The sequence below is a fragment of the Mirounga leonina genome, unplaced genomic scaffold, assembly GCF_011800145.1.
Source record: "Mirounga leonina isolate KUSES-001 unplaced genomic scaffold, KU_Mleo_1.0 Mir_96, whole genome shotgun sequence".
Taxonomy (NCBI): domain Eukaryota; kingdom Metazoa; phylum Chordata; class Mammalia; order Carnivora; family Phocidae; genus Mirounga; species Mirounga leonina.
In genome coordinates, this window is record NW_023270871.1 from 3,866,890 (window position 1) to 4,011,068 (window position 144,179).

The 144,179-nt window shown below is 42.0% G+C and overlaps 1 protein-coding gene, 1 non-coding gene and 1 pseudogene across 4 annotated transcripts; 1 reads left to right on the forward strand and 2 right to left on the reverse strand.

The window, feature by feature from the left end:
• Positions 1-8,662: 8,662 nt before the first annotated feature.
• LOC118006395 (leukemia inhibitory factor receptor) lies at positions 8,663-84,872 on the reverse strand. 3 transcript variants are annotated; one of them, XM_034999018.1, is made up of 21 exons: positions 73,458-73,474; positions 72,093-72,281; positions 60,996-61,156; positions 58,824-58,938; positions 56,006-56,145; positions 50,318-50,481; positions 43,475-43,649; positions 41,416-41,670; positions 36,949-37,078; positions 36,356-36,525; positions 34,298-34,443; positions 32,921-33,083; positions 30,338-30,408; positions 27,472-27,685; positions 25,747-25,926; positions 22,873-22,974; positions 22,118-22,285; positions 18,293-18,454; positions 17,084-17,177; positions 15,368-15,446; positions 8,663-14,774 (listed from the first exon to the last, which is right to left on the reverse strand). In XM_034999018.1, the coding sequence occupies exons 3-21, from the start codon at positions 61,135-61,137 to the stop codon at positions 14,151-14,153; spliced, it is 3,294 nt and encodes a 1,097-aa protein (XP_034854909.1). In that variant the 5' UTR covers positions 61,138-61,156; positions 72,093-72,281; positions 73,458-73,474; the 3' UTR covers positions 8,663-14,150. The 3 variants fall into 3 exon arrangements, with proteins under 3 accessions (XP_034854909.1, XP_034854907.1, XP_034854906.1); XM_034999016.1 differs by lacking the exons at positions 72,093-72,281; positions 73,458-73,474 and adding an exon at positions 84,639-84,872; XM_034999015.1 differs by having other exon boundaries at positions 72,093-74,549.
• Positions 29,295-29,484, reverse strand: LOC118006457. Its single transcript, XR_004678084.1, has one exon. It is a non-coding gene; the product is annotated as a U2 spliceosomal RNA (small nuclear RNA).
• Positions 45,268-46,128, forward strand: LOC118006396 (annotated as a pseudogene).
• Positions 84,873-144,179: the final 59,307 nt, after the last annotated feature.

Below are 144,179 nucleotides of genomic sequence, written 5' to 3' on the forward strand. Positions count from 1 at the left end.
CCCTCCTTTTTCCACTTTTTTCCACCTGATACTTACTCTGAGGACGGGGATTTAGGAGGGGGACAGGATTTGTGCCCTAGCTTTTGGGTAGCGGCTCTGTTGAGAGAATCGTGAAGAAGCTGCCTAGGCCCTGGGCTCCTGAGAGAGGTTTGAGTAGCCAGGGAGCTCGGAGGTTAACGGCATCCCTGTCCTGCCCGCCAGGGCTATCGTGAAGCCCGGGTTCCTGAAAACCACCTTTTGTCCCCTGGTCAGGATCTGAGAAAATCCCCCAGACTTCCATGTGCCCTAAGCAAGGATGGCTGGCGGGGAGGGGGTAAGGACAGGGATGTTCTTGCCATTCCTACTAAAACTGACTCTCACAACCACACGTTTCCTCTAAGCCCGGTTGCAGGATTCTCAGTCCCCACACTGTCCCAGAAGCCCGTAAGTGGCAGCTTGACGACCCCGGGCCGTCAGGCACCACTCGGACTGGCTGCCCTGCTCTCCCACCCTCTTACTTGCTCTTCATTTCCGTTCCAGCCTCCGGGCCCGTGCCAACACAAACAGGCCTCAGGTTGCCGGACGCGAGCCACCCGGGTTTCAGAGTAACGGGTGCTTTCCTTCCCACTTCCCTCCTCGCCTTCCCCTCACCACCCACCTCATGGCTTCTCCCCCTTGCAAGCGAGCTGCCTCCTCCCTGAGTGGGAGGAAGGATCTCGGAAATGTGCCCAGAGCTGGCAGGCCCAGCGCTTTGCACTTGGAGGAAATGCTGCATTTTTCACCTTTAACCCAGAAAAATATGGTTCTCAGAAAGCTTGTTTTTAGCACTGCGAGTTCCCAAAGGAAGAGGAATTGGGAGTAGGAGCGGCTCGCAACCCCTCTCAGCTCTGACAGCCAAACCCCTGCCCCAGAAGGCTGCTCTTCTTCGGGAGGGAAGCGCCAGGGGCAGCCTGCAGCGGCCCAGCTGCTGGGGAAAAATAAAGACAGCTCCAAGTAGAAAGACAATCAATCTTTTAGGAGAGACGTCTGGACAAAGCATTAGCCGTTCCCTGTTCCCTTTATGGCCTCTTGCAGCTCCGGCCCAGTCCAGCCGACACACAGTAGTTGCCCGTGAGGATGGAGGTGGGGTTGGGCAGTGCCCGGCACCAGCCTGGACCCTTTGCTGATCAGGCTGTGGGATGAGCTCATCAAAGGCAGGAAAGGCATCAACATCAGAATCCCAAACAAGAGTTTTGTGGTGCTTCAGCCCACTCCCAAGTGGCTTTTTCCCAAGATGGAGAGCGTGGGTCACTCAGCTGCATCGTCACTGGGTATTTCTACTGCACACACAAAACAAAGAAGTAGAAGGGCCCTGCCTCAGCCCAGCGAGGCCGTGAAGTACGAGGTCTGAAGGCACTTATGCTGGCGGGTCTTAGTGGAAGTGACGGGCTATGGTTCGGAAGTTCCAGCTTACAGGAGGCTATGTTCAGGCGACCACATGGACTGGCTTCTGGGATAGCCCCTGTGAGTCATTAGGCTCCAGCCCCACGTTCACATGTTCAAGCTTAGTAACAGCCCTCCTTTGATGACTGCCAGAGCAGATGCGCATGGCCTGTTTGGCTTGGGAAGACAGAAGCTGGCCAGAAAGACTAGGTGACTTGCTGTGGTCCTACCATGAGGACATGACCATGATGCTTCCTTGTGGACCTTTCCTACCCCTCACCCCGGCCTGCAGTCAGACACGACCGGCCCAAGGACCCCAGGATTGTTCGGTGGCCTTCTGGGGCTTCCTCAGGTTGGCTGTGACCGGTAGCCCAGGCCTGTGGGTAAGGGGATTTGGGCAGAGGCCAGTACCTAGGTGTCTGCCTGCCAGTTTCTCGTCAGAGCTCCACGTCTGCCTTCTTCCTGAGTTCTCTTATCTCAAGGACTCTGGAAGCAGAAACCAGAGCCATTCGGTCAGAGTGGGATTCGGGGACCCACAGTATGCAATGAGGTCTGGGTTTGATGTGTTTTCTCTTCTCTCCTTTGCCTTCCCCTCCACAAATAACCTCCAGAACTCAGGGGAGTTGTTGCAAATTATTTCCAAGCAGAGTGTGCTCCCTGGGCCCTTGCCTAGCCCCGGCCAAGCCAAGAACTGAGAGCGCAGGGCAGGCAGCAGAAAGAACTCCCTGCTGCTCCTCCTCCTCCTGCCTGCCCTCGTGGAGACATCTTTGGTCCTAGAAAGTGCATGGCTCGTGGAGCATTTGTCTTTTCCTGGAAGGATGTGAGAGGAACACTATGCCTCAGTCTTTGGGATGAGATGGCTGCTATTTGGCTATCTTTGTCTTGCAGACCTGCTCAAGCTCCAAGTGGTGTACAAAGGCACAGAAATTTCTAGCACATGGTGTGACCTCCCCTAGTGTCCCAGCTGCCCGCCTCCAAGCAAGGGCCCAGCCCGGGGCTTCAGCCTCCTGGGACAGCCCGGTGATGGGGCTGCAGCTCTGAATTTGCTAAAAGACAACTTGGGTTGGAATGTCTCTGAGAAGGAAGGCCGGGGAGCTCAAGAAATTTGCTCAAATATCCTCATTTAGCAACAAAAGTAACAGGCACCGGGCCAAGGGCTGAGCTGCAGGAAGCCCTGTAAGGAAATGGGCTTCAGGAAGGCAGAGGCCAGGGGAGGGAGCTGTCAGACCCAGAAAGCATGGAGGAGAGAGGTAGGGATGCAAGGCTGCTGCACAGTGACCCGGGCCCTCGCTGCAGATGTCCTGTGTTCCCACTGGACTTCAGCTCACAGGGCACCTGGGGGAGTGTGGGTGTGATATGGGGGACTGTCAGAGCAGAAAATGGGCCCACTGGTTGCCCGGGCCACGTATCTATGAGCTCTCGAATGAAGGAAGCTAAGTGATGGCCTGATCTAGCCTCTCAAATAGGGCTGGGGAGGTAAAATGGTTTGCCAAGTGTTGGGATCTTATTCACAGTGACATGACTGCCTCTTGCCTGGCAGCCTGAAGCCCTTGGGGTTTGTTCAGAGGCTTTGGGGTGGTTAGGATGGAAGGATGCAGAATGATCTGGGTCCTCCCAAGCATTGCTTTGGCGCTCCCTTTCATAGACACGTGCCAACACACATTGGCTTTGTGAACATTTCCCGAGGATTTGCTATGTGGGAACCAACCCCTGAACGAGACACTGGGGAGAAGATGAAGGATAGAGAAGACTCGGCTCCTGAAATCCAGGTGTCAGCTGGGGCTATGGTATCGTCTGGCATGCTCAAGGGCCACCTGCTCCTTCAAAGCCTGCAGGAGACTCTCCGCAAGCCCGGTCCCTCCTGCGAGAGCTCTTGATTAGGTTAGGCCCACCCTGGATAATCTTCCTTTTTATTAACGCAAGTCGACTGATGAGTAACCTAATCATGGGAGTGACATCTTGTCTCCTTCCGGGTCGGGCTCACACTCCAGGGAATGGGATGGTAGCAGGCCTGTGCCGCAGAGGCTGAGAATCTTGGGGACCGTCTTGGACTTCTGCCTACTACAGCTCATCAACCCACCTCCACACAGTACTTCACCGGAAACCAGATTTGTTTGCCTAAGACACATTTCATGTCACATGTCTCCCATTAAAGAATGCGCCACTGTCTCTAGTTCCCTACACTAGGAGTCCGACAAAGACTCCTGGGATAAAGGGACTTCTGTTCCCAGAGAGCGTCAAAATATTTCAAAATCCCTATTACAGTTCCTGAAAATCCTGTTTCCCTTGGGTCTAAGGATCCTTACCAAGGACTGAGGGCCCGGGATGGAGTTCAGCTGCTGGGGTGGGTGCCCTGAGCCGGCAGCTGCCTTTTCCAGTGGCCAGCCAGCAGGAGCCCTGAGCAGTCCCCACTCTGAGCTCCTGCGGGCCCCGCCCGCACCGCACCCTAGAGGAAGTAGCGTGTGAGCAGTAAAACTCCGCTTCAGGTTGGAATCTTCCTTAGTTGGTAGGAAAAGACCCGTTTAATGGCACAGAAAAGTCGATCGCAGAGTGCTTGAGTAGAGCGTGCCAGTGACTCCTTGTCCCCAGGGAGCTCGAGTGTTGGTTTTCAGTCCCAGCCAAATCCGTGCCAAACATCTTTGCCTGGCTTTCAAAGTCATCCCCTATTTAATGAAAAGTATCAACAGTTTTATAAATGAATAAGAACGAAGGAATTCAATAAGGAATAAGGAATAGGAAATTTAAATAATATATCCATACACGAGAGTGTTATATATCCATGAAAGAACAATGCCATATAAATATCCCATTGATATAAAAAAGATTTTCAAAATAAGCTAAATAAAAGAATCAGGTTTGAAAACAGAATATACAATATAACCCTCATGTATGTGCACACATATTTATGGAAATGTGTAAATATTTATATACACACAGTCACACAGGAAAAACGTCTGAAAGGGTAAAAGGCAAAGTGTTAAAAACAGCTAATGCTGTATAAGAAGACAGCGTGATTTTTTTTCCTTTTTATTTTCTAGTTGAGCGAGGCTGTAGTGAATACTGTTTTGTTCACTCAGAATATCACCCCTCTTCTTCTGGGGGGCTGTTCGTCCTCCGATTCGGAATGTGTAGTTTCTGTACAAGCGGCCGGTGGACAGAACCTCTGTCCGGCCACGTGACCGCCCCAGGGGCGGACACGTGACCCAGGCCACGCCCACCAGAGGCCGCCTCCCTGGGCGCTGGGAGGAAGGGCGCGCTCCCGTCCTTGACCGCAGGCTGTAGCTTGGAGGAGGCTGGCGCCCCGGGCCCAGCTCTTTGGGGCGGCCTGTCCTGCCAGAAGAAAGTTTGGGATGTAGAGAAGAGATGGGTTAGCCCCTCGGTGGAGGCCTGTGCGACGTACCAGGACCTACCTACCCCACCGAGTGACTGTCTGAGACCTGAGGCAAGGCTTGTCTTCCGGAGAAGCAGATATGCAACGGGGGAAGAGAGGTGGCGACAGACATAGACGACTTCGTCATGCACGTGGTCACTTGGAAGGGTACAGACCCAGAGAGAATGGCATAAATTTCGAGGCGGGGAGGAGGTGCGGTTGGACGGTGGGTAGGAGGAGGGCTCTCACCTGTGGTCACTTCAGTAAAGCCTATTTATCCTTTACCTGCGCTTGTCAAGCAGGTCTGAGGATGAAGGCGAATTTCCTTGAGGGAGAACGAAGGCAGGCAACAAAGACTTGAGCACCTGGGGTGAACAATGTCTCCCCCAGTGGACGTGGGAAGGAGCGTCTTGGGCCACCCCAGGGAGCCTCCGGTCCTCGTCTGAGGCATGCGAGTTCAGCGGGGATCCCTGTGTTTCCATGGTTGGAGACTAGACCCCAGGCGGGTCACCTCTCTGTACCGTAACGTAGTTCCTACATCCAGGAAAGACATTGTCATGTATTGGCTTTTCAAGGTCGTTATTTCAAGAGTATGGACCAAGCCCTTGTCATGTGGCTGCCACTGTGCCGAGCCCCGTGGGTGCAGTGGCACCTGAGACGCCCCTCAAATTCTGTGTCAAAGAAAGCATTAGAATTGTGCTCGGTGCTCCGAGGGGTGGGGGGGGGGAGCTGCACAGAAGTGGGGTGCACGGAGAGGTGGGGTTGCTGAGACACCGGAAGAGACTTCTCAGCCAGCCATGCTTAGCCTGAGACGTGAGGATGGAGAAAGTTACCCGGCTGGAGAGAGATCGAGTCCAGCGTTCCAGCAGGTGGAACGGGTCCCGCGGTCCATCTAAGCAGGCCTCTTGCCATGTAACACCCCTCTGGGTAACCGTGGGATGTGACCTCAGGGGCATCTAACCCGAGTTGAAGGCATTTACACCTTTAAGGTGCAGGTCAGAAAGAGGCATTCCTGAGGTTCCTGGAGGGACAGAGGCACGGGTAACAATCCCACATCTACCCTGTTGGGAGCGTCACGTACACTCTCCGGAATCCTCACAACCACTTTGCAAAACGAGGTCCTCAAGCCCCACCGTTTTGAGCAGAGGAGAATGAGAGGTTGGCTGATTCCCCCGGCGGGGGGTGGGGTGTGCGGGTACCAGGTGGTGAACGCAGCCTGGAGCCAGGCCTGCCCAGCTCAGGCAAGGCGGCATCCACCTGGCCTCCCAGGAAAGGAAGGGAGCCACCAACGGGAACAGAAAATTGGACTCCTGTTTGGGAAGGGTGTGTGCTGCTGGCTGTTGGTAACTGGGCAGTGTGGCCTCTCGAATCGGAACCCGCCCCAGGACAAGGTGAGTGGGGGTGTGTGCAAGCACCTCGAGGGACAGGAAGCTGAAGGCTTGGCTCCAGCCTTGGAAGGCTGTCTGCAGCGAAGACATGTTTCCAGGGCAGTGAGAAAGTGAGAAAGGGGCCCCGGGGGGAGAGAGATTTCCATCTGAGCTGGGACCTCAGCCTCGCTCTAACCTTTGGGAAGTTGAGAGATGTCGGAGTGGCCCAGTACAGTCCACTTGTACTCATTTTAACATGATTTCCACTTCCCAGTTTTTATCAAAATCATCCTCAAAACCTTTTCTTCTCTTTAATCTGAGACTAATCACTCTGGGATAAAATCCACTCCAATTTAATTCCAAATCAGTTCAAGACATCTCTTGTTAAATCAACTTTGCTGGTTCTCAGACATTGAATAAATGCTTTCAATTCCGTATTTCTGTTAGTCACTCCAGGGGAAGGGTAATGGATCAAATTTATAGGCCATTCAAAACTAATTCTTACACAGCTCTTTTGTAAAGAACTTGATTTGTAAACTAACATTTTAGTGATGTTGAATTCTACACATTAAAGAAAAAATTCATACAGCTCTACTTTTCTTTCCCCTAATACTTGTATCATTCCTCTCTTTCTGACCTTTTCAAAGTTCCTGGGGTGGATGGTGCTTACACATTTTGGCTCAAGAATCCACCATCTGGGAAACAAATTATGCACTGACATCTCCCCGAAGGACAGACCGGTCGTATGTATGCACTCTTCTAGGACTTAAATACGAACATGTGTTTCACAACTAATTCAAAATTGGTCTACGGTTTCTTCAGGTTAAATTGTAGCCCATTCATATTTTAGTTGTGACTCTGGGTAAAGCACAGGCTACACAGGACTAAAGGCTTAATTTCTCCCCTTATGAAATGCTACTTAAGATCACCTTATACTTTAAAATTGCTGAGGTTTTGCTGAATCAATGACTGTATTTCCAAATTCAGTGACTTGAAATTAAACTGATTTTGCTGTATTCCCAGAATCTCCAGAAATGTTTAGGTTGTCTTCAGAGGAAAAAAATTAAAAACCATACTTTCAGGACCAGTATTCATTTTTTGTTTTATGATGTTGGATTCCCACTTTTTGATTATTTTTATGCTAACTTCTCTGGGACACAGAATATAGATTTAGTGGAACAAACGGAAGATTAGGTCAATGGCATACCAACGTATTAAAATATTAAAAATTTAGTTAGAGCCCCATGTTACTGCTTCATAAACCACTGTAATTCTTATGAGAATTCACAAAAGTATTAACAATAACAAAGTAGAGGCTACTTTTTCCTAAGTGCTTAAGACAGGAGAAAAAACAAACAGTAATGCCTAAATCCGTCAGTGTAAGTTGTAAGAAAATATATTTATTTTTCCATGACAATACTATGATAAAATTGTTAAATACATGCATTTTAAAAACAAACATAAGTAACATCTTTAGAGTTAACAGCCAAGCATACTAGTTTTATGTTTAAGGTGTCTTAGTAATAGGTTACTTATATTCTATGTTCTTGATATAACCATGTTCTCCAAAAGATACGGAAACTAAATTCTGAAATTATACGATGATATAAAATGTTCAAATTTTCCATTCTAACAGCAACATAATCTTCAAATTTTCACAAGGCGGAAAATACTTCAGTTGTCATGTCTGTTAAGTGGAGTTGTTTTGTTCCATTTTAAACTAGGAATTCTGTGAATCAGACTGAATCACACCAATATACTGCAATCTATAGTTTGTTTCCTCTGTGTGTGTATTTAAAGGTTTCCTTATACGGTTAAGCATGATTTTAGGTACAGAACATCACAAATGATAATTTGGGTTAAACAAAGAAAGTCTGTAGTGGTTAACGTTTCAAGAAACGAAAATGGGACATTTTGGATGTGCAGTTTCTCCCTATCTTTCAGCTACATTTGCATACACCTGACCAAACAAAAATTAGTAAACAGTTACTAGTATTTATAAAAAAAAAAACAAACTGAAAATATTTAACATATAACCCCTTTAAAAAGACACTCATTCTACAGACAACCTTATAAAAGACAAAAACTTCTATCTGTTCACAGTATGTGTATTTTGTAAACAGTAATTCACTATAATGCAATTTTGAGAGTAAAAAAATGGCAATTTCCTAAACGTGAAGAAGACCACTGACTTATGGCCAGCTAATGAGAGAGAAGAAAAGGCAACACATTCTTTTGGGATAGTTGAGTATTTTTAAATGATTTTCAGCCTTTGGACATACTTGTAAAGGTGGTACCATCTCAAATTCTGGATGTCTTTCTATCCAGGCCAATCTTTTTCAAGCAATTCTGAATTGAAATGTATTTAAGAAAAAGCCATGCTCCTTTTTGAGGAAATAATAGGAAAGCACAAACGCCAAGGTAGCATAGAATACCTACCCTGCCACAACAACGACCTGAATAGGTGTTTCTTACTGTGTTTTGTCTTCAACTATTCATAACATATTCATCTTTTTCCAAAACATTATGTCAGAAGGAAAAAATTAAATAGAAGGGTGTATCATAAATCATGGGAAAAAGTTTTGGAATCAAACTGGGGGCCAAATATTTGAAACATTTTTTAATGAAAATTTAGTATTGTTTTGTATGATCGATTGCCAAAATACTGTTGAACCTAACAGTTAACTTGTCCATGTTTCAATGAAAATTGTATTACCACCTAGAAATCTTTCTGATGTCTTATAATGGAATGTTTAGGAGGAAAAGGAAGTTCAGAAATTGAAAGTTACCCATGCTTAAAATGGAATAATTCTGAAGGGAAGTACATTTTAAATGTGTAAGGAAATTCAATACCTTTAAATAAGCCATTCAACCAGGTATACAAAGTATTTTTGGCTTAAGGGCAGCATAAGGTCTTTGTTGTTAGTTGTTTAGCTTTTTTAAAGATCTGACTGGCTAGTGCAAAGGAAATCTTAGAAAATATATGTAAATGTAATACCAATTAATTTCCTTATCAATGAAATATTCATTCCCCCCATCACATCTCTTAGTTTTTAGGGTGTTCAGTTACAGCAATAAAAAAGTAATGTAAGTTACTTCTGTTTTGTATTTGGTTAATATTCAATCAGTGAAAGCTTACTTCTTTGAGAGATTCTGAATTTATTTTTTCTATGGTTCTTCAGCTAGGCACTTGTAACGAAAACTTTCAGAAGGTTTCCCTCTTAAAACACTACTTTTAACTTTCATAAAAATGTTGCACAGTTAGAATTTATCTTGCATAGGTAAATTCTGTCTGCAACTTGGACACTTATAATCCAAAATATTAACAGTCTTAATATAGGGAAAAACAAGCACTTCTCATGGTTAAAAATAACAGAAACTTGTCATAACTCAGTATCATAATTTTAAGAATTTGAGTATATTCTAGATCAAATCACATCCTGTGGAATTTTACCACACACACTACAGCCTGACATATCAATTAACTGAATGTTCTTCTTAATCCTCCATACAGGCACTAAAAATAGCTCATTCGCATTATAACTGGCATGAATATGATCATGTCATAGTTAAGACAAAGGCACAAACTGAAAAGAAAAATCTCACCACGTTATCAAAATAAGAGGTTTAAATATTAATAGCCCTGGTACATAATCCACAAAGACAAACAGACCAAATTTAAACCAAGTGATTCCCAATGATATTCTAAGGTCATGTCTAAAAGATGCATTTCCAGTAAGTTTGGAAAATCATTTTCTGTGAAAAATTTTCTTCTGGATATAAAAGGTAGGATGGGCATGGTACCATGGAATTTTGTTTCAGCAGGAAATACCAGTTTAAAATAAATGCTCTGAAGAAAGAGTTTATCAAGAGAATGCACGAGTCCTTATAATTAGTTAAGCTCACACATCAATGTCTTGTTGGTTTGCTAGAACAATGCTGGTTGATACAAACACGTCCCAAGTTTTGTACCCATTAAATAAAAAGACGCTATGGATTCTCACAATGAGGGAGGAATAAGATATCTATTGATGCTTTTGCCTGACTCTTTCCCAAGTTTTCACTCAAACTGGAGCTACTTCTTGAGTAGATTTGAATCTTTCAGCCAATAGTCTTGGATCTACACAAGCTAGATCCCGGTATAAACCACCCTTCGTGAAAACTGCACATTCTGGAATGGGATTCTGTTAATAAACAATCACTGAATTTCCACCATGTACCTAGTCTTCTTTGGAATTAGCTAATGATCTCACATTTGACTTTGGGGATGCCTAATTTTAGACTTTCAAGATAAGAAAAAAGGGCATTTTATAAAAGGTATGCAAATTTTAAGTGGTTCAACACAGAAAACAGTAAAAATTACTTTAAATAGAAAAAAAAAGTCCCATCAGATTATGTGCCTGAGCTGTCAAAAAATTTGAGATAACATTTTCCACATTTTGATATGTTAGGGAGTACTTTAATTTCAAAATACTATAAAACTGATTTCAAATTCCTTTTGGAAGAAAATATTCCCTAATCTCCTTCACTAACCTACATCTAATTATTCAAACGCAGAAAGGACTGCCAAGTTCTTTATACATGAACCACATGAAGACAATTAAGAAATTACAGGACTAATGATTTCCAACAAGAATACAAGTTGCCTGAAGTTTTAACGATGTGACTTTTACCACAGTTTCTGAGTGCAATAGTACTAGGTGTTAAATGCAGTCCTTCAGATCCACGAGCCGTGAAAGTAATGCTGGTATGGAAAACGAGGCTGATCCTTTCGCCCTTAACCTTTTCCGTGAATGGCTGCTTGAGTCTAAGCTGTAGGAACACAGCACCTCTATCACCTAAGCACATAAACACACAACTATCCAGATACCCGGGGCCACAATCTCAAATCCAGGCTTCTATAGTTCAACACATCGATGACTTCAACTGTATATGGGTACTAATCCATGCAGTACATAATGTACAAGCTCTACCTACTGTCAAAATTCTAGCTAAGTCTTCTAAGAATACTTTTATACTAAATATTGTTTATCTAAGAGGGCCACTCACAAGAGAAATGCAGTCAAAATGACCACCAGAATGACCATCATTCCTCACAAGGGAGGCTTGATCTGAAATTGGTTTGTAAGTGAACTGGCTTATGCGAGATAGGAAAATGTGTCCTAATATGGACTATTATTAAACAGACATTGTGGGGCATAAATGAGTTCAGATACTTAGAGTTTTCTAACCAATGACTAGGCTTTAGTTGAGGAAAGAGGGATCTCCCAATTATTTTGCCAGTTGGGAAGGGCTGAAGGGAACACATCTAGCCTCCCCCTCCAACTAGCCTTTAGTGTCCCCTCCTCCAGGGAGAGGGGCTAAAATGACTGGAACAGTGCGTGACCAACTACAAGAATGCTTTTCACACTTGAGCATGGTCCTGACACTGACAAAGAGTGCCTATTTACCAGGTGCCACGAACACCCGGGTATGTGACAAAGGGAGGTGTCTTCTCTCCCTGTGTTGAGGCTGCCCCCACATGCCCAGGTGGGGCAGCAGGGGCCGGGGGGGGGGGGGGGGGGGGGGTAATGACTTTGGATTTGCACAGAGGGTCTGGCTGTCTTCAACGCAGTGGGGAAAGACAAGCAACCTGCTTTGGCCTCAGCCCTAAACCACATACTTGTAGGCATACAGCACGTTACAAAGAGCTTGCCCAGACTAACAGTGTTGCTCCGCTTCCATTCACCTAGTGATCGCTGTGTATGGAACTCCAGGGGAAGGTGAGAGGTGAGCAGCACTCTAACCCTTTCTCATGCAGTAAAAGCACTGAAGTCTTGGAGAGGGTGAAAGGACTCAAGAGCCCAGTGATATTCACCGTAAGCCAAACAAATGAGTCATTATATAGGTTAGAAAGGGCACCGCATCCAGATGGCCACAGCTGCAATGCATATATACTGATGACAGAGATCCAACAATTGCTTCTGGCCTTTTCCCCGTTCTCAGCTTAGTGTAGCTCAGACCAATAAACTTTTACCTTGGCCAACACTTATCCCAAAGAGATGAAGTACAGGATCCACTGGCTTCAATGGTGAACAAGGCAGGAGCTGGAGGCAAGAGGCGGGGATGGAAATGACAAGCTTCAGCAGGGAATGCAGGCAGCCCCAGTTCTGAGTGTCTGGGGTGCAAGCTGAGGAGAGGAGCCCAAGAGGATAAATAAAAGCAGCAAACTGTCAGGGATGGCTCTGGTTTGAGACATTTTTCATTGTTGAAAATCTCTAGGAGGTATTCCATGGTTTTAACATATACTAATTGTGTACATAACTAGTTCTGTTTCATTCCATGCGTCCATACATCATGAAGCTCTAGAATTTAGTTGAATTCTAGCAATTACCATCAGGATTCAGAGAGTACCCAAAGAGATTTGCCCCTTGTCACCTTGTGGCTTTTTTCCATGACATGGTTTTTATAAAGAAACATGAGGACCTAGAAAAAAAGGATAACCAATCCATTATCATCACAGAAGCTCATATGATTAAATAAAGAAAAGAAAAACAGGCACATCCTGATGTATTCAGATATTTCCAATTTTTCTGGTGCTTTGCCTTAACTCTCAAAAGACAAAATACAAAGACGACCTGCGGGTGGGGGAGATGTTAAGGTACACTTTTTAGTTCATTCTGCTTTTCCAAAACCCACATTCATCCTAGACATCACTTACAAAAAGCAAGGGCGGGCGGGGAGGCTGTGAAGACAGGAAGTCAGGGACAGCTCACACATCAACCACCACACCTTTAACACGGGCACGCCCACCGATTCAAACGGACCTTGCCACAGCTCACATGCAATAGCCCTTGAGGAATTGTTCCTGTAGGAAGCATGATCTTTTTAGTTTTAGATTTAAACATTTGAGGACTGGGTCAAATAGTCTAGACTGATGATCATTTCACAAGGAGAAATGGCCAAAATGCCTGATCAGGAGGAACCTTTGGTCACCGCTGCCCGGGTGATTGGGGCTCCACGACACGGCCTTCTCGGGAGGCGCTGAAGCCAGTCAGAACCGTACAAAGAGCTAATGCAGCGAGCGTCTGCGTAGGAGTCACCTCAAAGAGTCAAACCACTGCAATTCTAGGTTTATCGGTAATACTGGATTTGCTCCTGTATTTATAAAACTGACACTGTGTTACAAAAAAAAAAAAAAAAAAAAAAAAAACAGATGTAAAAAAAACCTCAGATCTCCAGTCTTAGAAATTTCGGTCTTAAATATTAGGGCAACCAACTGCAGGAAGGGAAGTTCACATGCATGCTACAGAGTAAGGGGATGGTCTGCAAAACCTCCCAAAGCAAGACAACATGATTCTAATTTGGGCTGGTCAGTGTCACGCTCATTTTCAAAGTTTGTACCCCTGAGAAAACTGTTTGATAACCATTATACAGTAGGCACGGAAATCAGCATACTTTATCAAACAAAACACTAAATAGCTGTCACTACGTTAGAAATTATATTAATTTTTTGTAAGTGCTGTGGATAGAGGAGACTAACGTTGAAAGTTCTGAAATCTGTGCTTGGTTTTCGTCTAGAATGGAGCAAGGGTCAGGCAAATAACCATCATCTGTTACTCTGACATTTTTCTCCTGTGCCTGTAAATCGGCTTGCGATTCCATAATGCATCCGTATGAGAAAACCACTAGCAGAACAGAACACGCGGCTGGGGGACTTGTTTTGCATGTGTGGACCAGACAGGATTAGCCACAAAGGGCTTCCTGAAGGTAGAGCACGTGAGAATTCTTTGGCTCCAGTCACGGATCGCTCCAAGACTTGAGTGGCATGGACTGAATTTCTGAGTTACTCGACTTTGGCTGTGAGACTACATTAGGTGCACAGGAACACCTGGGAGTGTGCCTTGCGCGCAGTGAGGTCCCCCTCGCTAACAATACTTCACAGGATCCCTCCAAGATGCCCAGTGCTGGCCCGGGAACGCCAGAACGGAGAGCTTGCTGAGATGGCAGACTGAAGTGACACGGTGACTCTGTTAGTCGTTGGGTTTGTTCTGAAAAAAGTTTGTAAAGGACCACCCTCCCCCATTCGATTTCGGAGAGTCCTCATCTTTAGGAGGAATCAAAAATTGTCGGGAGTTAATGGAGCAGGGACTTCCAAAAGAGACAGTTTCACTGTTGCTGTCTGTGGACCTGGGAGAGTCTGGAGATACTAAGCTCCAAGTATTTACATTGGCCTGGGGTCTGTAACCTGCAGTTTTGTCTAAGTCGTCCTCCGCTGCGAGGTCTCCCACAGCAGCAGGGACGGGGAGGTGCATTTGTGGCTTATAGCCGGCCCCCCCGACAGGGTCGTTGTCTTGGTCTTCCTCTGGCTTCGCTTGGGGCTGGTACATAGACTGGATATCAATGTAAACAACCTGAGAGGTCCCTCCGGCTTCATCGGCGCCCGGGGTCGGCGTTTCTTCCTCAATGACAGGGGGGCAATAGGACACGACCACGTGGTTCTCGGGTTCTGCATCAGAGCTTTCTTCTGGCCGCTCAGCTACCGGAGACATTATTTCTGTGTCTTCTATTTTCGGAACTGTTGATCGAGTTTCCAGAACCTCAACATTATTTGGGGTACAAGGATTCATTTCCAATGTTTTGAGAGGACTGTTTCCCTAGAAATAAATTATAAATCACTGATTAAGAAAAGCGCGAAAAGCTGCTGCAAATGCCCTTCCTACAAAAAGGGGCTTTATCTCAAATATTCTTCTCACAGCTACTTACCAAAATGAGTCTCTACTATTCTGTAGTGCATACTAGAACAGTTACTTTTTTTTTTTAATTTTTTAATTTAATTTTATTTATTTGACAGAGAGAGAGAGAGAGAGAGAGAGGGAACACAAGCAGGGGGAGTGGGAGAGGGAGAAGCAGGCTTGCCGCTGAGCAGGGAGCCCGACGACGCGGGGCTCCATCGCAGGACCCTGAGAGCCGAGAGCCAAGGCAGATGCTCAACGACTGAGCCACCCAGGCGCCCCCAAAGTTACTTTTTTACATATCAATATGTTCCCTGCTATTAATAGCAGTGGAAAAAATGAGCATGGTAAAAACACATTAACATTCATCAGAGCAGTTCAGCAGATGTTAAAGATGCTCTTTGCTCAATACATTGTCCTCCAGATGATATTTGCATGTTAAAAACTTCTCCCAAAAGACTAAAAAAAGGAAGCCAGTACTAAAAGATAAACGTTTTAAGAAAAGAAAGGATTACCTCACAGACACTCTTTTGAAACTGTAGAGCTTTACAATTTTCTGGATTTGGAATATCAGGGTAGAAGGTTTCTTTAATCCTTTAAATAGAGATGATTAAGTACATTTAATAATCACGATTATCAATCAGACAACAAATAAGTTAGTAAATCATTGGGCTTATTTTGAAATTTCATGTGACGCTTCAGTGAACATCTGAGACAACAATGCAAGACCATTTTTAGTGTGATCAGTCATTAAGCTCTCTGTACAACGCACCGAGAGGCTCCTATTTGAAAACGACAAGCACCACTTCTATTTCTAGAACCACAATATCTTATGGATCTTATGAAAATGGAAGCAAAGGATTCAAATGGTGATTGTGCTCTCAGGTCAAAAGTACAACAGGGTCACCGCTCATCTAATCGAATGTCCAGAGTGCGGGTGGGATCATGCACGGTCCAGTACTTCAGGGGCGTATGTGTGTTATGCAGGTCTCTGCTGCTCCTAACAGGGTCTGGACTCTGAGGGGAAAAGGCTACTAATCATGAGCAAAAACAAAATGCAAACAAAAAGGAGATTTGCTCAGTGCCATAGCATAGTATAGCTGTTAAAAAGAAGTTTAATTATTCGAAATTCCTGCAAAAAAACAAAACAACTTTGTTAATCTAAGTCTGAAATGCTCTAGCTTCTAAACTCTCTCATTTTATCTTTTGTATTAAGATAATTTTTAAAATGTGATTTTTGGTAATGAGACTATGGTCACCAAAACAGGGTATTCTATGGTTCTAAACTATTACTATGTTAACTTATAAGCCAGGATTACTAGAATACATTCTCTTCTTTATCATAAAGGATGGCACTTTTAATGCCAGTGAGGGCCGTCTATACATGAACACAGCCATCTGCCCCGAGCCCAGCCCAGGATGGCTCCTGCCAGCTTACCCTGAGGTGTTCTCTCCCACTGGGTCCTGGCTCACCTCCTCCCCTCACCTCACCTCACCACCTGCCTCTTTAGCTTCACTCAGACACACAGTCCTTCTCACTGTCTCCTGATGACCAAGCTCTTTCCAATTTCTGGGCCCTCACAGGAGTGATTCTCTCTCCCTGGAATACTCTTTCTCCTCTCCTTACCCTGTGGTAAATGGAACTCCCATAGGGAAGATGTGGTAGGCCACCTTCGGTGACAGGGTTCCCCCTCTTATTCCCCTCATGGTGCCCAGTGACCTTCCTGGTACACACATACTTTATAAGCATGTGTTTACTGGATGATTATGGGTTTAATGCCCACCTTTCCCCACTATGCTCAATGTCTATAAGGATCACACTTATTTAGTTCACCCACTGTATTATTCTTCACATGGGAGGAGTCATTCATATTTGCTAAATAAATGAGTAAATGACAATATTTTCTAAGTAAGTCACCAGGACAAGTGTGATCCTAATCAGTAATCTTGCACATAGCTATTGCCATATTTGTGCCTATAAGTATTTTTAATACATCTGCTATCACTTTAAATCATGAGTAAGTAAATACAGTAGGAGAAAGTTTACCTTTTACTTTATTACTTTAAAAACCTTTCAATAATTCTTGCTTAATATTAAATCCAATATTAATTCAGACTGAGCCAACATTTTTTACCGACTGGTTTCAACCACGCACTTCTTTCTTAACTCATGAACTGAATAATCATGCTCTTCAGAACACAACAGCAAGAGGAAATGCAGGTACCATTACCATTCTCGTTTCCGGTAGCAAAGGATACTCGTCACCACTCCCACAATGACAGCCACTGCCACTGGTATGAGAATGGCAATAATTAATCCCACAGCTGAAAAGAGAATATTGGATATATTCAAATCAGCATTTTAAGCAGGACATACAGAATACATTCGTATTAGAAGATACTTAAATTGATAGATTTAAAGAAAAAAAAAATCCTACCTGCTCCGAGGACACTGAAAAACTATTAAAATATGACCTTCACGCATTTTAATAATTTTTACACTAGTACTTAAATTCTTGAGAACGGGGCTGAGCGCTATTGACATGTGAGGCCGGATCCTTCTTCCCTGTGGGTGGGGCTACTGTGCGCACCGTAGGGAGTTCAGCTGCAACCCTGGGCTTCTACCCACTAGATCCCTGTAGAACCTCACAGTTCTGAGATCCAAAACTGTCACCAGACACTGCCAAGTGTCCCCTACGAGGCATAATGGCCTCCTGCTGAGAACCATATCCTCATGGTGCTTTATTTGAGAGTGTGTGTGAAGTCCAACTTGGGGCTAGAGAATATGGCGTGATCCAACTCAAGCTCTTCACTGCAGACAGTCAAGCCCATCTTCCCTACTCTCCGTCTCCAAGTTGCGAATGCTGGGGTTTATAGTTTTTTAAAGGATATTTCTTCCACTCCTCCCTGGATATGTTAAAAATCACATTTAGAATAGGGCGAAAAACTGTTAAAGTGGGGGGCACCTGGGTGGCTCAGTCGGTTGAGGGGCCGACTCTTGATTTCGGCTCAGGTCATGATCTTGGGGTTGTGAGATCGAGCCCTGCATCGGGCTCCCAGCTCAGTGGGGAGTCTGCTTGAGATTCTTTCTCTCCTCTGCCCCTCCCCCTGCTTGCACACACACATGCTCAAATAAATAAAATCTTATAAAAAAAAATGGTAAAGTGGGTCAGCTTTATATAGATTCAACATGATTTAGAACTCCGGACTGAAGATATATCCTTCATGCATTAATTTCTTAAGTACTCTTAGGAAACAGCTACAAATAACTGACAAGAATAAACATGAACTCATCCCGTGGCCTTTTAACACTGCTGGCTACCCGCTATAAACATGCAACACATGAAATTTTAAAAAAGGGGCTTCCTACATACACAAAACTTGCTCAAACCTTATGCATTTAAGTACGGAAAGCACCCCAACAGCAATAATTAACTTACAATTTTCCTTCGTCACCACAAACATGCTCTTCTCTGGGCCCATGCCACCATCCGTGTAGGCTCGCAAGACCAGATGGTAACTTGTTTTACCCTGAAGATCAGCAATTCTCAGTGTCTTCTGGGATAGGTCAGTAATATTCTTAACCTTTATGTCGGACCGACCTATTTTTAAAGGGAAGATTATTATTACTGATCTCTACACCATTTTTTAAACCCCTAGTTATTTATACCTGTTCTGCCCACATCCCTTTCAAATGAGTGGCTGCTGGCTACCCTCGCGGCCAGGGCCTGTGGAGTCAGCCAGACCCACGTCCAAGTTCTACCTCTGCCAGTTAGTAGCCATGTGGTCTGGACCTAGTATGGAAATTACTCGGAACTTGAGTTTCTCTAACCCATGACACAGACCATCACAACTTCCCTCCCTGGGGCTGTGTGAAGTTTTCATACATTCTCTAGAATAATCCTGGCATATGGCAGATAATCAAAGTCCCTTCTCTTCCTCAGGGCATGAAAGTGCACGACCACCCGCTGGGGTGGGGGTTGCTGGGCCTGGGGCCCATCCTGCCTGAGTGCAGTGAGAGACCCAAGGGAGAAGAGCACACCGAGTCTCAAATGAGCTGCTAGCCGGGAAGCCTTTGAATCATTTCAAAAGAAGTATGAAGAATTGTTTAAACTACTGTTTTAAAGTTTTAATCAAAATAATGGAAGACAGTAGTCTGAAAAACTGAACAGCACTAAATGCTAAATGGCTAACACCACAAAGTAGCAGCTCCCTGCTCGCACCTTCCCCGCCAAACCCCATCGCCTGTTTCTTTGCGTATTTAACTTCCATGTTTTGAGATAAACTCACACTGGCAGTGCCTTGATTTAAAACTTTTAGACATTATGTATGCATGTCCTACAAAGAAGGTGCAGCTTTAGTGTTCTCAACACCCCGTCTCCCTCCCATCCCACATCATTCACAGACACACCACAAGGTTTGGGAAATGCAGAGTTTACGTTACTGTGATCATAAAAGTGTGGATTCCTGCTAGACAAATTGCTTGGTCTGCTCATGTTTCCCTTACTTTTCTGTTGTTTTAATTATGTTTTTTCCTCATTTGCTTAATGTACCAATCCCTAATTCCTCCCACATCCTCCTGTGAATATTCAATGCGATTTTCCACATGGCCCAACGCAACAAAATCCCAGTGCCATGACTGGCCACCCAACCCCAGCCCACGTCCTCCCAGGGCCCCCTCCCCAGGGTATCCGCTCCAGACCCAGGCCTTCCCAGCTCCCGCCCTCCCGGACCTCCCTGTCCTGCTTGCTTCCTCAGGCTGACCCACTGTTCTAGAACCAGCGCCTGAGAAGGGGACACGGGGAAGGAAGTATCTGCAGCTCGACGGGTCTGAAAATGCCTTCATTCTGCTCTCTCACTGGCTTCCACTGACAGAACAGACTGCTAGGCTGGAAAGAATTTTCACTCAGTATCTTGAAGACATGGCTGTGCTGTCTTCCGGCATCTGCTGTGCTGCTGAGAAGTGCAAGGCCCCTTCCATCCCTGAGGCCTTGCACCTGAGCGACTTTTCTGTTTCTAGGACTTATTCTTTATGTATGAGGTGCTCGGGAAATTCATGACAACCTACCTTGGTGTAGACTTTTTTTTCTATTTACCTTACTGTGTACTTAATGGGTGTTTTGACTCTGTGTATCCTAGTCTTTAAGTTCTGGGAAATATTCTTACGCTCTTTCTTTGGTTAATTTCCTTCTATTCCCCCTCCCCCAAACCCCATGACAGCACAGGTCTCCATGTACTCCAACTTCCTCATCTTTCTACTCCAAGTTTTCTCCTCAGCATTTGTCTAATTTGGGGAAGAATTTCTCTATCTCCCATTTAATTTCTCTATCTTCTATTTAATTCTTTAAAATTTTCTTTGATTGTATTTTTAATTTTGATGAGTTCTTACCTATCTTCTGACTGTTCTTTTTTATAACATCAGGTCCTTTCAATAAATACAGGGAATCCCAACTATGTGAGGATAGTTTTGTTTTTTGTTTTAAATTTGTTTCCCTATGCTGAATCTGTTTTCTCTAATTCCTTCTGGTTTCTGTCCCCATGTTAGAATCTTTCTCAACCATGTGGTTATCCCTGGCTGCTAGTCACAGTTAAGAGTGGGCCACTGAAAGGTCACTGTGAATGGGTGGAGCTTATTGGTTGGTGGGCTTCACTTACCACTGGTGGGGAATGACCAGTCAATTTCTGGCCTTTCACTGGGACAGCTCCCCAGTATCAGCACCTTTCATGTCTTTCCTCAGGGACCATTTTTTTTTTTCCAAAGAAAGACCCCCTAATCTCATCCGGGGAAATAGGCCTAGCTGAAGATGTCCTATTAGCTTCCTTTAGAGGAAGGAGGGGCAGGGAAGGTCACACTGCTCACTAGGTTGTCCCCCTCTTTGGAGGCTCTCTGGTTCAGTTTGTCTTCAGGCAGGGGAGCAAGCACTCATGTTAGCTGCATGAAGTCCGTGTACGACTTGGGGGTTCTCACTGCTCCTTACAGACTTTCAGTCGGCCCTCACTGTTCAGCCCATATCCATCCTAACCACCAGCCTCCAATCCTGGCCCACAGGATGAGTCAAATTATTTCTCGCCAAAGCCTGAATGTCCACCTAGATTTCACCATCCTCCAGGTCATCTGTCCCACTCCATCACACCCAAAATGTCCAAATGTGGTGTACTCTTGCCTGTCTGGTTCTCTTTGTTTTTGTGGCTTTATGCTTTTTTTTCCTCTTTAACTTTAGTGACCAATCCATCATGTCTAAATGGAAGTCTAGGTGTTAGAATTTTAACTGGTACAAGTGTAAAATTTCTGGACATCTGGAGAAAAATTTCACTAGACTCTGGATATTTGTAAAACTTTGTATGTAGGGTTTTTCTCATTCACAGGCAACTGTGAAGGTTCAGGAAATGCAGACCTGAGCAGTGTGGGGGAGGGGCACATCTAATGCTGCTGAGCAGGGAAGTGCCTTAGCTAAAGCCCAGTCAGCATCTGCATGCAGCACTGTGGTCTCCGCTTGTCAGACAGGCATTAAATAATTAAAATGGCTTTTTTCTGAGGTGAGGTCATTAAGGGAAAGGAGAGCTTTCAAAATGAAAAGATGATATGCTTGTGTTATGTGGCTATGTATAGGAAACATCCGACTCCCAACAGAAATATAATTTAAGGAGAGGCCAGAAGTCTGCATAAACACCTCTGTATATGTAAATCTGAAAATTCTCTATGGTCTTTTGGACATACGCTTACCAACTGTCAACGATTGACTGTACTTTTAAAGATCTAATAGATGCACACATCCCCGATTAAGTCAGTTAAGCTTGCCAGCTCATCAAGTCCACAGCTAACTGTGCGGACGGCTCTTTGTCAGATAATAGCAAGGCTCCGGAGCCCTTCTTTGGGTTCCTGAGCTTTTCTCCTCCATTATTAGAATTTTTTTAGAAAGACTTTTTTTTTTTTAAATAACCTATGTGAGATGCTATTTTATGCATCAAACAAGATTGCTAAGAGACGGTCTCTGTCCTACGGGGTTTATAATCAGTCTGCAAAATAATTTAAATGACAGTACATGTCATTTATCACATACTAAAATCCTAAAATTCTCATATTCATACATTTTCATTTACCTATTTTTCAGTTTTAGAAACCGGTATTACATTACTCAGCAGCACTTCTTTTTCTTTCCTTGTTTTTTTTGTTTTTGTTTTCTGTCTTTTTGTGTGTGTGTGTGTGGGGGGGGGTTAATGAGAACTTCTAGAAAATACTGTTCTCGCTGTAATAAGTGACTTACCTGATTCCAAACCCCTTATTTTAGATGTGTCTCTCTCTCCTTTTTCAAAATAAAATAAATATCCTCTTAAAAAGCCTCTGAGCTCTTCCACAGGAATATCTTCCCATTTTACTAATATGGAATCTGCGGATGTGTCCTCAACAGTAAAATTCGGCGCAACAATCGGAGCTGTAAAGGGAAAAGCATCCACAGCTAAAGGAGAGCTTATGGGTACAGAGTAAGACACCAACATTTAATGAGAGTTGTATCCTCAAAAATAACTGAATCTGGGATGAGAGCTTTATTCTCTAGTAAGTCACACTTTCAGAGATGCTCTCATAAGCCCTGCTCCTGTGAAGCTCGCATGCTAATGACCAGAGGCACACAGGGGGGTCTCACAACATACACACCCGGGGAAGCACCCTCGGCAAAATCTGTAAATGGCTACTCTCACAGAATTGTGTTTCCCCTCTGTACACGGTCTTGAAGTTAATGGTTTTATTAAACGTGTTGAAGTGCAAATTAAATCTCTTTGACATCAAAATTAGGATTTTATTTCCTCAATGACAACAGTAAAATTGTGAAATATAAACATTAAAGAAATTAAGTTTACATAATCACGAGTAATTTTAAGTTTACCATGCAAATTACTTTTCCTTCCTTGAACTAAACATATCAATTCAATCTATTTTTAGAATTCAATCTTGCAACTGCTGTTGATTTCTAATTTCTCATGTTACCTTGGACTCTTAAGAAAACTTACCCACTTAACTTACCCAGTTCTTCTATATATCCAATTATAGAACGTAATAACTGATATCCTTGATTTCTGCACCCATACAGAAAAAAATTGTATCTTACACCTGGTCGAAACTGATCTACAGGAGGAACACAATTAACTTTCGTTAAGTACATATTACTATGAACATCTATTTTAGAAATACCAGACTTATAGTCACTTATTCTGAAATCTCCAAAGCTAATTTTAAAGATGTTTTCTTATCATAAAAAAATACAGCCATATTTTCAAAATTGATCAATATTCAGAGTGAAAAATTACTGAAGAAAAATTAAACAAATTCACTTCTGTTATAATGAACAGTATTATAACATGATGTGGCCTTGAAGGGAGAAAACAGCGGTCAAGGCTTTCATTTTGTTTCTTTAGATCAAGCAATGATGACTTCTTTCCAGATTTGGCCAGGGTCAGTTTACTAGCCAATCCCAGGTCCATGTCAAGCCTCTGGAAAGCCCTTCCTGCCCTAGCCAAAAAGCAGATACCAACCTTTCCACTCTACCTTGCTGCTTCAAGGTATGCTGGCCCATAAAGTCTGATTCTCTATATAGCATTGCTATTTAGTGCCCTTGAGTTAATTTCACAAGACACGCAAGAGAAGCATCTTAACTTCAGTTCAAAAAGCCCCTTTTGAAATACCTCGACACAATGCAACGTTTGAAATGTTGGGAACACAAAGGTGGACACAGTGTGGCCCATGGCCTGGAAAGGCTTGCAGAGTGCTGGGGAGACAGATGAATGGGGGTAACCAAGACACAATGTTCTAGACTACAGGGACCTATCACAGGCTGGGGCACCTTTACCATGGGACCAAATGAGCCTAAGAATATCACGAAAAGCCACCAAGAAGTGACATCTGAACAGGGCCTTAAAAGGCAATGAGGAGCTCATCAGTGGTGGTCCAGGAAGAACATACTGCCAGGGGGGAAAATGGCAGCATGTGGGATTGCATTTAATTAGTGGAAAGCAACTCTTCTGGTGTGGTCAGAGCACCTATTCTTCAATTACGTTCCCACGGAACACCAGTGGTTCTACAAGCTCGAAAGTGAGATGGCCAACCTCTAAAATCAGTTTGTAACTTTTTTCTTTGGGGACAGGCATGCCTGAGGTTATTTTAATCTGCATGTAGGTTAGTAAATCTGTACCTACTGTCACAATGAAATATATCAATATTCTATAGGGTTCTGCTGCCTTAAAAAGAAAAAGAGCCCGAGTGGGGGTTATGGCATTACTCCTGTGTTTTGAGGTCATAAATAGACAGGACAGTTGAATGAATAGATGACTAGGTTGAGAAAGGGACAAGAAGTGTCTCCTGTAGCCACGCGCTGTCCCAGCAGCAGTCAATAAGAGAGACAATTCCTGGTCTCCTGAGGCTCTGAACTGCTTTGAATTTGAATCCTGGTGCTGTCACACGCTGGTTCTGTGAACTTGGGCAAGGCACCTGACTTCTCCAAGCCTTTCTCAACCACTGTGGGGCCTCTGCTCATCTGCCGTGACACGGGAGGTTCTCCCTCTCATCCTACAGGTCTCAGATTAAATCTCTGTCCCCAGGCACTCTGTCTAAGGAGAACCCTCTCCACACCACCGAGCCTGCCCCAGTCCACCCTGGTTATTCTCAAAGCCCAGGTGAGAGAGGTGGAAAACGGACGAGAATTCACATGGCGTTGACGAGGTTGGCATAAGGCTTAGGCAGCTACAGGTGGGGGGAGTGCAAAGGGGAGGTGCAGGAGAGGAGGGTGGGGTGTGCCAGGCACCCTGATAAGGGAGGCAGGTTCTAAGAAAGGATAAAGGGACCACCAAGTATCTCAAGTAGAACTGGCAAATAATCTAAACCCACTTGGAGTAATCTACTGGATGGGACTCATCTTCACCATTTGATGGTGAAATAAGTGGGTAGCACTGGCTCCTGGGAGAGAAGTATCAGCAGCTGCTTGCTCTCCTGAGCTTCACCTCAACGTAAGGGAGAACCAGGACAGAGGAATGACTCCGAGGAGCATCACCACCAAGGCAGCAGGTTCTAGAATTCCCAAGGGTAAAAACCACTGCACTCGGACCAGCCCAGAATTCCCAAGGGTAGAGGCACAGAACACTCACCAGCTACTCAGAAGGAACAATGATGGTGGAAACAGGGCTGTGATATCCAAGGACCAGGCTGCATTAGCCTGCAGGTTACTACAGACTCCTCATGGCTGAACTTTAGGCTGCTCCTAGCAAAAGCAGCTCCCCTTACAGGACTCCTGGCTTGTCAACAGTCAGGCGCTGGGCACTGTTTCCCCCCCCCCCCCCCCGCCCCACCACACACTGTGCCCCCTGCCACACGGATGCCCCTTGTCCGACATCAGTGGTAATGGAAGCAAGGCCTTTGTTCTCGGCTCTGCCCAGTAACCTGCGCTTGGGCAACAGAGGCCAAGGACGAGGGGTGAGACCACAGTGCTTAGGGCTTCATGGTCTCCTTTCTTCAGGAGCATTCCTCCATTGCTTTGTCACAATCTGGGCTGCTACTTAACATTCCACTTTACAGATACACTGTAATTTACTCATTCTCCTATTTGCTATTTGGGGTTTCAATTTTTGTGATTATAAATAACACTACGGTGAACCTTCTTAGATGCAATCCTGTGTTGCTCTCTGATTATTTCTTAGAATAAATTCCTAGACAATTACAAGATTAAAAAGATACAAACCCTTTGATACACACACTGCTACAAAGCACTTTCCAGAAAGGTCAATTCACACCCACTCCAGTGGTAAGGGGGAAAATGATCACTCATTATACCCAGTCACACCACGTATGGCTCTTTTAAAAATATTTTGTAACAGCTTTCACTGAGAGGCAACTCTGAGTTCATCTTACCAGATTCTATTACAGCTTCAGTGCTGTCTGAAGGGACTTTTTTCCAGTCCATAAGGCAGGGTTCAGACCGAGATGAGTTACACCATTTAATAACATAGTCACAGGTCATATTGGGATCGTAATTCCAAGTGAGGAGAATTCCATTTCCCATTCCGACAGCCTGCTCCACTTTGAGATCATCTTCGACAAGAAAGAAGTACATGTTACTTGTATTAAAAACAATAACAGAAGTAAATCTCATGAAAATGGGCAGGAGTTAGAAAAACTACTTCATTGGACAGAAATTTTAAAAGAGTGCTCAAACTAGATAAACCTCTAGCAAAGTTTAGAAGTGTTGCTCTGTTATTTTTGCTGTAAAAGGTAATTACCCGGATGTACAGATAAACTCAGAAGCTGGAAAAAGTAATGCAAGGGCACCTCGGACAGGTGGTGATGCAGCATGCTGGGGTGTGCAGGTCAGGGCCAGGACAGACGGGGCTGAGGGCGTGCGGGCACTAGAGGAGGGTAGCAACACAGGTGGCAGGCAGGAGCAGAGCATGAGTGGCCAGTCCCAATCTCTCTTCTCCTTGCCCACTACGGATGTGAGCTCTGTGAGAGTGGGCGGGGGCCTGTGCCTGCAACCCCAACCCCGGGGCCAGACCTACAGAGTAGGAGCACAATAACGAGTGGTGAGCAAGTGGATGGACCAGCCCTTCTCTTCCTCTCAAGCCTATGGGTGGGCTGAAGGGGCTCCTGGAGACGGGCTGAAGAATAGAGAATCGGCTGACATGCAGCGGGATCAAAAAGCTGTGGGACCAGGGGCGCCTGGGTGGCTCAGCCGGTTAGGCGTCTGCCTTCGGCTCAGGTCATGATCCCAGGGTCCTGGGATCGAGTCCCGTGTTGGGCTCCTTGCTCAGCAGGAAGCCTGCTTCTCCCTCTCCCTCTGCCCCACCCTCCCCCACTGTGCTCTTTCTCTCTCTCAAATAAATAAATAAAATCTTAAAAAAAAAAAGAGTTGAAAAGATACTTGGAGGACCCTGACCGGATCCACCAACTTTTCTTCCTTTAGGAGTGGGTGGTCATAGGCAGGCACCCCCATTTTGGGACAGGACAGCAAAATGGGGGGGGGAGCAGGGAATGACCTGGAAGAGGAATGACCTAAGAGGCAGAAGTGGCTATGGATTAAATATTATGGATTACTGGTAATACATTTAAAGAAAGGCACTAAGTTAATTTTAAAATTGCACCATGGTGACTTTTTAAAGCTTATATTGAAGATCTAATTTAGACTTTAAAAAGAATTTATCAATAAAGGGTTCCTATTAATAAAGAATGTCTTGTCGACAAAGCCGCCATTAAAAATACGTATTATATTTCCTGCCTGACATTTGTAAAACAGCCCAGCTGATATAGCATCAGCTCCCGTGGTCTTAGGAGAAATAAATGGCTGAAACATTTCCTACTAAGAGTAATATCCACCACCACAACTCTCCAACACTATGCACTAAAGTAACTGGGTACACTCATTATTTTATCCAACAGCACAGAGTCTGGAGTCATCCCTAAGGATGAGTAACTGCTGTCTCTCATTGAATTCTGGACATTAATCGGCTTGTTCCTCCTCATGGATCAGCAGCAGCAGGGGATATGAGAAGAGAGCTGACCTTATAAGAGCAAGCGAACACCCCTTAAAATGTTTCACTTTAATTTCCTGTTCTTATATACTACATTATCTTAAGTACTCACCATTTGGAATTTCCATACTAGCTATTTTAGAAGGTGGCGATGAGCCAACAGAATTTTTTGCCACCACACTGATGATGTAGTCATTTTTATCAAGTTGTAGTTCTGCCTTGTGTTGAGGATCAGGGATCTCAGAAAGGGACTGTGTCTCCTCATCGAGTGAACATGATACATTATAGGAAAGTATTTTCCCATTCGCTTCATTAATGGGTAAAGGCTATGAGAAACAGAAAAATAAATTCTGTCAAGAAACCTGCAAAACCGGCCGTGTGATGAGGCAAAACCATCAAGTCTAAACCAGGCACTGCGTCAATCATGACAAGGTAACAGCAGAATCAAGAGAGTTGTGAACGGTGTCAGACATAGATTTAAGAGGCACCGAGGCCAGGACAGATCAGGGAAGTGATGCTAAAGAAAAACTATACTTACCGTAAGCAATAAGAGCGCAGAGAAATTTAAAAATTAAGGAAATGCAAACCAGTCTTAGCCTCACATTTTTCAGAAGCAAAACAAAAAAAGTAACAGGAATGACTGCTCTATCAAACAAAACATAAAAAATTATGGCATCAGGGTGGCTGGCTGGCTGGCTGAGCCAGTGCAGCATGTGACTCGTGATCTCAGGGTTATGAGTTGAGCCCCATGCTGGTAGAGAATACTTAAATAAATAAAACTTAAAAAAAAATTATGGCATCATAGTTTTTAAAAAACATTTATTATTTTCTTAAAATAGTACATGCCCATTACCAGAAAATTTGGAAACGATACAAAAGTTAAAAAAAAAAAACTGTAAAATGCTCCCATATTCCCATTTCTTAAATACTCTTACATTTTGATATTTTCTTCAAGTTGTTTTTCTAAGATGTAGCTTTTTAAATTAACATTGTTTTAATCATACAACCTTATCTTTTTTCCACCTTTCTATAATATACTTGTTCATAATATATACACTTTAATGGCTTTTTATTTTATGTAGTATTTTTAGTAGTTTACTTGAATATTCCTTAAATAAATGAAATTCAAGTTGTTTCCAACTTTTCACAATACTAAAATAATACTTTGGTGTACCTTTTCATTATACTTTTTTCTTTTTCATAGTTAGGATTAATTCTTTAATGTGGATTTCCAAAGTAGACTTACTGGATATAAGGAAACATTCAAACCTTTTTATTTGTGGAGCTGAACTGCTTTTCAAGACTATACGACAATGCATGGGACCCTCTGATCCAGACTGACCTTGATATTAATGCTCAGCTGAAAACACTGCTCCGTAACAGTGACTCCCTGATGGCCTGGTCCATTGGACCCATTACCATCCTAAGGCTCACGGGCTTCGTGTGACGCTGCTGACCGCTCACTCCTTCACAGAATCCCCACCCTTGGCTTCTGCTTTACCATTTTTTTCTGGTCTTCCTGTCCTCTAACCTTCCCACTCTCCTCTGCTGGATCCTCCTCCTTTGCTGGTCCTTTAAACGCTGCTATCACTTAGACCTAGGGGTCCATCCTTGGCCTCTTTCCACCCTGCATGCTCTCCCTGAGTGATCCCACTTACATGCTACTCAAAGCTGTGTCTTTAGCTCCGACTTCTCCCCTGAACTCCAGAGCCTCACACCAAACCACCACCTATTAGACTCTACTTGGACATCCCACTGGCACATATTTTTAGAATACATTTTGAAAAAGTCAACCCCAAACAACTTCATTTTCCATCCAAATATGCTCCTCCTTGGCAAACAGCAGAACCATCAACCTAGTCTCTGAAGTTACAATCACCTCAGTATTTTTAATCTTTGGTTAGGCATTCATCTAGTTTAAACAACATCCCAAACTTTCTCTACACTGAAGTAATGGTCCTGCAACACCAGGCTGATGTGTGGAGTGGGCAGAGTGAGCTCCTATCCTTTCTCCTAATTCCCAAAACCCATGTGATATATTGTCTTCGGACAGAGGACGTATCAGGCATTAAACCGTTAAGAACAGATACTACACTTGATCTTAGCTGAAAGGCTGAGAAGTGACACACTGAAGTGGCTGTATAATTGTTACTACATCATCAGGAAATCTGACAGACAACTGTGAGTAGCCAGTGGATTTTCTAATCAAGATTAAGAGGGGTACACAGCCATATACAGACCATCACAAGGCAACGGAACTCACAATGAATTTGCACACAGACTTTCCTCAAAGCTGTACTGCTGTCAAATTTTTATAAAAATGTTTTACTATCAATAACAAAATTCACTATTTAAAGGAATCCAATTATGACTGCTCTTATAAAACCTGATATAGAAAACAAATGTCTGTTTTTGATGTTTGATGTTTTGATGTTTGATCCTTGCAAATCAGATAAAAACTATAGCAACAAAAATGTCTGCTCTAGTAGAGAAAAACTAGTGAAACCATAATGCAATTTATATTATATCTAAAAATTGTACAAAACCATGAAAACCTTTTTAAGTGGCATATAATAATACAACTAAGGGAAAACAAATTACGTATGAGATAGTAAAAAGTTTCCTACTCATTGGAGAAAAAAGCATAGCATCAACACAACGGAGATTCTAACTTGTAGCTTCTTGCTATGTTTCCGGCTTGAGTGAGAGAGATGGAATTCATGAAATCCCGAGGTCCTCTACAGGCTTCCTGAAATCAAACTGAAGAATGCTCAGAGCTGTCAGAGAAGATGACTGTGGTGAATGGGGCGTGATGAGGAGTCCGGGGGGTTGGGAGGAGCCAGGTTAGATTTGCAGCAGGACTGTGAAGAGCCAGTCTCGGAAACCCGGGTTTCTGGATCACTCAAGTACCATTCGTAAGTTAAGTAGTTTAGCCCAATATCGTTATGTAAATATTCAGGGGAAAATCAGGTATTTACCTTCCAATAGATTATTAAATTTTTTCCATCAGAACTCCATTCTCTCCACGTATCTGGTCCCTTTGAAGGAACTAGGAAAGAGATTTCAAAGTTAGCATCTGAAGATGTGTATTGTATGTCAGCTGATAATATCAATAATTGAGACAGTGGTGCTTGAGATTTTTCCCTACGTTTTTAGAATTCTCCGTAAAAATGTGAAGCAGTTCAGTGGCCACTCAGAAATGAAACAATGAAAAAGCTGAGCTCTCAATGCCCACAAAACAAGAGGCCCCTTAGAATGGACTAAGGAATGCTGCTCTGTCTCACATCCTCCTACCTCCCCTTGCTCAAGTCGGCTAGGGCCGAGCACAGGCTTCCGGGGGCTCCTCAGACGTGTTGGACCACCTGCCTCAGGCTTCCTGTGCTTTCCGTGACTGCTCTTCCTGAGCGCAGAAACTCTCCTCCCCGGGATCATCTCCTCTCCTCCGTATCTCAGCTCCAATGTGACTTTACTAGTGAGGTCTTTTCTAGCTACCCTATTTAAAATTGCAACCCCTCCTCCCGTCACCTTCTCTCCCTAGTCCCCTTTCTAGGCTTTATTTTTGTCTGTGGCAGTACCCAGCAAACTATTTCTAAAACTTTATTTCTAATTCTCTATTCCTATAAACTCCATGGGCAGAGACTATTTTATTCAGTGCTATATCCCTGGTGACTACCACAGTTCCTGACACATAGTGGGTGCCCTTTTTTTTTTTTTTTTTTTAAGATTTATTTATTTGAAAGAGCATGCACGCGAATGGGGTGGGAGAAAGGGAGAGAACCTTCAAGCAGACTCCCTGCTAAGCGTGGAGCCCAATGTGGGGCTCAATCCTATAACCCATGAGATCATGACCTGAGCTAAAACCAAGAGTCAGCCGCTCTACCGACTGAGCCACCCAGGCGTCCCTCAGTAAATATTTGTTAAGTGAATTAATTCTATAATCTCAGTGAGGTATAAATAAAATATTTTCTCTTGGCAACAGCAGCTCATCAACTGAAGGCAAAAGCTCCTGTGGTAGCCAGTCTCCAAAGGATCAGTATTGGTCACACCTCCTGGCAAGCCTGCCTGTGTGTGGTCCCCTCCCACACCGTAACAGCATTGGCCTGTGTGACCAATAGGGTATGACAGATACGATGGTAGCTCCCTTCTGAAGTGAGGTCATAAAAGGCATTGTGGAGGCTGCCATGTTTTCCCTCTACTCACTAAGTCTAGGAGGAGCTAGCTGCCATGTTATGAGGATACTCTGCAGCACTATGGAGAGACCTGCATGGTGAGGAACAGCCACTGTGTGAGCCATCTTGAAAACAGATTCTCTGGCCCTGGGCAAGACTGCAGCCCCTATCTACGTCCACACTGTGGCCTCATGAGAGACTATAAGCCAGAGCTACTCAGCTAAGCTGCTTCTCAATTTCTGACCTATACTCACTGTGAGATAGTATGTTTACTGTTTTAAGCCACTGAATTTTAGGGTAATTTGCCAGGTAGCAACGGATAACTAAATACACTGGACTCGTGCACAGCTTTGATGATCCAAATAGTTTTTTTACATATATCACAAAGCTTCTCCCACCTCTCTAACCTTCCTTCATGTGGAGAGGCAAAAATCTGGATTAACATCTACCATTTTTTGTTTTGTTGTTCATTAATTTTTTGGAAGAAGTTTTTTAAAGAAGATTCATTTATTTGTGGGGGGGAGAATGTACACAAGCTGGGGGAGGGGCAAAAGGAGAGGGAGAGAGAAAATCCTCAAGCAGACTGCCCACTGAGTGTGGAGCCCGAAGTGGGGCTTGATCCCAGGACACTGAGATCATGACCTGAACTGAAATCAAGAGTTAGATGCTTAACCAACTGAGACACCTAGGTGCCCCTGGAAGAAGTTTCATATTCCCTATATTATCTAGTGCAAATAAAGCTTTTGCTATCCTTTGTTGAATGACTCCCGAAAATTATACCTATTTCTAAGTTTTTTTGTTTTTGACTTTTAAAGCTGACATCTGATTATTCAAGGATAGAATCTCATTCCATCTTTGGGAATTATCATACTCAGAAAACCAGTTACCTAATTTTGTACCTATTTTGACCTCCGTGTACTGCAGAAACTAAGAAACTCTACTTGGACATCCTCTGGCCCCATCCATTTCTCAAGCCTAGGTCACAAATAAAAATTCCAACAAATTCTCTTTATTAACAATTGTCTTCAGTAAAGTCATCTAAATAGGTTACCAAAATTCTAGGAAAGGAGGAAAGAGTGTCAGAGAAATCACCCATAATCTCATCACAGTTTTGAGTCTGTTTCCTCTGCATCATCTTAGGACACAGCTGTAAACATCCTGCAGACAGGCCTGGTCTTCCCCACAACACAGGCCAAGCGGCTGCCCGTAGGAGCACAAACCTTAGAGCCACCATTTAAGATGTCTGGATGATATTTTACTAGGAGATATTACACAATTATGCAATTCAAGCTTTCTCCTTTTACTCACTTTGGTGACATTTTCTTTAAAAATAAGTTGTAAAATGTCAAGATCCATAGTAATAATCAGCTATAAACCACTGACTTAACTTACTGGCTTCTGTGGTTAAATATTTTTTTTCATTGCTCCATTTGCTCCATTTCCAGAAAGTTTCAGTAGAACAGCGAATCCGAAAAGTATATATAGTATATGGATTTAACTTGTCCACAGCCACAAGATAACTTGAATTTTCTACTCCTTTGATTGTGACATTCCGCTATTAGAAAGCAAATCAATATGTATATGTATACGTATATGTAATGTCATGTAAGAATCCACATATATATATATAACACATAAACACACACTTTTTTTGATAAACCACCCAAATTTATAACATAAATTGACTAAATGTCCATGTGAGTTTACCTTTGTAAGACTAATGACAGTTCATCCACCAAAATATTTTAATTTTTACATAAATACCAAATCTGTGGAATTATGCCCTGTAGTAACAATATATTTAGATATCATTTTAATTCAAATACTGGGTCTAAGTAATAATGATCAATTAAATTATGCAGAAAGGATGATATAATCTTGTTCACTGGTCAATGGCTAATGGTAATACAACAAGCCTTAATATACTTTAGTAATCTAAGATGACCTTGAGGATTAAGTACATTAGTCAGCTATATTTGGAAGCTTCTTTGAGGCAAGCATCATCTGATGCATTTTTTTAATAGGGCACTTAGAACTTCTAGTATGGTGCTAAACATGTAGAATATTCAACAAATTCTTATTTAAATTATGTAAAATTAAAATGACATAATTTAAACAAATCTGAGGATCTGCATGCCTCAGGAAATCCTCTGAGCTCCCAGTTACTAATTATAAAGGAGTTTTTCGGATTATATTCTGGCATTTGACTGATTTTCTAGCAATCATCAGTAAGTTTCCAAATGAGTATTTTCACTACAATATCTTTTATTTTGGACTTACCACAAATTACAAGATGGTACACTACAAAAGTCAAGCTAAGTATCTGAAATGTATTTTAAAAAGTCATGTTCTGACTTATAACGACCACATTCTGACTTAGAACTTGCTCCTATTGCTGCACTTGGCAGTTTTAGAAATCGCATCTTCTCTCTGGTGCTTATCAGTCCATTAACTGATGCTAAAGGTTATAGCAAAAACTATTCATTCATGTTCAAATTTGCTGAGTACCAGCCATGTGCCAGGTACTATATTAGACCTGGTAACATTCTGAGTAGTAAAAGTCAAACTCACGTTCTACAATACCCAGGATTTTAACTGTTTTCAAGTGCTAAATATAATGCTGTCATTACATTAATATATAATGTCTTAGTTCTTAGTAAATTTCTATAATAAATCATCTGAGAGCTTCTGCATATCAATTTCTTTAATTAGTTTTGAAAAATATTTGATCCAAAGTAACCTCAAAGGAAGTTTATAGAAAAATCTTACCAATTCTTGGACTGCGTTAGTTGTGTTAATTTCAATTTGACATAAAAGTTTAATCTTTCCAAAGTTGCCTGGTAAATGCCAGGAAAGTGTAACAGCGGTTGAATTAATATCCTTTACTCTGATTGAAGTAGGAATTCGAGGATAGACTGTAAATATAATTTGTAAAGATTACTTTAAAAGCTACTTAAGAATACAATAAATGACAATTAAAAAAAAATAACCAAAAAAAAAACCCAACAACAAGAAACAAGAGAGGCAGCATTAGGTACCGATCAACAATATTCCACTCAGTACCCATGGCATACACAGACGTCACTTTCACTGCTGGTATCATGCCACCAGTGTTTACGGACCCACCACATTCAAGGTTCCTAGACTGGCATCAGGAATACTAAAAGGTAGTAGGATCATAATCTCTACCTTTAAGGAACCCCTAATTTATTTGCAGAGTGACCAAAAAAAAAGAGAGAGACAATGAACAAGAGTATATATGCTAAATTGGAAATTGGTATCTCTGTACTCATGTTTAATCAAGCATACACAGAAACTGGTGTTCTCTGTCATATTTACAGCTCTTAGCGGCTACAGGAATTGAGATGCAAGTGTGGTAGGGAAAGTCTTCGAGTGAAGATGGGACTTAAGATGAGCTTTGAAGGAAGAATCTGACTAAAATTGGCAAAACGGATGCAGAAGAGCATTTCCGATTGGGTCTTGGCAAGAACAGTACAACAGTGGAACAAGCCGCACACGATGCTGGTGATAGCACATAGGCCCATGTGAGTGGGAAGAAGGAACCGTGTGAAAATAAGGTCGAAAGGCGGAGGGCAGACAAATACAAACACTACCACTCAAGTACAAAATGTAGCTCTTCTGACCTTAGGAAATACCAGGAAACAACAAAAATGATGAGAAGGAATAATTAATAGAAGTGTACTTACATCTACAAATAGGGCAACAAGATCAGTTGCGCTAAGCACTTGCTAGGCTCTGTTATAATGCATTTGGTTTAAGCCTTTCTCCACTAACCGAGAGGCTCTAAGAGAAGGCCTCTGGACTGCAGAGCCCGCATGCAGCCGACGCAGTGGAATGCCCACGGGAATGAATGCTAAGAAGAAGGGCCATATTTTATTTCTATTTTGAACTACATATTACTAGGGCTGGTAAAAGTCCCAGAATCATCAGCAATAAGAAGGAACAAACCACTTATTGATAAACACAGCAAGCTGGATGGATCTCAAGGACATTGCCCTTAGTGAAAAAAGGCTAGGTATTGTAGGATTCCATTTATACAACACTTCAAAATGACTGAGGATCTCAAACACAGAGATGAAGAACTGAGTAGATGTTGCCTGGGGACAGGGATGCAGGAGCATGGGGTAGGGGGTGGGTAGCGGGGAAGTGTGGCGAGGTTTGCTAACGGGGCAGCAAGCAGAAGTCTCTTCGTGGAGACAGACCAGTTCTGTATCTTGACTGTGTTGGTGGTTCCGTGAATCTATACATGGATCCAACTGCACAGAAGCACATCGACGCACACACGCCTCTGAACACACACAGGAACTTGAGAAAACTGAGCAAGGTCAGTAGTCCAGTTCACTGGTCTAGTTTGTGGTACTGTATCAGGGTCGACTGCCTCATTTGGAAATTGTACTGTAGTCAGTAACACGTCACAAGGGGAGAAAGCCGGGTGAGGTCATGGGGCTTTATTATTTTTGCAACCACTTGTGAGTCTATAATTATTTTAAAATAAAAAGACTGAAAAAAAAAATAAAAAGCTTTTAAAAATTGGGCAAAAATTTTTCAAGAATCAAAAACCATTAGATAAAGCCACTTAAAGTTTCTATATAAATGACTCATACAAATTTTTATCTGAATTCAATAAAATGGTGAAACTTGAAATTATACATTTTAAGGATTTTTAAATAAAACTTATAAAATTAATATTAAGTAACTCTAAAGAAAATTATAAAAAGGAAACCCCAGAAGCACTTTTCATTAATTTCAAAACACTTTACCACTTCTAAAATTATTTTTAAGACACTGGTTTATGCAGCAGCTTACCTTTTTCAGTTATGTTAACTAAAATAGTTGATTCTGATCGACCCAGAGGATTGCGAGCATTCAAAGTAAAATTATATATTTCTTGATTTGGACGCATTTGAAAGAATAACTGATAGCTTTCGTTTGTTGGTGCTTCAACTCTTTTAAATCTTACATATTTCCCTGAAAAACTATGAATTAAGAGAGCAATAAGAAATATTAAAAGAGAGATAAATACTTCAGGAAAAAAATGAATGGGTAAATTTCTAATAATTAATCTTTTTTAAAAGTTTTTATTTCTAATTCTAGATGCACTATATACTTGGCAAAGAAAATGTATATGATTCAGAAAATAGATGAAAATAACTGCCCAGAAGCCTATTACCTAGAAACAGTCTCTGTTCATATTTGAGGGTTCTTCTAGGATTTTTAGAAAAAGCATACGAATCTAGTCTGTGTGCATGTCATTTGCAGTATTTATGGTATATCCAATTTTATATAGCATATTAGGTTTTATATCTTACTCATAACATAAATGAGATATCGCATTTCCCTATGTCATTTAATACCCTCCAAAGTGCTCCTCGCTGACATCTTTCCCTGGTGACTTTTACCTTTCAAATAAAGTGTAACTTGTATTGCGTGGGCCCACCAATGCAGTTGGTCTTCCCGGATTCCAAGTACAGACAATCTCTTTTAAATCACAGGTCTCACAGTTCAGTTTTTGAGGAATATCAGGTGGATCTAATAGGAAAAAAAATGTAGTTACATCTTATGGGTTACATATATTTTCCCTGAAAACATGTTTCATAATGTTAACTATATTTTGTACAATTTCCTTTAGAAATGAAATAATGTATTGTTTAGATTTTACCTTTTGAACAATGCAGGAATTGCCATGCTTTCTGTAGCATGTTTTTCTGGAGTTCATATTATGTTAGAAATGATGGGACAAAAATATACTGCAGAATGACTACTAGCTCATTTGGAAACTTCCCAACAGCAACCTGAAGACATTTTTCCCCCCTTAAGTCCTACCAAATCTTTCAAAGGAAGCTGTATCCAACAAATCAGAAAAATCTACAGGTTAAAAGTATTATCACGTAAATACTGTGATTTGAAAAGAAGTACCAACTCGGATTAAAGATCAGCACAGGTCATACTATAAGTTTCAGAGTTCTTAAATAAGTTACAATGATTATTATTTACAAAGTATCTCTTGGTAAAATTCTGCATCTTCCAATGTTCAAAGTGACTACTGCTCTTCTGTTTTTGTTCTTTATGAACACTCCCTCTGGTTTTGCAGGGGCAAAACTAGAAAAAAGAAAAATGGGGGTTTTTTGTGTGTCTTAAACCTTTAAAGTAATAATGCAAAATTCTGCGGATGGACACTAATTATAGAAATTGGTATCGCTGTACTCATGTTTAATCAAGCATACACAGAAACTGGTGTTCTCTGTCATATTTACCTTATCTACCAAATTATCTTTCACTAAGTTTTTAAAAAGCAATTACCTACTTGTTGCAAATTCTGTAAAATAATTTTATTTTTTAAGAACTAATCTTTAAAGACAGTTCTTTGACTATTTTAGAGACTTAGAAGGACAACAGAGAATTTCACATACCTTCCTGAAGTAGAATAATGTCCATCAATGATATTTTAGGTAATATTAAGAGAAGTCATGAGTTTTTAAAGTCTAACAACTGCATAATCAGATAACACTGATATATTTGTTTTGAAAATAGTTTTAAATCTAAGGCTAAACTTTCAGTCATTTTATTAAAATGACATACCAAATTTTTGGGTATACTTAAAATGCCGATTATTTTAGTATTTGGCAGATTAATGTTAAGGTGAAATAGCTAAAATCCAAGTAACAGAAGCAAATTAGAAAGAAGTGGAAGCAAAGATGGAGGGAGGAAAAAATACGAGAAGGCAGTATTTGAAAGGTAATGTACTGACTGCCTTCTCAAAGAAATTAACTTACCAAGGGATCAGCTGAAGCTGGATAAAAACTAGGTATAAATCAACTGTATTACCAGCAAATAGAAAATGCAATTTAAAAAACAAAGCCATTTTTATGAAAATATTTTCAAATGAGAAAGTATGAAATTTGACATGTGACATATAATATTTACACACTCTAATTCTATGTCACAATGTAGTATTTTAAAATTCTTGAGTATGCTAAAAGATTAATAAGTCAATTTTTAATGCTGAAGTGGCACTATCTATGAAAATAACTCTGAGTGATCACTGAATGCATAGTGTTTATAAAATATTTTGCTTATAACTAAATTAGCTCATGCATAAACACTGAAAAATACTAGTAAATATCCTATCTGTTGGATAATAAATGTATTTGCAATTATAATAATAAACTGAAGAGGAAAAAAAGCCACTTTTACTAGCACCAAACATCAAACTCTTAGGAATTAATTTACTAAAAGATATATAAGACCTCCTATCACTAAAATAAATCAAAGAAGACCTAACTAAATGAAAATAAATACATATTCCTGGTTTGGATAACTCAGTATAGTGAGAATGAAAGTTCTCCTAAAGTGGTCTCCTAAATTAATAAATCTAATGTAACTGAAATCAAAATCCTGGCAGGTTTTGATTGTGTCTTTTCAATATATGGTGGGTTAGCAGGATATCCATAAAGGAAAGAAAATAATGAATCTTAATCCCTAACTCACACCATAAACTGCCCTTCCTGTTAAGTTCCTAAAGAAATTCCTCTGAAGGAAAATTCTATCGCTGCTTCTGAGTTAACAAATATTGAAGAGTTCAACCCCAAATGCTATAAATGAAGGTTAAATTATGAATTAAATGGGCTTGTTCTACTATTATGATAGAAGAGTAGAACACTGGGGTGCCTGGGTGGCTCAGTCGTTAAGTGTCTGCCTCCGGCTCAGGTCATGATCCCGGGGTCCTGGGATCGAGCCCCGCATCAGGCTCCCTCCTCTGCGGGAAGCCTGCTTCTCCCTCTCCCATTCCCGCTGCTTGTGTTCCCTCCCTCTGTGTGTCTCTCTCTGTCAAATAAATAAATAAAATCTTTAAAAAAAAAAAAAAAGAGCAGGACACTATTGGAAATAATAAAAACCTAATGAATAGTCTCATCTTCTGATTTTTAATTTTTCTCTTTCATACTTTTAAGTGGATATCTCATTTTTTGGTATCATTTATCATAAGGTAGCCTCCCTCCATATACCACTGGTTTTTAACTTATACACCATGGTCATTTGTGAGGAATGTTGCAAGTCCTTCCCTAAAATTCCATTAGGAAAGAAATTTTCTAAAGTTTAAATTTGAACATTATCTCTCTCTCACTTGAATTCCAAAATGCATTACTGGGAAGACAAAAAGAGAGTAAGGTTACAGCCATCAAACAGAAGTGTATCTAATCCTGGTTATTCCCTTGGGAATATATGAGCAATGCAACATAATTCATCCTAAGTTTCACTGGAAGGAAAAGAGAGGTGGAGAGCTGCTGGTCTAGAGCACAGCTGAGAATCCAGAAAAGGGTAAGAAAAATCACCACACGATCCAAAGAAAAATCACAAAACCCACTCAGTACATTCCCCACCCTTTGATCATAAGACCCTTTAGACCAAACTCAGCCTCTGATTCCGAATGCTGGGGAGGAAGGGAAGCAGCGCTGCTGGGGGCAAAGCCATCCGCACACCACATGGCAGTTACCACAGGAGAGGGGACAGAAACACTCCAAACACAAAAGTCCCTGTGGACATTAAACAAAAGCTACATAAACAGGGCAGTACCTCACGACAACTTTCGGAAATGTGGAATTTTAGAACTGCGGGAATGACCATGTTAATAAAGAAGCCCTTGTACTATGAAGCCTCTGTTACAGAGAGGACACAGTGAGAGAGGGACCCTCTCCGAGCCTGCGACCCTCTTCTTCTCAGATATACTCCTTTAAAAGCTAGAGAAGCACATGTTATGCTGTCGAAAGATTTTGTGTAAAAATCATTACAGTTTCTTTAACTGGGTGATGTTTTAAAAGGTATGTTTTTAAATTTTACTTTTAAAAAGACATGTATGTTTATATTAGGTGGGATGTTTTAAAATTTTAATTTTAAGAGGTGTATTTTAGGTGGGAAATTGACCGTGAGTAGGCCCTCGAACACAGGGCTCAGGGGCACTGACCTCGCATGCAGTCAGAAATCTACATACAGGGCACCTGGTTAGCTCAGTTAAAAGAGCCTGCAACTCCTGACCTCAGGGTCTTGAGTCTGAGGTCCACGCTGGGTGTAGAGATTACTAAAACAAATAAACTTAAAAAAAATCTACATAAGCTTTTGACTCTCCCAAAATTTAACTACTAGTTAGTTTACGGTTGACTGGAAGCCTTACCTATAACATAGACAACTGATTAACACATATTATTTTGTATGTTATAATGTATTATATTCTTACAATAAAGTGAGCTACAGAAAATGTTAAAATCGTAAAAGAAAATGCATTTATAGTACTGTACTGTAGTTATTGGAAAAAAATCCATGTAGGGGCGCCTGACTCTTGGTTTCGGCTCAGGTCATGATCTCATGGATAGTGAGATCGAGACCCATGTCAGGCTCCACGCTCAGCAGGAAGTCTGCTTGAAGATTCTCTCCCTCTGCCCCTCCCCCACCTCTTGTACACCCATTCTCTCTCTAAAATAAATAAATAAATCTTAAAAAAAAAATCCATGTATAAGCAGACCCATGCAATTGAAACTTATTTTGTTCAAGGGTCAAATGTATATGAAATAATTCCTAAACAATGTAGGATTAAGAAATATTATACACAAACTACCCTTGACTCAGCAAAACTGTTAACTAAGAATTTAAAACTAAGCAGCTGGATGTTTCAAATCTTACTACAAAAGCTACAAGTTATATAAATACGAATATATAGAAAACGAGCTTAGAACTCATCTTAAAACAAGCAAAAATTCTGGTGTCTTCATATTAAAAAAAAAAAATAGAACTGTCCATGTCCCTGGAAATAGCATTAAAGCTTTTAAAGAGGCCCAAGACAGATCAATAGGTACTCTTTAATATTATATACTTACATCCTGCGAAAATAACTGTCCCAAATATGTTATCTTCCGTTGTGAAAACCACATTTGTTCCGCTGTTTGCAGAAACAGAAATATTATGGATCTTGATTGCCACATTTTCCCCATCAAGATGGATAAGGGGACAATTTGTTTGGCCAATCTGTGCTGATAACACTTTTTCTTGAGTCACACAACAAAATGTTATATCTGAGCCTACAAGTATCACTTTGTCTTGAGGAAAAACCTTAGTCTGAGAATCAGGTGACCCTAGAGAGAATAAAAGGAATTACAAATACTTTAGAAGTCTTTTACCATTAAATAGCCCAGTGTAAATAAAACACACTATAAAGTGTTTTGTAATAATGGCAGCCCAAAGGACCTTCAAAAGAGCAAGACATATACAAGAAATAAATAAAAACCAGGTATATTTTATCTACTTATGGCTGATAATGGGGGAGTGGAGGGGATTTCAGGCCAATGCCCAAGGTCACAGGTTAATGTCTAAGAAGTCTGAAGGTTCAAACAAAATGGGTTTATATCCATATGTGAAAAATCCATACCAAGAAAAAGTCACTCATCAATTCCAGTCCTTTGAAATGATTTCTATGTATTTAGGGCAGACTTCTTACTTTCCATCAGCCTGAATATATGTGTAAGTATTCCACATCCTAAAGAGCACTTTTTCCTTAACCTCAACTCTCTGCAGGTTAAAGCCACAGCTTTGCTTTTATTTTCCTAAATGTCCAATCTTTTTAATTATCTCTAGTTTCCTTTCTATCTAAAAGTCTTTAATCTATCACAATCTGGCTTCTACCCCAACCATTCTACTAAAGTGGCTCGCTGATCTATTTGTTCAGTCCAATGGCCACTTCTCAGTAACCCTTGCCTTCAACATCCACAGCATCCGATATGTTGCCTAAACTCTAGCTTCTCAAAACTCCCTTCTCTACACCACCCTACTCACCTGGGCTACTCTCTTCCACTCTGCTGGCTCTTTTTCTTCGATCCTACCCTTAGACATACAAGCTTGTAAGACATGTGTCCCTGGTCCCTGTTTCTCTTTCCCTGACTACAGTAACCTCTAGATTTAAACAATTTCTTATCCCATGTATGTTGATGACTCTCAAATGTACATCTCCAGCTCCTAGTAATCCCTTGGATGCCAGACTTGTATTTCCAACTGCCTGAGACATCCCTACCTGGAAACTTCATAAGTACCTCAAGCTCAGCATTTTAAAAATGAATTTATCTTTCCCACCTAAGTCATTCATGTATTTCCTGTTTCAGTGGAAAGCATCACCAGCTACTCAGCTGTCCAAACTATTATAGTCACCTTTGGCTCTATTTCTTGGTTACCAAATGCACAGTCACTAATTTTAATTCTGTCTCTTCAGTGTTTTCATACCTTTTGCCCCTTTTCCTTTCCAGACCCAAGTGCCCTACTTTACACTTTCACTGTCTTTTGTTGAATGGCATTAAGATCCTCATTACTTATCTACGTGCTTCTAGTCCTTCCTTCCTCTGACCCATTTCTCCATGTGGGCACTAGAGTGGATAATCTACAATGATAACCAGCCTTCTGAAGGACTTCATTACACCGTCAACAATTTTTCAGGCCTCTCTCACGCTGCCAACATTCTACCTGCATATGAGTTTCATTCAACGTACAGACGATTTGGGATTTGGGGTATACTTACAGGTTCCCATTTCTCTGCAGCTCATAGGGATCTGCTCTGTGGGCAAGAAACTAGGAGCCATTTTTTTTTTTAAATATAGACTTGATCTCAATAACATCTACATAAAATTTTTAAATGTTCTTCAATGCCTACCACAGTGATTTTTAAACCTGGATGTTTATCTAATCCCTTCAGAAGATCTTTAAAAATACAGATTCCTGAATCCTATCTCAGAGTTTTGAATCAAAACGTTCTGGGACAGAGACTTGGAAGATCCCCAGGTGACCCACATGAAGCCAAATGGCATTTGGAGACCTGAAAGCTTACACTAAACCTTATCCTTAAGATTAATCTAATTCATTTGAGAAACGAAAGCTTTTTAAATGTAAGCTTACAAGAAACATTCTTCAGTGGGCTCCAGTCACTCCACTCTGTGTGACCAGAGAAATGAGGATCGTCAACATAGCATCTAATTCCCACAGAATGAGTGGCGCACTCCAAGGGCATGTCTGAGGTCCAACTCCAGTGATGAACTGTATCTTTACCATTCACAGTTGTGTTGTGGGTCACCTAAAAAATGAACACAAACACAAAATAAGATTTCTAAGTAGTGATATGTTCTGCTTCCTTAAAAAACACAATAGACTGTATACAATCACCACTAAGTTAAAGGCTTGCCCTTTTGTACAACCATCTTGGTTTTCTATAAGGCATAATAGGAGAGTTACAGGAACAATAATCATGATTCATTTATGTTTACTTCTTTTTTTAAAATTCCAGCATAGTTAACAGTGTAATATTAGCTTCAGGTGTACAATATAATGACTCAACAATTCCATACAACACCCGGTGCTCATCACGACCAGTGCACTTGTTTACTTCTTCAGCTTTAGGCTCCACTGCATGATTATACATGATGTTAATATTCCAAAACATTCAACACAGTTCACAGAGAAATGTACCATTGCCAAAAATGATCTCCATTTTTCATCAAGAAAAAAAATTAATGGGTTTGTACTTCCAAGAGTTAAAGGCAAAGAAAGGAACAGCACCTCAACAAAATAACTGTTTCAGATCAGATTTGTTTTTATATGCAGCTTATAATAAGATAAAATATTAATCTCAACTGTGAAAAATGGGAAGGATTTCAATAAAATATCAAAGATCTACTAAAAGAAACCTTGGGAGCTCCAGTTAAAGACAACAGATTAAATAACTGTATTTCCGGGCACCTGGGTGGCTCAGTTGGTTAAGCAACTGCCTTCAGCTCAGGTCACGATCCTGGAGTCCTGGGATCGAGTCCCACATCGGGCTCCCTGCTCAGCAGGGGGTCTGCTTCTCCCTCTGACCCTTCCCCTCTTATGCTGTCTCCCATTCTCTCAGATAAATAAATAAAATCTTTAAAAATAAATAAATAAATAAATAACTGTATTTCCTTTTCCCTTATCTTCTGAAATCTTTCTAAAACGAAAGTACACAGATTTTTTTTTCTAAGGCATAGATGCACAAAGGCAAAAACCAGAAGAAACAACACCAATGAAATTCTCGATACTGGAGAGCTGATGGACAACTAATGGACTCAGAAGACCTGAGAAAGCTGAATCTTAAGCCTCCAATGGGAAAGGCAGAAATCACCTGATTTCTCTCATGGAAATGCCAAAGGGCTCAGGAAGGGGTTGTACCAGACTCCCCTAGAAATGCAGTGAAGGTGAGGCGCAGAACAGAAGACTGCTTGAAAGTTGAAGAGATTTTAGGTACCCAGATTTCCCTCCCACATTCTGTGCTACCAAAAGACTACCCTTCTTCATCTTGGCAGAATGGAGATTTATGATCTGGAAAAGTAAAACAATACCTCTGGAATGAAGAATCTCAGAAAGAGCAGAGAATGGGAAATACTGTACCCAAAACAAGGGGATTACTAACCTATGCACTATGAAGGCTGGGATGCTCCTGCCTTCTTCTCCTACTCAGCCCTCAGCATACTGATGGCAGAGTTGCTACTTACCAGGTAGGAACCTAAATCAACTTTTCTGGGGCATATGAACAGATCAAGATAAAAATCTAAAAAAAAGTATTAAGATTTTGTCAACTAGCCTGGTGTGATTCCGCCCTGCATGGCTGTTCTGTGCAACAGTAGTCGTTTATCTCCGTCCGCCTTCTCTCCCACCTAAGTGCGTGCCACCACCCCATGGAAGACTCGATGGACATGGACATGAGCCCCCTGACGCCCCAGAACTATCTTTTCGGTTGTGAACTAAAGGCTGACAAGGATTATCACTTTAAGGTGGATAATGGTGAAAATGAGCACCAGTTATCTTTAAGAACGGTCAGTTTAAGAGCTGGTGCAAAGGATGAATTGCACATTGTTGAAGCAGAGGCAATGAATTAAGGCAGTCCAATTCAAGTCACACTGGCAACTTTGAAAATGTCTGTACAGCCAACGGTTCCTCTTGGGGGCTTTGAAATAACAACACTTGTGGTCTTACAGTTGAAATGTGGTTTAGGGCCTGTGCATATTAGTGGACAGCACTTAGTAGCTGTGGAGGAAGATGCAGAGTCAGAAGATGAAGAGGAAGAGGACGTGAAACTCCTTAGTATATCTGGAAAGCGTTCTGCCCCTGAAGTGGCAGCAAGGTTCCACAGAAAAAAGTAAAACTTGCTGCTGTTGAAGATGATGATGAAGATGACGACGACGATGATGATGATGAGGATTCTGATGATGAGGAAGCTGAAGAAAAGGCTCCAGTAAAGATATCTATATGAAATACTCCAGCCAAAAATGCACAAAAACCAGAATGGAAAAGACTCAAAACCATCAACACCAAGAACAAAATGTCAAGAATCTTTCAAAAAACAGGAAAAGACGCCCAAAACACCGAAAGGACCTAGTTCTGTAGAAGACATTAAAGCAAAAATGCAAGCAAGTATAGAAAAAGGTGGTTCTCTTCCCAAAGTGGAAGCCAAGTTCATCAATTATGTGAAGAACTGATTCTGGATGACTGACCAAGAGGCTATTCAAGATCTCTGGCAGTGGAGGAAGTCTCTTTAAGAAAATAAACAGTTTGTTAAAATTTTCCGTCTTATTTCATTTCTGTAACAGTTGATATCTGGCTGTTCTTTTTATAATACAGAGTGAGAACTTTCCCTACCGTGCCTGATAAATGTTGTCCAGGTTCCATTGCCAAGAATGCGTTGTCCAAAATGCCTGTTTAGTTTTTAAAGATGGAACTCCACCCTTTGCTTGGTTTTAAGTATGTATGGAATGTTATGATAGGACATAGTAGTAGTGGTGGTGGTCAGACAAATGGAAATGGTGGGGAGACAAAAATATACATGTGAAATAAACTCAGTATTTTAATAAAGTAAAAAAAAAAAAAAAAAAAGATTTGTCAACTAGATAGCCCATCCTAATCACCTATAATGAAGCCCCAGTCAAAAGTCCCTGGACGGCAAACAAAAGTTCCAATTAGATTTAAAAAAAAAAAATTTAACAGTCAACTCACTTAAATGTGAGCAGCAATGAAGATGACCAGAAATTGGAGAAAAAGTTCTAATATGAGAGTCAAAGATCAAAACAAAGAAAAAAGCAACTCGAAGAAACAGACTATACAGAAAAAAAAAAATTAAATAACTGATATCCTCAGAGATGAGATATTGCATCCATAAAACAAACAGAACAGACAAAAGGGATCTCCTGTACATTTAAAAAAAAATCTATTAATAGAAATTCAATAGTAGCAAGATAAAGTTTAAGAAAAACTGTTCAGAAAATAGAGCAAAATAAAATTACAGATGGAAAGTAGGAACAATTAAGAACATGAGAGGACCAGTCTAGAAGGTCCAATTTCTGGAGAATTTCTGTAAGGAAAAAAAATAAAAAAAGGAAAGAACAGGTATGAAGAAATCAGAGACATAAGACATAAAATAAGAAAACTTCCCAAGCTGACAGACATGTGTTTTCAGACTGAAAGGATCCCAATGACTGTCTAGTACAACAAAGGAAGACAGACCCACAAGAAGAAGCAGATGGAACAATGTCTTCCAAATCTTGAGAAAATTCCCCAACCTACAATTCTATACCCAGCTAAAGTAGCAATCATGAATGAGTGCAAAATAGACATTTTTAGAAATGTCACATCTTAATAAATTCATCAGGTAGCATTTTACACTCCCATCAGAAGTGTATGAAAGTTCCAACTGTTCTGCATCTTCTCAATATTTGGAATTGACAGTCTTTTAAATTTTGTTAGCAACCAATTTAAATTAAAAAAAAAAATAAAGTATATCTGCAAGCTACCATTATAGGTAGCACAGAATATTTATAATAAATAGCAAATACCTACTAGAACATATGCTTCCACCAAAATGAGGAAATAAGAGGAAGAATTCAGGAAAAAGAGGATCCATCACAAGAAAAAGGTAAAAGGAATCCCCTGGATGATGATGGAGACCCCCTGGTCCACAGCTTCCTAAGAAATGTGCCAGGAAAACACAGAGATTTGTCCTAAATGGCTTATGGGTAGACCTAGGTATTAATCTCTTCAAACCTAGGGTTGGCTGGTAGGAGTGGACACAGCTGGAGCTCCTGAGAAATCTCTGGCCACAAGAGTCCTCAGCTATTTACCACACTCCTGCTCTACCAACATTATACCTATGTGAACCCTATGTAAGCAGGGCTGAGAGGTAAGCCAGAAGGCCTCAGAGAGAGCTATTCACATTTAGCTGATAAAATACTAGTGTGTTTGAACATTTCAACAGGAGATTCATACAACTTGGAGAGAATTTAGGATTGAATTAATGGGGCACAAAAATAAAACTAAAAATACAAGACAATACAAGAAGCTGTAGCCCCCAAAAAGGAAAATAATAGCATATGCTACTTGGTTTAGCTGTGGATAGTGTTTATATAACTATAATACAATGAATGCCAGTCTACCAAACATTATCACAGAATGATAGAATACACGAAAAAGATGGGAAATGTGTGAGAGAGAGAGAGAGAGAGAGAGCAAGCACGCCAGCATGCAAGTGTGCGTGCCCAGGCCAGGAGGTGAGGGGACTAAATTCTCATCTCCCACTGTTGCAATAAAACGCTGCTCAAAACTGAAAAGAAAAATTAAGGAAGAGCAACATAAGCATGCTATCTGGACAATGGAAATACATAATAAAAGAAACAGCTAAAAGAACTGAAACTTGTTGTTTACAGGGAGAGCAAAATGGGAGGGGCTGAGGGTGCTGCAAAGCTCCCAGGTGTCACTCCTATCCTGGTCCCTGCAGTGCACAGCTTCCATGCCCATATGTGAGGCGACGGGCAGAAACCGTCAAGTTCTAACTGAAACACCAACGTGCAGTAGTCTTGATTCTTACACAATCACAAAATAATAGCGAAGTGACAGGTCATAAGCAACTCTGCCTTAAATAATGGTATTAATAACATATAATTACAAACAGAAAGGTCACATTTTACTACAGACCTGCATCACTTGCCCTCTCATGTTTCACTTTTTAAAAATTCATTTGTTCTATTTCTATTTTTCTGGCCCCGTGCTATATTTCCCCATATTAAGATTCTTCTTCAAAGATCAGATCCCCAAAAGTACTACTTTGCCACTGCCATCTTGTGATGCATCTTGTGGCAATGAGTTACAGCATACCTTAAAAAGAGTATTTCCATTTCTTTATGCTTAATTTCACGTACACTTCTAAGAGTAGCCCTCTTATTCTAGCATCCCTTAGCCCCCAAAGGAAGTGATGACAACTAGCAGGTGTTTAGCAGCTTTATAGCTATCGGTATCATTTACTAAAGTAAATACTTGACACCACTTCACAAATGAGAAAAAGGAGGTTTGGGGAAGTTACCCGAAGCCACTAAGTGGTAACCCACCCAGCACAGAATGTCAGGCCATCATAAAGAGCTACACAGTACAATTTTAGATAAGCACAAGTTTTAAGACACCTGTGGCAGAGCTGTGTCAAAGCTAACTCCAAATTAGATTGACAGGGAAGAACTGCCATTAAAATTCAAGAAAAGAGAGGGCATTTTAGGCTGAGGAAATCAGGATGGGCTTTAAAATAAGGGTAAGATGTGACTCGGTCTTGAAGAGTACCTTCAATTTGCACAGGTGTAAAGGGAGGGAAGGCATCTTGTACAAAAACAAATATATCTATTTTGTAACAGAAACTGCAGTGGTTAAGAAAGAGCACAGAGTCCTGGCTCCACCACTTCATGTCTTCCTGTGTCTCTGCAGCTTCATCTATAAAATGGGGATGATGCTGACAGTGGCCCCCTCGCAGGTCTGTGGTGAGGACGCACGGAACGGCCACATAGGGAGCTTTGAGAGCACCATCAGCAACGGAAGCACCGTGCGCACGTGCACGCTAGCTACAGTTACGGCTGCCACTCACTTGGGAATGTAATACACAGTGTCAGACAGGAAAACCGAGACAACAACTGTGAAATACAGAGTCATCCCATTTTTTATCTTTACAATCTGGCTTACCTATGTACTTGGGCAAATAACCGTAAAATCATGAGATAGTCTTCTAATTCTTAAATCTCTAACTAAGCGTATTTCAAATCCATTGAGGGGGAAAAGAGTAAAAGGACAAAAAAGGGAATTCCCACATACCCGCTGTCAAAACATTTCACTACTATTCCCCATTCTCCTTTAGATTAAGAGAAAACTGAGACAGATCATAAGGAATCCATTCAGCAACAAAATTTTTTAAAAAATAAGAGAAAAAAAGCATAAGAGTAAGAACGTTATTTCAGATTCAGAAAAATTCAAGCTTAGCGTATACAAAATTTCTCTACAATTACTATGACTAAATATGTTTCAAAACGTTTTTATGTTTATAGTATTAGACAAAAGTAAAAGTAATAGTAAATTATATGTATACATTTATTTCATTTATGTGAAAACATGCACATAAAAAAAGCTGGGCAGAAACACAAAAATAACATTTACTGTGGCCAAGTGGTGGAATCATGGATTATTCCTCCCTTAATTTCCTAAATTTACTATAATTGGTAAGTAATACATTATTTTAAGTTATACATTATTTTAATAGGTGATTGGAGTGATAGCACATAGTTTTTAATGAACCCTGAAAGGATATCTGATCTACTTCCTTAACAATATAAAAGTTCACTGATACCACCTTAAAAATCTTTTAAAAATTACTTGGTTTCTTTAATGTCACAGGAAAAAAAAAAATCTATTTTGGTTCAAACTTACTAATTTTACAATTTCCATATTTTCTTTACGTAGAATTTTAATTTCCCAGATGACATTTAAATGATATGGAAAAACAGAGCCTCTGTCATTCCACTTTAGGTGTAATGTGGAAGTTGAGAAATCAGCAGACAAATTCAAGATCTCTGGAGTGTCTGGAATTAAGGCTTGAAAAAAAGAAAACAAAAGACATGATTCAGTAAAGTAAGTAATGATTTTTCATATTGTAATTCCATCAATCAACTAATTTAAAACTCTATTCCTTCTTGATCAAAAAATAATCAAAAACTAAAAGCAAACTCTCGGGACGCCTGGGTGGCACAGTCAGTTAAGCATCCAACTCTTGATTTTGGCTCAGGTTATGATCTCGGTCGTGAAACGGGGCCCCTCATCCAGCTCTGCACTGGGCATGAAGCCCTCTTAAGATTCTGTCTCCCTCCACCCCTCCCCCTGCCTTATGCACGCTCTCTCTCTCTCTCTCAAAAAAAAAAGTAAACTCTCAAAGTGATTACTGAAAAAAGAGAATATATTTATTTGCATAAGCAGTCCCCAATGATTCATCCATCAAATCTGAGAAAATTATTATCAAATCCTAATATGTCTTCTAATACAAATAGCCACTGGGTTCCTACAAAACTCTAGTGTCATCAGTCTGGAATCTATAAGGAGGCAACATGAGAGAGAAGTAAAGGAGCTTCCTCTGTATGACTGTAGGTCGGGCCTAAGAAAATGATGGAATGCGGAAAGCCTGCTCTCGTAGAGATCTCCATCTGTTTTCTCTGATGCTGGCAGAAGTCACCCACTTGGGGATGCTATGAGCCATTCCTGGTATAGGTATCTGTAAACAGCAGCAAGACCACAGGAATGACCACGGCATTTGAGTGAGGGAGCCAACAGGGTACTGTGCAGAGGTGGGAGTACTCAGCAGGATAGGAAGTCCACCAGAAAGGTGGGGCTCTAGGTAGGGCTCTGAGAGAGATAAGGTGATTAAGTGGGAGACCACTGGGGAAAGGCTGACCAGAGTAGCAGGGATACGGATCATGACACATCAGCACGTGCATGAAGGATATGGAAAAGGAAAAACTCTGATGGGCATTTCAAAGAACTGACAGGATCAAAGAAATGAAGGCCTAGTATAATAAGAAAGGGAAACATCTAAGATATCCTCAAGTTTCTAGCCTAGAAAGCAGGCAAAAGGAATCACGGACATTGTGAAGAAATGTGAGAGACAGGCTACTGATGACCAAGTGTCAGGGAAGGGACAGAAGGTCAGGGGAGGGGTCTGCTGACAGTGAGTGAGAACGGGGCCCATCAGCACCACGGACACAGACTCAAGAGGAACTCGCTGAGTGTAGCTGAAGAAAGAGGCTTGAACGCACGACTCAAAACAGCCAAAGCTTGTTTGAGAGCTGAGAACTACCAATAGACAGTCACACCTTCAAGGAACCAGAGAACTCCAGCAAGAATCCTGAGAGGCAGAAGGAAACCAGAGAAGATCCGGCACTGCTGAGACTAAAAGAAATGGGTTGTCGTTGAGGCCAAATCAAAGAGTTCATAGAAGAAAAGTGAGAAAAGACCACCAGCACTGTCACTGGTGATAAAGAAGTCTGGGAGGGCAGAGGGCTCTGAAGCTGTAATACAAAAGGTAAAGAAAAAAACCATGCTCAAAGATATAGTTTACAGGGAGAAATGGTAAAAAAAAAAAAAAAAAGGAGGGGGGCAGAAAAAGTAAGGTATTCTTTAAAATCTTCAAGTCTCCCTACCTAAAAGGGATGAGTAAATTATTCAATGAGAAACACGGAAGGTGTGAGCCTGTTCCATGGTATGAAACATAGGCTTTCTGGTATGAAGGGCAGACAAGATGGGGACTCTGTCTTGCATGTTCTCTCTTCCAATCACAGTAAGCGAAGGTAAGTTAAGACAACTCCAGAGACACATGCTCTCGGCCCATCCCTATCCTAGCCCTGCGCCATGAAGCACAAGGGCCGGTTAAAGGAGTCATGGCAAGCCCAGACTGCAGGACTTTACAGAGGTAGGGTAGCTGAGTGTGCTAAGTAACAACAACGGCAGAGCAAACCAATATAAATTAGTCTTGGAAATTAAAAACAAGTTCTTCTTAAATTTAACTAAACCGTGCTGGCCACAGTGCTCTATACGGGATCTGTGTGAAGTATCTTTGGCTGGACAGGAAACAGTACCTGTGGCTTCAACTAAACACTATGCAGCAAAGGCAACGGCTTCACAGCTACCTAACTAAGGACAGTGGAGGATGCTTTATAGGACAAGTTTTAAGTAGGAGCTGCTTTTAAAACAGAAGGAGCCACTATATTGTATGCCTGAAACTAATATAACAAACACTGTATGTTGACTGACTGGAATTAAAACATAAACAAAAACAGAAGGAGCAAGAAGTTGCCTTAGTGCCAGGAGAGGGAAAGTGCAAGGTGCCAGTGTGACCACAGAGCAAAGGCTTCTGAGAACACGGTTCTTTCAAATGCTTCAGGCTGTCATGATACGGTAACTTAAAAATTATGAAACCTGGGAGCATTTACACCAAGGCAATATTTATCTATCAAAATGCTCCCTCCCTGGAAAGTACACGTAATTTACATTTTATCTAAACAGAAGTGAGCTATTCTTCAAAACACAAGTCATAGCCAATAAATATTTCAAGCCAAAAGACAGTAATAATCACAATTATGCAAACGAAAGGATTAAACACACGCACATAGTACACTTCATACTTCATAGTATACTTCCTCGCAGTAAAATGGAAAGTTTCCCTAAGATCCCACAAACTATTATCTGCATTTCTTTCCAGCTAAAATAGACACTTGAGGACAGTATTTTCTGGAAGACACTTTTCAGCTGGGAAATAAATTTAATCACTTGTGTTTGTTTATTTTTTAAAGCTAGTACATCTTTACTCATAACCTCCATTCTCTTCTTGCTTAAACATCAGAGGATGGGAGCTTTCCCAGCTCATTTATAGGATCCACATTATTTATTCTGTCTCAGCCAGATCTTATTTTCAGGTTATTTTAAGAAACTTAGACACTAGAAGTCTTACAAAGACTTATTTCAGTGTTTGCCCTTGTCAATTAGAAGATGAAATACCTTGTTTGCTTTATATGTATAGTGCTGAAAGCATCTGGAGAAAACTTAATTTCTCAAACTTTAATTCAGTAGCAAATTGCCAAAATCCCAGATCCTCTAAGGCACAGGTACACTATCATTTCATACCTTCTCCCAAACAGTAGGTACTCAAAAGATTTGCTGATGCATCCACCTCCTTTTTATATTCATCTAGTTTGCTTTTCAATTTTCTTATCAGTATTATCATAGTAGTAATAGTAATATCTTATTATTGAGATACTATTAATCTAATATTCTAATCATAATCAAACCCAGTATTATTAAAAATGCTATCAACAAATTACATGATATGTAAAAACAATGAACTATTCATCTAGTAAGTCATCTAGAATCTGTCTTGATTTGCCCTTCTAATTCTTTCTGTCAAACACTGTCATCTTCAAGTAGCTTCCCAGGCAGAACCTTCTCAGTACCTGCTGAAAAATCAAACAACACAATCTGGCTCTCTCACAGAGTCCTGGGGAATTTTTTAAAAATCTGGAATAAAACTAAGTTAGATTCCTTATACCTTACAGCAAAATAATTGCAGATGAGTAAAAGATTTAAATCGAGCATGATAACAAAATCAAAAGCTCAAAGAAAAAATAGTGAAAGATTCTATTTATATAAAAATGAAAACCAGGAAGTTTAAATTTTAAACTTGGAAAATTATTTGTAGCAAATATGATAGAATTAATAACCATAATATAGAGAGCTCTTATGAACCGATGAGGGAAAAGATGAGTTTCAACACGAGAAAATTGAAAAAGGATACAGACAGTTCAGAAAAGAATAAAAATGATAACTTTTTAAAAAAGAAGTAATCACAGAAATGCAAAAACAAAGTGCTATAATTGGGGGGCCATCAGATTGAAATGGCAAAACTAAGAGAAATGGACAATACCTAGTCTTAGCAAGAAGTAAAGAACAGGGAGCCCCTCTAATAGGATGTTTGTGGAAACGCAAAGAGACTCGGAAGTTTTAAAAAAACATTGGCAATGGATATTAAAAGTCCTAACAAGGGGATTATCTTTAATGCAGCATTCCCAATTTTAGGAATTTAGCCTAAGGAAATGGAAACATATGTGTGCAAAACAGGCTCATTAAAGCATTGATTATAATACTGAAAAACCAGAAATAAAAATCTCAATGTTAACAATCAATCACTTAACATAATCATGGTACCTCCATTCAGTGGAATACTACGCAGCCTATAAAAATAATACAGATTTAGGTAACAAATTAAAAAATCTATGTCTTCTGTTAAGCAGGTTATAAAGTAATACGAAGCTCACTGCTTATATGTATACGCATAGAAAATAAATTTAAGTGTTAGCAGTATTTCTCTGTGGGTACTGAGATCATGGCTGATCTGTACAAAACATTCTCACACGGATCTCACATCCAGCTACACAAAGAAAAGAACAAACATGGCTCCCCTTTTTATCTTGAAAGGCAGTGAGACAGATGGGAAGTTCCTGGAAAGCTTGCTTTGTTATTATCCTTTCAGAATCTGTTCTATCTCAGACACAGACCACTCCAAACAGGCATCTCATCTATGAAATTGGACAGGTCACCAAGTTAATTATATTTTTCCCCTTGTTTCAAAGTAAGTCATCCTTATAAGACTCATTATAATATCATTCTGATGCCACACCATAATAGTTGTCAGGAGCAAACAAACCTGCCTCCCCCACCATTAAGAGTCAAGGCTCCTGGGGTTTTTAAGGTCTCACTGTGTAGCAAAATTTCCATCTCCATCAGCCTGGGTCTATTTCATGACTCCACTCAGCCTGTAACCTAGGTCGTAGGCACTCCATCAACACATCTGTAAAAGATGCTCAGCACGTGGGAGGCAGTGGGCTAGGTGCTAAGTGTGGAAGAGAAACTCCCTGCCCTATGTGAACCTATTTTCTTGCGGAAGCAACACACAGTAAGTGCCTTATGACATAATACATTAGTAATGCAACTGTGAGAAATGCCACGAAGGAGAAATAACATTACCTAAGGGAATGTTAAGAAAGGAATAGGGATGGTCAAAGACCACTTCGTAGAGCACGGGACACCTGAGAAATTCTGAAAGGTATGGAGGAATCAATGAGGCGAACAGGTGACGAGAAAAGTATCCAAATGTGGAAAAGATCGTGAACTCTGTGACATCTACTTTTGATTGACTAGACGGCAGTCGGCTTCCTTCCCAATCTTGGCTGCGCTCTATAAGCCACAGTATGGTTGCTGGGGAAATGCAAGCATTAGTCTAATAACTGACATTCAAGAGAAGAGTAAATTTCTGCCAATTATAAAGCACTGCAATACTAAGCACAAAGGCACTGTGCTGAGTTTTTTCTTAAGATTTTATTTATTTGAGAGAGAGTGGAAGAAAGAGAGAGCACAGAGGGAGAGGGAGAAGCAGACTCGCCACTGAGTAGATCCTGGGGCTCGATCCAGGACCCTGCGATCATGACCTGAGCCAAAGGCAGACGCTTAACCGACTAAGCCACCCAGGCACCCCGGTGCTGAGTTATTTTCAAGTCAATTTTCTTTTCAAATACTTACAGACATTTTTTTCATTTAGTGTGAATTTACTTATAAGATTTCCAAAATCATACAGACGGTTTATTGTTATTTCATGATCACCAGGTAAAAGAGCAGGGATTTGAGTATTTGTTTTCTCTGACTGATAACAAGAATGAGACCTGCAATAGAAAAAAAAAAATCAAATTTTAATTAGCAGATAAAATTAATAGTGCAACTTTCGCAAAAACATGATTAGCACAAAATGTGCTGGAAAAGTATGTTCTTCCGTACAAAAACATGATAGGTTATGCTGCATCTAAAGACTGAAAAAAGAGAGGGTAATGTAAGTGCATCAATGCGGAGGATGAATAACCAGACTGTACCAGAAAGTCGAGTGATAAGCTGAGATGATTATTTCAAGAAGCTCGGGATTTTAGCATGCCCTTCAAACTCCCACCAACCTTCCCTCGGCAGCCTTACCTGGCGCCGCGCACCCCTGCCCGGCTACAGCCCTGCACCTTTATACAAGACCATCATGCGGTCTCAGGCTGAGATGGTGCCCCACAGATACTGAGGACAGAAATGAAACTGGCTGCTTGTGGCCCTCAAACACACCCTCAATCTGTCCGCGGCTCCTCTGTTTTGGTCTAAGGTTCAATGTGAACAACACTTTCTCTTCCACTCTGCTTTCAAAACTCTTCCAGTTCCCCACCCATATCTCTTGGACAAAAGTCGGTTTTCTCCCCCTTGGTTCCATGGCCCTACCTTCACAGAGCACATTTACATTCTTTTTATTGTCCTTCATGTACATTTCTAACTTCCCATGCCAATCAGAGCTCAAGCAGAGGGACTCGGCAGTGCCTCGTGTGACCCTGCCCAGCACCCCGTGCAGACCTCTTTACATTTACTCCGGACTCCGACATAAACAGGTCGGCTCACCTCCTGTCACCCTCACAGGGGGAGGCTTCCTTAGGTGCCAGTAACACAAAACCACTTAAACTTGCTAAATCATTCAATTTTGTAAGTTCATGCCATGGAACTCATATTCTTTCAGGCTGGAATGTCCTTCTGTCCTTTTTCTGAGATACTGGGTCTTCACACTCCACAATCACACCTCGGACAGCCTCTCTGGGGCCCCACACTCCTCAGTCAATGCCCCCTCAGCCCTTCACATATAATTTCCGTCAGCACTTAACCCACGGTGATTTGTTCCTGTGAACTCCTGCAGAGCCAGAACAACTTCCTCTCTGTGTGGCCTAAGGTAGTCATTCATGCTATTTACCAAATGTTTCAGGTTCTCCCCTTCTAGATTCACAGCAGGACTGTACTTCCTGCTGAAGCAAGGCAGGACTGTACTTCCTGCTGAAGCAAGGCAGGCGATGGGACTTTATTTACAGAGAAATGTGAGTGAAATTCACATCTGTCTCTTCCGGAAGGAAGCTCTGGAAGCCAGCGTAGGCTGTGCTCCCTTCTCCTTCTCCTGTCTTCATGCACTGGAGGGTGAGGGACCCCTAGGTTTGGGGCCCCAAGGAGAGGCTGGGGGCAGAGATGCTAGCTGACCCAAGATGGACACAGAACACAAGCAGGAAATAATCCTTTATTTTCACAGCAGAAAATAAGGAAATAGGATTTTAGGGCTGTTTCTGCAACACAACCAAGCTCCTCCTGGTTGACAAATATACCACAAGGCTTAGACTAACGCTCAGTAAACCTATACCAAACGGGAAAACAACACCCAAGTAATATTTAAATGCGCACTTATGTCCATTTACATGAGGGCCACCCATCAGCAAAAGGGGACTTGGAGCTGCCATGCTCAACAACTCAGGTGTTGCCAAACCACTCAGAGCCCTGCTGGAATCGGGGAAAGGGAAGAGAATGTTCCAGTTTGCAGAGAGCCCAAAGGCCTCACCTCTAGGCTTCAGAGCTTATGGCCCTCTCCCAGATTACCTGAGAGGGGAAGGCGGGGTGATAGAACCTGTTGCTGGCCTCCTAATGTCCTTTCCCTTAATAACTCAAACTCACGGTTTATCCAGGCACATTGCCCTGCCTCTTATGCAAATAGGCTTCATCATTTGACTAAATTCTGCCAATGAGATGTAAGCAGAGGTGTTGTGTGGGACTTCTTAGAGGTCTCCTTAAAGGAAAGCATCCTTTTCGGGGCGCCTGGGTGGCTCAGTTGTTAAGCGTCTGCCTTTGGGTCAGTTCACGATCCCAGTGTCCTGGGATCGGGTCCTGGGATCAAGCCCCGCATAGGGCTCCCTGTTCGGTGGGAAGCCTACTTCTCCCCCTCCTGTCCCCTCTGCTTGTGTTCCCTCTCTTGCTGTGTCTCTGTCAAATAAATAAAATCTTTAAAAAAAAAAAAAAAAAAAAGCATCCTTTTCCTCACTGCCTTCTGGAATGCAGACATAACAGCCACTCCTCAAGCATCCTTGAACCATGAGATCACATGCTAAAGCTGGCAAAGCACCATGATGGAGAGGAACCTGGGTCTCTTATCAACCACCATGCCAGCCTTGAACTGCCTATTCCAGACCTGACGTATTCTGTTAGGCAGAGTCAAAACTTGAACCCAACTGATCTAGACAGATGTTGGTTTGGGACACACCAGTAAAACTTCCCTATAGTAGATCAGAATCCACAGCATATGAAAGGGGTGTTCTATACAATATTCATATAACACAAAGTTTTGGCCAGGAAAAGGGTTTGTTTCCCTTGATATAAGATTCAGATTTTTTAGGAAATAGAAAGTTAAGATTTAAAATTTCATTAAAAAATTTCTAGAAGCAAATCTCTATGCTCTAATATTAAAGACCTTTAGGTTATAGCTATTCATTAACCAAAGTATTTCTATTACCTGTTTTCGATGCAAACTTCATAAACAGTACCATGGCCTGCTCCAGAGGGTGCTTTCCAAGAACAGTCCCACACTTGCAAATTGTTAGTTATACACTTCAAATCACGAGGAGCCCCTGGAGAAGGAAACACACACACACACAAACACACACAGAACATGCTTAATAATTTAACTGCACCATGAAAGGCCAACATATCAAACCACCTTTAGTCATGCGTATGAGCATATGCGCCTGCACAGGATCCATGTTCTTTGTGCAGGGATGAGCCTGCAGTCACAGAAGGGACTGGTTTTCTATTTCTTTTTGTAGCTTATTTTTTAATAAAAATAAGAGGAAACCAACAGAAGTGGGCCAACCACTAGACCACTTAGGGACTGAGCCTCCATCCAAGTCCCACCTTCAGCCACTAAGATAAATGGAGGGAGTCAAGGACGAGACCCAGAGAGGGCCTGGAAGAATTTTATCTCCAATAGCCCCATTTGCCCCCATTCCTACCCCCGAATAAAGTAACTCTAAGTAAAAATTACGTGTTTCCCATGCCACAAACACAGCTTCTAAGCACTCCTAGCCACGCTGCCCCATTGCCTGTTACCAGACTGCCACCTATATAGAAACCCCACAGCCAATCTTTAAATTTGTATGAAGCAGGGGTGCCTCGGTGGCTCAGTCAGTCGAGTCTGCCTTTGGCTTGGCTTGGGGGTCCTGGGATCTAGCCCTGTGCTGGGCTCTCTGCTCAGCAGGGAGTCTGCTTCTCCCTCTGCCCACACCCCTGCTGCAGTCTCTCTCTCTCTCTCTCAAAAATAAATAAAATCTTTGAAAAAATTTTTGTGAAGCATATTATATTTAAATAGTAATGAACTCACACAAGTCTCTGAAAAATATGTCTTTTGTGTAGGCCTAAACAACTGACAAGTAATAACTTAGAAGACTGTAATCCTAATAGTATTTATTCATACCTATAAAACACTACTAGGTCACAGAATACATGCGCACCATACAATGAAAAACTGTCATGCTAAAAAGAGAATAAAAAGAAAGGAGGAGGGATACGAGAGGGAGAACAAAAGGAAAAAGGAAGGAGGAGAGGGAAGAAGGGAGGAAATAAAGCAATTAGAGTGTAAAAAAGGTTATTCCATCTCAGACTCTCTCTATAAATGTCTCTGAAAAGGTTTTTTAAATTTTTACACGACTGGCATGACATTTACAGTAGCAATAAATTACAAAGCTACTTATACATGACAGCAGACAAAAACATTAGAAGCACTCACATTAGAAATCATCAGTAACCATACTAAAGTTATTTAACACTGATCTCGGGGGAAAAGAGGAGATCTGTTTAATTATGAAAATAAGATAAAAACTAAACTCAGGGGCAGAAGGATGATAATGTTCTTTATAGAAATAAGCTAGGTAATAACATCTACACAAACACTCTTAATATATTTAAAGAAGATGAACACAACGTATTATTAAAGAAAGAGATTTCGATTTCATTTATATGACATTCAGAAAAGCAAAATTATAGACAGAAACTAGGCCAGTGCTGGCTTGAGGTAGGGAGAGAGGAGCTGAGTACAGAGGAGCATAGGGAATTTTCTGGAGTGGGGAGTGTTCTGTATCTTGATTGTGCTGGTGGTCACATGACTGTACACATTTGTCAAAACTCACAGAATTTTATCCCAAATGGGTGAACTGTATTGTATGTAAATTATACCTTAACTTTTTTTCTGGGGAAAGACTATTTAGATCTATCTTTATGGGCCTTTTTAAAAGAGAACAGGAGTACATAGAAAAAAAAAAGATGACAACTGGATTTTTTTTTTTTTTAAAGATTTTATTTATTTATTTGACACAGAGAGAGCAAGAGACAGAGAGAGAGAGAGCAAGCAAAAGCAGGGGGAACAGCAGGCAGAGGGAGAAGCAGGCTCCCCACTGAGCAAGGAGCCTGATGCGGGGCTCGATCCCAGGATCCCGGGATTATGACCCGAGCTGAAGGCAGCCACTTAACCGACTGAGCCACCCAGGCACCCCGAAATGGATTTTAACCATAAAAAACCTGAAGGAAGGGTCTGATAAAGACACAAGATCACCTCATAATCAAGATAGTAATGGCAAAAAAAACAGCAACGACACTGCAATCAGTTCATTCTCTAAGGCTCAGATGCACTTACCCCTTTTCTGGCTATTTACTTGGTTCATTAAGTATAGGAGAATACATGTTAATAAGAGCCACTGGAAATCTGAAGTCATCCCCATTCTTTTACTATCCACCATCCAGGATGGTCTTCTCAAACGTAAGGAAAGGTTCATCATCCGTGCAAAGCAGTCAGTCCTAGATGAGGAGAAGAATTGCAAATGGTGTTCAACATGCTGCAAAGAGACCTCTTGCACTGTGCACAGCAACATGGAAAGTGGATACCGACAAATACACATACTGTACATTAGTAACTCTGCAGACTCTAGACTCAAGCTGCCTTGGCTTTAGGAGATGTGAAGAATCCAACACAACTGTTGCTTTAGGGATCCATTATAGGATAAGTTTGCAAATGACAGGCTTCAAGTTCAAGATTATAACCAAACACCTATTTCTCAACTCTCCATTCCAATACTTCTACTACAGTACAGAAAAGCAGTGCATGAAACTGAAGTTTTGACAACTTTCAATGATATATGGAATGACATTTCAATTAATATAGTCATTCATGACAAGTAATATTTTTCTTATTCATTTACATTGTGATAAAAGTTTCTATTTCACGTAAATTTAAATGAAGAAAAAATTAGGATAAATAATAGTATAGGGGGTCCGCAGATGTGGCAAAAATAGGTCCCAATACACACAAATGACTCAAGTGCAACAAACACTACAACTGTAACGGGAGAGGGACCACTGGTAGATAAGAGATGTCCACACACGTAGGCGAGCAGGGACTGAAGCCAGTGCGCTGTGGGGAGGGGGCTGCAACGCAGGCGGGCACTGTTCAGCCTAAGAGCTCCCGAGACACTTGTCAGCAAATGACCAGAGAGAGCCGACCAAGTGCCGGGTCCCCATCCAGCACTGGGGGTGCACACGGAACCAGACAAAATCCCGGCCCTCCAGGAGCCTGGAATCTAGGTGGGAGATACATATACATAAACTACTAAGAAACTTACGATCTTGATATGTGCTTTAAAAACCAGAAGAAGTCGATGTGTGTGAGAGTGTAAGTGAGTCAAAGTGTCACCTGAGCTGAGGCCTGACTAATGAGAAGATGGCGAGGAACAAAGAGAAGCAGCAGCAAACACAAAGGACAAGCCTACTAGGTTCAAAGGTCAGGAGGAGGGGCCCGGCCCAGAGAAAGCGGGCTGGTCAGGCCATGGGGGCCTCCAGGCCACGGAAAGGATTCGGAGTTTAAAACACAACAGTGGATTCTTCTCTCAACCATGTTAATGGGGGGGGATCCGTATCTGATCAGCCCTTTGGAAGATTTCTCTAGCTCCTACATGGAAGGTGGACTCTAGGGGATTGGAGCAGAGGTAGGGAAACCAGAGTCCAGGTGAGATCACCAGTGGTGAGGACTAGGGTTCTAAAAGCAGAGGTGGAAGAGATGGTCAGATTCAGGATCTGTTCTGGAGATGGAGGGTCTTCCCAATGCACTACAGGCAGGGCAGTGTGGTGATTTAAGAACATGGATTGGACATCTGGGCCCTTTCCATATTTTGGCTATTGTGGACATTGCTGCTATAAACATCGGGGTGTGTGTGCCCGTTTGAATTACTATTTTTGTATCATTTGGATAAATACTTAGTAGTGCAATTGCTGGGTCGTAGGGTAGCTCTATTTTTAGCTTTCTGAGGAACCTCCATACTGTTTTCCAAAGTGGCTGCACCAGCTTGCATTCCCTCCAACACGTGGATGGAACTAGAGGGTATTATTCTAAGTGAAAGAAGTCAGGCAGAGAAAGACAAATACCGTATGATTTCACTCATATGTGGAATTTATGAAACAAAACAGATGAACGTAGAGTAAGGAAAGGAAAAAAAAAGTAACATAAAAACAGAGAGGGAGGCAAACCATAAGAGACTTTTAACTATGGGAAAAAAACTGAGGGTTTCTGGAGGGGAGGTGGGTAAGGGGATGGGGTAAATGGGTGATGGGCATTAAGGTGGGCACTTGTTATAATGAACACTGGGCGTTATATGCAATTGATGCATCGCTAAGTTCTATCCATGAAACCAATAATACAATATATGTTAACTATATATGCTAACTTGAATTTAAATAAATCGAAAACAAAACAAAAATGGACTGGGGCTAAATCCTAGCTTTGCTACTCGTTATGAGGCCTTACTCTCCCTGTGCCTCAATTTCTTCATCTGTAAAGTGGGACTGATAACTCTATTTCCCATAAGTGTGTTGTAAAGATTGAAAGAGTAAACATGTGTAAAGCACTTAGCGGAGAGCCACACATGCGGTAATGGTGTAAGTGTATTTAGTGTGTTGTGGGAGATTATAGGGAGAGGAGAGGAAGCAAAGATGGCTACAGATTTGGTGGAAACACAACAATGGGTGGGTGGTGGTGCCACTTAAATCCTCTCTGGGTACATAAAGAAGGAGGCAGTGATTTACTGTTTATGGGCTGTTTACAGACGGTCTGTTTATATCAGAGATCTGTTTTAGGACCTCAACCTTGACATGTTCCTACTTCCAAAACAGAAACAGAGGCATTCCCTACAGAATGTAAAAGAACTACCCAGGAAATGAGAGCAGCTAACAAAAACACAAGTGTCCAAGAGGAAAGGCTTCCACATCTGACACTGAGGGCTTCCTCAGAGGAATGATGTTCCCATCTGCTCCAGCTGAATGAGGCCCGCCAGCTGACAAGTCCTCCCAATGCACTGAGAACTCCTTGTCAGACTTCATAGTGCCTCATTTTTATACTGAACAGACAACCAAGGATCATAAAACATATAAGCAAAGCCTAAATAAAACAATAAAAGGAAATTCAAAATAAACAGGATCCCTAGAAGGAAAATAAAAATTACTCCCAGAGAGAAAAGGGATAATGTAGAAAAAAGGAAAACTAAAAAACAGAAAAATCATCTCTAAACAGTATTCTAGAGTGAATATGGCATAGCCCTAAAAACTAGAAGAGGATGAGGACGCCTGGGTGGCTCAGTTGGTTACCTGTCTGTCTTCAGCTCAGGTCATGATCCCGGGGTCCTGGGATCCAGCCCTACGTCGGGCTCCCTGCTCAGTGGGAAGCCCACTTCTCCCTCTCCCTCTCCCTCTGCCTCTCCCCCTGCTTGTGCTCTGTTTCTATCTCAATTAAATAAATAAAATCTTAAAAAAAAAAAAAAACTAGAAGAAGATGCAATGAAAGGAATAATCAGAAATAAAAACAGCTCTTACGAGTCAAATGTATTGGCTGATATTAAAATTTTTTTAAAGACGGATAAAATATTGAGCAATTTTTCAGGGAAAAAAAAAACAAAGACAAAAACAGAACATGTGAGAAGAGATGTAAGAACAGGGACTTAACAGAGGAAGAAAGATCCAACATCTAAATAACTGGAGCCCAAAAAGATAATTCAGAAAACACTTTTCTTAGCAAAAGCAGATGGCAAGATCTCTTCTTGGCTCTTGCTGAGTACTGTCAAAAACTCAGGAGACAAATCTCAAGTAGCTTATATAATTACAACCAAAACAGACACCGGGCACAGACACACATTTCAAAAGCGTTCAACTATTTTCTGACCGAATGACTCCCTAGTCACTTCCGGTGTCCCTGAGCTTACACAGTAGAATGAAAATGTATCCGTGGAATGTCTGAAATGCCAGTTGCTGAAGTTATAGAATTCCATAGCATGTGCAGGAATAACTGAATAACAGAGCCCCGAACATGACCAAACCGTAACTGAAACAATCACAAACCATATTCACTGACGGGCTGAACATCATCTTGAAATGAAAACAGTCCCTCACTACAAGTTTGCACTTGTTCCGGGAAAGAGATGCGTGTCCCATGAAGTGGCAAGACGGGTACGGAGGCTGCCGCGCTCTGGACCAGGTCCAGTCGACGCTCTCATCCTGGCTCCACGGCTAATGAGCAGTGTGACTGAGACAAATCACTTAATCCCTCCCGGCATCAGGCTCAGGAGCGGTGGCACGGGGGCCAACTCTGCTCGGGGTCCACAGGACACACTTCCCAAAGGTCAGGTGTAATACTGTGCTCCTGCTGGCAGGCCACGGGCAACCAGGCAGACCAGTACAAGGTCAGCGCCAGCAGCAGGCGCCCATCAAGGACACCACTGAGGAGGTCAGCGGTGGCAGGCCGGGGTGCAGGGTGTGCTCAGGAACAGGAGGGTCAATGACAGCGTCACCAACACCTGCTTAACTGAACATAGGCAGAATGAGAAAGAAAACTCTTCTGTCGTTAACATTTATGTAGAAAACAATGGTGATGGGCGCCTGGGTGGCTCAGTTGGTTAAGCGACTGCCTTCGGCTCAGGTCACGATCCCAGAGTCCCAGGATCGAGTCCCGCATCGGGCTCCCTGCTCGGCGGGGAGCCTGCTTCTCCCTCTGACCCTCCCCCCTCTCATGTGCTCTCTGTCTCTCTCATTCTCTCAGTCTCAAATAAATAAATAAAATCTTTAAAAAAAAAAAAAGAAAACAACGGTGAGCGAGTCACTCAGGCCACACTTTATGCTTGTAATAGATCCGACTTCTCTACTAAGCAAAAATTTCAAATGGACTCACTTGACGCCAGAACAGGACACGAACAGAGCTTTCTAACGTACTTTAAGGGAAAAAGGACATGTGAAACTTGTCTCTGTTCCCTTCCAACAGAAGCTGCCAGATTTTACTTTTTTCTCCCAATAAGTGATGCCTTGTTCCTAGAGGAGCACACATTTTTAGCGAGTTTTCGAAATTAGGATCACTGTCACTTGCTGCAGCAGCAGGTGCAAATGCACATACCTGGAAGGCAAAACAGGTGACTAACTCTCCACAGGCAGGTGCAAACTGGAGCTCGCCAGCCTAGCCTAGAGGGGGCAGCAGTGGGCCTCGTTCGGCCAGATTTTCTGACTTTTCAAGCCCAGGTAGAAACCTGGGAATTTTATATGAAAAACTCAAATTTGTAAATGTTAAGGAACTAATTTGTAGCTTTTAAATTTCTAAATTCTAAAAATTTTAAATATTCTAAATTTGCCAAACAAAATATGTCTTTACACTGTATCCCACCCGTGGGCCACCAGTCTGTATCCTATGCCATATAACCATCTTAAAGGATTAAAAAAATGTCAACAAACCTTCTTTTTAAGGAAACTGATCAAGCACAATCAATTTATAAAATTGCTGGAATGAAAAGAAAAAAAAAAATCTGCTCTTCGCTTGTTTTGTTTCTTTATGTTGTATCCTGACCTCAGTCTTAGGATGTCGGGAAGACAGGCCAACCCCGTGTGCAGAGCTTTCTGTCCCTTCTTGTGAAAATGGAACATCACAAATGCTTTGAACACTCTGGTTCCAGTCTATGTGAGGTTTCGGTCCTTTCTGCCCAGGATAATTAGAAAAGAGAGCTGAAAGAGGAAAGTAGAGGCAGAGGAGGAGCAGAAACTGTGATCCAGATGGGTTTTGTTTAGTCCGTTTTTTCTTTTTGGTGGGGTAGGAGGGGAGGGAGGTGGGGAGGGAGGGGGAAATGTGGCGGAGAGCTAGTGCATTCTGCTGGCAGGACTCTCTGGCACCAAGGCCAGTGGGAAGGGGCCTGAGAAGCAACTGTTGGGTCAGGAAGACATGAATGAAAAGGACCCAGAGCATCTTTTATCTCGAGAACCTATCTTTTTGTCATCCCAATGAGCTACTTCCCTTGTCACTGATTCACAAAAGGAACTGCACACTGGAGGGAGAAAAGCCATTAACTACAAGGCAAGATAAACATGTCTGCAGATCACCAAACCTATGCTGGAATGTTTACCCCTAGCCGGGAAGACTGAATGGAAAGTAAATAGTATCCATATTGCTGATTCATATTTTTAGTGTCCCTTTCTTTATACTCTTTTTCATTAGGGGACAAAAACACTGTTGAAAAACTGGGACCTGCAGCTACTCTCCTAACTGCATTCCTCACCTCCATCTCCCCGCCACACAAGATCTTCAGTTCCTGGAGCACTGCCTTTGAAGAAGGCTTTTCAGGAACACATACTTTGCAGTTAGGAAGACACCACTGTATTGTAAAGTGAAGTGTGGGGATCTGAGTGAGACATACCTATGAAAAACACAAACCTGGCCCGTTTGTGAAAGCAGACTGAGACTAGACTGTGTAGGGAGACAGTAAAGGTTTTTTTAGGAAGAGAGAAGCTTGAAGAAAGCGGTGTTTTCAGGGGATTAAGAGACAACTGCAATAACAAAGACATACAAAGAACGATCGATTTTCAGCTGCAAAAAATCTAGTTCTCAAAGAGCCAGCCAAGTACCCAGTACAGTGAATTTACAAAGAGTTATACCAAAGTACATCATTGAGAATAACTGTATAAAAGAAAATCTTAAGAGCTTCCAGGGAGGGGAAGGCCAGCCATACGGGGCTCGGAAATGAGAGCAGCATGGGACTCTGGACCAGGACTCTGGGACTTGCTGCATGAGCCTCACATGCCCTCCGCCGTCCCACAGGGACAGCGCTAGCGCGTCAAAGCAGGCTGCGGGGGTAGAGGATACCCTGGGTGCGTGGTCCCCAAACATGGTGGGGGAGTGGAGAGGGGACAGCAGACTTCCTGGCACTGAAGGCTAAAGAGAACATCTCCAACATTTCACGTGAAAATTATTTTCACACTTGAATTCTATACTCAAACTACTAATTGAGAGGATAAAATACATTTTATAAAGCTATCCCACAACTCAAAAGATATACCTTCCGCCAAAAAAAAGTAAGGTAGAAAACAAAAAAAATGAGAGAACGAGAAAAATGATCCATGAAACTGTAGCCCCGCGCCCTCCCCTCTGATCCTTACCATTTCCAAGCTGCCACATCCCGTTATGACGCCTTACATTTGCACAAATTTTCCTTCTGCCTGGAATTCCTTTCTGTACTGTTCTCTGCCCCCTCCTCTATTCACCTGGGAAGCCCCGGTAGGCAGTAGGAAGAGCCCACCGCACCACCTGAGATCCCTTCTGGGATTCCCCAGCAGGTAGGTCAGCTGCTCCTTCTGTTTCCACAACACGTTAATGACCTCTCCATTTCAGGGCTTGCACGAACTATGACGGGGGGCTAGCCCTGCTTCTGTCAAAGAAGGTTTACCAGGACCCAGCCATGCCCATGTGTCTATGTGCTGCCTACAGCTGCTTGCACATTACAGTGTTAGCACCGAGCAGCTTCCAAGAGACATGCATGACCAGCAGAGCCTAAAATAACCCTGTAACTACCTGGGCCCATACAGAAAGCTTGCTGGTCCCGGCCCACTGCAGCACTGCCCGATGCTGCAATTCCTCCAGCAGCCGGTGAGAGGATGCTGCCTCCTCTCGGTTCACCGTAAGCCCCCAGGATCCAGCGGGGCGCCTGGCACCGAGCAGACACACTCCAAAGCTGGCTGATGGCTAACCCCAGCACTCCCAACACCAGAACCCAAGTCAGAGCTGTAGTTCCCAAACCGTGCAAGGCACAGAGGCAAGCGAACTGGGATATTACAGCACAGTTTAAACTGTCAAAGGAAACAAAGCAACATCACTGTCCATCACTGTCAGAACCTTTAGCTCAAGGTAGTTCAGTTTCAACACCAGCCCACGCTACATTCCTCTCAATGAACTCGTATCTTGCAAAGACAGGGTCACTGGTTACTGTGATAAAACACAGGTACCATCCACTCAAAAAAAAAAAAAAATGTAGAAATGGAAACGAGGGTGGCAGTGTCCGACCTGTTTCCAAGGTCTGAGAAGCTATGCAGTGCTCCACAGGTTCACAGAGGTGGCTTTTTAAGAATAAAAGAAAAATGGGATTTTTCTTTTAAGCTGTTATGCATTATTTTTCCAAACTGCTACTCAAGTGTCAGGTCATAAATACTAAGTTGTTTGGAATTAATTAGTACTTCATAAGAAGAATTGTTAGGCATTTCTTTTGACCTGGGGGCACTGTAGAAACAATGAAACACCAAGAGCACGGTGAACCAAAAATGTGGGAATCTAAGAGGCCAGCTCAACTGCCCAGGGATCCCATTATCATACTCTAATCTGAATGTGCACGCAGGAAAATAATCCTGAATGTAACTTTGCTGTGTTATAAGAATAGATCTTTGTGGATTCTGCAGGGTAGTGTTTCCCCAGAAGAACTGCAGTTACTTTTTGGTCTGCGACTTTTTTTTCAGGATCCTGACATTCCTCTCCTTCAGTCTTGGTCATCTTCACTCTAGTGAGGACTTCCCTGTTAATTGAAGAGCCTGCTCGCTGTCAACTTCAGCATGTCAAAACAAATTTGAACACATCACTCTCGTGCTTAAAATCCTTTGAAGACTCCCCGTTGCTCCAACATCAAGTTCCTGGCCAGCCTGGTGGACAAAACCCTTCCAACAGTCTTCTCCACTCCACCCTGCAGCGGGCTGACTACCTCCAGCTCCCCACACTCCCCACAGGCCTCGGGGTCTCCCCTCAAACCACTGCCGCTGTGGAATGTGCCCCATGATGTTCTCCACACCTCCAACTCCTCCTGTGCTCCACGCTCCACCGGACGCTCTACCACACTGACCAGTGACTTCTGCACACTTGCCTCTCCCCTCTGCTGGGCTGTCAGAGGGCCTGGCATGCAACAGCCTTCGATAAATGCTAACAATGTCTACCACACAAATGAACTTGCTTTTGCCTTCTCTCACAAGGGTGAAACACCCTATTATTATGGTAAAGAAACGACCTGAAGGACACTCCTTCTTGTTCCAAAAACTGCCAAGGGATCTTTAACATGTTGGGAAAATGCACAAGAGCAGCTTACCTTCAAAGCCAATCAGGAACAGCTCTAGTCCCCAGTACATGCTTCTCCACACTCCCACCAAGGGCAAGACTTTCTTTTTTTTTTAATTTTAATCTCTTCCAACTGTTAGGCCATAAATGGCATTTCCTTGATTATGGAGTCAAAAATACCTTTCAGAGGTCTACTGGTAATCTGCAATGCTTTATATGTAAGATGTTTATTCTGTCTTTTGCCCATTTTTCTAATTAGATGTTAATCTTTTCTTCACTGCTTGAGAAGAAACAAATCCCAACACCATACCATAGTACGCATATGAACTGTTACATGCATTCCAAGTATTTCCAGTTTGTTTTCTTACTTTTCAGTGAGGTTTCTGTTTGACTTTCATTAAGTCAGATTTCCCAGTTTTGTCCTTTATGGTTTCTGACCATAAACTCTTTCTCAGGCCAAAGCTGTATAAATTGTCACCTATATAGTTTTCCAGTACATTGAAGGCTTTTGATATGTGAAACTTTAACCCATATGAAATTAATTTTGGTGTACAACAAGTGTCAGAAACCCAGGCTCCCAAAAGTTACACTTATCCTAACACCATTAATTAAATAATCCGTTCCTTCCCCCATCGACTAGAGATGCCCCGAAGAGAGCATTCCTTCTCCATGTCCTTGTGGGACTCCCTTAGCCCACTGCTCTTTCACCCCATATTTCTTCACTGAACAGCATTATCTATCCTGTGGCTTTCATCATTCACAACTCATGATTTCCAAATCTGTATTTCCAGGACTGGCCTCTTCCCATTTACAGATTAACCATCTGCCTACTAGGCAACTGCCTGCTGATCTACCCACATCCAATTCAAATGAGGTCCTTCAGGAATGACAAAATATTTTGATGCTACATATCCACTTAGATATCTCACAGATCCCTCAAAATCTCCACAGGTATAAAATTACACTCACGTTCTCTTCCCGACCTGCTCTCTTATGCCCCAGTCCTTGTTCGTGGAATCAGTCTTCTCCTGGGTCACCCTTAACTCCTCCTTCTTCCCCAGCTCGCCCACCTACTCGTCAGTTTTACCTCCTAAACATGACCTGTCTTGCTCCCTATCCCTCACCCTTCTCTCCACGTCTGCTGTCTGGCAGGCCCTCAGTTGAATCACAGAGTAATCCACCTCATGGCCTCTGGCTTCCCCAGTGACTGCCTGGCTTTTATTAGCTTCTCCATCTCTAACCCTCACTGTCCCTTCAAGCTCCAGGCCAACGGTCAGGAGGCTGTCTGACCAACTGCTCAGACTGCAGGTCCAAACTCAAACTTCGGCCCCACAATCTGATCCTCCTCTGCGGCTCCCTGTCCTTGGGGCATCTTTGCCTCCTAGTTCTCGCAGACCATCACACCCAGCTGGCATTCTCTTAATGATCCCGCTGCACTTTGCTCAATTTCCACTTCAGGCATTTATTGTAGCATACCAGGTATCATGGAGATTATTCTTTCCTTTCCTCCCATCCTCTCTTCCCATTAATTATGAGCTCCTAAAGAGCAGAGATTTAGTTTTATAACTCTCTTTCACCTAAAAGGGCTTTATATGCACTATATATTCAAGCTCTATTTAGTGAACTGAACAAATCCACCCAAATGGCATCTTTGGTGAGGACTGAAAATATTTTGATGACACCCAATTGTTTCTTTACATTCTGAAGAGAAAGCTGAACGGTATGCTTTTGAATGCACCTGTCTGCTACAGAAAAATTTATGAATAAAAAGATAAAATTGAGTCAAATTGTTGGATGCTTAAAAAAAAAAAAAAGAGTAAAACTATCCTAAAACCCCTTTCTAAATCCTAAGAGGAAAAAAAAATTACATAATAGTTTTGTGTGGTTGAAATGCTGGTTTCAGCTAAGTCTACTGTGATAATACAGAATTTACAAATATTATTTTTCAGATATCATGCATTGTTGATGCACTGTTTGCTACAGGCAGTCACTGTTTTAAGTTCTTTAAATGCAATATCAGATTAAATCCCCATAACCACCCGATGAGCTCAGTATCATTATACTCCTCTCCTTTATAACAAGGAAAATGAGGCACAGATAGGTTTTTGACACTTGCCTGAGGTCACACAGCTGGTAAGGGGCAGAACCTGGATCTGAATCCAGGCCTGATTACCAACTTCATCTCTAGACCATGACACATAAATGAAAAACGTGGAGTGGAAAACCCACTGAACCAGAGTCACGAGTCCTGGGCTCCAGTCCCTGGTTCATCACAGCCCAGGTGGCAGGTATGTGACCTCGGACAAGTCTCCTAACATCTCTAAAATCACACAATGATGACCCAGGGCCTACCTTCCCTACTTTCCACGTGCTAAGAAATGCAGAGCTGTTTTATTCTGAGGACGTCCTGCTTGTCACCTTGAACCAGCAGATCTGGAATGCCATGAGGGACGCTGCTGGCTGAACGCTGTCTCTGGGGGAAAATTCCACCTGCTCTCCCAAGCACTGCCAGCCATCACATCATGCCCGAGGTCAAACAACCTATGTTTGGGGAACAAAAGAGCAAATGGCTACCACCTTCCTATTCTCCTCGCCACTCTGAACTAGATTCCTAATTGGTTAGCTCTTTAACTCAGCAGAGGCAAGCTCAAACCCACTCTGAGGACCAGCCAGATGAAGTGAGCGAGGCTGGCCACTGGGAAGGAATAAGGCGCGCACAGCTGAGGTGGGTAGCCTCCAGCTCGCACTTTACTTCTATGCAACCACCAGGTAGGATCATGGGTCCAGTACAGTCACAGACCTTCCAGGTTTTCGAAAAGGGACAGGGATGCAGGTTTGGTTTGGTTTGGTAACGTGAAATCGCCTTATTTTTAAATGCTGGCAACTAAATCTTTATGAAACACTATGTGGGCCAAAGAAAACACATTTGTAGGCTAAGTACAGTTCGTAGGGCACCAGTTAACAACCTGTTTTCAAAATGTATTGGCATTAAAAAATTCTTGACTTGCTGTTGAAATAATCTTAAAATATAAACTGTTTGAAGATTTATATTTCAGTGCACAGATATTGACCAAAATGTGCCTGAATGTTTTCTTAGCATTCTTTTGGGGTTGGAATCTGAAAGTTCTCTTCTCCGAAAGAATTCAAACGGTCCTTTTCCTTATGGTATTATTTAATTCCAGATCTCAAAATCCTAAGCATTATTTTAGAATGCAAATGCTTCTCAAAAGAAAAAAAAAAAGAATTAAAACAAAATCTTTAGCTTTCGACCATAATCAACAGCATCTCTTAAGTATTTGGAAGGACAGTACTTCACCTTACGTTCACTCGAAACTTCTAAATAGAATGGAATAGAAAATGGAAAATACAACAGAAAGAACTGGTTTCTGGCCAAACTGTTCTGGAAAGGGATGTTTTGTGGGACGTTCTGTCAAGAAAGCAGATTCTACAGACGAGAGACGTGTGAGCTTGACACTGATCCTGATTACAGAACATATCAGGAAAGGGACCCTAAGCCAATGTACCTCAGCCCCACCTCACCCCCTCACTTGATGAGGCTGATCTGGGAAAGCAAGCCCCAGAAACAGACAGGAGGTATTTGGTTTGAACAAGATCTCTTCTAAATGCCCGAAAGATATTTATGAGCAAGATGAAGAGATACAGGTTGTATACAAAACAGTAAAGGGGGTTCTCTCACCACCACGTGCTAAACCTTACTCGAGGGGTGCCAATTATTGGATGATGTCAACCTGGACAAAGATTACCGACAGAAATGGCACAGTTCTGTTCTTCTTGACCTTTTCATTAATGAACTAGATGCTGACACAGGACTCACATTCATCAAATCTGTGGATTAAAAAAATGGGCAAAATAGCAAATATATTGCATGTAATAATGAGGATTTTAATAAATTAATCCAATAAACTAGTACAAAAGACAAATTTGACACTGATAATTTCAGAGTCCAAACTAAAATGATGCTGATGCTGATAATGGCATCATGTGCAGAAAATGAACAAATATAGGTTGGAAGAGACATGATTTAGTGGCAACACGTGGGAAAAACAGAAAAGACTGATCAGTGAAATGGGCCAATAATGGAATGTAACTGCCAAAACAGTAAAAACGAGGACAGCTCTTGTATCTCCTCATTTTATCACAATGCCTAAAATCCTATCCTCCAGTGGCATTAAAATGGGAGGATTCACTCTTAGTCTGAAAAATTAACAGGTAGGCAATCCAATAGTAAGGTAGTCTTAATATTAAACATAAGCGATTACTATCTTTATTACTGCCCAAATTATTATAAGTCCTTGCTTCAATATAAATCTCACTCCACATATTCTTAACCCATCTCTCCGTGGGTGTGCCTACCCCCGATTCTTTCTCAGCTTTACTGAGGTATAACTGACAAAACTGGATACATCTCAAGTGTACAACCTGATGATGTTGATATACACTGTGAAGTGACTACCGCAATCAAGTTAATTTACATGCCTATCACCTCAAACATGCTTCAGATCCATTCTCATAGCAATTTTCAAACATTCAATACACAACTAACTACAGTCACCATGCTGTCCATGAGACCCCCAGAACTCCCGCATCTCCTAACTGAAAGTTTATACCCTGTGACCGACATCTTTAACTCAAGCAGGTACTTCGCCCCTCTGACTTGACCTACTCCCTATTTTACAATTACACCCACACTTGGGGACCCCTTGAACATTTAGCAACTTAAGGGGAAGGCACCAGCAGATCTGTGTTTGGGAGCTCTGAACACACGGAATGCTTTTGCACTGAGTTTAATCAGAAGCTTCAAGAAGGGCACGGCCCACTGGGCACGAGAAGAGCTTACAGTCTTCACCACTCCACGTGTCGCCACCTTGACATGATGGGGAAAATTCTGAAAAACTTGAGGGGCCGGGCCTGCTGGGGCTCCTCACTGGTCTCTGGATTCCCAAGCCCTCCATGGCACAACTGGGAGTCAACTTCCTGAAATGCTGGTCTCACATGCCTGATATTTTCCATCACTCTCCCTGGCCTACTGGAAAAGGGGCCAACTTTAGCATGAGAGGATTTCTACTGTTTCACGCCACCCAAACTCCCACTCCCACCTCTGCCCACATCACCCGTGCTCGGGTCCCACCAAAACTGGGCCGTCCTCTGTGTCACTGCACATGCTGTGCCCTCTGCCCAGAATGTCTGTCCCACTCGTCCTTGTCCATGTAACAGACACCAACCCATCCTTCCAAACTAAGCTCACACTGTCCCACATCCAACCTCCGCCACTGTCTTTCCTTATTGGTCTCCAGAACGGAGACAAATTTCAGTTGCCATTTACCATCTAGATTATCACTGCTGTCCACCTTGTAGTAAAAGATATTTCTTATTGTCTCTACCGAAAGCACTAAGACAGTGGGCAGATAAGACCCACTCAGCAAGGTACGTGACCTCCACTGCCCCTGCAAGCATTCGAGCTTTTGATCCCAGCAATACATCCCTTGGAATGTGTGAGTATAAGACTATTCGTCAGTGAGCTGAAAAGGTCCCAAACAGAGACATCTGTACTTTTACTGAAGCTGGCGTCTGAGAAAGGGCAAGTGGGCAATGTCTAGCCAACAGCCTCATGTCTGCACGTCAACACAGCTTGGCTGCTCTCTACTTGCCAGTGCATGCTCAGTCCCTCTCACTAAGAGAGATAAAGGGCGTTTTTTTCTTTCGGAAAAGCGATCGCCCCTCAACCAAAAAAGAAAGCTGACTGCTGGTTCCAGTGGGGGCGGGATGGAGGGGGTAAGGTGGACCATGGAAAGCAAGAGTGTAGACAGAACAAACGTGAGATAAATGATGAATAAAATCTTGGCTCTGCTGGTGCTTCCAACCTGTGACCCGACTTAACCTTCCATGCCTTTTACACAGGCACAAGAAAAAAGGATTCGTGAAACCATCTTCTTTATTAGGCCGGATGAGTGAAAAAAATGAAATGCAAGGTCACTGCTTGTCACCAAAGTTCTGAGGCTTCCTTCGTGACTGCTGCATCTACTTTACATCAGAATTTGTCCACTGTTACCAACTTAAAAACTGTCCTTACATTAGGAAATTACAAAATTAATGTCGTTTTACATATTTTAAGCTGCATGCTTTATTGCCCTCATCCTCAGTAAGATTACGTGCTAGAATTTCTCAAATGGGATACCCATGAATTCCATTCGTCCTAAATTTATTAGTAGGAACCCATCTCAAAAAGGCATGTCCCAGGGGCGCCTGGGTGGCTCAGTTGGTTAAGCGACTGCCTTCGGCTCAGGTCGTGATCCTGGAGTCCCGGGATCAAGTCCCGCATCGGGCTCCCTGCTCGGCAGGGAGTCTGCTTCTCCCTCTCCCGCTCCCCCCTCTTGTGCTCTTTCTCTCTCTCACTCTCTCTCTCAAATAAATAAATAAAATCTTTAAAAAAAAAAAAAGGCATGTCCCTCACAGAAGATATACCACAGCAATTTTAACACTATTAGCCTAGGATAGTCTCACACCTGTATAGTGTAAATGATCAGTAAATCCTCAGTCAAGGAAACAACCTAGTCTGCTCCTCAAGTCATTCCCGGAATAAGCAGGAGGCAATGTTTGTGTTCACTGAAAAGTAACATCACAACAAAGTTTCTCTCAGAATTGCAGGAGAGAAAGTAAGGCCTGCTTGACCGTCAGCTGTGGCAACACCGTTTACTGAGTGTGTGCGGGTCTCCGTAATGGCCCCTTCCCAGGGGTGCAAGTGAAAGGGGCATGTCTGTCCTGGGCACTGTCTGTATCTGATGTCTACCCACTGCCTGGGGGGAGAAAGGGCCCCTATCAGTTACGGAATGAGTGAATCACATTTCATTCTAACTCTACAAAAGGAAAGAAGATCAGATCTTGACCTTCAAGAACTTCCCATACAGGACTATTAAAGACAAAAACAAGGCGCCTGGGTGGCTCAGTTGGTTAAGCGACTGCCTTCAGCTCAGGTCATGATCCTGGAGTCCCGGGATCGAGTCCCGCATCGGGCTCCCTGCTCGGCAGGGAGTCTGCTTCTCCCTCTCCCGCTCCCCCCTCTTGTGCTCTCTCTCTCTCACTCTCTCTCTCAAATAAATAAATAAAATCTTTAAAAAAAAGAAAGACAAAAACACAGAAGGAAAAATTAAAAAAAAAAAAAGCCTTCGATTCAAAATGAAATTTCTTGGTAATGCAAAGCATTTCAGTTTTAAAGTAAATAAAAACTCGCAAAATATTTCCCAGTGACCAAAAGCAATGAAGCATTTTGTCAGAATGTCCCGAAATGCTTTTCACAACAGTTTGATATAACTTGTAAAACAAGTTATTCTGCTTAGAAATTCTGTATTAATAGGAACATAATAGTGGCCTTAATCATATCAGATTGGTGAGGTCAAGGTAACATTTATCAAACACCCGCAGGCACCTTGAGCTGGATATTATTATTCCCATTTTACAGATAAGGAAAGAGACACAAGACACAACTTGCCCAAGTTCACATAACCAGTAAATGGGAAATAGCATCTAATCTCATTCTCTTAACTATATAACATGCTTTATATAAAGGAAATCAGGAAAATGATTAATAAAAAATAACAGTCACCTGTAATTTCAACACAGAGATAATCTCACCTAACATTTGGTATATAAATTTTCCTGGCATTTTACCAAATTGTATATACAGACAGACACACACAAACACACACACAAGCTCACTCTCTCACATTCACCCTCCAAAACAAATAGCCAAAAACCTCAGATCAATTTACACATGCCGTTTTGCGATCTGCTTTTTCAGTCTGCAAATTCTGATTTTCTTTCACATCAATAAATTACTCCCCTACCTCACCGCTAATAAATAAAGGGTTCTCTATTACATGTACACACCACAATTTATGTAGCCAATCTCCCTATTATTGAGCACTTAAATTGTTTCTAGCTTACAACTACCATAAACAAAACTACAAAAACCATTTTTGCAAATTTGAGGTTGTTTTTTTGTGTGTACTTTGTGGGGAAGTCACCAGAATCTGGAGATATGTTTTTCCCAAACTTCAGAGAGCACCCTCTTCCCAATTTTGAGACACTCCACTAAGCAGACTTCCCACCAAGAATCACCGTGGGGGAGAAAGCCACTGACGGAATATGGTATCTACATGCACTGTGCAGGTAAGAACCACTGCTATAGATTGGTCTCTGTACACATGCTTATTTCTTTTTCCTTAGTTTAAATTCCCAGTGATGGAAATGCCTGACTAAGGGACATGGCACATTTTTGAGGCTTTCCATGAGTAATACAAAATTGCCCTCCTGGAAAGCTGTTAACAGTTGAAACACCCACCAGCAGCATTTGAAAGTGACAATTCCCCAAACCTTCCAGTTGGCTAGACTTGTTTTTATTTTTTATTTTTAAACAATCAAATCCCTATATAGCCTTAAGTTTTAAAAACAGTGAAACTATTAGTAAAACAGCAAACAATTCAGATCAACAAATTTTAAAATACATACGTTTTCAAATGCAAAATATAAAACATTAATGGTATCAAATCCCAGCAGACTGAGAGTACAGAATAACAATTAGAAAATTTAGTGAAACCAGGCTCAGAAAGGTGTCAAGCTAGTAAGTAAAACCCCACATCTTCACTTGCCCATCTGGCTGATATTAGGCTTAATATTTGAGGCTTTGATAGCAATAAGCCATACTTTTTAACAAAAAACTTATGAAATTGTACATTCTTTCAAATTTTATAAATACTGTACTATCTTATAGCTAGTATGGCAATCTGAAGTTGTTAAAATCCTGTAGATATTCATTTATCAACAAATATCTGAATGCCTACTATGGGCTGGGCAATTTTCTCTGTTGAGGACATACTGGTGAATCCCACAAAGTCCCTGCCTTCAATGAACTGCTGTTCTGGGGGCGGGGCCTCAGGATCCTGCAGGGAAGAATCAGCAAATCATGGTTACGATGCCAGTCTGGAACCACTGGATTCTTGGGCAAATTATACCATCTCTAGGTCTCAGTTTCTTCATCAATAAACTTAAGAAGTTGACCAGATGACCTGAGACCTCTTCTGGCTCTCAAATTCTAGACTTTCTTTGGTTTTGTTTGAATGTTTAAGTTTTTATTACTGATAAGAGCTTTGCATTTTAAGCTCTATATAGTTCCACAAAAGCTGAATGTCGGATCTACAAAAAAGGTAATTTTACATCAACAGTAAAACTCTGGTGGATCCAGCCATCTTCAAAGAATCAACACAGGACAGATTCCAATTAGATGAAGATGTATGCTCCCAACTTTAATGGTTTCTTTGAAGAGGTTTCTAAAACGCCCTTGCCTCCTTCCCTTCTGTACTGTACTATAAATACTGAGGATGGGATGTGAAACAGGACCTCATTGGAATGGCAGTGGCCAGGAATGGCTGGCACCCCAGCTTTCAGGTGGCGCCTGGCGCCCTCAGGGGATACAGCATGGAGTCCTGGTGGTTTCTCACTCCTCTGCAGGTTACGCCCACCCTCAACTCAACAGACATGCACGGTTCTGTCTGCAGAATGTCTACAGCTCACAGCCCCATTAGCATTTCTAATATTAGAAATGGGAAGCACTACTACTGCCACCACTTGTTATTTTCCACCAGATGTTCCTGCCACCACCATTTCAAGTGTCCTCAGATCCAGAGTCTCCTTGCAGGCTGCTTCAGACAGCAGTCAGAGGAAGGCAGAGCAAGGGGCCTCAGCCTCCCAAGCCCCCCTCTAGGGAAGCGCCACACACAGACGTTCAGGAAGTGATAGCGCCTCCTTGTGGTCTGTCAGGATACTGCCACTAAATAATCGAGATAGATTCTCAATTACAGGCACAGAGGAGAATTCCAAGTCGTCTTCTGTACCGCCTACAAACCAGGAGAACAGGTAAAAGCCAAAATTTTTCTCACCTCTGTGGCAAAATTCCATGAAAAAATTCACCCACCAAAAGTTTTTTCTCAATGTCCAACATAAAACCATAAAACGGTATCTGATAAACCACCTCTGCTCACGTGAGCGACATTAGCAGCGATTGGTGAGAAAGTATGTGCTGTAATTTTAGACAATGTAAGACAAATTTGGAATTCCTGCATCTCCATAGCTCACAAAGGAAATATAAAGGAAGTAGTAAAAGTACTTTAACTCAAACATCTAAGCCGCTAAATCACCACAAGCAGTTACATATAAAACAGATGCTCACATGCTCCTGCTACATGAAGAGCTTTTACTGCAGGGACAGTGACAAAGGACAAAGCCAACTTTACTTAAGCCTTAGAGGAGTCACAGAATCTATCCTTTACCCAGTGTCCGCGCAGAGCTTATGAGAAAAAGTTGGAAGATAAACCTAGACACAACTTATTGGGTTCTGGTGTCAACCAATTAGAATAGCAAATTAAACAATTGAGAACCCTCATTCTGCAAGATGACAAAACTCCTAATGGCAAACAGAAGCCAAAAAGCCACAGTCAAGAGAAACAGAACAGATTCTTATTAGACATCTATAACAATTACTTGGCACAAAACTCTTTTCCCACGCTTTCAATTAATATAAAGGAACATGTATTTAGAATGACAAACAGATTAGAAGTTGGGAAGAGGAAATACCAGAGTTCCTGACAGTCCCTAAAATAGAACATGCGCACACTCTTCCTCTGAGGATAAAAGTACCTGCATAAAGTACATATATTTTATTTGCTCATTAGCCTGTCCTCTGCCCAAAGGAATTAATGCATTCAGTATCCAAAAAGAAAAAAAAGGCATCTTTGAAAATTTTACACTTAAGCAACTAGCAAATCTACTGAAATCAATGGTGAAACTTCTGATAAATTACTCAGAAATCACTATAATGTCCTGGAAAATCAGGTAGGTTTTTAAGGCTTCATACTTTAATTTCATGGAAAAGCAATCAAATGCAACCAATGTAAAGCAATACTTTGAGAGGATGTGTATAACAGATTTGGTAACGTCAAGGGCCAGAGCCAAGATGGAAAGCCAAATGAGACTCCGGAATCTAAGTAGTTTGACCAAAACCCGGCAAGATTATTTTTTTAAACTCTCAGATTATTCATTAATTCAACAGGTATTCCCAGCCCATCCTGGCCAAAGCTGTTCCTGGGTGGTGAGAAAGGATGGGGAGCAATCAGACCCCGCCTGCCCTCCTGGAGCTTCCAGAGGTGGAGGACCGCCACCATCCAAGGCCTCTATTCCGTGTCTGCAAACATTCCTTCACACACGCAAATAGCCAGGACACTGACTGCAGTGCCCGCTTGCTCCTGCCTGCCACTCTCCCCATCTCCCTCCCATCATAAACCCCAGCCACAGAGACAGCCCTCTGTTCCTCTGGCAAGAGAGGCTCAGATCCCCTGCAGGCCCTTTGCACTTGCTGTTCCCTCTGCCTGAGCCACTCTTCCTCCAGACCTCTAAACACACAGACTTCTTCCCTCATTCAACTCTGTGCTCAAATCTCTCCATCTGAGAGAGAGTGTTTCAGGGCCACTCAATCTAAAACAATGGCCCCCACCCTGCCCCTCTTTACTACAGCCATCAACTCTTACTACTTTCCCAGTACAGAGCACTATTTGGTGTTACCTCTTTTACCGCTTCTCTGCTTTTTGTTCATCTCCCCCAGTAAGATGTGAACTCATTACAGCGAGGCCTGTCCACCCTGTGCACCATTGTATTTGTAGTCCCTATAAAGTTACCTGCAATATAACAGATGCTGAATATATACTTATTTAAGAAGAGCAAATATAGGGGCACCTGGGTGGCTCAGTCGTTGAGCGTTGCCTTCGGCTCAGGTCATGATCCCAGGGTCCTGGGATCGAGCCCCGTATCGGGCTCCCAGCTCTGCGGGAAGCCTGCTTCTCCCTCTCCCACTCCCCCTGCTTGTGTTCCCTCTCTCTCTGTCAAATAAATAAATAAAATCTTAAAAAAATATATCTTTAAAAAAAAGAGCAAATATAGGCAATATTGGCAGTTTTGTACTACAATGGCAGGTGCCACATAATAAAGAGAAAACACCTTAAATGCTAAATGAGTTGATCAGTTGAAAAAACTATAGCTTACAGGAGTCTTAAAATACTCTAAAAAATAAATGTAATGAACATAAAAAGGTCAACACTAGCTAATACTCAACTTTTATAATTTATTAGGCACAATTTCTGGGATTAGCAGTACTTTTACAACTTATTAACTCAACAAATATTCACAGCTTATCCTGACTGAGGCTGTTCCTGGGGGTGAGAAAGGATAGGGAGCAACCAGACCTTGCCTGCCCTCTGGAGGTAGGGTGTTAAAAGCACTCTGAGAGGTCGATTTTTAATTTAAATGAGCCAAATATTTTCTGAAATCATACCCGCCCCCCTTAAGAGTTACTCATACCCTTCTCCCAAACTGTACAATTTGTAACCATATTGTAACAACATTAAAATAGGAGAATTTGGTGATAATCTACAGAAGGCAGGCATTTAGTGCCTAATGGTAAACCAAAACTGCCTTCATCTTCAATTTAATCAAAGGCACAAGCCTTTTCTCCATGTTCAGAAATATTTAATCTCTTGTGAATTTTTCTTACCGATTATTCTTAAAAGTTTATGTCTGTTCTTTCTTTTCTTGAAACAAAGAGGTGGGGTACTAATCAAGGTGTATGACTTTAGTTCCTGGCCATCATGGCTCAGGCTTCACCACAAAGACACCAAAGATCCTTACGGATCACTATGAAATTATACAAAAGCAAAAGGTGTATATTGGAGACAAGGGGCATTTGTTTTCTGGAATGTGAGGCAAAGAAGTAAGTTACTACTGCCTTTGGGCCTTTGGGAACAATTGAAATCCACTTACAAACCTTAAAAACTAATGTTTTACAAAAATTTTATAACAAAATATTAGAAACAACCTACACATATCTCAATAAAAAGGAGGTTAAATAAATAATGGTTCACCCTTACTGGAGTACTCTCAGCAGCTCTTACAGAATGAGACAGCTCTCTTAAGTATTGACAGAGGGACTGCCAAGATTTAGTACTCTAAGGGAAGGGCGGGGAGCTGGTGCAGAACAGCATATACAATGAGTCCTCATTTGTGGAAAGACAAATAAAAAGAACACATATAAAATGTTTATACTAGCATAAGCTATATCTGGAAAGATATATACAAGGAACCAGTAATCCTGGTTCCTGGGGAGAATAGGGTGCTGTGTTTCAGAGAGGGGAGAGAGATACACTTTCTGCTCCAGACCTTTTTATATCTATTCAATCTCCCACAGTGTGCATAGATCGCCTGTCCCACAAATACAATAAATTTTAATATCAGAATAATTTATACTATCGCCAACATATTATTCAAGGATGATCATCAAAAGCACAGGCTTTCAAAAATCACAAAAGTTGTTCCATTCGACAGCAGAGTTCCTGATTCTTAATTCCCAGAAGAGAATCCAAGTCTCCACTAATTAGAGAGGCTCGCTTGTGATCTCACCTATTACAAAGCAAATAAGCCTCAATTCAATTCTTGGAAGGGAACTAGCTGCTAGGTTCACCTTGAAAGCATACCTCGTATTTAAATTGAGCTTGTTACTACCTAATGAAGCCTCCAAATTAACACCGTTTCCACCTGGCGATAAAACAGAAAGTCAATGTAAAAAACGAGAGGAGAGTCTGGAGTTTCTGAAAACACACTATACTTAGGTTTCCCTTCTTCTGCCAGGCTTAGACAAGGAACCCTCTGATATTAGTGAAACAGGATTTCAGATCTGTGGCAAAATAATAATTTTAAGGAGAGGGGCAAGCACAATTTGCACTATACAAACGCTTTAATTTTTCATTTGTAAGGGATGGAAATTTGCTTTAAACTTAGGATTCATTTGTGGACCACCCCTGACTAAATGATACTAAGTCACATTAATTTTACTCCAAGCAAAACTTTTAATGAAACACAAATCTGAAACTGAAAACGAACATGTCAGAAGACAAACCTTAAACTGAAACCCTTCTGTTGAAAAATGTTGTTAAAAGAACACAAAAAGAAAAGCAAAAAATTCATTTCCATATAAATGCTACACAAGAATGTACGCGTTATATCAATATTTGACTGCATTAAACATACCCCCACAAAAAGGCACACAAAGACACCCAACTGAGAATAAAGATCATATATATATATATATATATATATATATTTTTTTTTTTTTTGGTAGCGGAAGGTGGAGACCAGAATCACATTTTTCAAGCCCAGGAGTAAATGCACAACCACTTGATACGAAGTTTTCTGTCGGAGTCAGAATTCAAGATTCCAGCTCCATCCTTTTAGACAACCTATCAGAAGTGGCATCTTTCATGAAACCCAACTTTGATCACTAACAGTTTAACTTTGGGGTTTTCGAGTTTAGCGCTTTCGGATATAAGCACATAAAAATACAGGTAAATCACATACACTATAAATAAGGGAAGGAGAGAGGAAGAAGTGGTTTCATGAAGAGCTGAAGTACGGGGTCACGAAATCAATCGGTTGATTACATCTCCAAAGGAAAATAGAAATTAAAGCTCCTTCCCATCCCCCAGGTAGCCTCTGGTCTCAGAACTTACTGCCCTACGTGGGGCAGAAGTTCGCGACCGCGGAGTCGGCGCCCTCCGGGACGCGAGGTGGCCCAAGGGCGCGCGGAGAGCGGCGCGACCCGGAGCGCTCCCCCTCCCCCGTCACTCCCCGCGGACGCCCCCAGACCAGAGCCGGCCGGAGCGCTGCCCCCCACCCAGCCAGAGCCTCCGGGCGCTCGCGGCGACGCGCCCACGGGACCGGGCTCCGGGCTCCGTGGCTCCCACTCCCACGGCCCGCGCCGCGCCCGCCCGCCTCCGCACTCACGGGCCGCTCCCGCGCCGCTATCTCGCCATCCCCCGCCGTCCGCTCGGCCGCGTCGGCCGCCGCCCGGGGGCTGCCCGGAGTCCGCAGTCGCCCGGGGACTGGAGGCGAGGAGGAGGGGGGCCGGGCACAACCCGCCGCCTCCGCCGCCTCGCCTCCCCTGTCCCAGCGCTGGGCTGCTCCAGGCGGCCACGGGCTTGGGGCGGCCCGCTGCCCTCCGCGAGCCCCGGGAGTCGCCGCCGCCGCCAGAGCCTCCCGGAGGCAACGCTAACGGCCACGGCCACGGCCGAGACGCTTCAGCCCGGACTGCGGCGCGCGGGGGCGGTGCCTGCACGCCGCTCGGCGGGGGGGCGCTGCTGTCCCGGCCCCGCCCCCAGACCCGCCCCGCCGCCCGCGCCCCGCGCGCCCCCGCCGGAAGCCGCCCGCGCGCCCCCGCCGCCACCGCTACCCACCTCCCCCCGCCCGGCCGCGCGCCTCCGGCGCTCGCCTGAGGGGCCGCCCCTGGGAGTCGGAGGACCGCGGCGGCGCGCGGGGCCGTAGCGCCGAGGGTGGCGCTTCCGCGGAGAGTCCTGCCCGGAGGCCAGCCTCGGAAGGTCGTGGAGGAGCCGGGGAGAGCGAAGCGGCCGGGCCGGTGCGAATCCTCACGGAATGCCGGCCGAGCGCGCGGCGGCCCTGCGGGGAAGGAGAGTGGCCCCCCAGATGCTGTCACTGCTCATTGCCAACATTGCATAGAGGATTGGAAAGTGTGGAGCCGCGTTTTCGCCTCCCCTGTAAAAACACATGAAAACCGGCTTCGCCTCCGCGAGGGTGGCGGTGGGGGGGAGGGGCGATTGCTTAGATTTTGAGTTACCTAAAATGCGCCCAGGGATGGGGCCCTGCCGCTCTGGCCACCTTCCTTCTTGGTGGTGCAGGGCTCCCTCTGTCCGAGAGGGCCCGCGGGGGCATTCTGATAATATCCTGGAGCCATCTAGTCTTGCCTCCAAGGCGTGGTGGGCTTATTTGTGCGGAGAAGAAACGGATCCCTTAATGGGGTGAGATTTTTTTCCTCCGTGCATTGTTCCCATTTCCGCAGTTTCACTTGGCCTCGATTTTCTTCCAGAGTAATGCACCAAATGAAATTAGCTGGAGAGCGCTTGATGGCGCAGAATCATGGTTTGAAGATGTTTACACTCCATGCCGGACGCGTTTCATGGTGTTCTCTTCGGCACAATTAATTTTGCAAAGTTCAGAAATGTGCCAGATAGAGCCCCTGGCACGCAGAGTCACAGGGCTTTGCAGACACACCTTCAATAGGAAGCCAGCTTGTTTGTTTCATTTGTGATTTATTTGATACACCAGCATCAAGGCCAGTGTGTTTTCTAGAGACCTGTGGGTGAAATTCTCAGTTTCTAAATTGGCAAAATGAAGCTTATTTTCTGAAATAACATTTCCCTGTTGATAATGTAACTAAAATGGGCAACAAAACACCTGCAGAATGTTAATGGAAAAAGTGAGCTTCAGAGACAAAAATATGTGTTTCACAGTAAGACATGGTCCCTACTAGTGTCCTAATGGCCAACTCCATCCATGTGCATATTTTATTTTACTTTTTTTCTATGCGCATATTTTTTGAACACCAAAACTAAATGCTTCTTATTGTCCCTAAGATCTTGTTTGGAAAACATGCTTCTATTAAGTGTACCTGAAGCTCTGTTTAAGATGTATAACATTGCTTTTTGTTTGTCCTCGTTCTTGAATCCATGATGGTTTGGGAAATTTATCATTATTCATATTGGAGAATCCTACAGCTGTCTTTTCCAATAGGCACAGTGCCTAGGGCCCATAATAGTTTTAGGGGCCCACAAAAACGATCCAGTTTCAAATCAGGAGGGAAAAGATTAACATTAAGATTTAAGAAAGTGTTTTAATATATATTAAAGTATTTGTCTTTACACTAATACAATGTTAAAATATAATGTTTATTTTTTTTAAATGGAGGAAGGTATTCAACAGAGGCAAAAGTGCCTAGAGCCCCCAAAATCATGTGGTCCTGTTGCCTGGGATTGAAAAATTCCTTTTCATGAAACAAATTTGCAGTTTTAAGCACATAAAATGCTAACTTCTGTCACTTTGTTTTCCAGAAAGAGAAGAAAAGAAAAGATAATGGAGAGAGGAAGACATTTGGGGGCACAGTGCCTAACCTAGCATCCATTGGGTACATACCATGTACCTGGAACTGTCTCACTCATTTAATCCTCCCCACTCATCTGTAAAATAGGTACTATTATCACACCTAGGCACTGATGCAGTTTTTTGTGAGGCCTGAAATTTATGCAATTGGGTAGTCCTCTTAAAGAAAAAGAAAAAACAAATGCAGCATACTCTGGCTGCTCCAGCAACACCCAGCACAAGGGAAAACGACAGAGGGAAAATCCACGTGGAAAAGGACCTCAATCTCAGCTGACTGTGCTTAAATATCTCACTTTTGCCAACTGTATAAAAACGTAGAACCACGTGAATATATTGCTAGGATTCCTGCCAGGGCCTTGAATGGGGGCCTGGAAAAGATAACTTGAAGCTTAGCTTTAATTAGCTTCACAGAAAACTGCCTCTGATGTATACCCAGTTCATAGGTCAGGAACTTGCTGTAGCTCCTAAGGGCCATCATAGTGCCCCCACCCCCCTGACACACACATACCCAGGTATAGTTTGAAGGGTGGGGGTGTACACACTTCTCACAAGAAATAATGGATTTTATATTTCCATGACAAGGCAAGGGCTTTAAAAATACGTTAGCAGTGTTCTGATGATGACTAGGCCATAATTTAATTTGCAGTACTCAATACGATCCTGTTATCTGTGCTGACAGGAGTAAATTTTTCTTAACTACTGTGTAAAAAGGTGTATTAACCACTGTGGATTCTTAAAGGAATCTCAGCTTAATTTCAAGTGCCATGGATTTCACTCAACTCAAGTATCATAGGCTAGTCAATCTGTAAATACTGTTTTATGTAGTATTTACTTTTGTACAATTTCCTGAGATGTTGCAAAATAAATAGAACAAGAATTTGTTTTGGTCGATGCTTATATCTTCTAATATGAAGAGCCTAACACATAGTTCTCACTAAATGTTCGTCAAAGAATGAAAGAGAAAAGAGCACGTAATTAGAAGTAAAAGGGTAGGTTATATTACAAGCTAAAATTAAATGGGAATGAAATAGCAAATTGTTAAACTTTAACTTCTTGCTGGATAGCAGAATTTAGCTTCTTAGTTATTTTGTGCCCAAGATTTGTGCTCTTCTTTCCAACTTTTGGCAATTCTCCCTGATTTCCTGTTTTATTCATTTCTCTTTTTTTGTAAATAAGATTTCATTTGAAATACTTAAAATATAAAATGATCTCTAAGTGTAACAAAAATCACAATCACACCTGTAATGAAAGTTCTGGAAATGAAAGGCTTTGTTCTTTGAAAGGATCGATCATCCACAAAAGGCGTAACCTTGAGATGATAAGGTTTTATTATTAAACTACTTCCATTTTGGCCCTTGAGCTGGCTTCTTGGGATGTGTGATCTAACGTGTGTAGTGTTTATCAATCGGCGGGATGAGACTTGGCTGTGTTCCTGAAAGAAATTTTGGAACTGAATAACAATCTACAAATTAAGTATAGTTATTAACCAGTGAATAGTTGAAATGAGTGAAGCTATTCTTTGTTTTAAGCCTGACTGATAAATGTAGATTTAAATTGGTTTATTTTAGAGCACAGTTTTGGACAAGGTTCAAAACTTTAATTAGATCCCTGTAACAAGAAGACATATGAGAGCAATCAGCTTATTTTCTCTAGATGTTATGTTCTTTTCCCAAAATGGCCCAGAATGGTATTTGAGGGGCATGAAAAATGCGATAAACACCGTGAAAGATAGTATCTGCCCAGGATTCCGTTTAGAATATTCTCTTTCGGATAAAAAAGATTTCAGGGGTGTTATGTAAACTATTTTGGTAAATTATTATATCCCTAGCATAGCACCAACAGGATTACATTTTGTCTGTCTTTTGTTTATTTATACTGTGCCTTCTTCCAAAGAGACTTAAGGTGGTTACAATGAAAGGCAAATATTTAAAAAAAAAAAAAAAAAAAAAAGTCAAAAAAACTCTGACTGAGACAGACAATAGCATTTGAGCAGAAAACTTAGCTCCAAGTTTCCTCATAGCCAAGTGAAACAGGGAAATGAAGATTTTCGTAATTCCCATTGTCAAGTAGAAGAAATCATACAATTTATTTAGGAGAAAGTCTCTCCTGGTCCAAGTTCTGAGAGGAATTTGTTATAAGGGGTCTTTATATAAGGGATATTTAAAAATCTAAGTTAAGGCCACTACACAACGGTTTGGGCCATCTTTTGGTGGCAAGCAGAGCTAATACATATTTTCTTTCCTGGTGAATAGCTTTGAAATTGCTATTGTTGAAAGCAAGTAGCAAGACGCCCACAGAGTTATTATTATTTTTTACACCGTCCTTTGAAGGCAAGCCAAGGACGTAATATCAAATCTTGGTTTTCCCAGTTTCCTTCTTTATAAAAAGGAGTTATTAAAAGTACCTACCTCATAGGGTGGTAGAGAGAACAAATGAGTTAATGTCTATAAAACCACTTACTGCTGTGTTACTTTTGCTAGTTTTCCTCAGCCAACGTGTGCCTAAATAGTACCTCCTCCCTTCTTATAGCTTGTGGCGTACTGTAAACAGCCTCAAGTCCCTTTTGGAAGAATGTGTTGTGTCTGTGCCTGACACAGAGTAAGCGATGCACATTAGCTGTGAATATTCTCATTATTACAATTTCTTTTATTCCTCCTAAATCTATCAAAGCAGATGGAAGAGCCTGTTCTGGGGCTAAGTGTGGTTGTGAAGTGGTTATAAAATCTTGTTATCCTTAGTGGGTAAAGCTTAGAGGGTGAGGAAGGGTAGACAGGTATCACTATGATGCCCATAAAATCATCTCTGTTCTCTTTTATTCCCTTTTATTGTTTGCCCATCATCTCCTGTCCTACATGACTTCACTTAACTATTTGATTTGAGGAGCACTGAGTAAGGGCCTTGTCCCCCAGTAGACTAACATTTAGTTAACTCCCTAGATCTTAAGACCTGTCATCTTCAAGAATCATGTGAAATTTCTTATGCTTCTGAGAGGTTAAGTACCTCAAGCTGTTAAGGCTAACTCCCAGAGTCAGAGCCTATGGTTGAAGAGGGGCGAGTCCCAGGAATGGAGAGAGCCCTTGCAAGGAGAAGGGGGCACCACTAGCCAAACCTTCTTTCTGAAATAAACCCTGCCTGCCCCCTCCGCTCTGTGCCCTTCTCCATACCTCCCATTTGACCCCAAAGAACTGCTGATTGATTAGAATCTTCCTTCTAATCCTTGCACTTCCTCTCAGCAAGCTCATCCCCCTTCCTGCCCCTCTGATCTTCTCTTTCCATGTCTACATTCACGCCTCACATCTTATCTTATGGTCCTCCATCCCTTCACCTTTTCTCTCTTCTTTCTGCCTTACCAAACCCTCTCCTCTGGCCCTGTTTTTCTCTGTCCTCTCCGTATTCGTTATCTGTTGTCTCGAGTCATTGTGGGGCAAAGCAAGACATTAAAATTGATGCTACCTGATTCCATATGGTCCATCATCGTCCCAGAATCCTGTGCTAATAATTCTCAGTTGAGCTAATGGATCCCACAAAAGAGCAATTTACTCCATTCTCAGTGGTGATATTCAGCCCATTATTTAATTTCTTCCTACAGCTACTGCACTCAGTGTGTTGCCAGAGGCCTCTAGCACGGATGGAGAAAGAAGCCAAAAGATTAAGGAATTGAGCTGAGGTCAAGCCCGAGGTAGCGGAGTGGTTCGAAATTGGACCCAAATTCCTTAAATCCTTGAATATATTATTCTATCTAATGCACTTAATCCACAGACTTCAATGGTCTGTGCAAGACCAAAAATGTAAAACCAACAGAAAGTTTTTGTTTCCAGTTTCTGACTGTGAAGAATTTTCAATGGTTACACATTTGCCAACAGACTTAATTCAAGGTCTCTAACACATTGGAAAATAATGAGTCAGTTAAATAATTAATTTTAGCAACATCCCTGGGGTTTCCTTCAGACACCTAATCCGGTCCACCACCTGGGTCTCATATTGGAAAACAAAAATGGCCATCACTATGGCAGTTCTGGTCAACAGGGACATTTCTGTTGATGATTTGCCTACTGGAACTTGAGGTAAATGAGGACACCACTCTCAAAGGAAAAGTCAGCAACTCTGAGATTCTTTTCTGTGACATGCCCAGGAAATCTGGGGTTTCTGGCTAGTCTGTTTGATCACACGGAATCTTATGCTCAAAGAGCAGACAAACTTTACCACCACCCAAATCCAGCTCAAAGTCACATGCTCATGGAATCTCATCCTACCCACCTAGGTAGGCCGATCCTGGACTACACCAATTAGTCTAAGCTTGCTAGATGTTTTTCTTAACTCTAGGAAGGAGAAACAGTTGTACATATGACCCTCAGATTGGGAGATTATTATTAATTGGTTATTAACCAGTTAATAACTATAAACAGTCTCAGTGTCGGGCACTTTCTCTGTGTTCTAGGTATTAGTCCCACTTTACAGATGAACAAAGCAAAGTTCAAAGAAGTAAAATAACGAAGATTTGAACATACCCACCTAATTCTGAAGTTATTTTAATGATTTTGAAGATATTGACTAAAAGGAGGGTTCAGAATATTTAGTTGGTAGATAATGGCAATGAACGTTTATTGAGCACTTACAGGGTGCCAGGCACTGTGTACCAAGTCATCCATCCTTTGCAATCCTGTGAGTTGCAGCCCTTTTACAAAGGAGGCCACACAGATATTGGTACCAATGCAATTCAAACCACTGAGGACTGGCTCTAAAATCCACACTCCTAATTCCCGGACTCCGTTCCACCATCAGCGCTGCCCAGTAAACCTTTGTCACTTCTAGCTTCAGGGGCTACACTGGTATCTCGCCTCCCTGGTCAGGATATAACAGTGAAGAACATAAAGTTCTTGCCTAATTCTAGAGAGAAAAAACAGACAATGAACACAACAAATAAGTAAATAATATAATGTCAGTATCAGCTTGAAATACATACTTTGGAAAAAAAATAAAGTAGGTTTAAGCGATAGAAAATGGCAGGGGTTGCTTTTCTTTTTTGGAGGGGTGGGGAGGAGAGGCAGAGGAATAGGGAGAGAGGGAATGCCAAGCAGGCTCCATGCCCAGTGCAGAGCCTGATACGATGCTTCATGTGGGGCTCGAAGAGGGGCTCGATCTCACGACCCTGAACTTATGACCTGAGCCAAAATCAAGAGTTGGATGCTTAACTGACCGACCCAGCCAGGCACCCCCAGGGGCTGCTCTTCTAAATGGAGGTAACTGTGAAGGCCTCCCTGAGAAGGAGTTCTTGAGCAGAGAGACATAAATGAAATGAGAGATGGAGCCTTGTTAATATCTGGAGAGCGACAGGTGCATGGCTAACATGGCCCAGAACTGCAAGGAGGCCAGGGTGGCTTGAGCATAGAGCATCGAGAGACCAGAGAAGTATGATCAGGACTTTTGATTTTCTTTTCTATGTGATTCCTCTAGCCTATAGGTGAAGAGCAGATTTTAGGGGTTGGGAAGAGAAACAGGGATATTCTCCAGGGGCCTATGACAGTTGTCCTGGGGAGAGACCACGCCAGCTTAGACCATCATCCTTCTAGCTATTTAGGTTAGCCACCTTCTTTGACTTGTCCCTCTCTTTCACTTGCTACCTTCCTGCACAGATGCCCAACTGTGGGTTTTGTTTCTACCACGCACTCTGCAGCCACTGGAGGCTGGTTGAGTTTCCCAAGGTACAGATCTTAAGAGATGAGCATGGAGAAGGTTTATTAGGAAGGGCTCTTAGGGTGACAGCCTGTTGAAGAGAAGGGAAGAAAGCCAGCGGACTGGGCAGAGAAAGAAGTGCAACTGCAGTGCGGGGGCTTCTGAAGCCAGGATGACCGTTCAGAGCTGTCCGAGCTGTGGTGAGAGGTGCTGCCTTTACACGGCTGCAGGAATCAGTCATTGGACCCCAACCATCCCGGGAAGAGGGTATGACTGTGAGTAACGGGGCTTGACAGCTGAGGGTTCTCTGTTGGCGGCGTTCTCAGTGACTTGGGTAATAAGGTCTTCATTCTTTCAGAGGGTCTGAGAACTGCTTCCCAACACCCACCACACCATCCCTCTTTACAATCGTCACTGAAACGGCCCTGATATAATTCGTCATTCCTCCTGCTTAGACTACTTAGACTATCTCCGGAATTATATTCCAGTAAAAGCCAAATTGCTCCTGTTGCCTATAGAATTACATTTAGACTCCTTAGCACAGCAAGGAACCTTCTAAGAGCCAAACATCGTCTCCCCACCATATGTCTCACAATCTGTGCAGATAAGTCTCTTTGGCACACCCTAAAATCCATGCTGTTGCTTGGATCGGAAATGCCCTTCACTTTATCCATCAAAATCCTACTCCTCAAGGCTAGCTAGCTGAGTTCTACCCTCCTCTTTCCCCAGAATCTCTATTCTAAAACTCCTTTCATTCTGCCTGGAGTGAGTTGCTTCTTTATTAGCTGAGTAGCAGCAGGAATGAGGCCATCCCCATTTCACCCCCACTGAGTCCCTACCGACATTTAGCATCGTGGGCTCCCAATAATGGTGGGGGCTTGGTCTATGTCAGCTTCCACCAGTGGCCAGACCATATCCTAGGATGGCAGTATGCAGAATGGTTAAGGGCTTCTGGATCCATACTACCAGGGTCCAAATTTGGCCCCACCACCTACTAGGTCCATAGTCCTCAGCAAATTTCATGTTTTATACTTCAGTTTGTCCATCTCTAAAATGAGGATGATAATAATACCTACTTTATAAGATCGTTTTCAAAATTAAATGAATTAGTGTAAGTAGAGCATTTAGAACAGTGGCTGCCCCTTCATGAGCACATATAAATGTTGGCTCATAATCACGCCTAGAGGTTATTGGGTACCTGCCTGAGTCACCAGTCCCCATGTTGACCCGTGCTCACTCGTGCTCATCAAGACTGCCCTCGGGGGAACTGCTTCTTACTAAGATTCATACGCTCAATGAAGGGGCCTTCGTACAGCTCTTCTGTAGGGATATCTGTTAATAGAGCTCTTGTTTTCCTCTTAATAGCATTCCTTTAATGAGTGAGGATATTCTTGCAAAACATTCTGGAATTCTGTGCTTTCCTGGGGCTCTTTCAAGCTGGACTCAGACCTGGTTTTATAATCAAGATTATGCACTTTTCCAATGTTGCAAGAAAAAAACAAGCACAAAGCATCGCATTTATGAGTGAGTAGATTCACAGACACTTTTGAACTGAAAAGGGACCTTAGAGATCACCTAGTCCAGAAGACAAAAAAAACAAAAAAAACCAAAAAATACCAAAAACGAGATTATGTGACTTGTCTAATTCACACAAACTTATCCAAGTTATTAAAAGACGAAGTTATTCAATAGCATTATCCAGTTTTTGCCCAAAGACATTATTTTCTTCAGTACATACAATTCAACAAAGGTAGATCTAACTTGCTAAATCTCCAGAGAACAAGAAAAAGAAATCTTGTTTATTTCTTAGGCTTATTGTGTTATTTAAAATTTCTCCTAGATTTGGCACAATACCTACTGGTCTCATAATTACCTTTTCTTGGGAGGACAAGAAGTGACCATGATTATTCATTCAGTTATGTACTCATTCATCGACTCAAAAGATATTTGTGACGTTTCTTTTATGTACCAAGCACTGAGCTAAAAGTTGGAAACTTTTTAAAATGAATGAGCCCTAGTGTTCTGTGACTGGCCCGCTTCTGTGGAATCTGTGTTCTGCTGGGTAGTCCAAACTCAAACAACTTCAGAACGTGGGTTCTGGCTACCAACTGATCTTCATCAGACAAAGGTTAAATGCTGTTAGTCACAGAGTCAGGGATTAGAGTTGCAGCAGACTTGCCATATATAAAACCAATCACCATTAAGTGAGAATGATTCTCTGAGAACAAACAAATACTGTGTACTGGTGTCCTTCGCCCTCTCTCCCACTGATTGAGCTCTACAAAAGCCAGGACCAAAAGAGAGGGTGTTACAAATTTTGGAGAACAGCATCGTGTTATGATCACACAATCTTAATGCAGATATTATCATGTTTCTATGAGATGCTAGTAAGTGTTAAGTAAAAAAATAAATTCCACAGTCAAATCAATTTAGAAAATTCTGAGTGCAATACCATAAAAGAGATTTCTTTTAGTGTGCTTCCTTTTCTGAACCTTTAACATGTTGATATGCATCAGGGATCTCCACGGAGGGGCTAAATTATTTGACCTAAGTCAAACTACCTTGCCTGCGGAAACCTTTGTTTGCTGTGCATTGTCCATGAATATTTCCAAATGCAAGGTCCACCCAGTCAGTTTCTATAATGCACCATCCATCAGGTATTGCTTTTATCTAATAAAAAATCCTTTTATAGTTTAAGCCTAACTTTTTGTATCATACAAGATTTCATATCATATTTAATAATATTTTTATATTGGGAAAAATGACTCCAAATCATCTGTATAAGAATCTTGTCTTTACTTGCAAATCATTATTAAAGCAAATGTCAGCATGCATGCTACCAGCTGCTTACCCAGAGCTCATGGCAGACACTGCTAATCCACTGCGGCCCTCCTTCCATGTAGGTCTGAAAGACATTCAGTACCTTTCCCAACTCCATGCTTTAGGCAGCAGATTCCAAGCCATGAAATTTGCTTTGCTAGGTTGAAATGAACATGCATTCCCTGTTGACAGTAGCTATTTGACAGTTGTTGCTACTTGTTGACAGTTGCCAAGCGTTTTGCAAGGCCTTTTACTTAGATTCTCTCATTTCATCTCCATTTTAACTGCCATCACACTCGTCTAAGCCACCAGCATCCCTCACCCAGACTATTGTGATCACCTCCTAACCATTCGTATCCCTTCCCTCTGCACTAAGAGAACGATCTGAAACACTTCCATGGGCCACAGGCCTGAAGGATTTGGACCTTGCCTACCTCCCGCATCTCTACACTTATCACTCTCCTGAGGTCCAGTCATTGATCAAGGTTTGGAAGCTCAGCCTTCTTAGTCCGCTCTTAAGGGATGGAGCCCTTGAGAATTGAATCATGCTAATCAACTCACAAGAGATTCATGTGTAATGCACACTGCTAATGTGTTGATTTAAAATGAGAAATGGAGCAATCAAACCAACCAGATGTTGGTGTTGGCTTGTTTGTGACCTCTTTCTGGAGGCTATAAAGAGTGGTCACCGAGAGTTTGGGGGCTGGGATCAGACTGCCTGAGAGGGTTCCAACTCTGTGTTTATTAACTGGGTGATCTGGGGCAAGTGGATCAGTGCACTTTTCAGTGACTACTTCCCCATCAGTAAAACAAGAATAATAATACAATGTACCTCCCTGAGTTGGTGTGATGAGGATTAAATGAGAGAATACACCTCTTAGGCACTTCTTAGAATGGAAGTTGGTGCACAGTAACACAATAAATCTGAGCTACTATCTCAAAATGGAAATCTACTACAGAACTAAGTTAATATCAGAGCAAGGGGAATGAAATTATCTTAAACACATTTTTGTAGATTATGTTAATTGCATAAACTATTATTTATATATTCATCCAGTCACTAGTTATTGATACCCAATTAATTTCACCCATGACCAGATTCACTTGGTGGTTCCTCATCCCACAAAGGTATTTGAATTCATGGATGAATACTGAGCTGCAAATTCATGAATCAACCTATATCTTTGCATTTATGTGATTCTGCCACCACTCCTGCGCCTTCCCCCAGCCCTCTCCTTTCTTTCAGTTTTAAGTGCTTAACAATTCAGGTAAAGCTCATCCCTTAAAGGCTCTGCCTTTGTACCTTTGTGATATGTATACACAAGAACATACTGTTCTTTTTGCATATTATGCATCAGTAATAGTTTTTACAAAGCAACTTCCTATCTGTCTCTGATGACTTCAATTTACAGAGATCGTTTTGAAATCGAGTGCCACTGTCCAATGTACTGGCCACCCACTGTTTGGCCAGATGGGAGCTTCCTATGCATGTAAAGATGCCACTTTGGATTGTTTAAGGTCTTAATCAGGACAAGCAGCCTCCAGTTGTGACAAGGAAAAATATCTCCAGATGTTGCCCAATGTCCCCTCAAAAAAAACTGATACCAATTGAGAACCACTGGCCCAAAAGTGCTTAGAAAGTTTCCTCATCTCCATTCCCCACTGCTTGCTCCCTCATCTCCTTCTGTTGTGCCTCTTCCTTGCACAAATCCAGCTGTCTGGCCTCCTTGCTGTTCTTTGAATATACCGGGCACCTCACTTCTGCACCTGCTCTTTCTTCTGCCTATAAAATTCTTTCTCAGATATCTGCATGGCTCACACCCTCTCCTCCAAGGATTCACCCAAAGGTCACCTTCTCTGCAAGGCTTTCCCTGGCCTCCTTATTGAAAATTTTAATCCCCCATACTTCCTATTTCTACCTTGCTTTATTTTTCTTCAGGGCATTCATTACCCTCTAATGTAGTATTAAGTTTTTATATTTTGTTTGTTGTCTGTCTTCCCTGTGAAAAGGTAAGATCCAAGGAAGCAAGGATTTTGTTTTCTTCCCTGCTCTATCCGCTGTGCAGAGAACAGTGTCTGGCACATAGTCGATGCTCAATTAACACTTGTTGAATAAATGAATGACTAAAATCTATAGCCCAATTCAACGTCAGATACTCAATCAATGAATATCTGTTCCCTTTTCCTCACTCTTTTGTGACCAAGCCACTGTTATAACGGGATTTTTCAGGATTTACTCACTGTGCTTTTTCTGTCTTACTGCTTTCCTTGTAACCTCTGCACCCCGCTCCCCCAAGATCAGGGTCTATCCTTTAATCTCAGATGGTGCCCTGATTTGGTTGACTAGTGCTCTTGATCCTGACTACCTCATTCCCACTGCTCCTAGGCAGGCTTAGCCCACCTGCCAGGATGTTCACCTGCTCATACCTCACCTAACCTTCCTAGTGCAGATTACCATCTGGATTGCCACCTTTCTGTCCCTAGATTCTGCAGGTTCTGGGACCCTCTACTATCTCTCCTTCCTCCACCCTGGGCCTGCACACTGACCTTATCCCTCTGCTCCTACCCTACCAGCAACATTCTCACACATAACCTTCTCAGAGACGGAGGGAGGTCTGATCTCCAGTTGTAACGTGACCTACCCACATCCTCAACCCCACAACTTCCTTCTGTCAAAATCTTGGAAAAGTCAAGAGGGATTGCATCTCCCTTTTCTCTGTTCATTTACCAAGAAACCTGACATTCTGGCAGGCCTATCTTTCCATGAAAGGCTTGTCTGAATTTTCCTCCTTCCACTTGACTGTAGTGCGAGCCAGCACTCGGAGCCATAGAAACCTGACACCATTCAATAAGCAAACAACTATAAATGCCAAGAGTCAACAAGCTGCTAAAGCCTCCAGTGAAGGAGGACCTGCAGTCGGGTTGGTCGTCATTTTCACTGCATCAACAAGACATTAGACAGTTTCTTTGGCAGACATCACAATCATGTTAGCAGGGACTTCTCTGGATACAGTAGTTAGTTGCCTGTGATAAGAGAGAATCAAGTAACCAAACACATGACATCTCTACCTCACCTGTGCTCCCATGCTGGTTGTGGGGAGGCATTTTGGGCAAAATCCAGATTCATCCAAAGCAAAAACTTTTGAAAATTGGTAAAGCAGCATTCTGAAAACTTAATTTTTAACTGGAAACAGATCTATGAACATAATCCCGAAGTGCTCACCTAAGCAGAATAATTGATTGAACCATAATGCATTTGTCCATGATAAAATTGAAGATTGTCTACCAAACTGTCTGTGGAGTCCATGACTTGAACTGACAGTGATGATATAAACAGATATTTGAGGTTATAAGAATTTCATGAATAGCTCAAGGAATTCAAGGACACCAGTTGAAAAGACTATTATGATTTGGTTTCTGGACATCTGGCCATGGTATGAAGCCAACTCTCTCTCCTCCCTCCTCTCTCTTCCCACTCTGACTTCTAACAGCTTTCCTACAAGCTATGAAAGGAAGGGGCTGACACGGATAAGCCCTCCATGCCCTTGAACTTTTCAGTTCCCGCATGCCATGTGGGATAGCAGCCATTTATCACCTTCGTGATGGCCCGTGGGCTACAGGGGCAGGACAGGAGTCTGACTTCTTGGCTGGTTCTATGTTTTTTACAATGGTCTGAAAACGATAAATACACTTGTTACTGTATCAGCTCTGCAGAGGAGGAACTGTGAAGTGAGAAATGGCAGAAATTGCTTGATCTGCATGATTGTGCAAGTTATATATGGATTATATGCATCAGAGATATTTCTCTGCAGTCAGATGTTGAATTCTCGACTGCCAAAGCTGTCAACAACTAGATGGAATTTAACAGTCTTCCCAAATAAACCTCACTTTATCAATTGTGCTTCACTTTATATATTTTTTATTCTACATATGTAGAACTATACATAGACATATAATACTATATTTTTTCTTTTTTTAAATTTTATTTTATTATGTTATGTTAATCACCATACATCATTAGTTTTTGATGTAGTGTTCCATGATTCATTGTTTGCGTATAACACCCAGTGCTCCATGCAGTACGTGCCCTCTTTAATACCCATCACCAGGCTAACCCATCCCCCCACCCCCCTCCCCTCTAGAACTCTCAGTTTGTTTCTCAGAGTCCATAGTCTCTCATGGTTCGTCTCCCCCTCCAATTCCCCCCTTCATTTTTCCTTTCCTGCTATCTTTACTTTATATTTTGAGCATTAACAAATAAAAGTAGCTGTTGTGTTTTGATTTTTTTAAAAAAGAAGCCACACTTTAAAAAAAAAGTCTCATTTTGGAATTTTCCAAGTCTCTGGTAAAATGTCCAAATATCTAGATCTTGGCAGAGCTCTGAGTTGTCTCAGAAATGACTCCACAGTGCTTCAGTGAATGGTGGCATAATGCAAAACATGTTGATCTTGGGCTGAGTCATTAATTAGTGACATTTATTGAACACTCGTTATATACAAGGCATCATACTAACCAAGTATACAAACAAAAATACAAGAATGGGAATCTAATTATACCAGGGGGACAAGCAGAGGAAGTTTTCTTTAGGTAAAAGAATAGGTCAGTGGAGAAATAACTTCACTTATAAACTTCCTTACACTAAAGTTGTTCCATAATACTGAACAAGTGAAAATACAAGCTATAAATACAAAGGCACAGCAGAGTCCAAAACCTTTTTCTGCAAAGAAACCTGATGCAGATTATCTTGGTTAAAGATCATGAGTGAGTTAATAGAAGTCATAATGAAGACCGAACTGCTCTTCTCCATGATACTTTAGAAAATGGCTCTGATTCCCGCCTGTAGTAATTGACTTAATAGGACAAGAGGTTGTCAGCATTTTCCCCCTTAAACTTGATGTGTGTGTAGAAAATCTGGCTTCCATGAAAACTACACAATTGTGAATTTAAAGCAAGATTAATAAGTATGCAGGTTCAACACATCTATTGTAAAAATTTTATTAACAGGCAACGCTGGAGTAGAAAACACAGGTTCTTATGACTGCAATTAGACCTAACAGCGGTGTATAACACTGAGTTCTTCTCTGAAATTTTCCCAGAAAGGAATAGATATGGTTTGCTTACTTCAAACATTTTGCTTGCTTGCTTGCTTGCTTGCTTTGAAATTGCTTGCTTTATTCATTCATTCCCCTGTGGGGGAAAAAAAATCCAGTGTGTGAATTCCCTTCCCTGTCAGATTGCAAATCCAGAGTAGGAAAAGTATCAAGAAGTCTAGAGTGGGCAGATTGAATTTTCCCTGCACAGTCTTCATTACCCCCTTGCTGCTGGGAATAGTGGCCCAATATGCTTTTGGGAAACCTTGGTGATTTAGATCACTGTAACTTCATCCCTGCCTGCAGAGATGGGCACATGTCCCAGTCCTGGCCAAACAGGGCATCTCTGACCACAATGACTGAGCCAAAGATTGGCCTTGACCCAAGCCAGACCAATGAGACCCAGCTTGGGGATTACTAAATTGATGGTCCCCATTTCGCTCCTCATGGGAGAGTCTGCCTGCGAGTAAAGCAACAGGGAGGAAAGCGGAACTGAGAGATGGAAAAAACCAGATACCTGAAGCCATCTTTTGAGCATCTAGATCCAGATATAAGTAAAGCCTTGATTCCTACTGATTGACACCCTTTGTTCTGTCTACCTCCCTAGTTTCTTAACCAGCTGCCCAGACTTCTGCCTGGTCACACCTTGCTGAACTTCCCTGGTGCAAATCTCCTACGTGGACTGTCTCTTCACCTGTCCCCACACTCTCCAGGTGGCACCTGGCTTGCCGGGTCTTCCTCCCACCAGAACCTGCACACCATCCTCACGTGGCCCTCTTATTAATGACATCCTCCACTCCCAACACCTTCCCAAAGGCAGGTCTGGTCTCCAGTTCTAATGTCTCCTGCCTGCTTAACCAGCAACAAACTTTATTCTCTCAAAACCATGGACATTTTAGTTCTGTAACCAATATATTTGTTTTTTTGTTTTTGTTTTTTTTAAGATTTTTATTTATTTATTTGACAGAGAGAAAGACAGCGAGAGCAGGAACACAAGCAGGGGGAGTGGGAGAGGGAGAAGCAGGCTTCCTGCTGGGCAGGGAGCCCGATGTGGGGCTCGATCCCAGGACCCTGGGATCATGACCTGAGCCGAAGGCAGACGCTTAACAACTGAGCCACCCAGGTGCCCACCAATATATTTGTTTTGCTTAAGGTGGTTTGAATTAAGTTTCAGTCACTTGCAACAGAAATACCCTTGCTCTTCATCAATAATAAAACTTAATCTTTTTAGAGCAGATGGATTTTTTTGAAAGAGCCAAGGGTCGCCTAGAGTCAGGCTTTCTGAATAAGAAGGTATTCAAACATGAGTTTGTGCATAAAATATTTTCCAGTAAAATACAATGAAATATAATGAATATAAACTAAAATGTGATGTAACTAATATCATACATGCCCCTAGTCATTCAAAAGAGGAGTCTCTATGGTGCCTCAAATGGAAATGGCATTTATTTAAATGCATGGTACCTATAACTGATAATCAGATGAATGGCTTTAAATTTTTATTTTTTTATTTTTATTTTTTTTTGCGAGAGAGAGAATGAGAGAGAGCATGAGAGGGAGAGGAGGGTCAGAGGGAGAAGCAGACTCCCTGCTGAGCAGGGAGCCCGATGCGGGACTCGATCCTTGGACTCCAGGATCATGACCTGAGCCGAAGGCAGTCGCCTAATCAACTGAGCCACCCAGGCGCCCCAGATGAATGGCTTTAAAGCAATACACTCCCCAAAGTGTGGCTGGTAGACCATTTGTATTGGGAGGCTGGTATAAAATTCAGATTTCTTGGGTCCACTCCAAGCCACTGAATCAGAGTTTCTGAGAATTGGGCCTGGGAATGTCCACTGTGGTAATTCCAGGTAATTTTCTAGGCATACAAGAGTTTGAGCACTATATATATTTTAGTTCACCTTCAAGTGTTACTGGCTGAACCTAGAGAGAAATTCTAAGAACATCTCATCATTTATAAAACTGAAACTATAAAAAGCAGTAAGGTCCACGTAATCTAGCAATGCTTAAAGGAAGGATGGAGTCAGCTTAGGCTAAGTTAGCTGTGGTAACAAATGACCTAAAATATTAATGGTCCCATAACTGCTCCTGTATTCAGTGGAGTAGGAAAGGATGGTCTTATAGAAAAGAGATACCATAGGAAGGAGCAGCAAACATTCTGAACAGAAATATAATCTACCAATAGGACATTCAATAAGATAGGTCATGTATTCTTGGAAAAAAGTGGGGACTTTATGGTCAGAGAAGTTTGGGGGCTGCTGTATATTACATCCATCTCTAGGACCACACAGCATAAACCAACATATTCAAGGTTCTCAGAGCCTTCCAACGGGAAAAAATTAAGGTCGTTTAACCTCATGTTTCCAAGCTTTGTTTCCATGGAACCCTTTTCAAACACCATCTCAATAGACCTTAATTTCGGGTGTCCCGGCCATCATTTGTGTTGTAGACGAAATAATATTCTCTTCTTCCCCTACTACAAAGCATGCATGTGCGTCATTCCTAGTAGACTATTGCATAATAAATTCTGTGTGGCGTCAAGCTATTCATATGTTAAAAAATTATGATATTGTACTAAGTCATCCAAAAACCTGGAGAATTCTATGCAAATATCTTTAATATTATTCTAACGATTAGAGGCTGCTGAAATTTAATAATACTTGGGATCACTTAAGAAGTGAATCTAATAAGCCAGTTCTTCCAGATATGAGAGTGTTCCAGAAAAAGATTTTACTTTTAAATCTTTCTCATTACCATGTTTGGAGTTAGGTAATTCCTGTAAATTGAAGCAATGTACTGTTTCTTTCCACTTATGGGAACCTGGTATTTCAAAGTTCATTAGCAGCTCTGAAGTTATAATAAGTATGAATGTAGTCAACTCTATGAGAGTCATGACTGGGGAAGCTATTTTCTACTTCTCTGCCTCCACCCAGTGCATCCTTGTACCTGCGCTGGGATGCCGGTGATACACAATGTTTGTGCCGCCGTGTAAGTGGACATTCTTGTTTTTCAAAGTTGTTATGTGGCCAGAGCATGATACCACAGAAGTGGCCATAGTTGTCTCCCGATTTTTCCAGTTTTAAGTCATTTTAAGCCTCTGTTCTCTGATACTTTTGTCTCCCTTATCACTGCCTCTCAATCTCTCCCTGGCTTTTCCTCCTTGATCTACTCCTTAAATAATGGGGTTCTTCCTATTCTGCCCTTGGTCCTCTTCTCAACTCACTCTCTGTATCTGCCCTCTGGCCTTCTGCCCAGCCTGGATCTGTCTCCACCCCACACATTCCTGAGCTTTGGGATCATATTTAATGCCAATGGGTCATCTCTACCTGGTGCTGCATATTGATCAAAATTAGTGTATCTCAAGCAAAACTCTTCATTTTCCTCCCCAAACATGTTCTTGTATTCTGTTTCTGTTCATTGTTTCACCACCTATTTGGTCTCTTAGGTAAAAAAAAAAAAAGGGGGGGGGGGCATTATCTCTGGCCCCTTCATGTCTCTTACCCTTAAGCTCCAACTCATGCCCGCATTCTGGACAATCTCAGAAATATGAGACTTGATACCTTCCTCTCTATCTGCACGCACTGCCTTAGTTCAGATGCTGATGATCATTTGCCTGGATTCTGAGAGTATGGTGTGGTGGTGAAGAATGTGGGTTCTGGCACCCAGACGGCTTGGGATGGAATTCCAATTCTACCGCTCCTTATGGAGTGACCAAGCCAAGTAAGTTAACCTCTCTGTGCCTCAGTTTCCTCATTTATATATATAAAAAAGAATCATTATAATACCTACCAAATAGGGTTATTGTGAGGATTACTTTGGTAAATATCTACAAAATGCCTGGCACATAGGAAATGTGCAATGTGTTAGTTATTCGTATCACCACAACTTTTTTGCTGATTCTGCTGGTACTAGTTAGTCCCTTTCCATTCCCATTAGAATCATCTTCCCAAGAAACAAATCTTATCATGTCTCTCCTTAGCTTTACTGGCTTCCTACTCTTTAAAGATGCCAGTTCAGCTTTCTCAGAAGGACATTTACGACCATTCAAAAATCTGTTCCCAACTCCCTTTCTGGGTTCTATTTTGGCCACACAGGCTCTAAACTTTACACTCAGGCCTGTGCTAAACTCACCATCATTCCTCAGACACTCCATACTTATTCTTAGTTCCACGTCTTTGCATCTCATGCTTCTGTGTTGGTCAGCTTTCCTAAGCTATGCTCCTATAACTACCATCCCCAGGTCTCAGTGCTTTTCAACAACACAGCTTTCTTTCTTGCTTATATTACTCATTTGAAGGTCCATTCTACTCCAAGAGTGTTCTTTGCTCTGAGACCCACACTGAATGAGCAGCCCCTTTCTGGAAATGGTTTTCTCATGTGATAGAGGGAAAAGAGTAACTGCAACGTCATGATGGCTCTTTAAGGTTTTGCTCAGAAGGGGTACAAAAAACTTCTCTTCACATTTTCTTGGACACGCCTGACCTTAATTGGGGCAGAGAAATAAAAACCTCTCCCAGGGACATGGAACAAATGATTAGAAACAGTAACATGGTCTTCCACGGTCCATGTATTTGAAAGGCCATCCCATGTCCCTCCTTTTCTCCATTCTTCAAAACTTTCAAAGCTTTATTGTCACCTCATTTGTGAAGTTCTTCTGTTGGCACCAGGCTGTCAGGTCACATCTCTTCATTCCCTCAGGACTCTGGCTCCACTTCTAAGAAAGTGTTTGTCATACTTACTGAGAATATCTGTCTACATCCCCCATTCTCTCAGGGGCAATGACCACAACTTCTGGATTTCTCTATTCCAGGTTCCAAGCATCCTAGTGCTCAGAAGGTGTCAACAGCATGGATGAATGGGGCAGTTTGTTGCCCGGCCATTTATAGGCCAGGTTGGGAAAACTTTTCTGCTAATATGCAGTGGTAGGTGACCACGTGACTCCTTCATGCAGGCAGAAAGGAGACCAGTGAGAAAGCCAGTTTGGTGTTTTCTCTGTGCCCACCAATTATGTCATTTTCTTATTTTGCCCTTAGTCCATTGCTACGTACCAGGAATAAATGCCTTGAAAAGATCCTATGGATGCATATAGCCTTGGGCATTTAGATACATGGAATATTCAAATGAGAACAGATTGTGCCCATGTAATGTTTGTTAAAACTTTGCTTTTAGTCAGGTCATCTATTGAAAAGACAATACCAGCAAAATCATCCTGATGAACTATCAAAAATTCTCACCTTTTGGTAGCATTTTGGGAGGATATTAAATGAAACAAAAGGCTGAGGTGTTCAATTTTACCTCCAAAGTATTGCAAATGCATCCCCTGTCATCCCCTCATCGGCACTTAGTTCAGGCTCTCAAGATAACTCCTAACCTGCACTTCAACAGCACACCTACACCCCTCCTTGCTTTCCCTCTGCCCAGAATGTTCTCCCGCCACTCCCTCAGCCCCACTCCAATCAAGGAAAGCTTTTCATCAGGCGTCACTTTCCTTTTGAACTCTCTCCAATGCTTTCTCTTCACCATCCTCCAACAGAGTTAAATCCTATCCCTGTGTATCTTTTTATCATTGTGTTTTATCACATAGCATTGTAATTATTTGTTTACGTGCCTGTTTCCTCTTAATGGAATAAGAGTCCTGTGAGAGCAGGTATTGTGTTGACCAATTTCTCTCTTAGAGCAGATGGCCTTTGCGCATACCTAAGGAGCTCAATGAATGTTTGTTATGTTGAGCTACTGTTGAACAGAAGGCAAAAATTGTGACTCACACATTTTGTGGTAAGCAATGTGGTACGATTGAAAATACTTTCCAAATCTGGTATTTTAATGTATCCTACTCTTTTCATGATTCATGAAGAATGTAGTATTTCTAGTATTAGCCAATATATTCTGAGTTAATTAATGTGAATTTTAACTTTCATATATAAGCTCCATGCAAAAACTTTTTGGAAATGAGCCAATTCTCATGAGAACCATTTAGCATACTAAGAAAAAGGCTTTAGAGGAAATATTCTTCACAGGGTATTATTTGGCTAAAGAAAATTTAAAAGATACCATAAGTCTTTTTATTGTCTTTGCCACGGAAAACAAAAATGAAAGTTTCACTGAGACATAAAAACTAAAGAATTAAAGAGAATTGAAGTTTCATGTGCCTTAGGAAAACAGTACAACATGCTAATTTGGCCAGATCTTCTAAACGAAAAGAAGGCCAAGTGCACATTACATCCATTTAATTTGCCCAAGAATAAAATTTTCAGTTTTGCTAACTCTAACACATGTTATATAAGAAATCATGAGTGTAAGAAGGAGAAAAAGAAGGCAAAAAAGGTTGTAATTAAAGTAAATCTTCCCAGAACCCTGGATTGCACCAGGAACGTGGCCAGAATAAGCAAGGCTACTGAGTTTTGCCAGGGTCATGTTTGGAGGTTACTTTATCATAGCCCTCGCTTAAAAAACATAATTTGAGCATAGAAGGGCTCCCAACGTTCAATGATCTCCATGTGCTTCCCATTAGGGTCAGAAGAAGAAATGCTGTGGTGGCTTCTGCAAATGCAATGGAATGGGACTTTTCAGATCTCTTTCCGACTTGGCAAGATGGATGGTGTGCCAGCCCGGACATCGGGAAGGGCCAGCTATTTCCAGTGGGCAGGGACACACAGTCATACAGAGTCACCTACAAACCACTGCAAATGTTACTTAGTCACTCGTCTTGTGGAGGACAGCACCTAGCCCAGCTCAGAATGGCTAGATCCCTTATTCTAACTAATAACATCATAGTTGTTAAAGTATAAGTTAATAGCAAAATATTATTAATGAATTCCCTTGTTAGCTGAGCTATGATGGAATTGGAAACTGCCAGAAATGGTCTGTCAAATCTTCACTTATTTACCTGCTTCCTACCAAGGGAGTGTGACCAATCACATACAGCAGTCGATCCCTTTCCCCACCTCCCAATGGCAACCAGGATAGCACGAAGACTAAGCCAAGTGTAGCATCACTATTAGCTGCTTATCCAAGACCCATTTCCCTCTTTTTCATCACTAAACACTTGTCCAGCTAAACATTCACTTTCCCAAGCAATGAGACGTAAGTAGATGTTTGCCTGGGAGTTTTGGTAAAGGCTTTGAATTTCCTGTTAAAAGGAGACAGATACACCATTCTCTTCCTCTTTTCAAAGCAGATGGGATGTCCAAACTACGGCAAATATCTTGGAACATCTTGGACCATGAGGCACTAGGGATAGCTGATCAGAAAGATAAAATGACCTGGGCCCCTCATGGCATTATGAGCTGCAAACAATGTGAGCATCAGCATCGGGCTCCCTGATCAGAGGGGAGTCTGCTTCTCCCTCTGCCCGCCGCCCCCCCTGCTTGTGCTCTCTCTCTCTCTCTGACAAATGAATAAAATCTTAAAAAAGAGAGAGAGAGACCTCGTCAGTTGAAAATAAGTCTCACACTTATTTTTAATCTTTTAATAAAAGAAGATGCAACTTTATCACACCAAATTTTACATAATCTTGTCTTGTCTCCGTCATGCAAATCCTACCTTAAAATTCCAGCTGTAGCTACAGTATTCACATTTTATTACTCAAGTATAAGACTTTCATGTGGATTCCATAATTATCTTTTGCAAATTTTATTTTTACAATATTCGCTGCAGTCATTTTGCAAGGGCTAACATGTAGGTTTCTATAGACATAGATCATATTTCTATTAAAAACAACAACAACAACAACCTCCTCAAACTGGTAATATCTGGTTGATGGACTGGGTTATAGATGTTTGCACCTGGAGCGTAGCCAGACCCGAAGCCCATGCAAACATATAGTCACTGCAGATCCATCACATTAGAGCCGTTTCTGTCCTGGATCCAATTTTGGGTTTGGCACGTTGTTTCATCGTGTCCTACCCTAAAACTCTCCAATAATAATCCGAAGAATGGGTGCAAAAGGGCAGCTTGCTTATCTTCCTTTAACTCTCCTAATGGAGAAGTGCCCACCAAAGAATTTAGAAATGAAACAAATTCATCGCTTACACATTCTTTTTAGTGATGACAGCCACCATTGACTGAGACGTTTGCCAAACTCTACGCACACATGCTCTCCTTTAGCACTCACAGCCTGTAGCACATACTGGTGTCCTGATGTCATCGTCTTTCACGCATCCAGTCCGTGAGGATTTCGAGCAGCCACAGGGCTAGACCCTGGGACTGAAGCAGTAACGACGCTCCTACCTAACACCAGCGCCCTCCCTTACACACACACTTACAGCTCCTGGAGTCTCCTGGGGGGAAAGAGACATCACAGTGCAGGGAGGATCCAGGAAGAGACAACTAAGGAGCATGTAACAGGGGTCCTAACCTAAACATGGAAAAGGGAGGGAAAGGCTCACTGGGAAAATGATGTTTACGGCCAGACATTCAGGGTTGTTCAGGTAATGGGAGAGGCGGTAGTGGTGCTGGGGCTACAAATATTCCGGGCAGATGAGACAAGATGTTGTTGGAGAGCCCGGGGCCGCTGTTGCTGGAGCTGAGCTAGCCGGGAAGAGAATGACGAGAGGACCTGGTGGCCAGGACTTCATCCTGGATGCAGTGTGAAGCCATTCAGAGCGGTATTGCTGTCATTTCTCTGTGTGTGTGTGTGCACACGCACGTGTGCCTGGGAGCATGGAATAGGAAGAATGATCAGATTTAAACCCAGATTCAGGGCACCTGGGTGGCTCAGTCGGTTAAGCATCTGTCTTGGGCTCAGGTCGCGATCCCAGAGTCCTGGGATCGAGTCCCACATCAGGCTCCCTGTTCAGCAAGGAGCCTGTTTCTCCCTCTCTCTTTGCTCCTGCTCTCTCTCTCTCAAATAAATAAATAAAATCTTAAAAACAACAACAACAACCCAGATTCAGAAAAATTAAGCACCTTTGTCCAAAGTCACTCCTAAGCTAGAATTTGAACCCAATGTGCTTGACTCCCATCCTTTGTTCTGAACCCATCATTCTCTACTATCTTCTAGGTTTTTTTTTAAAGATTTTATTTATTTATTTATTTGTGAGAGAGAATGAGAGAGAGCACATGAGAGGGGGGAGGGTCAGAGGGAGAAGCAGACTCCCTGCCGAGCAGGGAGCCCGATGCGGGACTCGATCCAGGGACTCGATCCAGGGACTCCAGGATCATGACCTGAGCCGAAGGCAGTTGCTTAACCAACTGAGCCACCCAGGCGCCCTACTATCTTCTAGTTTTACCAGCTTCATTCTAGTCTGGTACCTTATCTCTATCAAATCCACTCAAAAACATTCAAAACACATGTGTCTAGTGCTTACTATGTACCAGGGCCCACATTAGGGGATTCAAAGACTCTGGCCAGGAGCTATAACTTGTTCTCTGTTCCTTCTCAGAGGCTAGAATTTGGAATCTATTTTTAACCTCATCCATTAAAACATGTCCCAGAGGCCACTTGATTTTTTGACCTATTGCAATATTATGTCAAAGTGAAAGTTCATGGCAACTGGGGGCCCTGGGGAAACCACTGTCAGCCAGCAAAGTCCCCGTCTGATTTGGTTCTAACAACAATCTTGCGGAGTGAGTCCCCTGTTGCAGGTGGGTAGACTGAGGTTCAAACGGTTAAGCCACTAGCTGAAGATCACATAGGTAAAAAGCTCCAGAAGTGGGAGACCAGCATCTGTCCTGGGAACCAAACTCTCGGGGCCACGCAGCCAAGCAGTTTCTCTCTGAGCGGGGAGATGCTCCTGGCAAAGGGAGAACGAGAAGCAGGGAAGGGAAAGGGGCTTGAGGGAAATGATTTGGAAACTAAGAATACGCTATATGACATGATATGTGACTGTCCAATCGTTCCCCACAGTTTTAACTATTTTTTAACCAGCCTCATTGTTGAGAAGCCCCACAGAAGTCATTGCTACTTAGAAAGGAAATGGATTTTCAATTCTAACTAAATCCCAAAGCATGTTTTTTCTTTCCTTCCCTTTTTTTTTCCTTTAGGTCAAAAGTTGTATGTAGCTAGAGTTATCCGCGGGACATCTGATTTCGCTCAGACAGATAAGTAAAAAAATAAAATATTTATAAAATTCAGAGGCTGTTTTTGCTTTGGTATTTGAGTATCTTTTTAAAAAGGCCTTAAATCCCTATGAATGAATCAAGCACCTGCTAGACTGAGTCCTTTCAATGCTCAGGAAAGGCTTCGCATAGGTTAAAAGCTACATTAAGACTTGAACTTGGGCATTTGCCTGCAAATTTTTCTCTAGAAATCAGTTTGCTCTAGTAAGGTTTATGAAATACTCTGGGCTTTGTATTTTATTTTCCAAATCATCTACCCAATCATCTCTCTAAACCATGAATCTATAGCTTAGCAAAGTTTTTATACATCCTACCCATCAGAATAAAATGGATCAGATCATGCACCATTTCTTAGTATTAATTTTACTTTAGCACAGAGGAGCTCTAGGATACTGTTCTCATTTTTTAGGATTATGTTCTTTGGGATACTGCCTTCATTAAGTGTCATACTAACCCCTTCCCCCATTTATTTATTTATTTTTTTAGAAGTCAACTACTGATCTTGCTAGATCATGTTCAAATGAGAAATAGTAATGCATAGTTCAAAGAAATATGAATATTAAAGTGACTGTTCCTTAATTGTAAAAAAAAAAGAATAAAAAAGGATCAAAGTGGATTTGCTTATTAAAGATAATCCAATTTTAATAACAGTTCTCAAATAAATGAAATTGGATCCCAAATTACATGGGCCAAAACTTGCTCATTAAAATGCCATAGGGGCGCCTGGGTGGCTCAATCGTTACGCGTCTGCCTTCAGCTCAGGTCATGGTCCCAGGATCCTGGGATTGAGCCCCGCATCTGGCTCCCTGCTCGGCGGGAAGCCTGCTTCTCCCTCTCCCACTCCCCCTGCTTGTGTTCCTGCTTTCGCTGTTTCTCTCTCTGTCAAATAAATAAAATCTTTAAAATAAAATAAAATAAAATAAAATAAAAATATAAAATAAATAAAATGCCATAATATTCAAAACTAGTGTCATTAAATCCAGAAATTTGGGTAGGGAGTAAGGATAAGATTTTGATGACCTTATTCCATTAAAGAATAGTATATGGGAAATATTGAAATGAAATTATAGCATTATTCAAATTTTATTTACAAATTAGAAAAGGAGTCAGAAGGCAAAAAAGAAAGTGTGTGTGTGTGTGCCCCCTTGTTCTTTGTCCTCCAACAGTAAGTAGCCCCACCTTTAAAAAGGGACTCAGGGAGAAAGGAAAAAGCCCTTAGCTAAACCTCCCAGATGAGTTCGGAAACTCAGAATAGCTAGAGTTGCAGGGTTGCTGGGGGGGGGGGGGGGCAGCAAAATTTCTGTTTCACAATTTAGAAACTCTCTTATTTTAATTGGAACTAGGCCCTTTACATATTCATTTAATGTTCATAAACCCAGGAGGTAGATCACATATTGATTATTCCCACCTGATACTATACTGAGACACAGTTAATCTAGTAACTTACCAGAGGTGACTCAGTTAGTAAAAGTTAGTAAATGTAGGATCTAGAATTAGCCTCAAGCCTTTTCTTTTAACTTCCCTTCCTTTCCTGAATATAGGAATATAGGTTTCTGTTGTTTACCTTCTGGCAATAAATTATTTCCACAAGAGAACAGATTCTGAAAAGCATCTTTTAACTGTGATGGGAAGCGAGATCCTATAAGGGAGGCTGATTTGTAAGCTGGGGACTTTCGGGGAGAATCGGCCAAATCGAGATGAGTGGAGGGTGGAGGGGACAAGGTGGTAAGAGAAGGATGAATGTAGGGAAAATGTTCAGTACCTTCCCTTGGGCCCTGGACACCCATGTACTGTTGTGAACATCATGTCGGTGTCTCCTTTGACACAGTCTCTCCCCCTGCACCTGGCATAGAGTTTAAAAGGAAAGCAGTGGTCCCGCTATCGTATATGTAACTGAGGGCCTCCGGATAAGTGGTATTTCAATGAGCAAATACTCTTTCAAGAACAGTAGTAATAATAAGAAGAAGGACTATCATTTATGAAGTGCTTGTTACACATCAACTATCATCATCACCATCATCATTAAAAATCATGAACACTTATCACTATGGATCAGACACCATTCTGAGCTCTTTGTATGTATTATCTCACTTAATTCTCACAATTATTCAATCAAGCCGATGCCATTATTATGCTCCTTTACAGAAGAGGAATCTAAGGCATAGACAGGAAAGCTTCTTGTCCAAGAACACCGGATCCAAACCCAGGATTTGATTGCAGAGACTGCAAATGGCTTACCTGCTTTATTCAAAAGATTTTTGTTGACTCCCTACTACGTGCCAGGCTCTGAGCAGAAACGGACATGACCCCTGCCTTTCTGGAACTTGCAGTCTAGCCAAGAGAGACAGCAGACGAGCGAGGATATAAACAAATGTCTAATGGCAATGGGGGCAAGGACTCTGGAGGAAGGGTTCGCGGGGCTCTGTCCTCCTGTCACAGGTCACCACACTGTCTTATTGTACACACGGGGCAGTGGACGCGTGGTGTTGTGACATAAAGGGAAAACAGTGAGGCGTTAGGCTGAGGACAATCTACTCAGACCCTCCCAAGTTAAGAATCAATTATTTCACTCGGGGGCATGTCACATTTTAGTTGCCATTAGCAAAATCATTTTGCTTGGAAGCCTAAGTGGTAATTATGTGCACGTTCAGAGTTCCAGAACACAGATTTCACTTCAGCATAACTCACCCTATTTTTAAATGCAGAGATTTCCTGCTGCTTATGTAGCAAAGACCAGGCATTTAACTGACCACTCACCTGGGCACGTAGGTAAGAGCTACTCAGCCAGGGCATCCATGTTTCTACTTCCACTTTTCATCTGTGGCATGTAGAAATTGGATTAAAGACTGTGTTTATTTCTGTTCAAAGCACTGGAAATAAAAGGTTTGGGCAGATATTTTAAGGACACCGTATAGACTATGCACGAACTTTTGCGGTCAGTTTTGCCGCTCAAGTCAGGACCAGTGACTCACTCTGACCTGGGTTTTGTTGGCTCTTGAAATACTGTTTTGGTCTTGTCCTTAGCAAAGTTGATGGGCTCACCCCAAACATTGCTAGTTGGGGAAGGGGGTGGTGGGGGTGGGATTGTGTGAAATATTCTGCACAACAAAAGGGGTTTCAACTTTCCTAGTTATTCCCAGACGACTTTTGACCTGCGGAGCACTTTCGTCTGGGAGAGACCTTAAATCGGAGCATCTGGTGAAAAGTCTGCATACCATGCAGGAGAAAGTTGAGTCCCTGAGAGATGAAGCGATATGACTAACGTCAAGGGCCTGCTGGTGGCACAGATAATCCTGAGAACTCCAGCCTCCCCAGAGCCACGGCCCAGAGCTCCTTATTCACCTCATGCTCACTCCGGAACTGAAAACCTTAGTGTCTTTTGTTGTTATTGTATCTTCTCTTCTTCTTTCATGCCTTAAATATTGTGCCACAATCATCTAAAATGACATGGATCAACACTAACAACAGCTTGTAGTGATTGCCAACTAAAACAGGAGTTGTGTAATTCTACTCTGGTTCCTAGGAGTAAAGAGTTTTGAACAGAGAACATTTAACAGTGGGAGATGTAAAAATGTATGGACAAGGAATATGGAAGAGCCTAATAAATTAAAGAAATTTGGTAAGCTCTCTTAATATGATGTTTTAAGAGAAGAATATGAGCATATTTCATGCTGATGAACATGGGAGCTCTGTATTCCAGCAAGGGTTTAGGCCGGATTCTGTTTCTTTCCTAACTAGGGAAGATTCCAGGGGGTGGGGAGGACTTCAAGTATAAGGTAAGGGGAAAGTTTATGAATGGTATCACAAAGGGTGATCTGGCAGGGGCAAAAACTTAGACCTGGACTGTCCGATACAATAGCCCCTAGCCACGTGGGGCTAGTTCCGTTGAAATTATTAAAATTAAATAGAATTTTAAAACCCAGGTCCTCCATCACACTAGCCACATCTCAAGTGCTCAAGAGCCACATGAATCTCTGGTTACTGTATTGACCTGCACAGATGTAGAACATTTTCATCACTGCAGAAAGTTATTTTGGACAGCACTGAAGGGGAGGGACGGATGAATGGGGGAAAGGGGAGCACAAGGTAATGCTGATCAGAAAAAGGATGCACTAGGGTAGGAGACACGAGGGGGATGAGATACACTGAAATGACCCAGGGAAAGATCTCGAAAGGGGTTTGATCTTAGATGCAAGGCAGTGGCTAAGTTTTAAATATGATGCAACTCTGGGCAGAAGCATCCCTGTGGTTTTGGCTGGTAGATATTCCTCTGTACAAAGATAAAAGTGTACCTTCTGCAAAACTATGGGAAAAAAAAAAAGCTGAGTGGTTTCCCAGGACTGGGGAAGGGAAGTGAGGGAGGGAGGAGTGTTTGGGGGATTTTTTGGTGAAAAGATTCTGTAGGATACAAAAATGGTGAATACATGTTATTTTACATTTCTCAAAACCAGGAGGATCTACAACACAGAGTGAACACTAATATAAACAATGGACTTTAGTTCGTAATAATCTATCAGTATAGTTCATCAGTTATGACACATGGGACACGTGATTGCAAGATATTATAATAGGGGAAACTGGTTGGGGCATGGGAGGGAGTGGGTAGGGGTAGGTAGGCGTACTTGGAAACTCTCTATACTTTCTGCTCAGTTTTTCTATAAACCTAAAACTGCTCTAATAAATAAAATTTTATGAGTTAACTAGTTCCCATAAAATATTTTCAAGCACTCAGAAAGTCTTCATTTTCACATAAACAATGAGATGACAGCAAAACACATTAATCTAGTCTCAGCTGATAATTTTATATAATTATATATTTACATCAATATTTGTCATTAAAAAAACAACAACAGTACACTGTCTTCCAGATGTCCACAGCACAGTGTCAGGCACTCATCTTGGTGAACAGAATCCCAGCTGGATTTTAGTCTATACTCGCCACCTGTCTTTGTGCAGTGCACAAACTGCACAACTGTACACAGTGGCTCTACAGGAACCCCATCCATTATGACATGGGGCTCCAAATAGAGCAAGTGAGGTTGTAGTGAGTGGGGACAAAGGATGACCATCTCTGTAGGGTGCCAAAGACTGACTGAAAAAAGAGTCTGTTGAGAATGGATCACATTAAGCCGTATGAGAGAGAGTGTTTTTCATTAATGGAGAGCCAAGAGTCCTGAGAGACCCTGAGAAGTGGCAGAAAAGTGGGGTGGTAAGAAATCTAAAGGGACGTGGGAGACCAAAGCCAGGAAGGCACGAGACAAATCACAGCAATACTCTACCTAGAAGCTGATGTCTGAGACCCAGCAGCTGCCTCTCTGAGCTGGGATTCAGTTGAGAGTAGCCTTGGCAAATGCGGTTTTGCCGAGAGAAGAGCAGGGCGCTGGCGGGAGGCCCAGCTTCTGGGAGAGAGGTTAGGATTCGAGGATGTTCATCCTAGGAGCCTGTATATGCACATATGGCGTAGTCCAGGGGCTGGAAGGAAAGAGGAGAAGGAAATGCATCCCAACAATGACTGGAATGCATCAGCTGTGCAAAATGAAACTCCTGGGAAAACCTAGCCATGTCTTGGATTGTGGTTCAAGGAACTAGTAATGGGATAAAAAGCTTTCGCTTCCAGGCCAGCGGTGTGAGCCCAGCCCAGGTTAGGAGTTAGCCCAGTGCTTCAGATGTCAGCGTGGAAGGAACTGATGGGGCCGGTCTACCTTCTAGTATTGGAGTAATCCTGAAAAGAACCACCTGCTCAATAGGTAATCCTAGCAGCCAGCTTCACAGAACGACTGGGGTGGGGGTGGGGGGGGCAGATGAATTGTGGTATCTGCTCATTCTTAGCTCTGAAGGGAGTCCCTTCAGAATAGGACTGGAGCACTCTGGAAAATTTCTACTGCTCCTGAGTATATAGGTCAGTGCTTCCTTAAGCGTGGACCTTGGACCCCTGTCTCCAAATCATGTTGGGACGCTCATTAACAAGGTCCACTTCCAAGGCCCACCCTAGACCAAGGAAATCAGGGATGGGGTCTGGGAATTGGCATTTCAGTCAGTTTCCTGAGTCATTCTTACGCATCCTGCAGTTTGAGGGTAATTCAGGTAGATGGGTAGTTCTCAAGCTCAGCCATGCTTCGGAATTACGGGGAGGACTTGTTAGCGCACGCATTGCTAGCCCCGCCTCCAGAGCTGTCAGTCAATTCAGCACCGGGGGGTGGGGCCTGAGAACTGACATTTCTAAAAAGTTCCCCTGCGATGTTGCTGGATTTAGGGACCCCACTTTGAGAACCACTGGTGTAGATGAAGAATCTGTCTTCACCTGGCAGCTTCTTAAAAGCTAAGAAAGTTGTAAAATTCCACTTATTATTCCTCTGCATAATTGAACTAGCTTCTACCATCCTGTTATTCAGGTGACTAACAACACCCATGACCTCTTTTTCACCTTGTTAGATAATTTAAATTTTAAATTAACAACACAAAGGGATCTCACCTGGCCAGCCCTAATCTTGTATGTTGTCCTAATTCCAAATGTTTACATTGTCATCAGTCCTGTCTCTCCTGTCTGGTGGTGACCTGCAGAAAACCCTTCAGCTTTGTGTTGCCTTGGGCTCCAAAAACTAAAATCAGCCCCTTTCTTCACTTGCCATAAAGAGATAACCCTGGGGGGGAAAAAAGAGAGAGAGAGAGAAACCTGGAAATATTCTGAAATTCAGAAAGAGTTATTTCGGGGCGCTTTCTGGGACAGGATGTCCCCACCATCAGCTAGAGGAAGCCCAGCTTCTGCGAAGCACTGTGTTGCCTTACAGATCAAAGGGAGTCATTTACTGAAGGGAGGGGTGGGAGTATGTGCTAAGGCCCCCCTGCAACCCCCGCCCCCCCGCCCCGTAAACAGGATAAGCCCTATCAGTGAAAGCTTATACACAGCCAGGCCACAGTCCCCGGTAACAATGGAGCAGCAAGAACAGTGGGTGGCAAGGAAAGGTCCGGACAAGGCTGTTCTGCCAAAGAGTGGCCGTAAACAGGATTAGTTGTAATGGGATTATCAACTCAGGACCTGGAGGTCGGAGCTGGAGAGTTCAGTGCTGCCTGAAGGAAAGACCCCGAGGTGGCTGGTAGGTGAGAGGGTTACCAAGCCAGGATGAGGGCTGTCCCCCACTGGCTCCCTCTGGCCCAGGGATACCGTCTCTTCTGGGCTGAAAAATGAGTCGTTGTAATTGCAGACTGGCTTTGCAGGAGCAGAACCAAGAGTGGTGGTTCTCAATCAGGGGACATCGGCCAGGTCTGGAGGCATTCTTGATTGTCACATCTGGGGAGGGGGATGCTCCTGGCATCTAGGGGCAAAGGCCAGGGGTACTGCTCCACATCCTGCCGTGCACAGGACAGCCCCCCCCCCCCCATGGTACCCTTTCTGGGTCCTCAACCTCCTCTGGGCCCATGGCCGGGAAAGACAGGATGAACAGGCTTCCCCCAGGAGCGGTGCTTTCAGCAAGAGCATAACTTAGAAACAGGTCACAGAAAAAACAAAGAGTGGAAACAGAAAGTGAATCAGGGGTATGGGTGTTATATACACAAGGCCTCTCCATGGTCTTCTCTAGAGCTAAGCCAGGGGTCACGTCTGGGTCTCCAGGAAACACAGTTTATTTAAGCCACTGCCTTAAAGTCCTAAAGCTAAGGTAAGCGTTTTCAGTAGAGTGGTCCCAAATTTGACTTTAGGTGTTCTGGCACCAATACTAAATGGGTCACGAGCCCAGCTCTAGAATCCGTGGGGTAAAATCATGGGAGTGGAGAGGGGAGAACAACAGATCTGGAGACTGGGGGGGGGGGGGGCAGGGGGCAGGTCAGGAGTTAGGGCACATCTGGCAGTCATCATTAGTACATGGGGTTTATGTCACAGGTGTTCTCTGAAGCTGTGGGACTGGAGGAAATTAGAGACGGACGGAAGTGTGGCACGAGAACAGGACTCGGCATCACAAATGGCAAATAGTCGTGCAGGGTCTTATTTTTTTTTCAAGATTTTATTTATTTATTCATGAGAGACTGGGGTGGGGGGTAGAGGGAGAAGCAGGTTCCCCAAGGAGCAGGGAGCCCGATGTGGGACTCCATCCCTGGACCCCGGTATCATGACCTGAGCCAAAGGCAGATGCTTAACCATCTGAGCCAGAAACTGGGGAGTCATCTTTGACTCATCTGTCTTTCTCCACCTGTAAGTCCAATTTTGCCTCTTAATTAGTTGTTCATTGGTTCATACTTTTCCTTCCCCATTGTCAATTTGCTTATCCCTTAGCATCTCTCACCTGGACATTCCAGCAGTTTCCACCAGTCACTTGTATCCAGGTTTACAACTTCTCAATCAGTCCTCCATAGCACTCTATAATTGTCCTTACACTGTGGGAAGCTGTTGATCTTACTCCATGGTTCAATGACTTCTCATTACCTACCACCAGATAATATTTAAACACAATGTCTGACATGCAACCCTCTTCCTGATTTGCCCTCTTTTTTTCTAGGCTCATTTACAGCCATTTTCCTAGTAAAACCTCATGCTTCTCCTACACATAGTGGCCACCTTCTGAAGAGTGGTGTTATTCCTAATCCTATGCCTTTGTGCCTGAATGCCGTCTACCTGGAGTGCGCTTTCCCTTTATCCCAGTGGATGCCAACTCACCCTTGAAAACTCCGCTCTGTATCAGCTGCTCTTCGAAGCCTTCTCTGAGCCTTTTTCTCTCTGAGCCCTTCTGCTCCCACATCCCTGCACACACCTGCAATCTAGCCCTGAGCAGACTATACTGTAATATCTTGTTTAGGCTTTTGTCTTCCCCACTAAAATCTGAGACCTCCAGGGTGGAGCCTTGTCCTGGGAGTTCTCTCTCCTCTGCAGCTAGCCCGACACTTCTAAATGGTGCTTCCCGGAGTTCTAGTTAACAGATATTCCTCAAATGAGAATCGACAACCAAATGAGTTTGAGGAAAACTGCCTGCTGACAACACAGGAGCTCAAGGAAGTCTTCAGCAAAAACCTGTCCGATCTGGTTGAAGTAGATCCTTATGACACTTGCGCAAGGGCCAAGCTGGGGAGACGCCCAGGGTGACCTGGGAGGACAGAGAAGGGGCTAACTCAGGTTCAAGGGGCTCTGGAAGCCTTTCTGGAGGAAGTGATCTCCATCATTCACAATAGGATAGCCACCAATTTAACCTCCAGGAGGCAAACTTTCGGGTATCCTAACACTTCCAGAGACTGAACTTCAGGACTGGATGTGGCCGTTGGACGAGTTTTATGATGCAAAGAAAGTCCAGGCTTTGGGATATCCTCTTCTCATAGCCATTCCCGTGGGCACACATCACATTGAACTGGCCTGCCCCAGGCCGAATCACATCCTGCACCTCTACTCACTCAACACCTTCCATCTGTTATCCTATTGTGGGTGATATTTTCCTGTGCATTTCCGAGAGCCCTCCCGTCGCAGTCCTTAGGCTTCCTGAGGGCAGGCGCTGGTCATTTAGCCTGCTTTCCCGTAGACTCTGAAAGTCCCAAGCACACACTTATTGAAGGCAGTAAGCACAGCGTAATTCAATAGTGTGTGTTTGCCTGGAGGCAGCAAAGACACGGGTGTGAGAACACAGAGCCCGAGCCTCGGTCCGGGGAGGCCTAGGAGGCCTTTTCGGCAGCTGCTGAGGCTGAGGGGCGCAGACAATTTGTCTTCTGCTTCTACCTGGAAGCCAGTGAATCCGTGAGTTCCTATTTAACTCGCAGACCTGAGGACGGGAAGAAGGGGCAGAGGGGCATCCCCGACTCGGATATCTAGCACATTTCCCTGAGAAGGCCACTTGTTTCGAAAGCATCGGGCTAAACCTGCGGGTTTGCCCAGAGGAAGCGGCACGTGGGGGTCTCGGACAGGCCCTCCGCTCAGTGCATGGACTGGAATCCTGGCCTCATCCCTTGCTGCCCCTGTGACACTGGGCAAATTCCTTGACCTCACTGTGCCTCCGTTTTCTCACCTATGAGATGGGGGTAATAATCACAGTACCCACCTCCTGGGGTTCCTCCAAGGACAAAGTGAGTTACAACCTATGTGGTATTGAGAGGAGCGCCTGGCGGGTAGCCAGCGCTATGCAGGGGTTTGCAAAATCAATCTGTCTAGATTAGATTCTGCGTCGGGGCAGATCCAGGCTGAGACGATGAATAACGCTCAGACGGTGCAGATTACCGTAGCGCTGTCACCTACGCCTCGAAATAGTAATAAAAGCTCGCACTTCGATTGTCTGATTCCACCCCACCGTCTACGAAGTGGTATTCTTTTCATGTCTTATAGAGAAAACAGGCCCAGAGGTAAGCAGGCTCAGGGCCATCCAGCCCCGCATCAGGTGACGGAGCCAGGCTTCTGGCTCTGAAGCCCAAACCTTCTCATCAAGTGACATTCTCTCCTGGGGCATGTTTGGGCTCGAGGCAACCCAGGACTTCCCATGACTTGTGGCTTGGGAAGCGGCTCACAAACCTCCCACATCGCACAATTCATGTCGTATCTCACCGACACGTTTAGAACGAATTGGTACTTTTATTAGAAAATTTAAACTGGCATGTGACACTTTTTTTTTTTTTCTCTAGCATACTACAATAAAAAGTGAGCCTCTTTCCACCCTCACCTTCTCTATCCCCACCAGTTCTATGCCCTAAAGTCTCGGGCTAACGTTTCCAAAACAATCTGTGCTTTTGTAAACATCTCCTTTATCATATGTAGAAATGAGGTCATACCTCATACACAGGCGTCTTCCTTTGGTTATTTAACATTTTATTTTATTTAAAGATTTTATTTATTTATTTGAGAGAGAGAGAGACACATAGTGACAGAGATAGCGAGAGAGAGAGCCCAAGCTGGGAGGAGAGGGAGAAGCAGGCTCCGGCTGAGCAGGGAGCCTGACGTGGGGCTCGATCCCAGGGTCCTGGGGTCAGGATCTGAGCCGAAGGCAGATGCTTAATGACTGAGCCATCCAGGAGCCCCGGTTATTTAACATTTTAAATCCAAATACTCTTACTTGTGGAATCTTCTTGCACTTGTTGGGATGTTTTTGCTGTGAATCTACTGATGGCTTAGGGTTCCAGCTGGGGACACAGATCCCGCAGTCTCCCTGGGCCTCAGGTCACATCTAAGAAGGGGCCTCCCAATGTTCTTTGTGCACCTCACCCCTCTGCAGATCAGAGCAGGGGCCTGAGCTGGAACTGTGTCTTGTTTTCACCCAACAAGGCTTTCTCTACAGCATGGGAGCTTGAGCATTCAAGCTTCAGCATTCAGTCTTTCCCAAGTCCTCCGGCCCCTCTTCTCTATCACCTGGATACACCTCCCCACACACACCAGCTCGGAGCCTCTCCTTTCTCCCAACTATATGGAAAATTCCGGTAAGTTCTTGCTTCTAGCAGGATAGAGACTCTTATAAGAGAGTGAGTGGAGCAGGCCATCAGCACACGACAGCCAGCTCATCTTGAAATGGGAGAGCTGGAGGCCCCAGAGATTAACCTACTTCTTTCTCTCTCTCCATTTGACAGACAAGGAAAGCCATGCTCAGAGAGGGTAAGTAACTTCCCCTAAATCCCACAGCAAGCCAGTGACAGAACCAGGACTATCTGAAGATAGGTGAAGTCAGGTGCATGGGGTTACATGCAGTAGTATAGATAATACATGTCATGAACTCGGAATTAATTTGGAGGTGATCCTGACAATACCATACCACATCTTTCAATGCATCATTCAGAATATGGGACTGTGCATTAACTCTATCCCTATCTCTCAAGAGGATGTGTCTTTCAGAAATGATCTATGCGTTTATAAACATTTTTTTTTCAAAATATACCAATGAGATCATACTTTCATAGATACAAGCTTCATTGCTCATGTCCCCAATGTACAGATGAGGCAGAGAGGCCCGCGGAATGACTCAGCAGCTCAGCACAAGAATCTCTTGGATGTCTGCCTGGACTTCTGTCAGATCTACTTGGTTGACTTTCTATTCAGTATTATTACTGAGGTCTTATTGTTACGAACATGTTCTTTGGGTTTCCTGCTTATCTCTGAGCTGAAGAAAATGTGTTTTTTTTCCTGTTTGCTTTTCAACCTTCAGCTTCCATGACCTTAAAAAAAAAAAAAAAAAAATGTAAGCACAAGCTGAGCTGGTCTAAAAGCAGCCTGTTTGCAACGTGATATGGAACCTGGACCGCGACCAGCTAAACCTTGGTGTAGTGTTCTCCAAACACATTTCAACAATTTTTCCAAGTGGCAAGTAGTTTATTTCCACTGAAACACTTGAAGATGCTGAATTAACAGTACATTTCCTAAACTATTGAATAAGTGGTGGTAAAATGGCAGTTTCTAAGTCCAAAGGGGAAATTGCAAATACATACATACATACATATATATATATATTTTTTTACTTCGAAGCTTAGACACTATTAAACATTCCTAGCATTCAGCCAAATGCATTTTCAAAGTTAGAATCAGTTCATATAACATTTTCATAGTCCATAGTTTTTATTAAGATTGATATTTGATGAACTGTAACCTCTAACATCACTTTCTGCTTTAAAATTTATGATTCTCTATAAAAAGAAAGTCATATGCTCCCTAAACCCAGAAAAACCTGATGAATTATGTGAACTGACTCTGGAAAATGTTTCTGAATTGTTTTCTGTGTGTTTCAAGAATTTACTGTACATTTATAAAATACATATATATAGTATGTATATGTATATAACACATACATATGATATATATAACAACATACATAAAATATAGAGAGAGTGTTATCCATTGTTTTACCAAAAGCTACAACTGCCTTTGTCAGTGTAGACGTAAGGAGGGATCTTTTGTATGAGAATATCCTAGAAAAGCAACGATGAGATGATGTTCCTTTCTGAGCTTAAACGGTAGAACTACATGACTTAAGTTATGGAGTCAGGACTAATTGCAGGCTTTGGATGTTGCTCCCTTTTGTCCTCTGTAACCTCCCTTTCCTCTTTTATCAAAGGAGGGAGAGCGAGTAGGTAAATCTGACTGAATTTATGAGAGTAGAAGGAAATGTGGTATAACTTTTCAGGTCCCACTTCAATACCTCTGACTAATGAAACATTAATTATAGTGTCAAATAAATTTTGAGAAGAGTTCAAAGCCAAGTTTTCTCTTCTTTTCATTCCATTGACTTACCATCTGGGAAGCTTGCCTTATTAAGAACAGCTGCTTCTCATTGGCTGTTCTCAAGAGTCCGACCCAAATGTGACATGCTAGTCCTTCAAAGGTGGCGTTCAAGTCCCCTGCCAACCCTTCTACACACCTTTGATGTTTCCCTCCACCAGCCCCAAAGTTCAACCAACACTTTAGCTCTTTTTGAAGAGTCTGCAACTGCTCCCCCACCTCCTGGCTCCCTTTGTCTGGAGCCTAGCGTGGCCAGCTGAAGTCTCTCTTGCCACCCACGGCTGGCCTACAGTCATGGGCACTATGATCACCTTCACGGTTTTCTTTGCTGCCTTGACCAGAATCACCATCTCCACCAGTGTCTTCACCAACAAGCCATCCTTGCCTTCCTCTGCCAATAGTTACAAAAGCCATGCCCACGCAGTCACCACCAAATTCTCCATCAGAGCTTCTGCTGCTAAGTAGGTCAAGGCTACACCACCAGGGGCAATTCCCCACGCTCCCGGAGGGCATTTGGAGACATTTTTTTTAGTTGTCACAACGCAGGGCCGGGAGTGGTATTGACATCTAGTGGGCGGAGGCCAGCAGTGCTCCTAAACATCCTACCATGCACTGGGCAGCCCTTCACAACAAAGTTTCCAGCCCCAAATGCTAATAGAGCCGAGGTTAAAAAAACAGACTGCTCTCAGAGATAGTGGAGGCCTTTGTTTCTCTTTTTTTCTTCACCTTTGGCCAAAAGACTAAAATGAAACAAAACAAAATCTGTCCTCCAGGCACACACCTGGAGCTGCCATCCTCTTCCCCACTCCTCAGCTCGGGACTGGAAAACACAAGTGGGATCTGGTAGAACCAGCCTTGTCATTCCCCATGTGGGGCTGGGACAGAGCAGGTCCATCTGGGCAGAAGAACCCATTCAGACCAGTGGTTTTGCACCCTGGCGACACATCAGGTTCATGTCATTTCAAGTATTTTAAATATTTAGAATACCTAGACTACAGATACTCAGAATCCAAACTGGATTGGTCTGGGATCAGGTCTGGGTGATAAGTTTTTGAAAGTCTCAGCTAATACCAACGTGCAGCAGGAGCTAGCTAATCATCCCCTGTACTAGCAGTCTGATTGGCGCGGGGAGGACAGATCTCCCCAAAGAGCTGTAGGATATTACTTTTGGAGACCCTTTAGCACTGTAAGACATGCAACTTTCCAGTAGGAGAGAAGGTCTTTTAACTGTGTGGCCAATCTGGGTCATCTGGGAAAATTCAAATTATTTGAGGGTCTTTGTTCAGTCTTTCTATACCTTGATCTGGGGCTTACACTAATTTTTAATATTTGTCAAAATCAAGAAAAAAGGGTGAATCAAAGGTTAAAAGCTATCTTTATAATTAAGCACTTTCTGCTAGCTATTTATTTGTCTTGGGGGAGAAATACCTTTTTCCTATTGTAGAAAGATAAAATAATTGTAAATTAAAGCTTTGAGATGAATTATGTCTTATGAAAAATAATGGGACAGTATCATAAATCACAAGCATTGTCTCTATGAAATATGACCAGTCTAATTCTGTGCATTTCCTCCCTGTTTCAATACAATAGAGTCTTTATGAGGCAAATTAATTTAGCATTAACCTTGGAACTGTCACTGTGCTTTCACTGATGAAAATGATAAAATAAAAATACTTTTCAATGCTCAAGAATCTCATTAAATAATCTGTAACTTAAGTAAATCATATCTAATTTCTATTTCTTTTCTTTTTTTTTAAGATTTGATTTTTTTATTTGAGAGAGAGAATGAAAGAGAGAGAGCACAAGAGGGGGGAGAGTCAGAGGGAGAAGCAGACTCCTTGCTAAGCAGGGAACCCGATGCGGGACTCGATCCTGGGACTCCAGGATCATGACCTGAGCCAAAGGCAGTCGCTTAACCAACTGAGTCACCCAGGCGCCCCTCTATTTCTTTTCTTATCCTTCTGTAGCCACACCCTCAGCATCATACAGTAGAATAAATATGGGACCCCAAGTTGGGAAGCCCAGACAGAGTCTAGTTCCTGCCCTGGTACCACTTTAGCAAGACACTTATCTTCTCTAGACTGCTTCCTTGCCGGGAAAGTGAAGGTGTCACCAGGTGATATGTAAGCTCTCTTTCAGGTTTGGGAATTAGCAAGAAGGCAGACTACCACTTTGACACTCTTAAATAGCAGTGAGGTAACTGGTTTTGTGCCTTGGCATATAATGTGGAAATACGGTACATATCAGTCAACAAATATTTACTGAGCGTTCTCTCTGCAAAAAATATGGGGCATTGTTATGGAAGACTCAAAGAAATCGCAATTATATCTCCAAGGTTTTACTTTCAATAAGATTATAATTTAATTGGGGAAATAAACAGTTTCATCACACCAAAAAATTCAAAAGTGACAATTGATATTTCATTAAATACATAAATATTTTTTGGACAACTATTGGATGAGTTAGACCTTAATCTGATAATGACTATCACAGAAAATCATGCTGATATGCTCAGGGAAAAGTTGTGACTTTTCTTCCTTTATATAAACTACAGTAATACAGCTACATTAACACTTCAGTTAGGGACATGGTGTTATCTACTATCTCAAGCATCTCTCACACTTACTACTATGAAATTAACATTTGTTTATACGATTCCTGGGTAATTCTAAAAATTCTCTCCCTATGATCTGCTCCTCCAGTTGAGATGATCATCTCTCTTGTGTCCCATTGAATGTTTTAAGTGGAGAGCTGGTGGTCATCAATAATTTGGTAGCTAATTTAATCAAATATGCATTAATTGAGCACTTAGTAGGATATGTGCATCTTGAGCATTGTGTTAAATGTTGGCAATACATACAGAAAGTAAATATTATTTATAACCTTCCTATATAGTCCATAGTCAAGCAGGGAAAAATACATAGAAACAGTTAAATTTCCTGTGACAAATATAATAACGTCCGTTCCATGTTTGGAGGTAGCTCATTCATTCATTCATTTAACAGATGCATCTTTAGTGCCAGTTTCTCTGGTCACTATCCAAGGCATGCAATAAACATCAGGAAAAAAAAAAAAAACAGACACAGTCCTTACCCTTCTATGAGCTTACAGGTTAATAGAAGAACAGACATTGAACAAGTGAACAAACAAACAACAAAACTGTATGTTATTTCTGAAAATACTAGGTTCTGACTGTAAAGGAAGCAAATTGGGCACAGTGATAATGGGAGGGGTGGACCTCCACTCCTGAAGTGGACTGGAAAGCTTTCTCAGTGTCTTAGTGGAGAGATGAACTGAAGGGCCCATCATGCAAAGAGCAGAGGTGAGGGTCCCCAGGTCAGGGGACACAGAATGGGCTAAGTCTTGGAGACAGGAGGGACTTGGAGGACTTGCAATGGGCATTGTCGTTAAAAGAGGAGAGTGGTGGAGATGAGGCTGGAGGCAGGTCATGTTGGATTATATGGACCACAATCAGGAATTTTATTTAAAGCTCAATGAGAAGCCATAAGGGATATTAAATTGGGGATGGCAGTGATCCAGGTCACAGGTGGTTTTTCTGTGTATCTGACTTAGGTTTTAGAACATTACTTTGGGTGCTGAACAGAGACTGTATTGGAGTGGAATATTTGTGGTTATAGGGAGACCATATGGGAAGCTGAGGTGACCTGGATTGGGCTCGTGGCAGTGAAAATGCAAAAAAAAAAAAAAAAAAAAAAGGAGCCGGGGCTGGATCTGAGGTTTACTTTGGAGAAAGAAGCAATAGGGCTATGACCGATGGGGGAGAGTGAGGGACGAGAAGACCCACAGGACGGAGTCAAGGAGGCCACTGCACACACAGGCCTGAAGCTCAGGGAAGATCTCAGGGCTGGGAACAGAAGTCAACAAGCCTCTGGCAACCGCATGGTGTCAAAGGACAGGAACGGATGAAGACACTCACAGAATTAAATAGAGAGGGTCCCCATCCTGAGTAAGTCCAACATTCATAGGAGCGAAACAATGTTAAGCTCAAGGTCCCTTACACAGTTTCTTATCACCCACGTACAGAAAGCAACAGGTACGAAGGAATGGGCCAGGGTTTTGGAGGGATCATTGTCTGTTTTCATAAGCAGAGGAGTAGAAAACTGAAAGCTCCTTGCCCTATAGGGGGAAGGGTCTGCTGGGAAATTAAGGAAACACAGGCTTTGGGCTCCTTCACTAGCACGGGACCCTGGCAAGGCCCTGAGTGTAATGATGTATTTCTAATTTTATACTTCTCTTTCAAAACAGGGCCCCAAATGACATGAGCTCAGGCCTCATAAAATCTGGGTCTGCCCCTGGTGGGGAAAATTAAGGAACAGATCATGAAATAAAAAACCACCAATGACCTGGCACTTTGGCTGCTGATGGGCCTCTTTCGATGACTTCTGTGCTGGGTCAACCAGAAGTTGTGGGCAGACATACTCTTAGAAGGAAAGCTTTATCGTTCACAGCTATGTCCTGATCTATTTGCATACCCCTTAACCAGAAGCATAGTGGCAACACCATGCAGGAGAAGGGTAAGGCCTAGGTCAAGACTGAGAAACTGGAGTTCAATCATGGGCATCACTCTGGCCACCAGAACACCTTGTGGGCAACTGATGGAATGAACCACTTGGGTGACCAAGAGAACATCTAGTTCTTCAAACCCAAAACGTTTGAGAAAGGGGCCAAAGAGTAAAAATGGATAGGCACATTGGCTGCATAATACAAGGGGCCCCATGCAAATTGGAAATGTGGATGGGTCCTTCATGCAAAAAGTATTAATAATTTCAAGATGGTGCCTGCAGAGCATGAGACCAGGAGTAGGGGCTCTTCTAAGCATGGGGCCCTGTCTGGCTCCACCAGTTGCATACCCATAAAGTCAGCCCTGGGGATAGGAGGAAACTTAGGGCCAGGATTCTTGACATCCGTTAAGCATACTATATTCCAGACACAGGGCGAGATACATTCACAATTCATTTTATCTTCAAAACAACTCTGTGAGAGAAATAGCATTATCGACATTTCACAGGTGCAAAAAAATCTCAAAAAGGTTAGTTTGTTTGCACAAAGATACACATGTAGTATGTTTGTATGTGCTCCAGGGAGGAAGAGAAGAGACCAAAGGTCATTGTGTAAGTATTGGTCAGAGGCAGGAACACTTGGGCTTCCATCATTAAGCTCATCTAATAAAGCCAAAACGTCAAAATGGCTTGATTACAGTTGCTGTGAAGCACAGCTGAGAAGTGAATAAGAAACTGAAAACACTTCTGTTCCTTACCATCTCCTTGAACTATTTAGCCTTGTGCTGCTACAGGGAGGCTGTCATTCCAACCAAAGCAGACACCTCTGGAAGCTTCTAGACTTTCGGTTTTTGTATTTAGCTACTCTGGTTGGCACAGGGTTAAATGACTACCGCTTTATTTGCAATTTATTTATATTAAAAGTGAAATGTCAAGTTCACACAGGGTGAAATAAAGGACTCTTTATAAACACGCAAACAAACGCAAGTGTTCACTGCCAAAAATATCCAAACAAACCAAACCAGAGACGAGAAGTATCTCCTCAGCTGAAAGAGTACAGCTCTTCCACATGGCATCTTCAGTAGAAGAAAGGAAATCCTGTAATTTAAGACCAGACTCAGTCAAATGCTAATTTCATGAAACATGAAAGGAAGTGTCTAACTTGGGAGACACCAAGTTAGGGGAGAGTTGCTACTTATCTGACTAATTGGAGCACTGTAACCACCCATAACACAAACCAGGCCAAAAAAAATCCAAGAAGGGATAGGAATTTGCTGGTGTTTTGCCAACAGTCTTCACAGTCCCTTTAACACTGTCTTATCATTCACGCTGGTCTATTTACACATTTTTATAATGCACAATTAAGAATCCTTTTATTAAAAAGCAAATTATTTATTTGACTACAAGCATACACCCACGAGCTGATACAGGAATTTCAAACACAGAAGTGTTCTTAGCCCTTATGATGTTTAAGTAAGGAGAGTAACCATAGGACCTGCATACTCCCGAGTCCCAGAGATAACAGATGTGTGACTTCTAAAGTACATGTGGATCTGGCATGATTATCACCAAGGAGACATGGCACCATATCAATACCAGGAACTGGAGTTGAGCCCTGTAATGCGCCTGTGGCCCTTGAAACTGGTGAAACGGGTTTGCTACTTACTTTGATCTACACACATGAAACTCAGGGCTTCCACTGACAGGAGAATTTATGGCATCATGGTTCCGGTACCTTTTCTGAGAAGGGAGGAGATGGAAACTGGCATCTTCTCTTTCACCCATCACCCTGTATCAAAGCAGCAAGCACGCCTACAAGGTCGGTCACTCGAGGTAAAGAAATGGTCTGCCGTCAGCAGAGAAAGAGTGGGCACGACACATTTGGTGAACACGAAGGAATTTAGGTTATTGTCCCAGCCTGGTGATGTGTTCTGGCCCACTCCATGAGTAAAACACAACTGAGATCTTGCTCCTAATTTCAGAGGTGGGGGAAACCCTGCATTTCTTAAGCAAATAGTAGCACACGTAAACAAAGCTCAATATTTATTCCAGTAAATCTTAAATCAATTTCTTAGAGTATATATATATATAGAGAGAGAGAGAGAGAGAGAGAGAGAGAATATATATATATATGTATGCATATATATGTATATATATGTATGTATATATATGTATATATATAGTATGAAGTTCAGTTTGCGGACTTACCTACAGGAAGGAACCCACTAGAAGAAAGTCTTTATTGATCTTGCAAAAAAGCAGGCCAGACCAGCTTTCTCACATCTGTTTATGGGGAATGTCACTACCCATGATGTGATGCAGGGGCGCGGCCTTCAGAGCAGGTGGCTTCTGCTCTGGCGAGAAAGCGCACAGGGGCTGGAGCCAGGCAGCGGCCTCAGATCTCATCTCTCTTAGTTTCTAGTTTTGCTAACTCCTAGGCATCAGTCTCCTCATCTGTAAGCTACGGTTATTAATATTATCCTCGAAAAGGGCTGCTCGTTTCCTACTCAGTATGTCTGCTTCCTTTCTTCCTTTTCACACAACCATGACTTTCTTCCGTTTTGTGATATTTCCAGTTGGAAACACTCATTTCCCAGACATTTGTAGAGCTAGGGTGGCCATGGGACCCGGTTCTGGTAAAGGAACAATAAGCAGATTTCATTGGGTGGGGCTGTCCCAATGGAGATCGATTCTATAGGCACGTGACTTTGTTCTTCACATCCTCCCCTGTTCCCACCCAGAATGTGCTCCCAGACCCAGAGATGGAGAAGACTGGAGAATGAACCACATACCCAAGAATGAAGGAGCAAGTAGGATTGAGAAGCATTCCTCCTTAGGGGCGCCTGGCTGGCTCAGTTGGTAGAGCATGCGACTCTTGATCTTGGGGTTGTAAGTTTGAGTCCCATATTAATATGGTGTAGAGATTAGTTAAAAAATAAAATCCTTTTTTTTTAAAGATTTTATTTATTTATTTGACAGAGAGAGACACAGTGAGAGAGGGAACACAAGCAGGGGGAGTGGGAGAGGGAGAAGCAGGCTTCCCGCCGAGCAGGGAGCCCAATGCAGGGCTCGATCCCAGGACCCTGGGATCATGACCTGAGCTGAAGGCAGACACTTAACAACTGAGCCACCCAGGCACCCCAAAAAGTAAAATCTTAAAAAAAAAAAAAGAAGAAGAAGAAGCATTTCTCTTTGAATAGTCACACATATCCCAACTGTCCATCCCTGGATTCCTTGTGATAGGAGAACAGATAAGAGGGACAGGAAGCAGAAGCCTGTGAAGTTAAGCCACAAAGCCAAATGCAACCCTAACTAAGCTACTACAAGGTTGGCATGAAGAATATGATGTAGAGTGCCTAGTCCAGAGCCCGGCACAAAGAGTTCAGGAATAGTGATGGATATGTAGATACCTATAGGAAGGAAATATTAGCAGAGGCCCAGCATGGAGGAGTAATTCTCTGCTGAGGTGGGTGCCTTCTCCCACCCAACTGCTGTGAACCAGCTGACCCAGGTTTGGGCCACATTCCTCCTCTCATGACATGTTTCTCCCTCAGGGAAACCTGCCATTTATCTCCCCCCTTCCTGCCACCAGGAGTGGCGCCACATCCGATGTCATTCCAAGACTGGTGGACCCAGTATGATTCTGAATCTCATTAAAATTCTTACCTGTTTCTTTAAATTGTCCCTCATAGGAAATGCTGACGAAAGAAAAGAACCAGATGCAGTACCTAGCACAAGTTCATGGCCCAGGAATTGGCCTTCAACTTGACTTCAATGACTAATATTCTCCCTAATAACGTCCACGCCCAAAGAGTCAAGAAAGGTAGTGAAATGGAGAGATTCCAAAGAATAGAGATTCTTCTAACACTAGCAGTCCTGGGACACGGGATAACAGTGCCTCAAGGACCCCACAAATGCAGCATCTGGGATGAGCATAGTATGGCCTTGACCTTCCTGGTGTTCCCCACAGTTTCAAGATGACAAAGAAACAATTACAACTTGAAGTAAACTTGTATTGCTCTTCAGGTATAATGTCAGATAGAAACCGGTTTGTCTACACCTGAGTTTGATCTTTTTTTCTTTTATTAACAGCTTCATTGAAGTATAATTTTACAAAATTTGTTAATAGCTTCATTGAGGCATAAGCTTTATTGAGGTGACATATATGATGAATGACATGGGTTAAGGTGTACAGTTTGATAAGCTGTGGCATATACATACACCCAAGGAACCCTCACCACAATCAAGATAATGGACATAAAACCATCACACCCAAAAGTTTTCTTGTGTCCCTTTGTAACCCTTCCCTCCTGCCCCTCTTGTCTACTTTCTATCACTATAGATTGGTTTGCATTTTCTATAATTTTAGATGAATGGAATCACAGACCGTGTACTCATTTTTTTTGGTCTGGGTTCTTTCACTCAGCAAAACTATTTTGAAGTTCATTCATACTTTGCCAGTATAAACCCTCCATTTCTTTTTATAGCTGAATAGTATTTCATTGTATGGATGTACCATAGTTTGTTTATCCATTCAACTGTTAATAGACATTTGAATTGTTTCTAGCTTTTGCCTATTACAGATAAAGCTGCTATGAATATGCACATACAAGTTTTTATACGGACATATGCTTTCATTTCTCTTCGGTAAATACCTTTGTGCACTGTTGGTGGGAATGTAAACTGGTACAGCTGCTATAGAAAACAGCATAGGGGCTACTCAAAAAATTAGAAATAGAACTACCATGTGATCTAGCAATTCCTCTTCTGGGTGTATATCGAAAGGAAATGAAAAGAATCTCAAAGAGATATTTGCACTCCCTTATTTACTGCAGCATTATTCACACTAGCCTAGATAGGAAACAACCTCAGTGTCCACTGATGGATGAATGGATAAAGAAGATGTAGAATATGGAACGGAATATTATTCAACCATGATAAAGAAGGAAATCCAGCCATTTGTGACAACATGGATGGACCTTGAAGGTATTATGCTAAGCGAAGTAAGTCAGAGAAGGTTAAATACTGTATGGTATCATTTATGGGTGGGATCTAAAAAAGCTAAACTCATGGATACGGAGAAATAGAATGGTAGTTACCAGAGGCTGGGAGGTGAGGAAAATGGGGAGATGTTAGTCAAAAACAAACTTCCAGTTATAAGACAAATACATTCTGGGAATCTAACGTAGAGCATGGTGATTTTAGTTAACAACAATATACTATATACTTGAAAGTTGTGAAAAGAGTAGATCTTACATGTTCCTACATCCAGATGGCCGCCAGACACATGAAAAGATGCTCAGCATCACTCATCATCAGGGAAATGCAAATCAAAACCATGATGAGATACCACCTCATAACAACACAGGAAACAAGAGATGTTGGTGAGCATACCAGATCAACTTATTAAGTGTACCCAAATCAGTGCCTTAAACTTACACAACATTATATGTCAATTATATCTCTGTAAGTTGAAAAAAATACACATTAAAAAAAAAGAGAGAGAGAGATGGGCGCCTGGATGGTTCAGTTGGTTAAGCGACTGCCTTCGGCTCAGGTCATGATCCCGGAGTCCTGGGTTCGAGTTCCGCATCGGGCTCCCTGCTCATGTGTGTTCTCTCTCTCTCTCTCTCTCATTCTCGCTCTCTCAAATAAATAAATAAATCTTAAAAAAAAAAAAAGAGAGAGAAAGAGGGAGAAAGTGCCAGACCATTTTCCCAAGTGGCTGTATCGTTTTGCATCCCTAAGAGCAGTGCATGAGAGTTCCAGATTCTCCACATCTTGGTCAATGGTTGGTTTAGTCCATCTTTTTCACTTCTGCATTTTGAATCAGCGTGCTGGAGTAGCTCATCGTGGTTTTCATTTGCATTTCCCTGAAGACGAATGAAGTTGAGCATCATTTCATGTTCTTCTGTGCCACACATGTACTTCCTTTGGTGAGGTGTCACCAGAATCTTTTGCTCACTTTTTTTAATTGGGTCAATTGTGTTCTTTTTATTGAGTCCTAAGAGTTCTTTATGTATTCTGGATACAAGTCCGATGTACGCCTTGTAAATATTTCCTTCCAAAGCATGGGTTTATCTTTTCATCATCTTAACAGTGTCTCTCAAAGAGCAGAAGTTCTTAATTTTGATGAAGTCCAATTTATTAATCTTTTCTTTTATAGATAATGATTTTGGTGTTGTATCTAGGAAATTTTTGCCTAAGCCAAGGCTATGAAGATTTTTTCCTATGTGTTCTTCTGGAAGTGTTATCATTTAGGTCTCTGATCCATTTTGAGGTAATTTTGGTATGTGGTTTATGAGATATGGATCATACTAGCTTAATTTTTTTTGTTTTTGCATATGAATATCCTGTTGTTCCCTCACTATTTGTTGAAAAGATTAGCCTTTCTTTAGTGACTTGCCTTTGCATCTTTGTCAAAAGTCAGTTGTCCATATATGTAAGGATCTATTTTGTACTTTATAGTCTAGTCCATTGACCTGTTTTTTCTATCTTTGTACCAATACCATACTGTCTTAATTAATATAGCTTTAAGTCTTGAAATCAGTTGATAATTCTTCAACTTTGTTTTCGAAGTTATTTTGGTTTTGGTTTTAATTTTAGTTTGCTCTCCTGTTTTTCAGTTTCTCAAGGTAGAAGTAGAGATCATTGATTTGAGACCTCTCTTCTTTTCTAATACAGGTATTTTTGTGCTGTAAAAATATCCCTAAGTACTGCTTCAGATATGTGCCACACATTTTGATATGCTGTTTTTATATTTTGACTTGTTTCAAAACATACTTTCTAATGCTTTTGATTTCTTCATGTCCCATGTTTTACTTATATGTGTGTTATATAATTTCCAAATACTTAGGAGGATTTTCCAAAGGTGTTCTGTTCCTACTGAACTAAAATTTAAATGAATTTAATTTAATTTAATTTAATTTAATTTAATTCCACTATGGTCATAGAATATACAACTTGTAGATACTTGCTTTATGGCCCAGAATATAATCTGTCTTGGGTAAATGATCTGTATGCCCTTGAAAAAAAATGTATCTTCCATTGTCACGTGGAGTATTTTTCGAATGTCAGTTAGGTCAAGTTGGTTGATAGTGTTATTCATGTCTTGAAGTCTCCTGTCAACTTGTATCAATAATTGAGAGAGGGATACTAAAATATTTAGCTAATATTTCTCCTTGGGCCTCAATCAATTTTTGCTTCATAAATTTTGATGCATAAAAGTTTAGGATTGTTATGTCTTCTTGGTGAGTTGACTTCTTTATGTTTATGAAATGAGTCTCCTTGTCCCAGGAGATATTCTTTGCTCCAAATCTACTTTGTCTGATATTAATATACCCCAGCCTTCTTTGGATTAGTGTTAGCATGGTATATCTTTTCCTATTCTTTTACTTTTAACCAATTTGTATCTTCCTATTTAAAGTGGTTTCTTGTAGGCAACATAGAGTTGAATCTTACTTTTTTTATACAATCTCTGCCTTTTTATTGGGACATATAGATCATTTATATTTTATATAATTACTGAGATAGCTAGGTTTAAACCATTAGTCTTATTCTTTCTTTTTTTTTTTTTTTAAAGATTTTATTTATTTATTTGACAGAGACACAGCGAGAAAGGTAACACAAGCAGGGGGAGTGGGAGAGGGAGAAGCAGGCTCCACACAGAGCAGGGAGCCTGATGTGGGACTCGATCCCAGGACCCTGGGATCATGACCTGAGCCGAAGGCAGTCACTTAACCGACTGAGCCACCCAGGCGCCCAGTCTTATTATTTCTTTTACATTTTGTCCTATCTGTTCTTTGCACCCCTCACCTCCATTTTGCCTTCTTTTGAATTATTTTTTGTAATTACATTTTATCTCCTTGGTTGGCTGAATAACTCTTTCTTTTGTTATTTTAGTGGTTGCTTCAGGGTTTATATAGTATACATCTTTAACTTATCACAATCTATCTTAAAGATATGACACAAATTCATGAATAGTATAAGAATCTTCATATTAGTCCATATATTAATCCTTTTATATTAATATTAATTGATCTTTTCTCCCTTACCATCCCTTGTGGTATTGTGCTATTGTTGTCATACATTTTATATTCACATATGCTATAAACCCCACACTACATTGTTAGTCTTTTTGTTTAGTCAATTATCTTTTTAAATGACTTAAATATTTTTTTAAAGTCTTAAAAATTTACCCAGGTAGTTACCATTTCCAGTTCTCTTTATTTCTTTGTGTAGATGCATAATTCCACCTGGTGTCATGTTCTTTCTGCCTGAAGGACTTCTGTTAGCACTATTTGTAGTGAAGTTCTAGTCTGCTGGTGATGTATTCTTTCAACTTCTCTATGTCTGAAAAAGTCTTTATTTCACCTTTGTTTGGGAAAGACAATTCTGTTATTGACAGCTTCTGTTTTTCCAAACTTTAAGGTATTGTTCCACTCTTCTTGCTTACATTTTTTCCAGGAAGAAATTTGCTTTCATCCTTAGCTTTGTTACTGTATCTTTTTTTTTTTTTTTTTTTTACTGACTGCTTTTAAGATTTTCTCATTGTCACTGGTTTATAGTAACTTTATGATTTTCATCATTGTTCTTGTGCTTGGAATTCATTGAGTTTCTTGTGGGTTTATGGTTTTCATCAAAGTTGGAAACTTTCTGGCATTATTTCTACAAATATTTTTTCCAGATTAGTTATTTATTGCTGTGTAACAAATTACTCCAAAATTTAGCAGCTGAAGACAATATACACTTATTATCTCAGAAATCTAAGCAGAGCTTAGCTGGGGGCCTCTAGCTCCGAAGCTCTCATGAGGTTGCAGTGTAGGTGTTGGTCCATAGCTACTGGCAGATCTCAGAAGATCCAGTTCCAAGCTCATTCACATGCTTGTTGGAAGCCTTGGTTCCTTGCCAGATAGACCTCTCTACAGGATTGCATCATGACACGGCATCTCTTCCCCAGAGAAAAGAGATCCAAGAGAGAGTGAGAGAGAAAGCACCCAAGATAGAAACCAGAATCTTCTTGTAATCTAATTTTGGAAGTTATATTTCGTCACTTCTGCCATACTATCCTCATTAGAAATGAGTCAATAAATTAATCCCACACTCCAGAGGCAGGGATTAAAGAAGATCATGAATACCAGCAGGCAAGGACCATTGGGAGACCATCTTAGAGGCTGCCTGCTATTTCCACCCCTCTTTTGGGAACAACAGTTACACATTTATTAGGCTGCTTGAAGTTGTCACAGCTCAATCATGCTCTGGTTGTTATTGTTGATGCTGTTTAAATTCAGTTTTCTCTCTGTACTTCATTGTGGATCATTTTTCTTGTGATGTCTTCAAGTTTATTAATCTTCTAAAAGGTCTCATCAGCTGTTAATCCAGTCTAGTGCATTTTTCATCTCAGACATCGTACTTTTCATCTGTGGAAGTTTAATTTGGGGTTTATTGTATCTTCCAAATCTCTACTTAACTTTTCAAGCATATGGAATAGGTTATAATGGTTTTAGTGTTCTTTGCTGCTGATTCTAACACCTGTGTCAATTCTGGGTCAGTTACAATTGATTGTTTTTTCTCCCCATATTTTCTTGCTTTTTTGGTGCTAAATTGGATGCTACACACTGAGTTTTACCTTGTTGGATGATGGATATTTTTGTATTCTTATAAGCAGCCGCCACATCTGTTGTTTTGGAATAGAGCTAAGTTACTTGGAAAGAGTTCAATCTTTTTGGATATGCTTTAAGATTTGTCAGGTGGAAATGGAAAAAATGTTCAGTGTTCAATAATTAGGGCTAATTATTCCCCGGTACTGAGGCAAGAGCCAACTCTGTACCCTACCCAGTTCTCCATGAATCATGATGGTATTCAGTCTATAATGTAAAAATAGGCATTATTTTTGGCCCCACAATGGGAGCTGAACATTGTCACTTCATATCCTTTTGGGTGCTTCTTCCTCTGGCCTCCAGAGAGATCATTATTCTTTTTTGCTTGATATTCAGTGTCTTCAACACCACTGTTTCATATACTTTTTAGGTTCCTGGTTGTTTCTTCTTGTCCTTGTTACTCCGTCTTGGCTGGAAGCAAAAATCTGGTCTCCAGGTAAAACATTGGTTTACCAATGAGTGGACATCAGCAACCTTGCTGAAATAGCATGCCAATGTTTATTCTTCCTTTATAGTGGATAGGGATACAGGAGAAACCCTAGTGTGGCTGGAGACAGGTTAGGGGAGAAGGAAAGGATCCGGTTTTCTTTCCAAGTTTAGAAGCTGCTTCTCACAACCCCACCCACGTATTATTTTTCTAAAACTTTTCTATCTCACATTCTGTCACTGGATTTCTGTCATAGGCTATCCACCCATAGTTTTGAGGCCCACAGATGTTCAAATCTTTTGCTTAGAACCTGGCACTAAGTTAAGGCCATACTCTGGTCGCAAGTATCTTAGAAGATCATCCTTATAGTTTCATGTCTATGAGTTAAATTAAGGAGCTGATTCATATCTAGCAGTTACACCAAACCATTTGGTGCTTCTCACCAATGGCCACTAATATGTCAGTGGCACCTCTGTATAAATCCTTTCTTCTGCCTGTGAAAAGGACCCTGATCAGTTTGACTAAACCAGAATCCAATTAGCCTTCCCTCTTCTCATCTAATTTCTTAAATGTAATTTTGTCAATGTGAATTTTAATAGTGATTTATGGTAACAGCAACCCTTTACCTTCCATAGAACTAGGTAACTTCTTCTTGAAGTCAAAGAGCCATAAGAGCTGCCTTGCTCATAATTCTCATTCTTTTCCATTTCCTGTTGGAATATTTTTATAATATTTTTAATCTTCTGCTTTTAATCATATTTAACTGCACCCCGTTCTCAGGCTGTCTCAGTGCACTGTTAATGTCAGACTTCACAAAGCCCATGTTTCCTGGAAAGGCTGTTCTTCATTAGCCAGGAAGGACAGGAAATGTTCATGTCAGTGCTCTAAGAACCATTGTCTCCTACAGCCAGAGGGAGAGAGTTCACACCAAGTTATGTAATCCACAGCATTCATCGAATGCTTTGGTCAGGACAGGGGGACAGTATCAGCTGAAAAGCAGCTTGGACATTTCTGAAGGGGGGACAAGAGCTGATAAGCACATTTGATTAAATATTTTCTGCTTTGGAATATGTTATGAATGCTGACATTTGTCTTAGGGGTATCCTGACTGCCACAATCCCCATAGATAAGTACCAGAAAAATAATGCTGCAGGGTGGGAAGTGGCACCCTCCCAGTCTGAAGGAGCCAGTGTGCACCCCCCTAGTCTCAACTGCAGAATCACTAAGAGCATGAGGGAAAAACAGATGCAACAGCCTTGAGATGAGAGGAGGCTTCTTGGAGCTCCTGGAAATTGAGGCAGTCAAGATTGTTGGGGTTAAGAGCACAAGTTTTAGGGCATGACTCTCAGTTCATACTTCAGTTCTGCTCCTTTTAGCTGTGTGAACTTGGGCAAATTATTCAGCTTCTCTGTGCCCCCATTTTGTCTTCTGTAAGATGGAGACATAATCGTATCTACTTCACAGGATTATTGTCTCGTGACAACTCAATTAAAATAAATTAATATATGGAAACACTTAGAACAGTGCCTGACATACACCAGTGTTGGCTACTATTATTCTTTCTTTATTAATTGAAATATATTTGACATACGACATTGTGTAAATTTAAGGTGTACAATATGTTGATATGATACCTTTTTTATATTATAATAGGACTGCCATTGTAGCCATAGTTAACACCCCATCATGTTGCATAATTATCATTTATTTTTTGTGGTGGGATAATTAAGATGTAATCTCCTAGCAAGTTTGATGATTATACAATATTGTGTCTATAATCACTATAGTGTGCCTTAGATCCCCAAGACCTATTTGTCTACTAGTTGCAGGTTTGTGCCCTTAAACAACCTTTCTCCTATTCCCCTACTCCCTAGCCCCTGGTAGCCCACATTTTGCTCTCTGTTTTTACAAGTCTGACTTTTTAAAATTCCACATATGAGTGAAATCATACAGTATTTGTCTTTCTCTGTCTGACTTATCTCACTGAACATAACGTCCTCAAGGTCTTACTGAGAGACTGAACCAGGGCTTGGATCTGTGCTGTTCAATATGGTAGCTACCAGGCACGTGCAGCCATAAAATGCTTCAAGTGGGCTTAATGCGACAGAATAATTGGATTTTAAGTTTAAAATTTAAATTTGTTTAATTTTAATTAATTTAAATTTAAACCAACACTCAACTTAGTTATTGGAATAATTTTAAGTATGTTTGGAACATTTGGATATGTGAATTTACTCTTTGAAGGGTAAATTTTATGAAATCTGAATACATGTAAGTATTTCTGATAAAAATTTGGTGTCTACTCTGGAAAAGAGTATAGCAGTTCCTCAAAAAGTTGAAAATAGAGCTACCCTATGACCCAGCAATTGCACTACTGGGTATTTATCCCAAAGATACAAATGTAGTGATCTGAAGGGGTATGTGCACCCCGATGTTTATAGCAGCAGTGTCCACAATAGCCAAACTATGGAAAGAGCCCAGATGTCCATCAACAGATGAATGGATAAAGAAGATGTGGTGTGTGTGTATATATATACATACATACATACATACATACATACATACATACATACATACAATGGACCACTATGCAGCCATCAAAAATGAAATCTTGCCATTTGCAACAACGTGGATGGAACTAGAGGATATTATGCTAAGCGAAATAAGTCAATCAGAGAAAGACATGTATCATATGACCTCACTGATATGAGGAATTCTTAAACTCAGGAAACAGACTGAGGGTTGCTGGAGTGGTAGGGGGTGGGAGGGATGGGGTGGCTGGGTGATAGACACTGGGGAGGGTATGTGCTATGGTGAGCACTGTGAATTGTGTAAGACTGATGAATCACAGACCTGTACCTCTGAAATAAATAATACATTATACGTTTAAAAAAAAAAAAAGAGGATAGTAGGAAGGGAAAAATGAAGGGGGGGACATTGGAGGGGGAGATGAACCATGAGAGACTATGGACTCTGAGAAACAAACTGAGGGTTTTAGAGGGGAGGGCAGTGGGGGGATGGGTTAGCCTGGTGATGGGTATTAAGGAGGGTATGTACTGCATGGAGCACTGGGTGTTATATGCAAACAATGAATCATGGAACACTACATCAAAAACTAAGGATGTAATGTGTGATGACTAACATAACATAATAAAATTAAATTAAAAAAAAAGAAGGGAAAAAATTTGGTGTCTAGATTTTGCAGATAAAGCATAGGAAAAAAAGAGGGTAAAATAGTTCATTGATATTTTTAAAATATTGACTGCATATCAAAATGATAAGATTTTGGACATACTATGTTAAATATATTAAAATTGTTTTCCTTTCTTTCTTTTTACTTTTTAAATATGGATACCAAAACACTTTAAGTTCGGTATGTGGCTCATATCACAGTGAACAGTGCTGGGCTAGATTACGGGGGAGCTTATTCACCCTGCCCAAATGTTTGGACTTTATCCTAAGAGCAATGGGAAGAAACAGGATCAAATTTACATATTAGAGGTTTCCATGTCAGAAAAGTTACCCTGGCAGCTGTGTCGGAAATGGATTTGAGGAAAATAAGACCAGAGCTTTGGAGATCAGTTACCCGAAGAAATGTAGGCAAGAGAAAATTGTGACCTGGATGGTGAATGGCAGTGTGGAAGGAGGAGGTGGCATATTGAAGAGGTAGACTCCCTCAGTAAGACTGGGTCGGGGAGGCCACATTGACTATAGTATGTGGCTTGGAGACCTGGCTAGAATCTCTGAGGCAGAGCCTAGAGGAACGAGGAATGGAATGTAATTTAAGTGTCAGTCCCTCTAATAAAACCATCCTGATTCCTTCCACTTAGTTAATTAGATTACAGAAACTCCCACAGCCAAAATACTACTTTTAGGAGCTACTGGCTCTCATATTCTTTCCCTAATCTACTCCTAAATAAGGAAGCACAAAATTAGTCCCTAAACTGTCTTTGTCTACCTCTCCTTTTAAAAAACAACAACAAATAAAGCAGCCATATTCCAATATCATCACTACCATTTGGTGAACATAGTTAATAGTCCTCACTTTGCACTCAAAGAGCTTCCAGAAAGCAAAGGGACTATTTTAAAAATGAAGGTAAAAGAGAAGGCCCTTTGGAGACATTCCTCCCTAAAGGAAGCAGCACAGCTCCATGGACAGAACACAGGTTTGGAATCTAGATATATTCACCCCTGGGTCCGAGCTCTGCCACTTTTAGTTTCCAAGTCCTGGCACATGAAAGACTCACAGTCAATATTTGTTGAACAGATGAAGTTTACTTAACTTCTTTGAGCCTCAGTTTCCTGATCTGTATAAATGAGGCGATTATTTTCACCATGAAGAGTTGTTTTACTGATGAGATCATCTTGTGCATGAAGTGTCTGGCATTTAATCCATACTCATTCAATGATAGCATTAATGATCACATCTTGGAATAAAATTAAAACAGAAGGCAAAACTATGATAGCACATTCCAAATACTGCACATGGCCCACTTTGCCTTGAGACTATCGTTTTGTATATTTCCAAGGCAATAGGGACATGGCTGGCACGTATCTCCTAAGTCTTGGGGTGATCCAAAACCTCAAACTTTTGTTTTGAGCATCAGCCTTCAGCCCTCTCTCCAGCCAGTCTCCAAGCAGGGTTTGTGTGACCACTAACAACATTGCCTTTGTTAATTGTCTTCCTTGTTCTTCTTCCCTATCCTTCATGCCTCTGGGGAAGAAATCTTAGAAACTCAAAACTCTAAAAAGAGGTCAGGAGGGATTGGAGCCAGAGCAAAGGTCTTGGATTACCCACATACTGATTAACTAAGGTTGGCTATTCTTGAAATGGCAACTGACCCTTGAGTATTGGCTGGAAAAGATCACCATCCGACCTGCCCTCCTTCCCAAGATGAGTGTGTGGTGGCAGTCCTCGGCTTTTTATCACAGCTTAAACAAATATTTATGTATTAAGTACAAAAAGCAGGCAATTGCCCTTCTCTGTCTTTTAAGAACAATGCAACTCTTCTTCTCGAACATTTTACAGGGAACCAGTGTGCTCCCACCCCTGGGCTGGGAAGGGAAACTGAAGAGCTATTAAGAAGTCTGAGGCAGGCTGTGAGTGTGGTGGTGCCGATTACATGGCCAAGAAATGGAAAACTTGTCCAGATGGGGACACTTGGCATGATAATGTTCCCGGAGAAACAAAGGTTCTGAACCTTTCATCCATCAAACCATTGTTTGTGATGTGGTCCCACTGTTTCCTCCTCTGTCTCATGCCGCCGGGAGACATGACTCTGGTCCTCGAGGACTTGACCATTTATCAAGACCGACAAACACATACTTGAAAGAAATAGAAACTCAGTAACTTGGGCGATATTAGCCAGTAAGTGGAAGATGAGTTTCTAGAAAGGTTGGTGATGCTGAAAAGGTCTATGTAAAGAAGATAGAGGGTAAGCTAGGCTATGAAGAATGAGTAAGATTTCAGGAAAAGAAAGAACAAAGGAAGAACGTTGGAAAGGTGTGTGTGTGTGTGTATGTGTGTGTATCTCAGGGAAGGGAGATTCAAGGGCAAGGAGGTGCTGATAAGTAAGGTACATGCTATTCACTCAAAATCTTCAACTTCACACTATTTCTTTCAATCCTCTGCCTAACTTCCCTCCGCTCTCAAGCCTCACCTCACAGTTGTCTTCTGTTAACTTTAAATTCCCTCTTCTATCTTGTATCCACCAACCTTACTAATAGATGGACTTAAAGTCATGTCTAATGTTTCAAATATGGAAGTTTTAACTTCCAAACAAAAGCAGAAGGCCTTTGTGAGTTCCCAGCACCATGCTCAGTAAATGTTACCGAGTGGCTGAACTTGAATTTCTTTTCCTCCACAGCAAGTCTCTGAAAGGACCAAAGAATTTCATGACTGCCATCTTGGTATTCTGGAAAAAAGATGTGGGGGACCAAAATGTTGCTAAAAACTGCAAAAGAACAT

Excerpts from the sequence above, each read along its gene's own strand:
- LOC118006395 (XM_034999016.1), bottom strand. The coding sequence starts at position 61,137 with ATGATGAACCTTTCCTTACGTTTGAGAAGACCATCCTGGATGGTGGAT. Across the intron at positions 22,286-22,872 it reads TGGATATATAGAAGAACTGG|CTCCGATTGTTGCGCCGAAT; the intron begins GTAAGTTAAGTG and ends TTCCCTTTACAG. Across the intron at positions 14,775-15,367 it reads TTCAAAAGAGTGTCTGTGAG|GGAAACAGTCCTCTCAAAAC; the intron begins GTAATCCTTTCT and ends ATTTATTTCTAG.